Genomic DNA, 107,916 nt, shown 5'->3' with positions numbered 1-107,916 from the left:
TTGAGGTAAGCAGGATTAAGTGCCTTGCCCAGCATCACCCAGCTAGAAAGTGTCTGAAACTAGATTTGAACTCAGAAAGATGAGTCTTCTTAAGTAGTCTTAAGTAGAAAGAGTCTTTCTAAGTAGTATTCTAGTCTTACTTCCACACATAACTCTTTCTAAAACATGCTAAAAATCTCTTATGAACCAGTATTTGCTGCTGCTCCAAACTTACTTGCACATTGTCTTCACACATAGGCCTTAAGTTTTAATGTAGAAGCTTCCATCCTGAATAAATATTAGTTGTCTGACCTCCTCTTCTACCTAAATACCACTATTTTCACTCCTCCCTCAAATCTGTGTTCCTTATTCCACTCCTTTAGGCAAATATCTCCTTCTCTTAGCCTTTCTATCTAGGATTCTTCGACTTCTTACTCTGTCTCTCCTGTCACTTTCACACTCTCTTCATTTTTTATCTCCCTTTACCACTTACTCTTTGAGGGTCACAGTAGTAGCCAACAGCATATTGAGAATTACAGAAATAGTTTTCAGTTTTGTCCAGTGCTTTCAGGTTCAGGGATCCTACTCTAGTTTTCCTAGGAACCACCTTGGCCCCTGCCCTGTTGCTTCCATTCTTGATAGGCTAGGGGATACAGGAGGCAGTAACCCTGCAAGCCTCTGTTCTGCTAATAACTACCTCAAACAAGTCCTCTAGGAAGAGTTAACAATAGGTATAGCTTTGAGGAATGCTCCCCAAGGCCACCAGAATAAGAAAAATAACTTTGGAGGAGGAAATCAGTCATGAATGCAGGCAATAGAACCTAGAGTAAGAATACCTTCATGACTTTGTGATGGTTTCTGCCCAAAGATAAAGGAAGGCATAGTAATAATTTTATAATGAGGGTGAGCAAGAAGAGAGGCAAGACAACTGAAGGTGATGCTGGAATGACATTTCAGAAGAAGCCATGTATATACCTCAACAACATGGAAGAGAAGAATGTAGTTTAATGAAAGTGATGTCCCACATTCAATTCTAAGTCAGAACGAAGTTATGCCCGTATTTCTGTGAGTTGGTTCCTTAATTAGATGCCAGAGTCAGGTATACTAGGAGCTTCTGAGGGATCTGGGCAGGGGAATGCAGGTAAATGTTTAACAGAGATCCAAAATATCTAATATTACCATTCACTCTCCCATTAAACAAGTAATCAGAGGACATAAACAGTTTTCAAAGAAGTAGAAACTATAAATGTATAAATACAAAACATTTCATGATTACTATCTGAATGCCCTGAACAAGTTGTTTAACCATTTTGGTTCTCTATTTGTTTATCTGTACATGGCCCTATCTCTTTTTCTGCTCCTTATTTTTCTCTTTTTTTCTGACCTCATTAACATGAAATCCATAAAAGTGTCATTTTACATACTGATCATACATCATTTGGGTCTGCCACATTTTGTGAATTGTTATTGACATTTTAATGTAGAAGAATATGATGTACTATTTTAATCATTTAAAGAAGGTGAAGTGTAAAATTCTAAATAATATCTGATTAAATTACAGAATCGTATTATTTTAAGAATCCCTACTGTAACAGACTTAATGGGTACAAAATCATGCTTGAGTAATATCAATAAGAAGGTATCCACTCCTTCCCAAGGCAGCCCATTCCACTTTTAGAAAGCTTGAATTGTTTGTCCTTTTTTCCCCGATTATAAATCTAAATTTGTTTCTTTACAGCTTCTATTTATTACTCCCAATTCTTCCTTCAGATGCCAAAGAGAACAAGTTTAATCCTCTTGACAGTCTTTTAAATATTTGAAAGCATAGCTATTATATCCCTTCCTACCAAGCTTCTTTTTTCTAGACTAAATATCCCCAGTTTTTTTCAACTAATTCTTATATGACATCGACTCAATGCCCTTTCCAGCACAACTGCTATCTATCTTCTGGATATCTTCAGCTTTTCAACATCTTTCTTTTTTTTCCCCAACATCTTTCTTAAATGATGGTAACTAGAATTAAACCAAATATTCTAAATGTACTTTGATTGGGGTAAAGTACAGGGAGATTGTTATCTTTTTTCTGACTTCTGTTAAAATGCCCAACTGTGAAATTTATTAGGCTTTATCAGATTAAATAAAATAAGATGTTACCGAAGATTCTTGGGCAGGGACATGCTACAGTAAGATGTGTAGGAAAATTATTTTGGCAATTGTGTGAAAGAATAAATGGGGTGGAGGGAAGGGGGAAAATAAAAGCTGGGAGAACAGGTAGGAAGTTGTTACAAACCATTAGACCAGAAATGATAAAGTTTTGAGACTAAGTAGCAGTCTGAACCAAGGAGACAGATCTGAAGGTAGAATTAACAAGATTTGGCAACTGATCAGAACCTTGGACAAGTCATGGCTTTTCCTAAGGCTTCAGTTCCTAGTTTAGAATGAAAGGAGCTAGAATAGAATGACATTGAAGTTTCCTTTAAGCTCTAACATTCTATTAGTCTAACACTTTTCAAGAATATATTCTTCCAATAGACTATCCAAATTTGAGTATCTCTTCAGTTGTTTGGCTGTACATTTCCACTGAAATACAAATGAGGCACATGAAATGTTTTAAATTTTGTTTTCAAATTAAATTTTAACTATATGTTATACTGGCTTATATTCCATCCAGTGGATGGGAGTCACCCTTCCTTTTCTCCAGAATATGCATAGGATGTACATATGTATGTATGTATGTATATATATAGAGATACATATATGTATAGAAAACATATCCATATAAATATATATGGATATATAAACACAAACCCACATATGTGGATATATGTTACATGTTTGTGTGTAAAAGGATATTATGGTGAACATATGGCAGGACAGGTGGATAGTCAGTTATAGAAGGAAAGGGGGTGTGTCCTATTTGGTAATCTTAGCAAGTTTTGTGCAGGTAGAAAACAATAACCTAACAAATCAATGCTAATTTATTTGTTCTTGTTCATCTGTTTTCTTCTCTCCCTTAGATTTAAGTCTTTCAACATCCCTAAAAGACTCTCTTCTCTAAACAAATTAATATGCTAACTGCTTATCTTCCTTTGGATAGTATTTGCTTATTTTCTACCTCTGTGCTTATAAACATACTTCTATATATTATTGGCAAAACTCAAAGGAAAAACCCTTCTCATTTCTTCAGCTTTTGAGGTTCTTCACATTCTGGCTGCAACTTACCTCTCAAACATTATCTTCTCTTACAGGATGTATCAAAAGTCTTAGTGTAATTTAAAGCTTTAATAACTTAAAACTGTACTAAGTTATTCTATAGTTCCCTACTGGTCAATTCAATTCATTAACATTTGTTAATCACATACCATGCACTTAGAAATTCAAATTTAAAAAGTAATCTTTGCCTTATATTCTAACAAAGGATACAATTTTACATGTGTTATTTTCTTATATATAATATATAATGCATATTATATTAATATTATAAATGTTATATGTAACATAACAAATATAATTTAATTACACATTTTATATACTCATAAAGTTATATTACATAAAATTATGTTATACATTAGTATCTATAATATATTCTTATATATAATTTCTTATATTAAAAATGAGGAATTTATATTAACAACTAAACAACTAAACAGTTTCAACTGTTACTACTAAACAACTAAAACAACTAAAAGTTTCAGGAAAAGCTTCTGGTTGGTGGCACATGAGTTGGAATCCAAGGAAGCAAAGAATTGTAAGAGGCAGAGATAAGAAGGAAGTATATTTCAGGTATATACAGTTTGGTGTATAATTCAATTAAAGTCAAAGTGTACTATGTGAGTGAAAAAAATTTTAACACTTACTATGTACAAAGTATAATGTTGAGGATATAAATAGAAAATTAAGACAATCCCTACTTTCAAAGACGTCATATTATAATAAAGGGAGACAACACATATAAGAAATTTGAGTAGTGGGGCAGATGGAAAGGTCTAGGGTTACTTAGCAGCAAAATATGCAGTAATTCATTTTTTGTGTCTTTTCCATTAATTAAATCATTTCTACTTCTTCAGATCTTGGGGCTTTGGGACTTCTGTGCCCAATAGTGACAATTTAGTCAGCAAATGATTATAGTAATGGTGAGTGCCGTGGGCCCCCTCCCCATGCCAGTTGCTCCCCTTAATGTTGACTTGGTGGTTGGGCTGGCAACAGGGTCATGGTCTGAGGATATTGAGCTCAGGGTTGTGCGCTGTCTTCATCCCAGCGCAGCGAGCGGGAGGCGTGGTAGGGGATGTGGCGGAGTAGCGGTTTGACTCCCCTAGCACATCCCTCATCTTGTCTCTCCCGCGGGACATTTTGATGCTTCAGGCTGGCTCGCCAGCTCCAGTGATGGCAGTTGGTGGTGGCAGGGGGTGGTGTCGGGGATGATAGGACCCCTCCCCACCTGAATTCCTCCCCTGAGTGATCGCTGTGGAGTCCGTCAAGAGCAGAGCTGTGGCCTGGGGAGTGAGTGCTGCTGTTCCCAGCGTTGGGTGTTTTGTTGTTGTTGTTTTCCATATTTGCCCGTCAAAGGCTACTTACCACGTGCAAGCCAGTGCCTGTGTTTGGCATTGGAAAGGCACAAAGGCATGGGAAGATAGGCTGGATCCAGTATGTTAAGATGTAGTGCTTGTTGTAGGGCTGTTTTGGTAGATCCATTCTCGTTGTGTATCAATGAATCAAAGAATCAATCAATAAGCATTTATTAGCAACATAGCACACATACTACGTGTCCAGAGTTGGTAGGCATTAGAGATGTTGCCCTTAAAGATTCTACATTCTGTCTTGAAAAAAACACAAGGACAAATTTCCTGAACTCTCTCAATCCCATTTGCAAAAGGATGAAGTCCTACTACTTAAAACGACACTTAGACTTTGTTTGGGTGTCTAGGTAACCTATTAACCCGCCTCTCCTATAAACAGGCTTCTATTGGCTTACACTTCCACCAATGCTCGAGTGCTTGAATTTCCCGCCAGTTCTGGCGCCCGCTTTCAAACAGCCTCACATTCGCAACCGTGAGTGATTCTGCAACCTAGCTTGGAAAAAGTTGCATCTGGGCCTCCAAGTCCCGCCCTCAAGCCAATTTAGCCCCGCCCATCTTCGGGCTTTCTGTTTGTCGATTGCAGGAATTCGCTGCTCCTCAAGCTTCTACTTCACTTCAGAGTCGGTTGTAACAAGGAAGCGGCGGTGAGGTTTGTGTTGTAGGAAGGGGGAGAGTTTGTGTAGTGTGGAGGGGCACAGCAGGAAAGTGTTCCCCAATCAAGTGTTCCCGTCCCTCCCGCAGCTACGGCGGCGGCGGAGACCCCAGACCCGGGTGAGAGTCGCTTTTTGCTTCTTGGGGCAGCAGCAGCGGGTGAGGAAGAGGGTTGAGGACGCGCGCCAGGGGACCCTCGGGCCACGGAGCCCTGGCCCTTTATAATCCATTCAGTCCATACCCGACAGGTGCCCTTTCTCCTCAGCCCGGGCCAGTCCCGGGCCCGCGGCCCGGTCCGTAGCTCCTAGAACGCGGCGTCGCCGAGTGCCCTGATTCTGGAATTGTCAAGGACCGAGTTCTGATCTCTTCTGAAGACAACGCTAACGCGCCTGCCTTGCTCTGCCTTTAACCCCCTGAACCCTGGCCTGCTTCCCTGGCTGGTCCACTTTAGATCAGACGTAGCAATGCCCTCCTTTCTTGGAGCTAGGTGGGTAGGGCATAAGCCTAGAGACTAGAGAGTCCGCCAAGTGAAGACCTCCCAGGCCACGTCCTTGACCCTTGGACCCTGTGTCCCAGCCTGCCCCCCGGCCGCTCCCAACGTAGAAGTTCTTCTTAAAGGAGATGCCCAAGTGTCTAAACCACCTTGCACATAGTGAGGTCCCCGCCACTGGTCAGTTTCTCTCTGTCTTGTACAGTGTCTTTCTTATCTTTCTCAGTTTCCCTTTCTCTCCGTCTGTCTGTCTCTCAGTCCTCTCTGTCCGGCCCCCCTCCCCCAGTCTCTGTCAGGCTCTCTCTGTTCCTGTCTTTCTCTGTCTCTCTCTAAACTTGTCTGTGTTTCTCTGTCTCTGTCTCTTCGAACCCTTTCTCTTTCTCTCCCTGTCTCCTTTCTCTAGCCTTCCGCTCAAAGGAAACCTGGGTTCAGTTCCCACCTCTGAATGAGACTAGCATTGTGTTAAGGTCACTTAACTAAGTCTATGTCCCAGCTAACTCTCTTAAGAGTCATTAAGGGTCAACCTGCATTGTTAACATTAGCATGTTTCCTTCTCAGAAAGTTCCTAATATCAGTGAAATCATCTTATCCCTGAACTGTATAGAGTTAGAAAGATCTGGTTTTAGGTGGTGGTAGTTATTCTTGTTGAGTCATTTAAGTTGTGTCCAACACTTTGTGAACCCATTTGGGGTTTTCTTGGCAGGGATAATGCAGTAATTTGCTATTTCCATCTCCAACTCATTTTACAGATGAGGAAACTGAGGCAGACAGGGTAGGTGACTAAGGATCATTCAATTAGTTGATGGCTGAGATTGGATTGAACCTACCTCTATCTGACACTGTCACAGCTATCAATGTAATACTCCATCTTGCTTCTTTTTCTCTTTAAGAGAGGCTTTTATCTTCAAAGTTGACTAATAAGCTAACTTGATGGCGTTGAGTAATTTTTCTGGTGGATAATTTAACTTCACTTTTTCAAATGCTAAGTTTTTTATTTTATTCAGTTGCCTTAACATGTTTTCTGTGCATTATTTCTTGATGCTTAAAAACAACTTAAAGGCTTTCTAATTTTGAATATTTTAAAAACTAAATTCATTATCTTGAACTTAATACAAGTACTTGGTTAATCCACTGAATTTGGAGTCAGAAGATCTGAGTTCTAATCCTAATTCTTAGAGTGACTACTTGAGTTACCCTGGAAGAGTCACTTTCCTTCTCTGAGTTTTAGTTTTCTCCTTTGTAAATGTATGGTCTAGACTAGATGAGTTCAGTGCTTCCTTCCAGCTCCACATATACAATCATAATAAATAATTGCATTCATCTTCAGTTATGGTAACACCTATCGATAATTGCTGTTAGAAAATCATTTTAATTCTTTTTTCTATAAAACTTGGTCTTCATCTGAAAGGATGAATAGATTTTGTAGGTTTCTTAGCAGTTTTTGACATTAAGTTACATGGTTTTTTGTTTGATTGTTTTGGTACTAGGTATGTGTAGTAGTTCTTGAACTTGGCACTTAGAGAGAAGGGAATTAACATAATATGCCTGTGAGCCTTTCTGAATGTATTCTGCTTAGACCTGTACCAAATATTGAGCCAAAGGAGTGTGAAGATCAGAATTTGGTCATTCCTGTTAAGAACCAAGCAAGAAGTACCAGGGTTAGTACTGGGAACTGAGGTTGGACTGGACATACATAATTTTATAATGCTTTCCACCCCCAATATGCAGCCCAAGTGATGCTTGTCTTATTCCTTTACTACCCTACATGTGCATAGTGTGGTGGAAAATAAAAGCATTTTCTTATTTTTCTCACTTGATCCCTTTAACAATTCTGATTAGGCAGAGCATCCTGTTTTATTGATGAAAAAATGAAATAAAATTAGGGAGGAAAAATTAGAGCACTTATGACTTAACCAAGATTATACAACTAGCAAGGACTAGACACATCTTTCAAAGGTGACTATATCTAGTGATGTAGCAGAACTCTTTATACAGATGAGAGATGTTCACATTTGTAACCAGAAACAGCTTTGTGCTTGTCATTTAAGTTTTGGCCACATTTTCCTCTTCTGTAAAATAAAAGATTTAGATATGATATCCTCTAAGGTAATTTCCTTTAGACTCATGTTGCAAACTGTCCCATTGACTGTTTATCTGAAATATAAGTATATTCCAGAGTAGAATTTGCAATCTTTGTTGCTCATTTATCTTCTGTCTTTAAAGAATACTATTGCTTTCCCTTTTAAATTTATACTGGTCATTTACACTGATTTTGATTTTACTTGTTCATCCTTCTCACTATGGTCATCTCTGAGAAAACCTAGCTGTTAACTGGTATATAACATTAAATTTGACCAAAATATTTTGGTCATTTTCTTGGACATCTGTCTTCCTTGTTTTCTGTTTAAATTAGTCTGTTAGCAGTCTTGTTTCATTAATGAGGCTTGAAGGTTGACTCAAAAAGCTTATGTGAATGCAAAAATGTTCATTGACATGTAACCATTCTTGCCAGTCTGTCCTGCCTGCCTTTATCCTTCCTACGACTTCTCTTGTCACTAGAACGATATATGGAAAAGAGAACACCATTTCTTGTCTATAGCTGTCTACCCTGAGATCAGTCTTGAAAAGTTAAAACTGAAGAGGATATAAGGGAGAAACCGAGATTATTTAATTTCCTTTTAGCATAAGGGTTCTTAACTTGGTGTCTGAGAGCTTTAAATATTTTAACAACTTTAAATACATGATTTCCTTTGTAATTCCTTTATTTTATGCAGTTTTTACATATTTTGTGCATCCTGAAAAGGGGTCCATAAGGGTCTTTATCACCCTGCCACAGGGATTTCAAAGTGGTTAAGAACTCCTGGATTAGAGGCAGCTACCTATTAGAAAGTAAACAAACAATTCAGTTTTCAGTCCTGCCACTTAGTAACAATTAGTTCTTTCTGTCCTAAGTTGTCTCATCTTACCCACCTTACAGAATTGTTTTGAGAATGAAATGAAATAATGTGGGTAAAAACACTTTGTAAACCTTAGTGTTATGCAAATAAAATATCACTATTAAGGCTTTTGGCCTGATTTTCACTTATGGCATGTGCCCTTTTAATGACTAATTAGAAATATATACTTTTAATATGTTATTGAAAACAAAGAGTTTTAGAACTTTAGAGAACAAGTTCAACTGTTTTATTTTACAGATGACAAAATAGATCCAGTGGACTGAAGTTAATAAGACTAGTCCAAGATTATGCAGCTATTTGATTGTAGGAACAAGGTTAGAATCCTGATTGCCAACCAGTTTTTTTTTTTTTTCCATTTCATTCAACTGCTTGCAAATCTCTTTAAAGTTAGTGATTTTTAAGGAGTTGTGTTCTTAATGAGGGAAAATAAGTTTTTATATAACAGTATTTTACAATGGGGAATTTGCTAGGTTGGTTGTATGAGGACTTTTGAACATACCTTAGGTTTTACTATATTATATATATTTTGGAATTGGGATGTCTGCTTCTATTTTATTGATACTGATTTATGTGATACAAAAACCCATTAAGGGTATTATCTTTTATGATTTGATACTACCAAACAAAGAACTACTTAATCAGGCATTGCATATTGTCTCTGGCTAGCTCCAGGAAAGTTCTGAAGGTAAAACAAATTGGTTTCTAGTTATTTTTTAAAGAGGGATGTGTTTTGAATATTTAGTTTCCCTACTGAAAATTCCTTCTTAAAAGATAGTCACCAGAAATCATCTCCTTTACAGTACAACATCCTTTGGGTTTTATGTGTTCTTTGGATTTTAGGTACTGCAAAATAATAATAAGAAACAAATCAGAAACTCAAGATAAAAAAAATTATTAATTCATTTCAAAAAGAATCAAATGAACTGAATCCCAACTCAAGTTCTTTTAATTCTCAGTCTTTATTCATAAGAACTGGTCTTATTCTTTTCCTCCATTAATGATCCTTTTTACTCCTCCAATAATGTCTTTTCCCTGTTCAACACTTTTTACTACAGCCTCCCCTGCATGTTTTCTGTGACCAGGTAATGGGGGAATATTTCCTGTCTCCACAACATGTATGCTTTCCCATCCCCATGCCTTTATTCAGGCTCTTCTCTTTTCCTGGAAAAAAATTTTTCTTGACACTGTTTAATCCTTGTTTATCCTTTAAAACTGTACTCAGTTGTCACCATGTTTAAGAAATCTCTAATGATGTACTTGTGCACTTTTTTTGTATTATAATTATTTGAATTCTATATTTTATCAGATTATATGGACCCATGAGAGTGGGACTGTGACTTACTAAATGTTTGTTGAATTTGGGATTGAAAAAAACCTTCTTTTTCAGAAGAACCATGTCACTAGACTTTGGCAGTATGGCTCTTCAGACTCAAAATGATGAGGAACAATATGATCAAGAGGATTATGCCAGAGAGAAAGAGGTAACAAATCAACCCAAAAGAGACCCCTGAATCTAATACTTATTTTTTCCTAATGATAACCATATACTGTGACATTTTTGTCCCAGGAATTTGAAAACATTCCTAGACATACATAATCTCAGAGTTCAAAGTAACCTTATACCTAATCAGCATTGGTCCTGGTATCAGCTTTATAAAATGATAATTCTTTCTTCAGGGAATACTACTAAAACTACTATCATCTCTCTTTTGTGAGAGATACATGAAGATATACCTAAAAATAGCAGTTCCATTAGAACTTCTTTGTATACTTGCTCCAGTTATCAAATCACTTCACCATCTAGTTCATGATACACTGAATATATTTCTTCTAAAGATAAGGAGTTCAGAAGAACTAATTTCTTCAGATGGATCATCTGACCAGGTCAAAGTACAATAGAAAACTCATTTTCTTATTATGGATTCTATGTTTCTTTTAATATGGTTTAATGATTGAACAAACTCTTTTGACTACTGTATCTTCTTAACTTTGATGAACTTAGCAGTTTATTAAAATAAATGTCTTAGTTTTGTGTTATTTGTTCTTTTGTTTTTTTACTTGTGGTAAACTAAAAAGGTGATTTTATTATAGTGATTTTTGATTTTGCTCTAAGGATTGGAATTAATTATTTTTGTACTCAGATGATTGCTGTTTCATGCTGAGCATTTTTTGACTTAAATGAACCCAGAATAAGGAAGAGTTCAAAACTGAATACTGCATTATACACTTTGCTATAGAAGTCTTTCTCTACCATGTAGTCAGAAGAGTGATCTCTAGATGTTCTCAATGCTCTCCAGTGACAGAAGAGAAAGTAGATATTAGCTATATTGCCATTGTTTGCCTTTCTTCTAAAAATCGTGGTTAATTGGCTAGTGATGACTCCTGAGGAATAGTTATCTTGAATCAACAATCCAAAGTAAGAAAGGGGAGGAAGAGTGAGGGCGCAGTCTGACTAGAGTAGTGTCATTCAGTAGAGAAAGCCGTTATTGAGATGATTGCCAGAGAGAGGCTTCCTGTTAAGTATTATGATGGAAACTTTAGGGTATGGTATCATATAGGAGCTGGTTAAAGCCATAGGAATAGGGTTTTGATTCTTGAAAAGTAAGAATATTCTTAGCATTTCCCCTTCCCTTGATATATTTCCCTTTGCTAGAAATAATATAGCGAGGCACAAAAGAAATACCAGAAAGAAAAGAGCTCTCCTAGAAAGTGGAATATACAAGAAAAGAAGCTTTAGCAGGATGGGGAGAAGAATTTATCTGCAGAGAAGTTATTCAGGCGGCTGACTACAAAAGTCATTCAGCTGACTTTATGGACTACTTGTCTCTTCTAGTGACATGTGACTTTTATGTAGCAAGATTGTATTTATTTTGATCTTTGATTACAAGTACTAAGTTTTAGAATTCTGTCTGTAGAAATGTTTCACTACATTGTATTTTGTTACCCACAAATCAGAGAATCTTGGAATTTTTCCGGGTTCCTGCTGGCCTGCAGCAGATATGATAAAAAGGGTGTGGGTTTTAGTGTCAGGACCTGGTACTATGCCACTTCTGCTACTTAATACTTTTATGATACCAGGAAAGCCCCTTGGCCACATGATGGGACTAAATGCCCTATTGTGTTAGAATCCTTACAAAGTGATAAATCAGTTGCCTAATTTAGCATGGTACTTAGCACATTCTCTAGCTCACTAATGTATTTAAGTACTCATTGGAGTTCACACTTTTGGGAGATTCACAAGTCAGGATTCAGTATGAGATTCACAAGTCAGAAACCCACAATCCCACTCTCTCGGAGGAGGAGTCAACCTTTTACACCGAGCATAACAGGAGCTTCAGTGAATCAGTCAGAGTCAGTTCAGAAGAAGCCCATTCTCGGAGGCAGAACCAGATTCTTTCATCCCATCTCACGCCTCCGTGGTAGCTGGCCTCCTGCACTTCCCCCACTGAGACCAAGGCTGGTCTGAAAGGCTCTCTAGAACTCGGAAGGAGAAAACAAATGTTTGGATTTTATCAGCTGGCTGTATTTGAGGTGATTAGTACTCTGAACTGAAACTAAGGCTGTCTCCAGAAAACCTCCCCAAGAAATCTGCTCCCAAAGAGAACCATTATATTTTAAAGAAGAGAACACACTATTGTGCCTTCTAACTCACCAAGTCACTTTCCTATGATCAACAACAACTTGCTCATGAACTTGGTTTTTTTTTTTTTTTTTTTTTTTTAATTTTCCTTTTCTATGGTTAGGAATGAAGGACTGGAGAAGAAATTATATTTCCTTCAGAAAGCCTTTACAAATGAAACAAAATAGAACATTGTTATATATAAAGGAGTTTAAAAGAGCTTTCAGAGGTCATTTAATCAATACTGATACCTGGGAAGGGTGTTGGGTTTGGAGTTTAAGAACTTGGATTTGAATTCCAGTCCCCTACATGCTACCTATGAGACCTTGAACAAATCATTTTAACACTCTGAGCTTGGTTTTCTCATTGTTAGCTGGCCTCTAAGCTCTCTTTCAGCTATGATTTAGAAGGTGCCCTTTCTTAGTTTTAAATATCTTCTATGATTTCAAAACTTCCCTTAGTTAACTCAAAGGTGTTCAGGACTTGAAAGTATGCTTTTATACCTTATAGTTCCACCTACAAGTCACATTTTACATATATGATAATCATAGTTACTGTGGAAATAGAAATATCACAACAGATTTATTTTAATAAATTTTAAAGCAGTTGGTAAGCTTATCTCTTTAAAGAAACAAAGGACACCTGAGTTTACGAACAAAACAATTCCTAAAAGTAGACTTGTAACTGCTAATTTTTAAAAAATGTTGTCTTTTCCCCTTACTCACACCGTAATGTAGTTTGCCATTTAGATGATCTCACAATTAACCTGAGTTTTCACACATTGTCTATGATGTCACCAGAAATACCTCTGGGATTATGGTCTAGTTCAAGATAGTCAATGTGTTTTCCCTTTTGGAGATTTAGTATTTTTGGTTAGAAATGCTTGGTGATTTGTAGTCCTAAGAGAAGGGATATTCTTGGGGATGTTTTCTTTAGAGATGAAAAACTTTAAACTTAGACTATGATCTTTAGCAGGAAGAAAGACAACTGCAATGAACTACAGCAGGCTTACCATGCCCTCATACTTCTTATACTCATCAACATTGACTTGGGTCATGCATACTCCCATTATTTCTTCAGGGGTTCTATAGTAGAATTGAGAAGCTCCTATGAGCATGGAGTGCTTGTCCTGTAGAGGTATGATTTTCATTACATATTCCATCTACTACCTTTTACAGCATCTTTTGATGTAATTATGGGACAGCTTTAATATTTGGTGCCCACTAGAGGGAGTTAAAAAATCTAGCATTTGTTTACATTTTATATTACTTGAATGTCTTTGTAGGCTTTTATTGTTAACCCTCAAGAAAATCAAAGTGCAAATGGTTGTAGGTAATGGCCACACTAGATATTTTTCCAAGACTCCTGTTTTGTAGTTCCTTATAAATTGTTTGGGTTGTTCTGTGTGAGTTCCCACCACAATCCAGACTTGTTCCAGCACAATTGGAACCTAAATATTGTGGAGAAAAATCAAACTGAACTGTGGTTGTACACAAATTGGCAGAATAAGTATCCTTCAATGATTAGTTGTGGTGTAATAGTAAAAGATCAATGGACTGGAAGACCAAAATAGGACCAAAGTTCTGTTTCTAGCTTTGCCACTAACTATGTAGCATAGGCAAATTATTTCATTTTTCTGGGCCTCATTTTCCTCAATTATAAGAATAAAAATAATAAGAATTCATACTTGTTTAAAGATGTAAGGTTTCCAAAATGCTATCTGCAAAATGAGGGAATTGGACTAGATAGTTACCAAGGCCCCTGCTAGCTTTAACATTCCATTCTGTACCATCTGCAGATTATCAGATATATAGGCTACTTACTCTTTTGTGACTTTGAGTAAGTAATTTTGCTTTTTAAACCTCCATTTTCTCATGTAAAACTAGGAGTTTGGGTTAGATCTGTAAACCCCCTCTCTATTCTAAATCTCTATAATTTTAATCCTTCCTTCTTTCCTTCCTTCCTTCCTTCCTTCCTTCCTTCCTTCCTTCCTTCCTTCCTTCCTTCCTTCCTTCCTTCCTTCCTTTTTTACCTTCCTTCCTTTCCTTCCTTCCAGCTTGCCTGCCTGCCTTCCTGCAGTCCTGCCTTCCTGCCTTCCTTCTTTTAAGAATAGTGGTGATTTACATTATGTTCCAAAGGAAAAATTTTCTCTTAGAAAAATATAGTGAATTCTGGTTTACCCACTAGAGTGTGGAAATGGTTTTAGACATTCTGTACATGGTGTGATTCATAAAGCAAAGATTAGAGCTATACAAATTATTATTGTGAATCTGGCCCTCTGCCAATTCCTTGCTAACAGGCCTTTTGAAGTGTGGTTACTTTGTTTTCAAGATAGTAACTCCCTGTTTAGTATGTGCTCTGGAAATCATTATTTAATAATATACATTTTAAAAATACTAGAATTATGTGCATGCATTTATTATTTAATTTGTTCTAGAAGGAATATAAATGTTTTCTACTCTCTATTCACTGCTATCTCTTGGAATAAAAAGTGTTGTATGTGGTTGATAATATGAGTGAGGGTGCTTTCATGGAAACTGAAGCTCACAGTCACTAAAGCCATCTGTTTTGTTAACTGAAGTGGAAAATATAACAAAGAAGTTTGGATGTTTGCTGCTTTACATTCTGTGATAAAAACGGTAATATTCTATATAGGTTGTTGAAAAGGTCTAGATGTGTGTTTCATTAATGCAATTAATTAAGAAGGAAGAAGGCCTTTTTCTTGGTGAAAAACTATTTGTTTATGGAATGAATGCAAGATAAATTTAGTAACTATACAAGGGAAAAAATTTTTGTCATTTTCTCTAGAAGTCATTTAAATTCAAAGCAATACTTATTTGATTCACTTGATATACAATAATTTCCCACAGATAAAATTACTACTTCCTAGGTAAGAAATTGTATGTTGTGTTTGGAATTAAAGAGGGAGATTAGGTCTTATCATCTTTAACATGCTTTATGTAGATATTGGATAGTATTTAAATGTAAAATAACCTTGTTTTGTACATTTATTTGGGCTTTTATTCGGAATGTTTGGTTACATTTATAAATTAATACAGAAATTCTCCTTTTTATGGCATAAAATTAAATGATTTTAAGAAAAGTACATTTGATAGGAACTAAGAGGGTTTTATATTTGTTCTCCAAAAATAGAAATTTTTTTGGGGGGGTAAGGGAGTAAAGAATAGTATCTTCTGTTCCCAAGTGGCTTTGTATGTTAAGTTAGAAGGACTTAATAGTTCTAGTTTACTAAATAAGTCATTGAATGTGACCAACTTATAAGGATTTTTAAAGAAAAGGTTCCGGAGGTGAATGAATGGCTTTTAAAAATTTTGTGTAATGTTTTGTTAGAGGTCTAAGTACTTCAGAGAAAGTTTGCTAAATAAGTATTCATGTTTATCTCTGAATATTTTTATTGACAGATTATTTGTACTCTTAATTAATACATTTTGATGGAGTACCAGCTTTGTTAACATAGCACTCCAAGTAAGCAGTAGTAACTGGTTATCTATTGTGTAGCTTTCCAGTATCCTTGTGAGGGGGGAAAATGTACAGTTCAGCTGTCCCTGTCCAGGCTCCCCTGCATTATGTGTCTTTGTACTTGAACCTCACTGAAAGTTTAGAAGAAAATGTACTTTCCATACAGAAGTCTTTACTTGAAGTAAGTACAAAAGATTTACTTTGGCTCTCTTAAAAAAAAAAAAAAAAAAACCTTTTAAAATAAAGCATGTGTGAATAGTTTTTATACATAAAGTAGTATTAATAAATATGGACCAAATTGTTTGAACTACTTTTTGAAAGATTTCATGATCATGAACTCTTTTTTCTAAAATGAATTTTCTGTCTTTCTCTCTGGTAGGATCTTGATTTCACCTGGAAAAATGTTTTATAATACATTTTAATGTTCCAGATTTATAAACATTGAAAATATTTTGAGGCATTTGACAATAGTTTTTCTGTTCAAGATTTTTTTTTTTTCTGTTTATCTAGAAATCATGTTTTCCTACTTCATGCTTGTTCATAATACATTACATTGCCTGCTGGGTATCACTATTTTTAACAAATGTGCAAGTAATTGCACATTTTATTTAAAAAAATAAATTTGACCATTGTGCTATTTTTACTAGTACAAAGCCAATTAGGAGATAAGAGAGGCTTTATAATATGAAAGATATTACTTTTCTACTTTTTTCCTCATTTACCTTTAGGGAACAAAATGGATTACTTCTGCAAAGATAATTTATATAGCAATTTTACTTTGAAGTTCTTTGTGAGATAATCAGTTATTATAGCTATACTGTTTAGCTCTTACTGTATACTATATCCAAATGACTGGAAAGGGAAAATCATTTTGCCATAGATTAACTAGGAAAACCTCACTTTATGTAAAATTTTATGGAATATATAATGTTCTCAAAAGACATTGAATAAATTTGTCAGAAAATGGTTTTATACACTTTGCAGAAAATAAGTCAATTCTCCCATATTTTAAACTAGTGCTTAATTTCTTAAGGAGAGGACTTGTTTAAAATTTCTTCCCCTGACCTTGATCACTATTTTACTTTAATAATATAAAACTCTTATTGTAATTTTTAAGGCTTCTCTAACTGGAGTTGAAGAAATTTAATGTGTGTGTGTGTGTGTGTGTGTGTTTAATATATATTAGAACTATTCTAATTAGATTATTATCTACAGAGGTCTAATTCACCCAGTTGGGAAGATGGTTGAATAAACTTTTTAAAGCTTTTTCATTGCCTAGATTAGATTATAATTCACATTGACAGAATATTAAGCATTGAACTATGTTATTCTATCTTAAGGAATGAAAATAAAGAATAAATAAAGTTATATATATATATATATATATATATATAAAGCTGAATTAGTACTTATGCTTTAGACAAAGCATAGACATAGACAGTGGTTTTCTACTTTAAAATAAAAAACCAGAATTTCTAGTTACTCAGACTTTGTCAAAAGCAAATTACTTTGTATCTCCTCAACATTAGAGGCTAATGGTTATGTACCAATTAACACTCCTTAGGGACCTGTTGTCACATTTATGGGGACATAAGAGCACCTAAACCATCTGCCATTGCTATTCTTGTAACTTGGGGAGAAAGCTGCCAGGTGCCCCTGGAGGTTTATCAAGTTACTAGATCATGTTACTGGTAAAACCAAATTCTAAAATTCAAATTTTTCCTCTGATACAATAATAATAATTTGTTTCTCTTGTTAGAATAATATGGTTGACTACAATTATTCTAAAGGTTTTCCATTCTAAAGTGCATATATATAAATCTGAGATTTTTACAAGGGAAAAATGGAGCCAGTTTCTTATCATAAATATTTATACATATCTACATGGGTTTCTCAATTTTGCTTTACACAAATTATCTCACAACCCAAGTAGATATTATACAAATGCATTATGAGCTTGTTTTGGATTTTGTGGCTTACTTGTAAAGTATCTCTACTAAAGTTTCATCTATTCTAATTCCAAATTATATAGTGATGAGTCTGGAATCTCAAAGGTTATACTAGCTGAGTACAGGTTTAGGCAGGGTCTTTCAAGATGAAAAGACTTTGGTGAAAGATAATAATACCCAAAGAGTAACCAAGTTCAGAGAAATAGCACCAGAATGTTGGCTACTAGGGAATAATTTATTTTTTTGCTGCTGTTTTTTCAGGGGCAACTTCTGAAACTGCCTGTAAAGCCTAGGAGGATGTTGGTGGTGTATGTTACTGCAGTGTTCCCACACTGATACATGAAGTTAGAGATCTTTTTAAGTATGGAAAGTGTTTTTGAATTTTTTGAAAAAGAGAAACACATATAAACAAAAAAAAAATCAGTTGGGAAACATTTTTTAACTTCTTTGTGTAACTATCTCCCATATAAGAAACTTTACATGTTCTGTGTAAGATAGTCCAAAGCCCCCAGGAATTTAGGTTAACTTTTCATATTCAAACCTTTATTTTTCAGCTGCAGCAGTTATTGACAGACCTTCCTCATGATATGCTGGATGATGACCTCTCTTCTCCAGAGCTCAACCTTTCTGACTGTAGTGAGGATGCCACAATGGGACAGTAAGAAAAAAAAATGGAAAACCCCCCCTAGATTATTTCTTACTATATCCTATATATCCTAATAATAGTAAATAACTAGACATATTTTGCAAAGTTAGAGCATTAAAATGGTTATTTCAATCTTGTGTTCTTAACTTCACTTCATTGTTTTAAGCTTGCAAATGTATCTAGAGCATTTGATATTTATAAAGCTTTGTGCATCTATTCCAAAGATAGACTCTAAAATGAATGTGATTTTTTTTTTTTTGTCAAGAGAACATCAGGTTCAAGAACCAGAAAGAAGCAGCTGGGATAAACATCAAGTACTGCCTAAATCCCAAAGTGTAAGTATAAACATCTTTTCCATTTCATGCAGTCAAAATGATATGTTTTATCTTTTCAAAGTTACTTCCATCCCTTAAAGACATCTCTTAGTGGCAGGGGTAGTCGTTGTGGTAAGCAGAGCCATGAGTAGGGATTATGACACAGATTGGTGACAGAGAGGGAGGAATAAGAGATCTCAGAGATCATGAGATCACTGCTTGTGTGAAGGCCAGCTTTAAAATCTTCACTGGAGTATACTAGCCTTTCCTTTCATTGTGCAATGGGTGACTTTTTGGCAAGCCACTCACAGTTGAGTGAAGGAGTAGTAGCTGATCCTCCTAGAGTGCCTAATCTGTGTCCCTACAGTCCCAGTCCCCAAGAGGAAGTGAAGGTTGGGCACATGCTGAGGCAATTGTCTCCATTGTCTCTGGGATGATATAGGATTATATAGCAAACATGATGTATCAGGCCACCAGACTCTCAGAGAAGAGGACGGTTCTTTTGAGGATGGTTGTTTCTTCAACAGAAACAAGAGTCACTTGAATTGCAGATGTGCCATTAGACTAGCAGAGGATCATGAAACATGGGACAATAGGGCTGGAATGGGGAGAAAGTAAATACACTTCTCTAAATTTTAACTCCCTGGGGCAAAGCCCTAGTCACCCTCTTCTTGTTAGAGCTCTCTGGGTAAGTATCAGAACATCAAGTAATAAAGGAAGAATCTTTAAGGAGTAAGAAATGGGCCATTTATTTGTTTCTCTCATTACCAAGTAACGCATTCACAAAATACAAGTTGAACTTTGTCTTAGAGGAGAAGGTCAAAGGACTAGAAAAATGCTTCTTTGTTCTCTATATTATCAGAGAGGATGAAGTATTTATTCCTTGAAAAAAGTGCTTCAAGAAGAAAAAAACAGAAGAAATAAGATTTGAAGAGGCATTAGGGAATCCTAGACTGTCAGGATGTTGGAGGGTAGAAAAATGTTATAGAGAAGGGAAAAAAGAAGAGTCAATGAACATTTATAGCTAAGTTATAAATAGGGAGGGAATGACTTCTTGTGTTTCAAAAAGGTGATGATATGGAACCATAGGTGCCATCAGCTAAAAAAAACTATCTAGTTAGGGGGCCCGAGGAAGCAGAGATGTAAGTGTTGGTTAATTATTTCTGATGAGTGATACCGAGATAGATATTTATGGACTTCATATAAGCTATATAGAGTCTGCTGTCTTTCCAGGGCATGTAGCTAGATTATGATAGAAAACATCACAAGAATTGTTAAATCTAAAGACTACCACCCTTTCCTCAATGTTTTATGTAGGGACAAATGATACTATTATAAATAACCTAGAAAAATTGCTTAAGGTTATGAAAAACTAGACAAAAAAAATCCAGTGCATTAGGGGTGTATTACTGATTAAAGATGGAGAAAAAAAGAGTGAAAAGGTTTGTACAGTAATTTGAGAGGCTAGGTACGAAAATATCTGAGAATAAGATTTGGGTTTTAGGACCAGGGCTTAAAATATAGGAATGATTTTAAACTCTGCAGGGATCGATTATACTTAACAAAGGCTGATAAAAGCTATTTATTTGGGATAAATATTTGGAGACCTGTGAATTAGATTAAATAAAGATTAAATTAAAAAGAGAAAAAGAAAATATTAGCTTAATATCAGAGATAGTAGTTTAAGATGAAAAATGTCAGGAAAGGATCAACAATTTACTAGACTCATTTCCCAGAAAAAGCAAGCAGTAGAACTCCTAGCTCATACCTGTGTATGTCAAGTTTAGGTGATTAACAGAGTGAACAAGAGATTCTTTTAAAATGAGACCGATTTAACCTCATCCATCTCTGATACTTGATAGATTAGGACTTATCACTAGAATATAACTGTAGGAAAATATTTTTATAGAAAAGAGGATAACCAAGAAGAGTGTTCTCATACTATATTAAGAATCAATACACATATAAAGAAGTCTGAATCTAAGCAGGGAAATATAGAGAAATATTGGAGAAGGGAAAAACAGAAACTGTTATCATGGGGGAATATAATATGGATCTTATGGAAAGAAGTAGGAATTAAATGAAGAGTCTGGGGAAAAAAGATTACAGACCTGTCATAGAGGCATACTATTATAGTGAATGAGGATTTGATTATCCAGATACCTGCTGGAGTCTTTTTTTTGGCCAGAAATATAATAATTGAATAATTTGTGACTTACCTTAAGGATAATTTAATCCTTTAAAAGGTGGTACAAGTAACAAAGAAAACTGCTTTTCTGGACCTGATTTAATGAAGAAGTGACTGCTGAAGTGGAAATGCTAGAAACTCTGTAAGTGTGTCCTGTATCATAGTTTGTGGTAGAGTTTATGAATGATAGGCACTATTTGAGGCAGCCACTAGATTTGAGGGGGGAGATTTTAAGGGGTTCAGAAAAAAGAGTAGGTAGGATACCGAGATTTAATATTTTATAGGAGAAATCAGCCAAAAGACTATAAGACGTTAACCAATAAGGAGGAAAATCTATTTATAAAGATTTATGTAACTATATAGAAAACTTATTGACCAACTCAAAATTTTAAAAATGCATGAAGATAAAATAAAAAATACTGAAACATAGTAGATAGCTAGCTAGTCTCAAAGGAAGACATGGGTTCAAGTCCTACCTCTGATATGTTGTCTTTGTGAGCCTGGACAAGTCACTTAACTTAATGTTTTCTAAGATAATTTGTTACAGCAAAAATGCCAACCTTGCGTTGGTAGAGGGAATTACTTAGGAGTTCCTTATACCAATGAAATAAGAAGTTCACGTTCTATTCCTATAGAAGATAGACTTAGGACAAGTAAATGATAAATTAAAGAAGTAGCACAGCCCTGGATGAATGGTGTTGGGGATACATGAGCCATATTTGGGAGTATATGTTAAGGATAGAGGGGAAAAAAAAGTTTGTTTTGATAGGGGATGTAAGAGGACGACCAAAAAAAGGAAGGGGATCACTGTTTCTAATGGGTAGGATGATAGTAACAGATGATAGAAAGCTAAACTATTCAAGTCTTGTTTTATTTATATTTTCAAAGATAATAAACCTTGGATTATAATGGCTAGAACAAAAATAATTAAGACGACATTTGAATTAAGACATTTGACAAATAAAGAAGTAAAATGTCTATATATCTTTAATAAGTCCATACCACCAAGCCAGCTAAACTAAATTATCTCTAGAGTATGAAAAGAAAGGCAGCTGCTATTGTTTAAATGCTGTCATAATTTTTTAAAGATTTTGGAGAATGAAAGAAATATTGCAAATTAGAGAAAAACACCCCAATTTTCAAAAAATTGGAAACAATGCTAATGAGTTTGAGCAAAGTTCTAGAATATGTTACTAAATATATTGGTGGGTATTTATAAGAGTAATTATGGTATTTATTAAAATCAGTGTGGCTTCATCAAGAATTGATAATGCTGGGGCAGCTAGTTGGCACAGTGGATAAAGTACCAACCTTATAGTAAGGAAGAATTGATAATGCTCGACTAATCTCATTTCCTTTTTTGACAGGTATATTTTGTGTACTTGTTAGAGAAATACTAGTCACTTTGGGGTATAACTATAGTAAACTTTTATATGGTATGTGATATAGACATACTATGTCAAATTCTTCATTAACATCTAAGACTTTCCTACCATTCTTGTAGACAAGATGAAGTTACATGGGCTACATAATAGTAGTTTCATGTACTAATAAGTTTCTTCTAATTAACTTCTAACTAAGCAGTTTCATATACTAAAATAATCATTAACGGATAAGTATCTTTGAAGAAGGACTGTCAAAGGACTGCTCAGAATCTATTTGGCATTTTGGTGTAATTTATCAGAGATTAAGATAAAACCATGGAAGACGTCTTTATTGAATAAAATGAAACAAAATTGAGAAGTAACTAATATATTGACAGAATTAGGTACCCAAAAGATTTGGATAAGCTAGGACTATTGACTGAATTTAATAAGTTGAAATTTAATAGAAATAAAATGTTCTACACTTGTGCTCAAAAAAATTTTATCCTGAGGTATAATAAGGTTGGAAAATGGACATTAACAGATCCTCTGAAAAAATCTGGAGGTTTTACTAGACCCAGTATGTCATTATCATTATATGCCACCAAATGAGCTGAACTTAGTCTAGACTGATTTATGAATTAATAATTCCTCAGTAATCCTTGCAGACTATGTTTAAAATATTGCATTAATTTGGGTTTCATATTTTAGAAAGGATATAAGTAAAAGGTGTCCATAAGGAGATGAGAGGAATAGCCACTTTGCCTTTGAGGATCTTTTAAAGGAATTAGAGGTTATTAGTCTAAGAGAAAAGATATAAGAAAATAGTTATATGTTCAAATATTTGGAGGATTATCTTGTAGTTAGATTAGATTTGTTTTCTTTTGACCTAATAGACTAGAATTAGCACAATGAGTTTAGAAGTGGCAAAGAAAAATTTATAATGATTACAGCTATCCAAAACTATAGTGAGCTGCTGCCTTGGGATGAAGTGGATTCCCTCTGGAGGCCTTCATGTAGTGGGCAGATGGACATTTATGACTGATGTTGTAGAGGATTCTTGGTCAGATATAGGTTGGACTAAATAGCCTCTGAAATCCCTTCTGATTCTGAGATTCTCTCTTTCTGAGTGTTTTTGATTTATCCTCTAATAGGACTATCATGATGTTCAGAGTTTATATCCTGAAGAAAAACATGCCAATGGTTGGGAAGACCTTCACAGAAACAATGAAGATACATATACTGGATGCTATATTGAAGAAGTTCTTGATGGAGTTGGAAGCAGTTATGATTCTTCAAATGACTATGAACATGATTTATATCAACTTCCTGAAAATTTTAGGCCATTTACCAATGGTCAGAAGCAGGAATTTAATAACCAACCAACCAAAATAATAAATTTTCCAGATGGTCAAAGGGAACATTTTCAGGTATTTTAAGAATTGCTTTTAAAGGGGTGAACTTTTGAGTTGTTCTGTAAACAAAGATTTCTGTGAATATGATTCAGGCTTATACTTACTATATTAGCATGATGTTTTTTGTTCAAATCTATAATAACCACGTTTTTGTGTCAGTATGGCAAAATAGAGGATATATAAAGACAGTTATTGAAAAATTAAGGTTTATTTTAAATGACAATGAGATTTATCTTCTGAACTTCTGTAGCCTCTGGCTGAAACTGCTACTTCATTGTGCTTCAATGAAAAACCAAAGTATCCTGATACACCATCTCCAAATGACAAAACTAAATGATCCTGCAAAGCTATATAATTGATGATTTTATTTTGTGCACCTTTCTTGCTAAATTTTTTTTTTACTATTTTCATAATTATTTGATATGCATTAGTTTTTTTCATGTTTACCATGTTATATATGAACTTTGCAGATTTAAAGACATTGAATCTAAGTACAGATTTGTAATTATAATTGTAATTATAATTATTATTACAGAAATTACATAATCAGCAGATTTAAAGGCATTGAATCTGATTGTATTATTTCTGTAACAGTTATTTGTTAGCACAGAGATAATATTGTTAAAGATTTATTAATTAAAAACTGTTTGTAAACTAACATCAATTTCATATGTCTTATGATATAGCAATTTGGTACAACACACGTTTCTCCTAGTCAAGCTTTGGACTCTTATAAAGTGACATATAAACCATACCAAACCTCCAGCCAAAATAATGTCTCATCTACCCAAGAAAGAACAATAAGAAATGATGAGTTTGAAGAGATGGAGCAAAAATTTTTGGAGCCTGGTGAAAGTAAGCATCATGACTTAAACCGTTTTTTCTTACCTATATATTTTATAGCACATAGAAGTTTCTAGTTTGAGCTAAAAAAACAAAAAACAAACAAAAAAAAAACACCTTAGAGATTATTTAGTTCAGTTCCTTATTTTACAAATGAGTAACTGAAAGCCCAAAGAGCTTAAGTGATTTATTAGTATCATAAGATCTCAGATTTAGAGATGAAAGGGAGCTTTGCGATCTCTGGCCCAAAGTGATATGGTGATGTAGTTCAAAATAGGACTGGAAATCAGATTTCCTAATTCCTTGTTCTCTTTCCACTAAATGCTTAGTTATTTGGTTTATTGAAACTCAGATGGAGGAATTTTTCATTAGCATTTCTTTTCTTACCATAATATAATTTGGAACACAAAATGCCGTATTTTTTTCTTTCTGTTTCAGATTTTTCAGTATAAACAAATATTAATGGTTGATTTATATTTACATCATACTTTTGAAAGTACTATAGTTGGGCTCATGGGCTCAAAGCTGGAAAGGACTTTAGAGGACATCTCATTGTCCAAACTCTTCATTTTACAGACAAACAGGAAACCTGGAGCAGTTAAGGTCACAGAGTATTATAAGGATTAGAGCCTAGGAAATCAAACCTAGAACCTCTTCATATTTACACATAGCTTAAACTGGTATGGTAGTGTTATGTTGTTTTTGTTTTGTTTTTTTCCCCCAAAGAAAAGGTACTCTTGTTGCTAGGTTAGAAATATGCCATAACTGACCAAAAGGTTATATAGGAATGGATTTCTTATACCAGAATTTTTCCCCTTTTTGTTCTCTCCACAGAAATTTTTTTGTGTGTTTACATTTTTTATTATGATTTTTGAATCAGTATATAAAAGGGGTCTTTGTACAAGGTAGTCTTTTTTTTTTTTTAAAGGAGACATACTTCCAAAATTAAATATAATTATAAGTTGTATATCAGTTCTTTAAAAGATGTGTTATGGGGAGAATTCTGAGAAAATGACACAGTAGGCTAGTAAATTTCAAGCTCTCTAGATTTCTCCCACAAATAGAACAAATTTGTGTCTCAGCACAAATAGAACAAATTTGTGTCTCAGCGCAAATATAGATAGATTGGTGAAAAATCAAGAAAATTTGTGGCAGAATAGGGGTCCTCCTGATACAACTTGAGAAGATCTGAAGAAAGACCCCTGACTGGGGATAATCATGTGAAGTGCAAACACCTCCTGGCTAGCTCCACACAAACATCAAGCAGGGATCCTTGGGGCGAGCTGGGTGTGACTGGAGCTTCAGCAGGTACCACAGAGACTGTCACTCCCCAGTCAGAGGTCTGAGTCTAGGAAGACAGAGCGAGCTTTGGCTGATTAGGAGCACCATGTCCAGCTGTGCTGTAGAGCCACAGCTGTGGAAGAGAAGGAATCAGCATGCTGGGTGAGGGCAGAAGCTTTGGGTAGGGACGCTGCTAGCTGCAGGCACTTGCAGGAAGGGAGAGCTCTTGGTTTGGGGTTACAGGTCAGAGGGAAGAGCTAAAGTGAAGGCAGAGGCGCTATCTCTTTCCCCTTGATTAGAGGTGCTTACATTACTATTTCTCATTTTAAAAAATGAACCACACACACACAAAAGAAAAAAATAGAAAATTACTATGGGAATAGGGCTGGTGCCCTATCCACTGTGCCACCTAGCTGTCCCCAATACTATGGGAATAATTACTATGGGAATGGGTTCACCTTCATAGTAGGATACTGAAGTAATAAAAAGCTTCTTCTACCCCAAAGAGTAACATTAAATGACTGCCTGTCCAGAGAGAATTTATAAAAGAATGTAAAAAAGAATTTAAAAATCAAATGCGAGACATTTAAGAATAATTAAAAATAATAAAAAAAAATCCAAGAAAAAAAAAAGTTATCCAACTAGAAAAGGAAATACAGAATCTTTTTTTTTTTTTTAATTTTTATTTAATAATTACTTTATATTGACAGAATCCATGCCAGGGTAATTTTTTTTTTTTTACAACATTATCCTTTGCACTCGTTTCTGTTCCAATTTTTTTCCCCTCCCTCCCTCCACCCCCTCCCCTAGATGACAAGCAGTCCTTTATATGTTTGATATGTTGCAGTATATCCTAGATACAATATATGTTTGCAGAACCGAACAGTTCTCTTGTTGCACAGGGAGAATTGGATTCAGAAGGTATAAATACAAACAAACAAAAACAAAAATGCAGATAGTTCACATTCGTTTCCCAGTGTTCTTTCTTTGGGTGTAGCTGCTTTTGTCCGTCATTTATCAATTGAAACTCAGTTAGGTCTCTTTGTCAAAGAAATCCACTTCCATCAAAATATGTCCTCATACAATATCGTTGTCGAAGTGTATAATGATCTCCTGGTTCTGCTCATTTCACTTAGCATCAGTTCATGTAAGTTTCTCCAAGCCTCTCTGTATTCATCCTGCTGGTCATTTCTTACAGAACAATAATATTCCATAACATTCATATACCACAATTTACCCAGCCATTCTCCAATTGATGGGCATCCATTCATTTTCCAGTTTCTAGCCACTACAAATAGGGCTGCTACAAACATTTTGGCATATACAGGTCCCTTTCCCTTCTTTAGTATTTCTTTGGGATATAAGCCCAATAGAAACACTGCTGGATCAAAGGGTATGCACAATTTGATAATTTTTTGGGCATAATTCCAGATTGCTCTCCAGAATGGTTGGATTTGTTCACAACTCCACCAACAATGCATCAGTGTCCCAGTTTTCCCGCATCCCCTCCAACATTCATCATTATTTTTTCCTGTCATCTTAGCCAATCTGACAGGTGTGTAGTGGTATCTCAGAGTTGTCTTAATTTGCATTTCTCTGATCAATAATGATTTGGAACACTCTTTCATATGAGTGGTAATAGTTTCAATTTCATCCTCTGAAAATTGTCTGTTCATATCCTTTGACCATTTATCAATTGGAGAATGGCTTGATTTCTTATAAATTTGAGTCAGTTCTCTATCTATTTTGGAAATGAGGCCTTTATCAGAACCTTTAACTGTGAAGATGTTTTCCCAGTTTGTTGCTTCCCTTCTAATCTTGTTTGCATTAGTTTTGTTTGTACAAAGGCTTTTTAATTTGATGTAATCAAAATTTTCTATTTTGTGATCAGTAATGGTCTCTAGTTCATCTTTGGTCACAAATTTCTTTCTCCTCCACAAGTCTGAGAGATAAACTATTCTATGTTCCTCTAATTTATTTATAATCTCGTTCTTTATGCCTAGGTCATGGACCCATTTTGATCTTATCTTGGTATATGGTGTTAAGTGTGGGTCCATACCTAATTTCTGCCATACTAATTTCCAATTATCCCAGCAGTTTTTATCAAATAATGAATTCTTTTCCCAGAAGTTAGGGGCTTTGGGTTTGTCAAACACTAGATTGCTATAATTAACTATTCTGTCTTGTGAACCTAACCTTTTCCACTGATCCACTAATCTAGGAAATACAGAATCTTAAAGACAAAAATAAATCTTTGAAAATTATAATTGGTCAAGAAGAAGCCAGTAAAGCTATGAGACCAAGAAATAATAAAATAATATAAAGAATGAAAAAGTAGAACAGAATGTGAAACAGGAAAAACAACAAATCTGGAGAACAGATAAAGAAAAAAAAAAACTATAAGAATTGAACTACCTGGGAAAGCTGTGATGAAAAAAAGAACCTTGACACAATAATGTAAGAAATAATCCAAGAAAATTGTCCTGGAGTAATAGAACATGAGGGAAAAGTAGAAATTGAAAAAAAAAATCACACTCCTCCTTTTTGGAAAACATATAGGAATATTATTACCAAATTTTGAAACCCCCAGATCAAAGAGAAAATTTTGTAAGAAACAAGAAAAAAAAAACATTAAAAAATGCTGGAGCTACAATTAGAATTTTACTGGGCTTATCAGCAGCCACAATAAAAGATCTCATGTCCTGTAATCATATATACCAGCAGTCAAAAGAACTAGGCCTGCAGCCAAAAATATCATATCCAGTAAAATTGTCCATAATATTCCATGGGAAAAAGTGGACATTCAACAAACTTAAAAATTTTCAGGACTTTCCACCAAACTCAAACTCAATAGAAAATTTTACATAAAAGAGCCAAATATCCAAGACTACTTTCAAGGAACTTAACATGAACAAAATGTTTGTTTGTTTTTTTATGGAATATTTAAGACTGACATAAGCAATTTAGCTCAAAAGAAGGATTTATACAAATGAGATGCAGAAAAAGATTAGGAAACAGAGTATTGGGAGGGGAGAGGAGGACTCAATTATGAAAATCTACTCACATTAGGAAAGAGTTAAATAGGCAACATTACATACATACCATGAAAGATAGAGCACTCCCCTAAAGTAAAAAAGAAAAAAGAAGATGATGGGTGGATGGGGAAGCAAAGGATGGGAGAAAATGACAAGGGGAGTAATACATGGGTTGGAGATAGGTTAAATAATAACAAGGCAAGTTAAGGGGCAGAATTAAAGTAGGAAGCTGGCAAGAATAGGAAAGAAAAGCTATACACAAAGGCTATGACAAAAATTAAGAGTCAAATTATTAGAAAAAAAGTACAGATAGTAATCATTGATTTTTAGACAAAGTCAAACTTAAAGATTCAATCCAAAGAGAAACCGACATTATAATATGTCATCCATACTAACATTATTTTAGAGGCATGTTTACATATGGGTAAATATATATATGTGCATGGTGCTTTATATATGCATGTCAATAGATATATGAATATACATGTGCTTGGGTATGACTATATATGTAATAAAGTAAAAAAAAATACGCAGCAGAGAACAAAAACAATCTACAAAGAAACAAAGATGGACATTATGAATATAACTTCTTCTACTCTTATATATCTTTTCTTGAATTGGAAATTTATTGTTATATATTTTGAATCCTCCCTGATGACGTTCTGCTAGGCACGTGACAAGTCTTAGTTTTTTTTGGTTTTCCTTTTCTTTTTTCTATTGTTTTTTCAAAAGCATAAACAGAAACTTTTTAAAAAGAGGGCTTTACAATTTACTTCTAAAAAATGTATTTTGAATCACAAAACTACCTAAACTTTCTTTTTCTTTTTTTTTAGTTATTTTCTTTTTTTATTGTTTTCTTTGTTTTTTTGAGTATGCATGTACAATAATTTTTTAAATACACATTTCTTTATGAGTCATCTGAATTATTTTCTAAATGAATATTTTCCTACCTAGAATTAGCTTCCTAATGGCAGCTTCTTAATAGCCCTAAACAAATGGCTTGAGATAATTGCATTTATATTTTTCATTTAATAAGTGGTTTTTTTTGTGTCATTAGCTTTAGAAAATATGCAAATTGTGCAGCTTCAGGTTCTTAATAAAGCAAAAGAGAGGCGACTGACTGATTTGTGTGAGCAGCTAGAAGAGAGTGAACGACAAATTAGATATCTGAATCACCAGCTTGTGATGTTAAAAGGTAAAGTGAAAGGAAAATTGTATATTTCGATATTTGTATTGAATATATGATAAAAATTTCAGGAGATGCTCAAATTTCATTTACACAATCCTTTAAGTTAATTAACCTTAAAAATGCAATTTTTTACTGTGGAGGGAGGTGGTAGTGATGATAAATGTATAAGAGATCATGTAGTCATCTACTACCATTCTACAAAGAAGAAAATTGAGAGGTGAGATTATTTGTCCAATTTGTATTAGAACCCCATTGGGCTAGAACTAATATTCTTTCCATATCATATTATTACTTCATTTCCTCCTTTTTCTTACTTCTTCCTTTCCTCTTCCTTCTTTCCCTCCCCTTTTCTTCTCTTTTCCTTTCTGCTTTCTACTTTATTTTTCTCTCTTTTTTCTTTCTGTCTCTTCTCCTTCTCTTCATGCCCCCTGTTCCTTCTTTCACTTATCTGTACACATTTTTTAGCTCTATGGATAATGTATGCCAAAGTGGCCATCAAACCCTTATATAGTATGGAATGAAATGTTTCAATTTCCAATGGTTTCAGCTGTGCTTACTTTGACTAAATAAATGTAATTGTCCTCAAATTTCAAGTATGTGTTTTAGAGAGAAAATTGTCCTGATATACTCAAATGAGAATATTAATTTTTTTTTTTTTGCATCTTTTGTCATGGTGGTGCTTTCATTTGCATAACAATTCTCTGATTTAAAGCATTTTTGATCAAAGTAATTTAGCAACATAAAATCTCATTTACCATAGAACCTAAGTCAATGTCAACAAACAGACCCAGAGAGATAGACACAAGATGAATGTAGGCTTTTTGTTGTTGTTGAGGCAATTGGGGTTAAGTGACTTGCCCAGGGTCACACAGCTAGGAAGTAGTGTGTGGTCAGATTTGAACTCAGGTTCTCCTGAGTTCAGGGCTGGTGCCCTATCCACTGCGCCACCTAGCTGTCCCCAAACATAGGCATTTTTGAAAATAGATACATTGTAACATTTAAAGTATACTCCTCCTTCTACTGTTTATTGCAATTGCATTATTTATTTTTGTCAGATAAATTCAGATAATTCAGATTTTATTGAAAATAGTGAATAGCACAGGCCCTGATTTCTGATAGGTATCTTTGCAATTGAGGCTACCTGCCTCTAACAGTATTTGTGACATTTTTATTACCTTAGATGAAAAGGATGGCTTAGCATTAAGTCTTCAAGAATCACAGAACCTCCTTCAGAAAGGAAAAGAGAAAGAGATACAGTTTGAAGGGCAAATAAAAGCACTGGAAACCCAAATTCAAACATTAAAAACCAATGAAGAACAGGTAAGTATTTCTAACTGAGCAATTATTACAAATTCTATAGCTTAATATTATATATAATGTCATTTTTCAATCTGAATTTAAAATATGGACATTAGTGAATTAAGAGGCCAATGTGATACAGTGGAAAGCACCCTGACTTTGGTGTCAAAGAGAATAGTTTGTTAATTACAACAAAGAATTTTTTTCATGATTTTTCTTGAGTCTCAAATCTACTTTATCTTATAAATCAGATTGAACAGAGTTATTTTGATTTATTTTGGTATTCTGAAAAAAAAAAAGATGTGGAAGCTTTTGGGTGTAGTTTCATTTGACTGTATCCAAATTTTTATTTTAATACCATTTTGTATTAAATGCTTTAAAACTCTTTCCTATTGCTGCCATGTCTCTGATTCAAAGCAGTTTTCTTGTGGTTGTCCTAAAGATGCACCTGCACTTGCATGGATCAGCCTTTATATGTCTTTTATTTAGAAAGAAGTAGGAATGCTATCTCAGATCCTAGATGTCATAGAAATGTTTTCCAGATATTTTTCTTTTTATGCTGTTCTATGTGTATATATATGCTGTTTTGGTATATGTATTCCTAGCTTAAAGAAGTTTCTGCTTTGTAGTGGACACTCAGGATTGGAGATGATTTGGAAAAAGTAAATGGTTATGGGACTTTTTTAGTCATTTTTCTATTTTACTTTTTGTTTTCTGACTGGTTATCATGGGACCTTATAACATAGAGATTTTGTGTAATTTGACTATTTGTTAGTAACTTCCTCATGATCATAGTAGGGGCTCATTAAATGTTTATCAATTGATTTGAGTCATTTAAGGTGCGAGATCAATGGTATGGCATTTGGAAGGCAGAGAGAATGAACTGTAGCTATTTCATACTCTCTAGCTTTGCAGAACCCTCCTTCCTCTTCTCCTCCCCACCTTTTGTATTTTGGAAAAAGGTAGGAGAGGATCACTGCCTAGAAATGCTGTCCTGGGAATGAGGGGAACAGATTGAAAATGACTTTTTGACAGTCTGTCCCTCCTGATCTCAGTTCCAGTAGGTCATTGTCTCCATGTTGGAGCCAGAAGTAGTTTAAAGAAAGGAACAAGTTTTTCTAATGGGAGAGCTGAGCAGGTTTGTGAGTAGGTCTGGAGGAGAGGAGAAATAGAGGAGAAAGAAACTTTGAAAAGACAAAACTAAGAGAAATTTAAAAAGGAAACTATGCAATAAAATAATTTTGTTCTAATTTCCCCATTCTCTTCCCTACTTCTATTTTCATTTATATTATTAACTACTGAATATTTTTAAGTTGTTGATGGAGAACCAAGAAACTGTGAGAACTTTAGTAAAATCATCTTCATCAGAAGGGTCGGAGACTTTGATTTGGGGCCTGTATTTACTGAATTTAGGTACATACTTGGTCTACTGAACAAGAAGGCAAAGAAGCCTTACCAAACTGAACAGTTTACAGTGATATCTTCCACCTGAGAACTTCTGTAATTTAATTCAGTAGTTATTAAATACCTATTGCATAAAATACTGAGTTTATTTATTAAGGATGGGATCATGGAACTAGACTTGTGATTTGTAAATGTAGGGAAATGCATCTTTGTAATTTATGGTCTCATAGAGTTGCTTGGCAGTAAGAGATTAAATGGCTTGGCCAGAATTATACAGTGAACCTAGAACATCTATGACACGCTCTTATTTGAGGTGTGTGGGCCACGAATCCTCTACCATTAAAAATGCTCTAGGCCTAATCCTACTTCTAGTGCTTCTTATATTAGCCCTATTCTCACCTCCTTCTTCTCCTCCCCTCCTCCCCCCCTCCCGCCAGTTCAGGGACCTGGGTCCTTCAGTCCAGGAAATAACTAATTACTTCAGAAGACTGATGACTCACTATACCTTCATATTTTAGTAAATCGTCTTTATGAATTACAATGGTTAAAAGAATTTATCCTCTAATGGATGACCCTTACTGAATTTAGCTAGATGTTTCTCAGATAAAAAGAGACATGCTAAATAAATTACTGTACTCAAATATTTATTAAATGCTTAATATGTGTAATACTCTATGCTAAGGCCAAAGGTTTTCTTTGCTTTATGTTTGGACATATTAAATTTTGGGTTCTACTAAGGTGGCCTTCAAGACTCTATAATTCATTTCTCTATTACTATAGAATGTCTGAGTATTTTATTAAGTACTCAGTCTTTGAGATAGAAATATGTAAAGTCTTTCTTCATTATTTAATCATTAATTCATTTTCTCTTCTACTTTTGTATTTTCTACATAAGAAATACTGGACATTTATTTAACTAAATTACAATCTTAATTTGGACAGCAACTTATTTTTGTGCCATTATGTGTTTTGATCTTATAGGGTTTTAGAAAATATAACATTTAAAATGTCTGTCTTTGAAGGGTGCTCTGAGATTCCTTAATATCTAGCTTTTCTAATAAGCTATCTTAATACTGAAGTGTTTAATGTGTTGCTAGTTTCTGTAAATATTTTCAGATTCTTATGACGTTATAAAGCATTTCTCTCCTGAAAAATGATTGAAATACATCATTTAGCTAGCAACTTTTCTTTTTTTTTTTTTAACAAGGCAAGCAAAATGATAAAAATGCCCCCCAAAAGAAGAAAATTAATATATACAGTAAATATTAACAGCTCTTTTTGTAACTGAAAAAAATTAGAAACTAAGCAACTGCCTACTTATTAAGAAATGGCTAAGCAAATTACAGTAATTAATATGGCAAAATATTATGCTATGACATGATAAATGGACAATTTGAGAGGAAACTAGAAAGACTTCCGTGAACTGATTCAAAATGGAGCAAACAGAACTTAGGAGAACAATTTATACAATGACAACATTATAAAGACAAACAACTTTCAAAGATATTAGTACTAGAGCTAATTAATGGAACCACAAACCATGATTTCAGAAGATTGAAAATGAATCATGATAGCTATCTTCTCTCAAAAAAGTAATAGATTTAAAATATAGAAGGAGATGCATATTTTTGGTAATGTTTCAGTGGGGATATTTGTTTTATTTGACTGTGTATTATGGGGATTTTTTCCTTTTTTTAAATTGTGAAGTTGGAAGGGAGAAGTAAGTGGAAGGGAAAATTAGTTGTTAATCAGAAAAAAATAAAATTAATTTTTTTAAAAATGAGAGGCTTTTAATTGTCATTTAAAGTCATTTAAGTAATTTAAAAATGACTTGAGAATGAGTTTCTTTATCCTGTGTTCTTTATATCAGCAGAGCCATAGATCCTAATACTTAAAAGACTAATTTTTCTTTTCTCTATTCACTCTCCTGAAGATAATAGTTAGATTTTTTGGTAGTAAGTGTTGTATTATCTAAAACTTTTACCAAGTATTTGGTGTTCATGATAAATTTAGAACGTAAGCTAACTATGCAAAGTATCAAAGCAATATTATTCCAGCATATTCCTTGTTGTTTTGAAATCTCCTTTATTAAAAAAGAGCACAGCACAATCCTGTGTTGTGGCATAGTTAGAGAATGGTTTGTTTGGGTTAATTGGATTTCTGGTTGATACTTCCTCATGATAAAGAAATAAGGTAAAGGAAACATGATTTTTAGAAAATCCTAAAATTTCTTATTTTGTAGATAAGGAAAAGTTAGCCCAGAAAGGTTATAATTTATTATTCAGCAGAACTAGAACTAGAATCCAGATCTCCTATGATTACATCACATGAAGTTAAAAAAAATTGTACTCTTATAGTCACTTTGGGATTATACAAATTTATTTGAATGATACTTACATCATTCAAAATATTTTTAGAAGTATTCCTTTACAGTTGTCTTCAAAGCCTGTGTCACCTTTTTTTTTTTTTTTTTTTTAAATAATAGCCTTTTATTTTCAAAATTCATGCAAAGGTAAGTTTTCACCCTTGCAAAACCTTGTGTTCCAAATTTTTCTTCCTCTCTCCTCATCTCACCCCTTCCTTAGACAACAAGTAATCTAATATATGTTAAACATGTGCAATTCTTCTATATATATATATTTCCATGTTTATTATGCTGCACAAGAAAAAATCTGATCAAAAAGGAAAGAAAATGAGAAAGAAAACAAAAAGCAAGCAAATATCAAAAAAAAGTGAAATTACTGTGTTGTAATCCACATTTCAGTCCTAATAATCCTCTTTTCTGTTCCTGTTAGTAGTAAGGATCAGATGGAGAATTTTAGTTGAGACTGTGCTCTGGATATAATTATTAGGGACTCCACAAAGTTAAAATAGCTTTGAACAGATTTCAGTGTTGGAGCAATACCATTCAAATCCAATTCAATCCTTAGACAAGTTTTTTTAATATAGCTTATTTTCAAAATACATGCAAAGATAGCTTTCAACATTTATCTTTGCAAAACCTTGTGTTCTGAATGTTTCCCCCTCCCTTTTCCTACCCTTTCCCCTAGACAGCAACTAATCTAATATATATTAAATATGTGCAATTCTTTTATACATATTTCCATATTTTTTACGCTACACAAGAAAAATCAGATCAAAAAAGAAAAAAAAGAGAAGAAAAAACAAAAAGCAAGCAAACAAAAAAGGTGAAAACACTATGTTGTGATCCCCACAGTCCCCATAGTCCTTTCTAGATGCAGATGCTTCTCTGTATCCCAAGTCTATTGGAATTGATCTGAATCACCTTATTGTTGAAAAGAGCCACATCAGTTAAGGTTGATCATCACATAATCTTGTTGCCATGTACAGTGTTCTCTTGAGTCTACTCATTTCACTCAGCATCAGTTCATGTAAGTCTTTCCAGGCATTTCTGAAATTATCCTGCTAATAGTTTCTTATAGAAAAATAATATTCCATTATATTCATATACTATAACTTATTTACTTCTTCTCCAACTGATGGACATCCATTCAGTTATCAGTTTCTTGCCACTACAAAAAGGGCTGCCACAAACATTTTTAGATATGTGGGTCCTTTTCTCTCCTTTATGATCTCTTTGGGATACAAGCCCAGTAGAAACACTGCTGGATCAAAGGGTATGCACAGTTTGGTACCCCTTTAGGCATGGTTCCAAATTGTTTTCCAGAATGATTGGATTCATTCACAACTCCACCAACAATGTGTTAGTGTCCCAGTTTTCCCACATCCCCTTCAATATTTATTATTATTTTTTCCTGTCATCTTAGCCAATCTGAGATATATATAGTGGTACCTTAGAGTTGTCTTAATTTGCATTTCTCTAATCAGTAGTTATTTAGAGCATTTTTTCACATGACTAGAAATGGCTTTAATTTTTTCGTCTAAAAATTGTTCGTGTCCTTTGACCATTTATAAATTGGAGAATGGCTTGTATTCTTCTACATTTAAACCACTTCTCTATATATTTTAGAAATCAGGCCTTTATCAAAACTCTTGGATATACAATTTTTTCCCCAGTTTTCTGTTTCCCTTCTAATCCTGCCTGCATTAGTTTTGTTTGTACAAAACCTTTTTTAATATAATCAAAATTATCCATTTTGCATTTCATAATATTCTTTAGTTCTTTGGCCATAAATTCCTTCCTTCTCCATAGATCTGAGAGATAGACTACCTCTTGTTCTCCTAATTTGCTTATAGTATCATCCTTTATGTCTAAATCATGAACCCTTTTCAACCTTATCTTGATTGTAGGGCGTTTAGGTATTGCTAAGTGCCTAGTTTCTGCCATATTATTTTCCAGTTTTCCCAGCAATTTCCCAGAAGCTAGAATCGTGGATTTATCAAACACTAAATTACTGTAGTCATTGACTATTGTGTCTTATGAATCTAACCTATTCCACTAATCTACTACTTCATTTCTTAACCAGTACTAAATGGTTTTGATGCTGTCACATTTTTAATATCCTCAGTGATGCTCTTTTTTGTCAATGACTTCTTTGGATACTTCCCAAATATATTGTTTATTAATTCTTCAGAGAATTAGAGATACTAATAGTTACGGAATTTGTATTGTTAGTTAAATTATTACTATGATGGCCGCAAAAATTAAGGTTATCATTTTGCAAGATGAACTACATAAAGTATACAGGAAACAGGCACAAAATATAGTTAATAACTTTAAAAATAAGACTTGAGGATTTTCTGAACAAGTGGCCAATGGCAGTGTAGATTAGTTTTTCAAGAAAGCTCTGTCATTTTCTATGACCCAACAATTGGCTTGCCATGGGGAATCTACCTGCTACCTTAACAAAGTGGTCATCTTAAGACCAGTGCCATAGCAAGTTCTCTGCCTACCCTTAGTATCTATGTTATAGGAAATACCCTACCTCTACCTGAGGGTAATTAACTTGGAGTAGCCCTCAAGACCTCCTTGAGCCTAGGTGTCTCAACTAGAGGAGTTTTAGGGAGCTACACTCACATACACCCAAACACAGGAAATCTGTTGCCCACTTTTTTATTTTAGACCTTTAATGAAGGATGTTGAGAGCATCCTGCTTGGGCAAGCTGGCTGATTCTCACTGAAAGCTGTTAATATTTTACTAAAAACATATTTGTGATTTTTAGAACATAAGAAAGTTTAGTGTTTAAAATCATGGAAATACACTTATAAATATTACAAATTACAAATCTGAATTTAATGTATGGTTTTATGTGAATTTTTTTAGATGATTAAGAAATCTAGAGTGAGTGAGGTGGCCATGGAAAACCTAAGGCAGCAACTGTTAGAGCTTCATCATTCTGACTCTCTACAACGAGCTAAAGAGCAACATGAGAATATTGTTTTATGCCTCAGAAAGAAGTATGAAGACCAAGTGACAGCTTTACAAAAGAATTTGGATGCTACAAATGCTGCACTTCAAGAGCAGGTTTGAATGATTTCAGAAAAGCAAATAATAAAGATGTATTTGTGCTTGTAGTGTTTTTCAGCTAGTCACTGATCTTTGTAACTTTGAACCTTGAAAAAATGTCAGTCAAAAAAGCAAGATAATAGTCATTCACTCAGTTGAGAATCTGAGTCAAAATCTTGTATTTTTTAATATGAAGAAGGGCATATTTTCAGAATTTTCTGTTTGAGGCTTTGCCATACTCAACTGTAGTGAAAAAAAATGATGCTTTACAGGTTTCTTATTGATAAATCTTTAAGTATTTGAGAGTTGTTTGGTGGCATTTATTAGAAACATCTGAATGAAAGAAGAAATTAAGCTAATTTAGTTGTCCTAGTGTTTCTTTGGAGGTATTTGTTAGGCTAGCCTTAAAGGTTCCAGGTTTATATTCATACCATTTTTGGCAAAAAATGTTGTATAATGTATGAGGGCAGCTGACTGAGTGTTACTAGCAATTTTGAGGAAAATAATTACATACAAAATTAAGGGAGAATTGAGATCCCCAACTGTCCATGAGATAATAGGTTTTGAAACTAGTTTGCTTAAAAAATTAATATTATTCCTATTGTTACACAATTTTCTAGCTTCCAGTAATTCACCTGAAGTGTCTCCACCTTTTGGTTAAGTAACTTAGTGAAATAAATACTCATTTCGTTTCAGTGAATAGAATTACAAATGCCCATATAATTGTTTAGGACAGATTTTATTAGATAATATTACTGGAATTGCTAGGTGGTTCAGTAGATAGAGCCATGGGGCTTGAAGTCAGGAAAATCTGAGTTGAAATGCAGCCTTAGACACTTACTGTGTTCCCCTGGACAAGCCACTTAACCCCATTTGCCTCAGTTCTTTATCTGTAAAATGGGGAACATAGTCAAGAAGAAAAAGTAAACCACTCCAGTATTTTTGCCATGAAAACTCCATGACTAAAAATCTACAGGATCATGTAGAAATCAGATAAGTCTGAACAATAACAATGCTACTGTTTAATATTTTTATAGATATCCCATACATTTATCCTATCTATTAGAGTCAAGTAAGTGAAGCATAAATAAGTTAAAATTGCATATAAACTCATTTACTACATTAATCAGTTTTTATAGGTTTAGATTCCTAATAGTGAGGCTCTTCCCTTTATTCCCTTTTTTTCATGAAAATTTAATGCAGAAGATAACTCCCTGTTGTGGACTAATCAAATAATAATCCGATTGAATATCTAACATTTAGAGAAAAGTCTAAATTATGACATTTTAAAAGAAATATTAGTTCTGTTGCATATAGGCTCATGAAACACAACTAAAAGCACAAATTTTTGGAATAAAATTGCCTTGTTTTAATGAATAGAATGGATTGGTTTATAAACATTTTTTAATGCATCAGCCTTATCTGTGAACAACACTGTTGAGCCTTTAAAATTTCATTGGTGCTTTTACAGGCTTATTTTACATAAACTTTATAATAGCCAAAATAGTCACCTTGCTGTTTCTCCCACAAAACAAGGAAAATCAGTCTTTTTTGATATTTAATACTATAACTTTTATTATCAATTATTCTTTTTTTTTCTACTCACCTGAAGAAATTACCAAGGAACAATGAACCAAGGAATTAACAAGTCCCAGAAAACTAAAATGAGGAAACATGATATAACCTGTCCAGATATTATGTAGAATTTATTCATACACTGAGTTGCAATATTTATTTCATAATGACATAATTTTGTGAATAATGATATATATGTTCCTCCATCCTCAAATCTTTGCAGTACTAGCTTTTAACCTCATTACCCAATTGAAATAACTCTCCATCTCCTCATGTCTTGATGCTCAAATCTGGCTCCTTCTTCAGATTTAATTATCTGACCTCTCTTGAAGCATTTAACATATTATCTACTTCTCTCTTTCTCTACCTGGATTTACCTGACAGTAATTTTCTATTTTGCTTCCCTCTGCAGTTTGTTTTGCCAACCTATATTACTTTTCAAACTCTGGTTCAGTCCTCTTTTGTTCTGGATTCAGATCATCATTTCTATTCAGATGATTCCCAGATCTATTTAAATCTCTGTTCTAATCTCTTGTCAATTGAGTTCATTCCAGCATCTCTAACTACTACCTATTGACATTTCAAAGTGTATACTTTATAGTATTCAAAATTGTGTTCAAAATTGAACTCATTTTATCTCTTCTCCACCTCTAATCCACTATTCTTTCAACTTTTCTTATAGTAATTGTTGGGGACACTATCATAAACCTTAGTATTGTCAACATCTCCCTATTCTTCAGTCTACTTATCAATCAGTTGCCAGTTGTATTTTCCACAAACTCATCTGGCCTCCTTTTCTACCCAGGCACCCTTCTATTTCAGGCTTTCTTCATCTGTCACCTGAGACAATTTGGAGAGGTCTCTTAATTAATTTCCTCGTTTCAAAAGTATCTTTTTTGGGTCTTACTAATCATGTATTTTACTAAGAAAATTACTAAGTAACTTCCTTCTAGGATCCCAGCCCGATTCCATCCGATCTTTTCAGATGCAGGATATATATTGTTTATAGCCTAGACAAATTGTCTAACTTGCTTTTCACACAACAGTCTATTTTCTTTTTTTCTGGGGGGGAAGGAGAAATGTCTTTACGCTGTCTAATATCCAATTTAATCCCATTTTACCTTAAAGCTTGAGCTTCTATACTTCCTTCTTCTATAAGTGAAATCTTTAAGGTCCTGATCATCTCCCATCTACTGGTCTTTTTACTTCACCTTTTTTTTTGGTATACATTGTGAAAGGTAGCTTCTTGAGTGCAAAGACAGTTTCATTTTTATCTTTGTATTGCTAGCAAAGCCTTGTTTCTATCTGTAGGCTTAATAAAAGCTGATTGATTTAATAGAATGGGAACTTTTTTACAAACATAATTTTGAAGACGAAACTAACACTTTTATAGGCTTAATCATGATGTGGAATTTTTTCTATGTGCATATTATATTTTTGTTAGATATTGAAATCATAATAACATCACATGAAGGTTTATTGTATATGCATATAGCATAGGAATACTATCTTCTCCTTTTCTTTACTACACTAAGTTATTAAAAGCTCAGATACTTTTGCCAATTGAAGTACGGGAATATTAATTAAATAGGTACTCAGAATTATCTTGGGGTTGGTTTGTTTTACTTTTTGCTTACTGGTTACATTTCTAAGTTTGATCTTATGTTGAGCTGTATATAAAGTGATTATTCTAAACTAATTTAGGTTAGGTATCATGGTATCTAGCTGTAATGCCTGTTCCTGAGGGAAACTGAAGCTGGTGGATTGAACTCAGAGCTCAGAACTATTGAGCCACACTAGGCCATCCCTTTGATTAAAGTGTTCACCCTAAGTCTAGTCTCAATGTGGTGAGCCGCTGAGAATAAGGGCTCACTAGGCTGCCCAAGGAGAAGGGCAAACTAACCCAGGTCAGAAAACAGGAGTAGCCGAAAACTTCCATGCTGATCAGTAGAAGGATCAAACCTATGAGTATAACTAGTTAATAAAGTTAGCCTAATTAAACAAAATTAATGAAAATAAATTCCTAAGAAATAGACACCATTTAAAAATGTTTTAATAGTTCACATTTACGAAAAATTAAAAATTATAATTATAATGAGTCTTATAAGAAAAATCCATACACAAGTCCAATATGAAAAAAGAGGTACTCAAAAAAAAAAAAAATCCAAACATCTATGTTAAAAGTTTGTAAGAGAAAAATAAGATTATTCAATCTACTTTGCCAACCAAGTGAGATGGGAAGAAATGTGATTGCATTGCTACATCTTTTTTTTCTTCTTTGGCAATTGGAAATGAAGTTGAAATATAATGGCCTACTCTATAGGTTTTTCTAAAGATTTATTGTGTCCATTATAAAATTGCATTCTAAAACATTAAATTTAAATGGCAACTTTGATTTTCAGTGCTAAGGCCTATAAGTGTCTTTCTCTTCTTCAAAAGCTCTACATCAAACACAGTTCCCTACTGGTTTTTCTCTACCACCAGTGTACAAAAAAAAAAAAAAAAAAAATTCCTCCAAAACAAGTCAAAATAAGCTTGAAAAATAAGACAATAATATGCCTGTCCTACATGTAGCTCCACATTTAATTAATATTTGTTTAGATACAATTAACAAAATTATCCTAGTTTTAGCTTTAATAAGAAAAGTTTGCAGAGTCAAAGTGGTGAATCTTTGGTATTCTTCCAGTTATAGTTCTCATTTCTTTCTCTGCCTTTTCACAAAAAATTTCTGAAATTATCTTGAAACATGTTCTGTTTTCCTATACCTGAGAGCAACCTGTGACTTGCACCATTCCCTACTTCACCAAGTTGCATGGGATCATTAATGATCTGCTTTTATATATACTATTTATTCCTCCACAGATGTTGGTGTAGATGACAAGTTTTTTTCCTCTGACTTTGGACTAATGGCCTTTAAGTAGGTTTTTAAGTTTCTTATATGTTTTTCAAATCCTTTACAACAAATAGTACCTTTTGATTTTCTAAATCTGTAGGGCTCAGAATTGGCCAAACTAAACTGAATAAATAGGTATTGGTTCTTATGGATTTATTTATTTATTCTGAGAAACTGCTTCAGTTCATCAATAAATTTAGATGTTACATTATTTTGAGTTAAATTGGCTATCACTGACTTTCAAAGATATATTCCTGACAGTAATGTAGATGCATATTTTTTTCAGGTCTCATTGTCTTCTAAATACTACTTTCTAATTGCCTGTGCTCTCTTATTTTTTCCCTGACCTTGTTAACAAGAAGAAACCTCAAAGTGATTTTTAATACCAAATCCTTTCTCTTTTCTTACCATTGTCTCATTTTTTTTTCTGAAAGCTTGGCCTACTCATTCTTGCCCAATCCTTAACATGATTATATTTATTTTGTTTACCATTAATATTTCTGCATCTTAAGTTACAAGCTTACTACTGCTATCGCTTCTTTAGATCACTACTACTAGTCTTCACTTTGTTCTTAAAATCCCCAAATTGCTTTATTTCCTTCATTACCATCAACGACTATTTCTAAATCAACTATATTCTGTTCATTTGGGGCATCTTTACCCAGTCAATTTGCATTAGCTTCTTTTCCTTCTCCAAGTTTTCCCTGTATTTTTCTTTCATGAAGCCCTAAAGGGCTAAAATGATAAGGAAAAAAGTGATATATGTGGATGATGAGTTTATCAGCATCTCATCTTGCTGAATCTGGATCTTCCTTGCTTCCCTCAAAAACATTTTTTTTACATGTTAATGTTAAATGCTTAATTTTATGTCATTCTGTTTTATTTATTTATTGCATTTATTTTCTTGTCATCTTAAAGTGTAAACCCTAACCATTCATCATGCAGTATCAGGGTATAGCCTCTCCTAAATGTCTTTTTATCAATGATTTTAAGGATTGTTTTCACTTGTATTTATAAATTCTCTTATCTTAAAAGTACTGTAAGAAATTTGGGTTTCTTGCTTCCATTTGGCTGTTAAATTTTTTAAACACTTAAATACTTTAATATTTGTCCTTTAATAATTAATTATTAAAAGGAATGTGACTTCTGAAAAACCTTTTTCATTTTTAGAAAGATGTTTGTTGTCGTTTACAAGATCATGTGAAACAAGTGGAAAGATCACAGGAAGAAAACAAGATGGAAAAAACAGAAATAATCAATAGATTAACCAAGAATCTGGAAGAGAGTCAAAAACAGTGTGCTTCTTTGCTGGAAACAGGTACACCACTTTGTTCTGCTTCAGATAAAATAAAAGTGTAGATAGTAGATACACCCACATTTGAAACAGATTTATTATATGAAAATATGTATTTACCAAGTGATTATTTAAAAATATTTTGTAATTTTAAGATTTTTCTAGCATTTCATTGGTCTATAATTTTATAAAATTCCTTACTTAGAAAAGACTTTCAAAAAGACAAGCATTATATAAAAGTGAGACTCTAATTCTATAAATATTTAGATTAACAAATTCATAGATCTTAGAGATCTTAAGAGTTCATCTAATTCATCTTACTGATTTTACAGTTTTGAAAGCAGGCCCAGAGAGATTTAGTGATAAAGTAACTTGTCTAAGTCAGATAGTTGGCAGAGGTAGAACCCTTTTGCCTGACTTTTTCTAGTGCTTTAAGATTTTGTCATACCACAACATATCCTTTATATATTTGATTGTTTATTTTTATTTATTTAATATTTTCCCCTGGTGACATTTAAAACATTTAATTTGTTTTTAAAATTTTTGAATTCTAGGTTCTCTTCCTTATCCCCCACCCACAATTAAGAAACCACTTGTGATGTTATGCAAAACATTTCCGTAAAAGTCAGGTTGTAGGGGAAAAAAATAGATCTCCCAACCTAATGAAAATAAAAATGCTCAAGAAAAATTAAATTTAAAAAAAAGAGAGAGGGAAGTATTCAGATACAATCAGTTTCTTCTTGGAGTATGGATAGGATTTTTCATCATAAATCCTTCAGAGTGTAGTAATAAGTGATTATACTCTTGAGAAGAGCAAAGGTGTCATTCACAGCTGATCATCTCAGAACATTGCTGTTACTTTGTATATGGTATATTTCGCTTTGTCCATGGAGGACTTTCCCATTTTTTTTTTTTTTTTTGAGAGCATCCGGCTCATCATTTCCCATAGAATAATAATATATCATCATAAACACACACCACAGTTTATTGAGCCATTCCCCATTTGATGAGCATTCCCTCAATTTCCAGTTTTTTTTCTCTGAGAAGAGAGTTGGTACATATAGATGGTTTCCCTTTTTCTTTTCCTCTTAAATCTCTTTCGGTATAGTGGTATTGTTAGGTCAGAGGATATGTATGAATTTATAGCTCGGCACAGATCATATCTTTTAATCATTTATCAATTGGGGCATGGCTCTTATTTTTTATAAATTTCATTTGGTTCTCTCTATGATCATAACATATTTATATATTATTAATGGGATGGAGATAGAAAAGTGAATAGATGTGTATCTAATAAAAGGAGAAAGGAGAATAAGCAAGAGATACTTTTTGTGTTATGGGCTAAAGGTTTTGTTGTGTTTTTGTTTTTGTTTTTTAGATATTTTTCCCCTTAGTCTTTATGAAATATAAAAATATTGAATATGTTGTTATTATTTTGATCATGTTATTATTCTTGTATCTACCATCCTTCCACTCCTCTAGCTAGTAATAATAGGTCTATTCTACCATGGTTCATTTGGCCTCTTCCATGTAATAGATTTTTCCCAGTAATGTACAAAGACATAATAAAGCCTGGAACTGTTTAATTTTCATGATATGTTAAATTTCATGTCAAGTTCTCAAGACCTTGAAAAAGATTACATCCCTCATTTTACAGATGAGGAAATGAACTACAAACAGCAAGTTCAGAGATGACATGATTTATTCAATGTTACATAATAGTAGCAGAGAAGAGAATAGAATCTGCCTCTTGATTTCTAATGTCCTTTCAAACTCATTATGATATTGTCCTGTCAGACCTGACTCAAGCCAGTTCCCTGATAGTTTAGGTTTCATATTGGAAAAAAAAAGACTAATTTGTCATTTAACTTATTAAGAAGGCTATTCAACAAAGGGACACCACTTGGTTCAGGTAAACAGTGATCTCTCTCATTTCTATACAGAATTGCAGCAGCCCTCCCTGTAATGACCGTGTATTTAAAATCAGCCAGAGTCAGGAATTCAGGTTAAGGGAAAAATCTTCAATCTTTATTGAAGTGAAGAGGTGAATAAGGATTGCGATAGCAATATGGGCAGCTGCGACAGGAAGCCAGCTAACAGAGGGAGAATCTGAGCTGAAGGGGCCATTGCAATGGCATTGCGCGCAGTCTCTCCTTCCCCTTCCTCTTCCACTCCCCTGCCTCTACCCACCAAAATCGTCATTTCCTATACAACACATCAGGACTTGCACAAAGAGTGGGTGGGGGCCATTCTTTCTCCAAGCTTATATATTAATAAAGTATGGTCCAATTACTACTTAGCCTCATGTGCTTGCGACCTCAGTGCATCAACTTGAGCCTCAGCCCATTACACCTCTCTACTTTATAAAAATATAAATGATCAGCAGGGTAGTATGTGATGAATCAGGCAACTATGGGATATCTGCCAAGTTAGAAAAGCCCCAAGACTTCTTTTATACGCTTAGGTGATCTTGAAACCTTATTATTCCCCTGAGCCAATTAAATCTTCAGGATAATTTCATTACATTTTCAGGAGAAACTTAGCCTAGCCTGCATGGGACAGGGTCTTAGGAAAAGCTAATTCAGTTTCTTTGACACAGAAGACTATGATGGGAATACCACATGTTCCCTATTACACCTATCTTCCCAAGTCCCATTGTGTTCATTATAGTACATGGATGAAAATCTGTGGTGATATAGGTATGATCCTTTTGTTATGATATTGAATTGGAAGTTCATTTGTTAGGTGATTTGTTGGTGACTGGTATCTTTACGTTTAAGGAATTTTAAGTGTCATCTTGTTTTTATTCTTATAGGATCAGTACAAGAGGTGAATCAATTAAGGTTCCAGCTTCAGCAAGCCCAGAGTGCACACACTCTGAGTGACAACATGAACAGGACTTTACAAGTGAGTAATGCCATTTGAGAAAAATAGGTAACCCAATATTAAGGTTCTTCCCCTAGAAGATGGGCTTGTGGGAGCCCAAGAAAAATGGAATTATGGTGGTAGTTCTTATGTCAGAATTATTTAGGTCTATAATTTGGCTAGGGGACTTGTAGGTATATGTGTATTGGGGTTGGGTGAGAGAAATAAAAGTGGTATAATCTTTTCGTATCTGGGTTTTCATAACAATGGTATGAATGGAATTAATTTAACCATTTATTAAACTCCTAATATGTGTAAGGAAATACAGGTACCAAAAAAAACAAAAAGAAAGCCAGTCTCCACCACTCCCCCAAAACACATACACAAGGAATTTACATTCATCTTATATTCAACATTGGCCTTGGGATCTGAGAACAGCTCCTGGAATCAGTAGACTTGACTTCTCTCTTTGGCCTTGCTGAGAAATTGGCTCCAATTCTCCCTATGCCATAAATACCATCACTTACCCTCTCAGTAACCTTCATACACCAAACTACTTAATAATTGGGATCCTTCCACTGGACTATAAAGTAATTAACATCATTCTCCATAGTTTGTACTATAAAATCTCTGTCAGGTAGGGGACTGTATAGAAGTCTTTTCAGAGATTCCTTTGTCTTCAGAACTTTTCCCTGTGAAAGCATTCCTTCACCCTAAGTATATTAATGAGCTATCAACTCGGTTATCTTTTCTGATAAGATTAAATTTAAGTCTAGATGGTATGGGAGAATTATTCCTATTTGATTTTTTTAGCACTAGTTGCTAATCACACAAAAAGATATTGTGATGAATGATTCATGTAATTCAAGTGTATCTGGTTGGCTGGCTTAATGTTATCATGCCCAGGAAAGCTGCCCTTTGTGATCACATTGGTTGTAGCTGCCAGTAGATGTTGTCATTGTTGCTAACAGTAGCAGTCTTTACTGGTTTTGAAATCAGACTGGTTGGAGCTGAATACCTCTCTTCAGGCTTGTTTTTATATGGATAGTTTTGCCAGCAGTATAGGACCACTAGTAGTAGCAAAGACCATACATAGTCCATGAGGGAAGTCTATATATTGATTACATGCAAAGTATGTAATATACTTCCTCTTTACTCGGTCATATTATTGACTCATTTAGGGTATTAGCAAGAAAAAGACATACAGACTAGATGTCCATACATTAGTTATTTGTGTCTCATATGCACAAAAAAAATTTTCTTATTTTTGTACTCTAGGAAGAATTAGCAGAATTGAAAGAGGAAATTTCTCTCTATGAATCTGCTGCAAAACTGGGAATATTTCCAGATGATCCAAATGAAGAAATGAATGTAGATCTTGCTGAATCTTATGTGAATTTGGGTATTAAAAAAGTCAACTGGAAAAAATCAAAATTTCACAGGTATTGAGAAAAATACTTCATTTTAGTCTTATGCTTCATTCTAGTCTTAAAGAAAACAAAAAAAAAATTAAAGTTTTTTTTAACACTTCATAATTAATTGATGAATTAGGTATTTAAGTATCTAGTTTCTACACCAGAACAATGTTTTGTTATTTTTTTCAGTGAAAAATATATGAAGGTCTAAAATCAGAGTTAACAAACTATTTGTATTATCCTGTTTATATTTTTAACATCAGATGTAGCTTGTCCTTTTGGCAAATTGATGTCATGCAATGAAATTGAAAGGTTAGATGGTTATGTTTTCAATATTTTATAAGAAAATCTTAAAACTTGCTTTTTCATATTATTTTAAATAAATATAAGTTAGTATTATTATTATTACAACTTCTTTTCAGATTAGGAGTTGAAAGAAGGTCCCTTAAATCTACTCAGTTTATATTAGGGAGGAGGGGAAGACCTGATAACTTTTTCTAAGGAAAAAGGGACTTTTTGATCTAGAGACTTCTCTAACCATATCTTTTATTACCAGATCTGGTAATAAGTTCATATCACTTATTTGAGCATTTATTTACTGGGAAAGGCATGAAATTAGAAGCCTTTTAAGGTATTTATGCTTTATTTTTTTTTCCCCACAATATAGAGAGCTGAGTATATATGAGATGCTCAACAGATATTGAACAATGTAGGATCAAAATTTTAGGTCATTATCATATGTTCTGTGGTTTAAAAAATATATTCTCCATCATTATTGAGATTTTTTTTTTTTACAGTCTAATCCCTGTGTGTTATATTGCTTTCCCTAGACATGCAGATAAATAAATGGGTTACAATTTATAAAAGCCAAGTATATGTTCCTAACCCTTGGCATGTCATTTAATTTTTCATTCTTCTGGGCACCTCAGATTTAGGGAAGGTATAGACTTGCAGGGGCAGAGATTTTTTTTTCCAACCAATATTCCTTATATCAGTGAAATCACATGTTGCTCTGGTCCTTAGTACATATTCAGTTTATCATGATACAGAGTACTGAATTTGTATTCAATAGGATCTAGATTCAAATTATTTTTCTGCCACTAATTTGCATGATTGGGGGCAAGTTACTTTTAATTTCTCTGAGATTGGAATAATTTGAGTTCCTTTTCTGTTCTATTTCTATAATTCTACGATCTTAAGAACATAATATGTGTAAGGCATTTTGATGTACAAAATATGTGGAAGCACATTGACAGGTGCTTCAGGGAGGGAAGACTTTTCATGATGGAAATGGAATTTCATCTAAGCCTAAAAAAAAAAGGGAAGTGCATTATGGGCATGAGAAATTACTTACTAGTGAGGATACATTGGGCTGGAGGAGAGAATGTCAAGTCTGAGTCGTGTTTGAATAGAGTACATGAAGAGGGAGTGACCTGAAATTAGGCTAGAAACATAAGTTGGAAATGGATTATCGAAGGTTAGCCTCTGATAAGTCAGACTGAGAAATTTCAACTTTATTCTAGAGGAGAAAAAGACCTCTGAAGATTTTTGAACTAAAAATTATCTTTATTAGACCTATTTCTTAGATCATTTTGGCAAGTGGGAGTTGGGAGGATTGTGGATTTGGAGAAGGGAAAGACTATAGAAGTATAGAAGTCTGTTAAGTTAGGCTATAGGTAGTTCACAGAAGAGATCATTAAAGATTTGATCTAGGATTTTGTTGTTGAAAGTGGAGAAAGCTTAAGTACAAAAGATGCTTAATGAATCAGAATCTCCAAGATTAAGTAGTAGTGAAGAGAGAAGAATTAAGAATGTCTCCAAGATTGCAAACTTTGGTGACTGGGAACATAGTAGTACTAACTCAACAGAAATAGGGAAGTTTGGAGGAGGAAAGGATTGACTATTCCTAAAGGAGAAGATATAGAGAGAATAAGTCTTCAGGGTCAGTACTTTGAGTGACATTTCATTCTTAGTTGAGCAGAGGATGAATGATACTCTGAGCAGAGGAAACTGGGTAATTGAACAGGAAGAAAACTAAACGAGAGCTGTGTCATAGAGGCCCAAGAAGAATCATGGGAGCACAGGCAGAGACAGAAGGAATCTTTGAGGTCATCTAACTCAACTCCTTCATGTTACAGAGGAGAAATCTGAGACCCAGAGGTATAAAATTATTTCCCCAAGGTGACACAATTGGCGGAGCCAAGATCTAATACCTATTTCTTTTTTTTTTTTTTAAATATTTTATTTTTCCAAATACATGCAAAGATAATTTTCATCATTTACCTTTGCAAAATCTTGTGTTCCAAATTTTTCTCTCTCTCTTCTCTCCTTCCTCCTCCCCAAGATAGAAAGCAATCCATATAGGATAAACATGCACAATTCTTTTTAACATATTTCCATAGTCATCATGCTGCACAAGAAAAATCAGATCAAAAGGGAAAAAAAAATACAAGCAAAACCAATTTCTTTGAATCCAGTTCAGCACATTTTCCACTGTAACAAGGTGGTTAACAGCTTCAGAAGTTGTAAAAAGATCAAAGTGAATTTAAAGTCATTAATTAAATTCAGCAGTTGGGATCATTAGTGACCTTTGAAAAAGGATTTTCATTAGAGTCCAGGGATTTGAAAGCCAAATAAGTGGTGGTCAGTGAAGTCAGAGAGGAGATAGCATATAGAAATTTTCAGAGTGTTCAACAGTGAAAGAAGGAGTTAAGGCCAGCTTTTCCTCTACAAAAGAAGCACAGAAGAATATTGGTGAAAGGAGGGATAGGGTTCAAAGGTACAGAATTAGGAGATAAGAGTGTTTTGTGTGAGCAACAAGTAGGCCTATGTTGCTGATCAGGTATGTGAAGTGGAAATGAAAGTGTAAGTAAGTCTGGAAAGGTAGGTAGGAAGGAACCAAATTGTGAAAAACACTATTAGAATTTTATAAACCATTTATTTGTACATTTTCTTTGCAAATTAATGTAATTGTGGAATCTATTAAAGTGTATTTCTCTCCCATCTCTTTTTATTTCTCCTTTAACAAATTTTTACTTGTGAACAGTGAATAGATCTAAAGTAAAGTAAAGTAAAGTGCTCTAGTTATTCTTTAGTTCATTATAGTTAATTTTGTGAACAAGTCAAATTTTAGGCATCAATGTTCATGTTAGTGAACTAAAGTGGAAAAATTTGAGACTATATCAGATATTTATCTTGTACTGGATATGAGTAGTCACTGAATCCAAATATTAGTTTAAAAATAATAAAGGAATAGGGATGCAGCTAGATGGCAGGAGAACAGATAGAGCATTGGCCCTGGAGTCGGGAAGGACCTAAGTTCAAATCCAGCTTTAGAGCTTTAGACATTTAACAACTATCTGTGTAAACCCAGGCAAGTCACTTACTACCAATTGCTTTGTCAAAAAAAAAAAAAAAAGTATTGATAAGAATTTAAATGAATTATATGAATAAGAAAGAAAATTTTATTTGGTCTTATTCAAAAATATGTTTTTGTTCTGTCTTGCAAGGTTGTTATCTCTTTATCATGAAATGGATAGCATTCTTCATTATCAGTCCATGCATTCATGGTTGGTCAGTTCATTGATCTCTGAATTCTGTAATCTTTTAGAATTGTTTATCTTCATAATGTTATAAGTAAAGGCTTGTTAATTGAAAAAGAATTTAAAAAAAATTTATAAATGAAAAAGAGTATTTTCCAGTTAGAAAAGGGGAGGATCAATTTCATGTTCCTAAAACTGGTGCTAATTATGATGTGTGATATCAGTAGTCTTTCTACAGTTATGAGAATTTTTATTCTTTCTTGACCTCTGAACTGTTGTATATCAGTAACCTTAACATAAGTGACTTAAAAGTCTTCACTGTCAACCATCACTTCCCTTAAGCCAATTGCTTGGTAAATTTTAAGAATTTAGCTATAATTTTTTTTTTTAAACCTTAATGGAATTTGAGTAACTAAATCTGCATGCGGTTTGCAGACAGCTTCCTCCCTCTTTTATTATAGTTGGCTGCTAAGCTCAAATAATAAACATTTAACAAGTGGAATGCCTTTTCCCTTTGGTCCTCTCAGCATGCTTCATAAATGACTAGAGTTTATTTGGATTCAGGGGGACCTCTTTCACATGGTGGCTCAGTTTAAACTTTATGTAAGGCTTGGTCACCATGTCTGGCTTTCCTCATTTTAGGAAAGAAAAGAAAATTACTTTCGCGTGCATTTTCTCTAATCTTAATTTGGTTTACTTTAGAAAGTTGCAGGTTGTGCTATTTCAGTGGTCAACATTAATTTTTTTTTTAAATTAGGTATATATACAGAATTTGTTAACTGAACAAAATGGTGTTTCTAATTAAAAACAATGATTTTTTCCAAAATTTCTGAGTAAAAAGGAACTAGCTAGCCAGTTTCACTTCTTAAACATTCTCCACAAATGGTCACTAAAGCCTTAAACCTGAAGGACATATTTTAGTAATTTTTCATTCCTTTGGCAATTTACTCTATAACTTATTAGCTTTCATTATTAAGAATTAATACTTACTGCAGTGCTATTTACCCAGTAGGTGCTTAATAAATGTATGTTAGATTAAATCAAGAAAGTTTGCTTTATAATCCAGATTAAATTTATCTCTTAGAAATTTTCATCCTTTTCAGAACAGGTTCAACTCTTGTGTGCCACCTCTGAGTCTTCTCTAGATTAAATATACTCAGTTGCTTCAGACCAATCTTCAAATAGCATGATTTTTAATTTCTTCTTCCTGATGTCCCTCTTCTGTATAGGCTCCACCTAATTAATGTTTTCTAAAATACAATACCTAGAACAGCACAGAATATTTTGATAAGTGATCTAATCAGGGCAGAGTACAGAATATTGCTCAAATTTAGAACACTGAATAGTAATTCTTTTATAAATGTCATTTAAAAAGGTGATTTGAGTGTATAAAATGATAAGTATTCTAACTTATTATAAAAATTACTTTTTATAACAAAAATATTTTTTAATATCACATTTTTATACATATAGCCATTTGGAATTATCTGGAATTTGAGTATAGTAAAAAGTCTTTTATTTCTAGCTCTATTAATTTTAGAATTGTAATTATTCAGGTAGGGATGTGACTGAAGTTTACTTATGCTTTATATATAAAGAAAAAAATTGCTAAACAAGCAACTCAAAAATGTCTACTTTAAAGTTTACAAATTAATCATGAAAATAACATATTTATAAATATAATTTTTGCAATAGAAACTCATTCAGTAGGAATAGTTAAAAACTAGTCTATTTTTAGCTATTTTTTTAGCTGTATACATAAAGCATGTGACGGTAACTTAGAGAACAACTAATTAAATCTATTCATTTTACACCTAAGAAAATAGAGTGCAGTTTGGCAAAAAATTATTTCTGACATAAGCTCAATTAGTTGAAATCAGTGAGATTTTACTTCTATATTTCTCTAAAAGCTTACCTTTATAATATCATGGTTAAGCCAACTGTCCTGATATATTAATATTTATTTTGGCAAAATTTTGGAAATAATTGCACTATAATTTCAGAATTAGTTGGGTAAATAATAGCCAATTAGATTTATATTCTGCTTCCAAATTAACCTTCCTTCCCTTTTCTCCTTCCTTTATTTTCTTGCTTTCCCTTTACTCCTTCCTCTCTTCCCTGACATGGAAGACCGTTGGGTAGCTATTCTATTTTGTAGACATCTTTCATGAGACTTAAGGTTCCTGTAATCTTAATAGTCCTTAAAGAAGATTATAACTGAGAGCAAGAGGGGCCAACAAGGAAATGTATCCAAATGAACTTCTAAGATACTAAAATACAAAATATTATCCCAAACTGAGGAAACCAATGTTCCAAGTTATCGTAGTAAAAGATAAGGGAAAAACCCAGACTTGGAGCAAAACCAGTAAACCTATATTAACAATGAAAATGATTAAAGAAATGGCTTCCATTCCTGTATACACATAGACTACTTACAAGTATGTTGATCCTGAGGTTTTTATAGTTTTTCATCTGTGTTGCTCTTTCTCACTTTGTCAGACTACTATACTTCCCTCACCCTGAGACTTGGACTCCATTGAATTATATGAATCATTACAGTAATTGAATAAGATGAATGGTGTTTGCTTTTCTTCCCTTTATGTAAACATCTTTGAAAATTAGATGATTTGTAAAATCACTTAAAATTCACCCCAAAAAAGCAAGATATTAAAATTTAATATGAATTATTTACAATGAAGACAATAGGGTTAGTTCATTTTTAAGTATTTAGGGAAGCTGGAGGAAAAGCTATTTTCCAGCTTGGAAGAATACTATCTTAAAGTGGGTTAATTGCTGAGAACATTCATATAAATATATATTCACATAAATATATAATTACATATAAAGTTAAAGCTGTTGTTAAATGTTAACATAGGGATGTAATAAATCATTACATGGAGCTAAGGTAGGTGTTGTAGCTCCTCCTTTTAGATGGACTTAAAGAATAGTCTCATTTACTGTATCTAAAGGGTTAAAAATTATTTTTCCAACAGTACTATGCAGAAACTAGACCCAAATGAAGAGCCTTCCAAAGATGAAATCATCTTGAGACTGAAATCTGAATTGCAACGTTTACTGACCAGCAACACAGTCAAGCGCCGCCTGGTTTCTCAGTTACAAAATGATCTCAAAGATTGTCGTAGAAAACTAGAAGATCTCAGTCAGCTGAAAAAATCTCAAGAAAAATGCGAACTTGAGGTTTGTTTAGTAAAAACCATCTCTCTTATACATAATTTTAAAAATAAGTTTTTGTTCATTTTGCATATGAAATCCACATTCTAAATAACTTAGCTCTTTTGTGTAACTTTTAGAAAAATAAAACACAGATTGATATATTGTAAAGCATTTTCCCCCTAAGTTGATGGTCATGAATTCTGTTGATAATGAAAAGGAATGACAATATTATCATACAAAGGAATATCTTCTGTTTCTCTTTAGCCACCAATATCACGTTACAAATAAGTAGTTTTACCTGTTCAAGAAGATGTTTCATAGAACCTTGATAGTCTTCTGATATAAACTTCCACAAGGAAAATTCTAAAGTGAATTGTCTCTAAAAACAAGAAATACAGACTTTAAATAACTCAACCTCTTAGGGATAGATAATGGGGGAAAAAACTGTAAATTAATTACCAAAGGGAAGATAGGAAGGGGGCCTTTTTTTTGTATCCTAGCACTTTGAATATAGTACCAAGCACATAGTAGGCAATAAATGTTTGTGGACTGACTCAGGAATAAATCAGATGAATCTTCTCCCAGCATAATTTTTATTTTTCTATTTTGTGCTTATGAGCCTTTTTTTAAGAGGTGGGGAGGGTTTAAAACATTCTACTTTTGTCATAAGAGTAGCTGAGTGGTCCAATGGATAGAAACCTGAGCCTGGAGTCAAAATTTGGCCTCAGACACCTACTGACTGTTATCCAGGGCAAAGTCACTTAAACCTTGTTTGCGTTGGTTTCCTCATTTGTAAAAAAGGAGCTAGAAAGGCAAATAATAAACCATTCCAGAATCTTTGTCAAGAAAACCCCAAATGTGGTCACAAAGCCTTGACATGACGGAAATAACTAAAGAACACCACTACCACTTATTTTACAACCAGGATATATTTATGGGCTAAGAACTTTTCAACTCTTTTATTAAATCTTTTTAAGACTTCTCTTTTTAGACTTATCCTGAATTAATAAAGGGATCACATTCAACAGATGCCTCTTTTTCAAACTTAATCTACAATGAATCCTTAAATATTAAGATACCTCAGTAACTTAAAAAAATTATCTCAATTTTGAGCATGATTTTAAGATTACAAGAATTACGAATGTTTCTCTTTGCTATGGTGAAAAAAATACCAGTTAAAATTTTTCTGAAAAGTCCAAAATTTTTTTTAAAAAACAGAAGAACAACTAAACTATCCAAATCAATTCTCAAAATCTTGCAATTCTAGTGTTACTTTAAATCAACAAATACTCTTTATTTTTTTTTATTTTTTTTTATTTAAATTTTATTTTATTTAATAATAACTTTGTATTAACAAATACTCTTTAAACAATGACATTTAAAAGGCTCCATATTAAGTACTAAAGATACAAAGATGAAAAATGGGGAATCCTCCCCTCAAGGAGATTATGATTCAATTTTGGAGGGAGATAAATATACAAGTAAAACAAGTAGAATGTGCTAAGGTAAAAAAGAGATTATTTTCAAAGAAAGGAATCAGGAAAGCTTTTTGAAATCAATAATAGCTAATATCAAAGCATAATTTTGCCATTTTAAATTATAGAATGTTTTTCACACATTATTGATCACAAAGAATTTTGCAAAGAATGTACATATCATTGCTTAAAAGGAGATGAAACAGAGCACCATTATTCTGATATAACAGGTCATGTTCTTTGTTTTAAAGAATTCTCAAAATTTTAGTCAGAAGAGATATTTGTTCAGCAGGAATCAAAAAGGCTAGTTTTAAATGTAATATTGAATAACATTTTTGTGAAATGAATGATTATATTATAAGAAGAGAATGATTATATATATTAGTGATTTCCCACCTTGACATTTAAGATTGTCAGTTATCTGGTTCTTATCTTTCCAATCTTACTTTACTTCATTTCACACACTTTTCAATAAGCTGATATATTAATTTTTTTTATACCTGCTATTATATTTCCCACTTTTGTGCCTTATGTGTCTATAGTGCATTCCTCCATTACTGTCACTTTTTAGAGTCTCTTAACTTACAGTGGAACCCTAGATACATGGGGTTTTACCTGATTTACTTTTTCCTCCTTGAAATTTTTATTTTATACATATTTTAATATTTTTCCTATTGAATATATGCTATATCCTCCACACCTATAAGTGTGGTACTCCTTTAGAGTAGGGGCTTTTATTTTTTGGCTTTCTCTCTCTGTCTCTCTCTCTATATATGTTCTGAGCACTTAACATATATAGTTGAAGATAGCAGGTGATTAATAAATATTTGAATTGAAATTTTTCTTGACTATGATGTTAATGGTATCCTTGAAATCTTGTGTTTCTCTAGTTTCACCTGTTGAGAAAGTTCTCAGCAGTGTCATAATAGCATTTCAAACTATAAAAAGACCTTCATGATCATTTTGTTTAGTTCACTTTTCAGATGAAGAAACAGAGGCTCCAGATAGTTAAAAGGCTTGCTGGTAGTCCTTATGTGGTTGAATTTCTTCCTCTGTGGGTTAAGGCATATTTTAAGAGTTAAAGCTTGTTGTTGCCAAATCTGTACTGTTACATTCCATTGTTGAACAAAGAGCTTAGAAATTCAGTAAGATTTTTGGGACAACACTGTAGTATTATCCCACTTAGTATCCCATTTAGGTAAAGCAAACTTATCCCAAAGAGGATGTTACTTGCTCAGAGTCTTATAATGCATGATGGGGCTTAAATTAAGACACAAGTCTTGCAGGTCCCAAACCTGCTATTCCTTCAATTAGATCATACTTTCTTTCAATTCGTATACATATTAGCACTCATTAACTTATGCCTACTCGGTAGTGACATAGATGTCCGGTCAGGTTATAATAAACAGAACAACATTTATCAAAGTGTGTCTATTCACCATTATGACATTTCTGCCATTTGCTATTATAGGTTTAATATTTGAGCTGTGAAATATTCTTGGGCCTTTAGCTAGAATTTTAAGGAGTTACCACAAGGGGGTGCTCTTCATTACTGACACACTGAATGCTTCAGGAAAAAAATGGAATATAGAATAAAGGATAATACAATGACTAAAAGAAAAATACTCTATTCAGTCATGTGGTTATTTTTATTTCTAAAAATGAGTAAGAGCAGGGGCTTAATCCAGAAATTCTGAACATTTTTTGTGTGTATCATGGATCCTTTTGGGTAATCTGGTGAAACCTTTACACCACTTCCAATGTTTTAAAATGTATAAAATAAAATATATAGGATCACAAAGGAAATTAATTATATTGGAATCTAGTAATCAAGATATTTTTAAAAACAAAGTTTATAGACCCTAACTTTTTATCCAATGGAAGCTACCATTTATATAGTGCCTACTATGTGCTACTAAACTTTAAAAAATATTATTTCAATTTATCCTCACAGGCAGGTTTAGTTTTCCCAGGGTTACCCTAGTAAATAGCTGAGACTGATTTGAACTCAGGTCTTCTTGAATCTAGACCCAGTGTTCTGTCTGTTGGTATAGAAATTATAGCTGTTGGCAGCTAGAAATCAGAAAACCTGAATTCTCTAGGCTCTTATAATCTTGGGGGGAAGTTCTTTAATATCTGTAAACCTCAATTTCCTTTTCTGTAAAATGTTCATAATAATAATTGTATTAATGCCCTACTTCATAGAGGTGTAATGAACCTTAAGAGTTTGTGTAAAGATTTATAGTTTAAAATTATATATACATCCATATGCATATGTTTATAGAGATTTTCTGTAGGGGGTGGTGTGTGTTTCAAACATTTTTATTTTAGTGGATGTAACTATGAATGTAACTCTCTTTAGACATGCCTCTTTGAACAGTTTTAATCACATGTTGAGAAAAAAACCAAAAATAAAAGGTTACTTTGTGACCAACTTTCTTAGTAGTAAACCCTCTCCTCATTTGAATTGATTTTTCAGATAAAGGGAGGGCTGTGAGAAGCAAGTGGAGCTCACAAGCTTAATACTGGGAAGGGGGGTAAGGGAGTAAGAAGGGAGAAAAGCATAAACCGGGGTTAACAAGATGGCAAGTAATACAGAATTGGTCATTTTAACCATAAATGTGAACGGGGTAAACTCCTCTATAAAGAGAAAGCGGTTAGCAGAATGGATTAAAAGCCAGAATCCTACAATATGTTGTATACAGGAAATACACCTGAAGCAGGGTGATACATGCAGGTTAAAGGTAAAAGGTTGGAGCAAAACCTACTATGCTTCAGGTGAAGCCAAAAAATCAGGGGTAGCCATCCTGATCTCAGATCAAGCTAAAGCAAAAATTGATCTAATCAAAAGAGATAAGGAAGGGCACTATATCTTGCTAAAGGGTAGAATGAATAATGAAGAAGTATCTATGTTAAACATATATGCACCAAGTAGTGTAGCATCTAAATTCTTAAAAGAGAAATTAAGAGAGCTGCAAGAAGAAATAGACAGTAAAACTATAATAGTGGGAGATCTCAACCTTGCACTCTCAGAATTAGATAAATCAAACCACAAAATAAATAAGAAAGAAGTCAAAGAGATAAATAGAATACTAGAAAAATTAGATATAATAGATCTCTGGAGAAAATGTAATGGGGACAGAAAGGAGTACACCTTCTTTTCAGCAGTTCATGGAACTTATACAAAAATTGACCATATATTAGGACATAAAAACCTCAAACTCAAATGCAGTAAGGCAGAAATAGTGAATGCATCCTTTTCAGACCATGATGCATTGAAAATTACATTCAATAAAAAGCCACAGGAAAGTAGACCAAAACATAATTGGAAACTAAATAATCTCATACTAAAGAATGATTGGGTGAAACAGCAAATTATAGACATAATTAATAACTTCATCCAAGAAAATGATAATAATGAGACATCATACCAAAATGTATGGGATGCAGCCAAAGTGGTAATAAGGGGAAATCTCATATCTCTAGAGGCCTATTTGTATAAAATAGAGAAAGAGAAGGTCAATGAATTGGGCTTGCAACTAAAAATGCTAGAAAAGGAACAAATTAAAAACCCCCAATCAAACACTAAACTTGAAATTCAAAAAATAAAAGGAGAGATCAATAAAATTGAAAGTAAAAAAACTATTGAATTAATTAATAAAACTAAGAGTTGGTTCTATGAAAAAACCAACAAAATAGACAAACCCTTAGTAAATCTGATTAAAAAAAGGAAAGAGGAATTGATTTTTCAGATGAACAACAACTAACTGACTCATACTCAGTTATTCCAGCTTGATAGTGCATGTATTGCATATGTTACATTAGAGTAGGATATTAGTAGAGGACATAAAGAAAAATATTAATAAAGAAAAAATATTAATAAGATGTATAAACTTTCAGTCTGTTTTCTATCTAAATGTTTATTCTTCAATTTGCTTATTCTGACATCAATTTGATATTTGAATTTTAGCTTATTATTATTCCTTCTTAATTGAAATTAATGCTTGGAACTTTTATATTCTTATGTCCCAGTGCTACTGAAACTTTAGCTTATTTTCCTCACTTGAGAAGCAAAATTAGTTTTGTCTGTGTGATTACATTATCAGTTATTACTTACTAGAAATAAGCATCATAGCATAAGTGTCAATCCTTTTGTCTTATTTCATACAGCCTCTTAAATTCATAACCAAGATGATGTTGATTATAAGAGACTAAGTTTCAGTCTTCCGTTTTCTTCAGTTGGACGATGTATAAGGTTTCTCATATTTGTCCTTTGTTTCCATTCCCTCCAGCAACCCCCTTCACCTATAGATATCAGCACTGCATTAAAGATTGTTTAATGAGACATAGGGACTATTTACAAACTCTTTTTAGTTTCTTTTAGGAAACACTGTCAGTTTCCTGGATCTTAGAGCATCTTTTGTTACCCTTTCTTAGTGTAGGTGCTGCCAAAGTAAGCATACAGAAACAGAGCAATCAAAGAGGAAGTACCTTCAGTTTCACCAACTGGTGAAAGTGATTGAACTCCAAGGTTTACCTTCTCCATTAGGAATAAGATTAAGACTCTTACCTTACCTTTGTTTTTTTACTTATGAATTCAGAGAGAGAAAGGGATGAAATAGAGAAGGAAAACAGGGAGAGGGGTGGACTGGAACAGGATGACAAGGTGGGAAAGGGGGTTGATCATGCTTCACAGATCTAACATCATGTTATGATGGTCTGTTTTTAGACTAAAACAAACAATGTGGAAAAATCACCTAATCGACTACGATCTGAGTCTTCTGTTTGTGATAAAGTAGTCAAAGAAGATGTTCTACGACTTAAAAATGAAATTCTTACTTTACAACAGCAAAATAAGGTGATTTTGATCTTTTGATATGTCTTTAAAAGTTTCAGATAAGAAAGAACTGAATTTAATGATAACATTTAGGATTATAAGAGAGGGATTATGAACTGTAGTTATCTTCCCTTACTATCTGACTGAGGAACTAATTTATAAATTTATATGGACATAATTAAATTTAATTCCAACTTCCCATCTCTTTAGTGGATTAGCCAAAATGTTCTGATTAAATACTTCAACATAAATCTAAATTAAATGCAAGTTTTTGAAGTGCTACTATTAACAGGATTATCTGTGTGCCTCAGAAATAGTTTGTCTTGCAAACCTCAATTCAAATCAGCAAACGTATTAAATAGCTACTGAATATAGAATAATTATTTTGCTAGGTCTTAAATGATAACAGAGTTTGGAGAAAACATTTCCCTGCCCTCATAGAGCTTATATTGAGAAATAATAGCATGTATATAGATAACCATAGTACATCTTAACAAGGTGTACAGAGAGATAATTCATTATTTGGATGGCGTTTTATTAAGGATAAGTGAAGGGTAAAGAATACAGAAATGGGAACAAAATGGAATATGGAGTTAAATGCCTTTTACCAAAGTGCTTTTTCTTTTGCATCCAGGAACTTAAAGCAACTGAAGAAAAATTGAAAAATACAAACCGGGATTTATGTAGTCAAATGAGACAAATGGTACAAGATTTTGACCATGATAAACAAGAAACAGTGGATAGGTAAATGTACTTTAGGGACCTGAGAGCTGTTTTCCATTTCAGACTATTTTGGTTAAAAGATTGAATGGATAGGCCTTATATTCATCTTCGCAATCTTTATGTGCAAATGACCATGGCAGTAAAAGAATGCATTCCATTTTTTAAATTAATGTTACCCCTTCCTTCTTAGATCCCAGCGAGTAAAACTCTTCACTAAAGCCCCATGCTCCTCTCTCTTCTGTATTTGTGGGAAATATAAGACTGTGGTGGTTGTTAATATCACACAAAAGATGTGTTACTGACATTTCCAGTTGGAATTTCCCATACATTTTCCTTTAGAAACAATTTGATTATTTCAATAATCCCCCTACATTTGTATAATGTTACAATTAGGTGGCAGAAATAGGACTGAAATATAGGTCTTCTGATTTCTAATCTATTCCTTTTTTATTGCTTGTAATTTTAATGAAAGAAAAATAGATCATCCCTTAGTTGTAATTAGCTTATGTTAGAGGGTAAAGGTGGCAAAAAGAAAATAACAATATTTAAAAAAAAAAAATCTAGGAATTTACATTTCATTGCTAGGTGTGAAAGAACTTTTCAACAACACCATGAGGCTATGAAGAACCAAATTCGGGAGAGCCTTTTAGCAAAGCATGCTCTAGAAAAACAACAACTTTTTGAAGTTTACGAATCAAATCGTTTGCAACTTAGGTAAGGAAAACAAAAAATTGCTTATTAATCTATACACCAAAGCTGTCTAGGTAATTAACAAATGAAGATAAAAAGAAATATCACAATTGATTTTTTATGAATGAAACATTTTCTATTTTGTCTATTTGTATATTAAGAACTGACTTAGATAAGGTGAATAAAGAGATGGCAGCCGTACAAGAATGTTACCTGGCAGTTTGCAAAGAAAAAGATAACCTGGAGGCCACCATAAGGAAATCTATTGAGAAAGAGCAGCAGACTAAGGAAGAGATGGTATGGTACAAATTAATGCTGTGTTTTGATCATAGTTCTCATTACAAAAATTCAAGAGTACTTTTATTCAAAACTTTAATATTCCTACTTTCCCATGAGAAAGGGAAAGTATATGTAGAGCTCATTTGTTGCCTGCTGAACTTTAATTATCTGTATTTCAACAGGATATTGAAAGTAAAACATTAAATTCATTAAACCATCAATAGAAAATTGGGTCTGCCTATTAAATAGAATTATCCTTTTATACAAGTTTTTTTTTTTTTTTGGGGGGGGGTGGGGTGGGGGGGGGTTTGGTAGGGAGAAAAAGTCTCAAAAATACTTCAGTAGTGGTTCTCAGATTTTTCTGACCATGGGTATTTCAGATCAAAAGACTTTATGGACTATTACTTTGATCCATTCAGTAGACCATCTAGAACTCCTACCTACTTTTTCTTGCCATTGCATAAAAACCATTTTTAGAGGCTTTTGAAATATTCTACCCTCTGACCCTGATTTTTTTTTTCTACTTAAGTGAGAGGGGAGAAAGTAGGTATAAACCCAGGCTCTTATCAGTAGATATGATAAGAATTATGAACAGAAATTTTTGGGGAAAAAGGAAGCAATAGTAAAGTATTCATCTCTTTCAGAAAGCCTTTTTACAATCTGTTCTCCTATTCTCTTCCTTTCCACTCCTGACTTGAATTATCCTGGCCTAGAGCTTTTATTATATCAGCTTTTTTATCCAAACTGTTAGTAGAAGTGCAATAACTCTCCTATTAACATTGTTCTTGAGTTGTTCTTGGTTAGTTTCAAGTAGTAAATTCATCCAGTGAAATGACATCCCCTTTTCTCCTCTTTACAATAGCTGAAAAAAAAGTCAGTCTTTTGCTTCCTTGCATTTTTGAACCAGCCTGCAAAGTTCACTTTGGGGACGCATGAAAGAATTAGGAATTTTGTTGAAGGTTTGAATAAATGCCATCTGGAGGGATTTCTAGCATATGAAGCTATATTAAGGTAGATCATTGGTATGGCAACTTTAAAAAGAATGTCTAATGAGCAAATTAGAAATTTTGGTTTGTATTTTGATTTCTTTTAAAGATGAATAGTGAAGAACATAATTTGTGTATAATGTAGGGTAAACAAGTAACTTCCAAATTTAACTTATTTTAATTTTATGTTGGTCTTTGAAAGTTAGAATTGATATCTTAAGCCACTTGAAAACTAGGGACTCAAACTTTTGGATCTGTTTTAGATATTAAAATGGGAAGGTGATTTCTAGTTTGTTAATTTTGGGGAGTAATAACAATTGTCAAATGTACAGTGATTTTTTTTTTAATCAGTTCTTTTCCAGCAACTTTTTTTTTGTTTGTTTGTTGGAAGAAGAGGGAGAGCATCTAATTGATTATAAAATTTGGTCTTTCAGTGGGTCCTAATAAGGAACATTTGATAGACTGTGTATTTGCACATACATCTTCTACTCAAATAATAGTATGAATGTTTTTTTAAAAATCATAGGCAAATCTCCAATTTAATTAATTTCAGTGGCTAGTAAAGAACTTAGTAGGCAGCTTCTTGTAGTTATGTTTTGCTATAAATAACATTTCCAGTTTTTAAGAGTTAGTAGCTTGATTCATTTTGAGTGCCTTTAACTGAAAAGCCTTGTAGGTAAAATGAAGTTGAGTAAAACACAACTTCCATTTCAAGGGTTTAAAACTCACTAATGATAATCCCAGAGGATTGATAATGAAGATTGTTAATCCCTGGACTGAAAGAAAGATTGGACTAAATATGCATACTAAAAAATAAATTTTTGGACATGGCCAGCATAAGAATTTGTTTTACATGATTATGTATATTTGTGACAAAGATATTTTTCTTTCTTTTAAGAAGTAGGGAGAAGTACTTCTTAAAAGAAAGAAAAATATCTCCCAGGGAGAAGTGGGAGGAAAAATAATACATTGGTGGTAATTGAAAAAAAATTAATTTTAAAGTTTTTAAAATTATCTTGGAGGATACAATATATGAAACTCTTAAGGCACAATTATAGTGAGTGATATAAAAGATACCAAAAGTGCTTTGGAAGTTTAAGGAAAAGAATTAACATTGGAAGAGAATGATGGAGATTAGGAAAGTTTTCATAGAAAACGAAATTTGAACTTGGGGTTGAATAATAGGTAGGCTTCTGATGAAGAAAAAGAGTAGGGAATGAGGAGACTTGCAGAGGAAAAGAGCAACAAAAAATGTAAAGCATGTTTGGAAAATTATGGGGGCAGCTAGGTAGTGCAGTGGATAGAGCACCAGCTCTGAAGTCAGGAGGACCTGAGTTCAAATGTGACCTCAGACACTTAACACTTCCTAGCTGTGTGACCCTTGGCAAGTCACTTAACCCCAACTGCCTCAGCAAAAAAAAAAAAGAAAGAAAGAAAGAAAGAAAGAAGGAAAATTATGGCTAGTCTATTGAGGCTCTAGGATAGCATATATAAAAGGAAAAAGGACCAAAGGCAATACACAAAGCTTGGGGCAGAATATTGAGAGCTTTCAGTGTTATAACATGGTTCAAACTTTGACTTATTCAACCATGAAAGAAAGGAGTTTTTTTAAAAAGAACATTATGATCAGAAAAGTGATTGAAAATATTATTTTGTCATAAGTATATATAAGATATACTTAGTTTTGGCAAGGAGATAGTCCCACCCTTTACCAACTTCCAAAATCCTGGGTCATGGTATTGTATTTTGTTGAACTTTTTCTGAATGAATTTTCCTGGTAAAAATAATAAAGGATATTTAGTAAAGTTTGTACAGGTGCATCTACAGCTCAGCTCTCCTTTCTTCTTTTTTACTAGCAGTATAAGTAAAGTCCATGGTGTCATATATTTTATGGAGCATACTTCTTTACTTATTTTTGCCTCCTTTTTATATTTTCTCTCACTTAATGATCTTTTTTTTTTTTTTAAAAGAAGAAACGTAAGTGTCTTTGTAGTTTCATCCCTGGGCTATTCTTTTCTAGAATTCTGCTTTTGAGAAATAACTAAAATAACCAAATTTCCTTGGGTCTTTTCGAATCTTGTTTTAGTTGAGTGTGAAAATACAAAACAGAAATTATTCTGGGAAGAGGGAAGACATAAAGAAGGAAAGAGTTGATTCTTTGAGTAAATACAGTGACTATAAGGTTGTTAGAACCTAATCAACAATAACAAACATGCTGGGCCATCAAAAATTATTTATCTTATAAACTTTTTTTTAAATTTTGTAAGTCTTCTCTGCACACATACAATTTACATAGAGAGTTGAATATTTCTCTTTTAACATAGTAATCTAAAATTTTGCCCTACAGATGTTTGCAGTGACAACAGACTTTTCAAGATTTAGGATAAGTAAATTAGAATATGTGCAAATTATAACCCTCTAGTGCCATTATGTTCTGAATACAGTTAGCTTAATAAGTTTAACCTACATAATAAGAATATTGGATTGAGTTATTTACTTGAATTTTGCTTAGCTCAAGAAACAGCTTTTAGAAGAAAAGGAGGAGAATCTAAACAAAATCAAGGTAGAACTTGAAGAAAAACTCAAATGTACCATTACAACGGCAAAGAGCCAGTGGCTGAAAGAAAAAGAAACTGATATTAAACAGCAAATTGAAAATGAAGTTATCTTAGCCAAAACACAGTGGGAGAACGAACAGAAAGAGGTGTGGGCTTTAATATATCTCTTCAGTTGCTATATTCATATGTGTGCTATTGAATGATCTATTTAGACTAACCTTCCTAAAACAGACATGGGACATTGTTTGCCAAGTGTATAAATATTCAGCTTCTTACTAAATTTAATTCTTAGAGCTAGGATAACTCATATAGTTTAGAGAGTCAAATAGAGGACTATGATAATTATTATATTATTTAATCCCATTAGTCTTATTTTGACCTTTTCTTCTACTCACTTTGATAACTGCGAGGCTATACTTAACCCTCTTTAGACCATTGAACCTGAATCAGCAGCCTAGTTTTGTCACACGAAATACTTCTGATTATTCTAGACTGATATTCATAATTCATACTCAATATTGAATATTTTGATAAAAATATTGATAGAATTTGTGATAGAAAATACAATGACTAGGAAAACTCAAAAGTAAAAAGCCTCAGTAGTTAGGTTGAGGAATAAGTATAGGATCATGTAATTCTAAGTTGTTTCCTAGAAGACAGGAATGAAGTTATGCTATCTTAAACTCTTTCTTCCTTCAGCACATATTTTTGAGCATCCATTGCTAGGGGAAAATGTAAATACTAGGAAGAAAATTTCACAGTCCATTCTTTACTAAAGCTTTAAAAAATCTGATATAAGATAGATACATAATAATTGTGATATCGTATAGTAATATTAAATGTCAAAAGAGAAGTGGAAAAAAGGCTATGAACAGAAGATAAAAATATTTCTGTCTAGGAATGAGACTAAGGAGAGAAGAACTACAAAAAAAAAAATCTTTATAAAGATAGTATTTTAATTGTGCCTTGAAAGGAAGAAAAAGAATTGGATGAGTAAGCTGGGGGTCAGGGGAGGTATGTAGAAGAAAGAGCTTTTTAAGTGTAGGAAACAACTTAAGTAGAACAAACACACAAAGATGGAGATTCACAGAGTGTAATAAGAGAACAGCAAGTACTTCCATTTGACTGCAATATAAAGTGCCATAAGGCATTTTATTGGTTGGGGTCAAATGGTAGGAAGGAATTTGAATGCTAGGTAAAGAAGTTTAGGCTTTATTCTGTAGATCAGAAGTATTTCTTATGTAGCCCCAAATTCCCAAGTGCAGCTGGAACCAAATTAAAATATAATTGGGAAATTCTAACAAAAATACAATAGAACATAATGTTAAAATGTGATTTTCTAAGTCAATTTGCTGACCCAAGGATCTCATATATGGTTTAGTAGTCCCAGTTTGTTTGACACCACTATTGTAGATAATGGAAAGGCACTGGAGAAAGGATTCTAAATCCAACAATTCTTTTTAAAAGGAGTTAAGACCATCTCTAAATGGTAATATAGACCTACATGATATGCCTTGAGAGGCAGAAAAGCCTCATCTCTTCCCATCTCTGTACCATCATCCATCCTGATGCTGGCATCTGAAATTACTACCATTAATCACTCTTTTGAGATATTAAAGGACCCTATTAAAATAACAATATTATCTTTCTTCCCATTATCACTTTAGTTTGTGAGATTAATTAATTTCACCTTAAAAAAGGCAGTAGGATTTTAGTCAGTTAGGTCAGCAAAGGTCCTAAATTTGAGCAAAAACTAAGTGAGAGGTATAAAGGGGAAAGGCGGGGGGGAGGGGAGGGGGGGGAGTAGATTCAGGGACTGGAATAGACTAGGATCAGTTTTGCTTAGAATTGGCCTTAATGAAGTCATTATCACTCGACCATATTATTCTAAGTGCAGCAGTTTTATAACAAGGCACTTTTCTTTACCCTAATGAGCCCCTTTGGATGTTTGGTGAAGCATATCTACTACTCACTGGTGGAATTCCACATTAACCAACAAATGTGAAAAGAATCCTTTTGTAGCTCATAATAAGCACAAGAAAATATTCACAAGAAAATATTTCCACATATTTTTATGCACCTTTGCAATATTAGTGTAACAGCTTTCCAGAAGCTTGAATTATCCTTGAGTATAAAAAGGGCACAGTAGTAAGAGTCTTATACAAATTCTATTCTGATAGAAACAGCACTGGCCTCAGCCACGAGATGGTTTTTATTTCCTTCTTTGCTACCAGTGATCCGTGTAATCCTGGTGGGGGGTGAGGAGGGGGAGGGGTAGTACTGCCTCCCTCTAACCTCAGGTATATACATCTGTGAGATTGGGGGGGATTGGATTAGATATGGGATCTGAGGTCTCTTTATCATAAATTAGTCATTGTCCATTAAAGTCCTATGTTGAAGTTTCAATGTGATTTGGAGATAACTTAGGTTCTTGAAGGCTATGCTAGCAGGGCACAAACTAGCAGTTTTACAGTCACTAAACTGAAAGGGCTAAGAGTAGAAACCAGAAACCTCTGTAATACACTCAGTTTGTTATCAAGGGCCAACCTGCCAAGTTCAAGTAGTTTCATCACTTGAATTGTTGGAACATACATAAGTGAACTCCTAGGTAAAACTCATCCAAGAGAGCTCATTAGATTAGTAATTTGCATGGTAGGTATGTCATCTATCATATTGGTAGATGACATTTATGAAGTGTCACCTACCAAAGATGGAATGATTATAATTGTCTGGTGTCCCATTAAAGCTGTGGATTTTAGGAGCAAGATAAAGTCAAAGAATAATTTTTAGAATGTTTCTAAAATTATATCTTCATTGGTTAAATTCCTAACCCATGTGTAATCATTGTCTAGAATGGTTTTCAAATGTATTAGCTGTGGTTGTTCCTTTGGCTGACAAAAATCAACTCTGGCTTTTACTTATTTGAAGATTTTTCTTTTCTAAAATTTTTCTTTCAAAAACATAGATCAAAGACAAAGTTATTCAGCAGTTAGAAAGGGAGTGGCGGTTTAAACTGGATCAAACTATAAAAGAAATGAAAAAGAAGACTTTTGATTGTGGCATCCAGACTGACCAAATAATCACCCCAGATGTAATTTCCAAGAAAGAGATGGAAGCAATGATTGAAGAGCAGCAGTTGAAGATTCAGCAAGATGTATTGCAAGAGAAGGAAACAGCTATTAAAGAGGCTCTGAAAAAACATGAAAAAGAGATGGAGATCCAATACCATGAAAATATTACCAAACAGGTAATAAGCAGATGATAAAAGTTCTTCGTTGAACTTCGTTCACCTCTTGTGAACTTTTAATTTAATGTTGGGACTACTTTGTGGTCTGCTTCTAGGATAAAATAGTATTATATGGTTTCTGACTGCTTTTAACTATTTGTTACGAAATTGTTTTTATGATTCATTAAAAACCAATGAGTGATGTATCAGATCCTTAATAGATGCTTATTGTGGAGGCAGCATGGTGTGAATGGACAGAATCCTGAAGACTTGGTCTCAAGTCCTTATCTTCTACACATACTCAACATGTCCTGTGCAGATCACTTAATCCCTCACTTAACTCTTGAGACTGTAAATTGTAGAGAAGTTACCAGTTTTCCTTGGTAGAAGAATGTCTTCATCCCGTTAATTGTTAAATTTGATGTCCTTTCCTTAAAATGGACGTCATCCTTCTTAACCTCATTACAGTTTTTTATATCAATTAACTCTCTCTTTCCTTTCTTGGCATCCCATAGCAAAGGGATACCTTTGCTGTTACTTGGTTCCTACTTGTATGACTATTCTGTTCTTTGTAGTATTATGCATAGCCTGAAGGTGTGTATTCACTCCAGGAGTCTATGCAGTATCCTTTCCTCTTCTCACCCTCTGCTTCCCTTGCTGGTCTTATTTGCTCTCATGAATTTAGTTTTCATCACACAGATTCCAAATCTCTATATCTAGCTCCTAAATTCTATATCTTACTGCTTTCCAGAAATCTCTAGCAGTATAATTCCATTGGTAGTTTGGATTTAATGTGTTCAGAATAGAATTGTCACCCTTATCTTTGTTAAAGGAAACACTTATCTTTCCAATCATTCCGTTTCATAATCCTTGAATTGTCCTTTACTCTTTTCTCTTTGCATTCCCTGACCACCTTCTCTCTTCTCCTCTTCCCATAAAAATCACTGGTCAAGTCCTGTTGAATCTGTTAGATAGTATTTCTTTGTATTTTTGTCTTTTGCTCCATAAAAATTCTTATATTTAGGTTTCCAACACTTCTTAACTCTTGTTTAATAGCATTAGGATTATTCTCATTATCTCTGATTTATCTTCTACATAGTTGCAAAAATAATCTTCCCTAAGACACTCTGCCTGCTCAGAAACATTCAGTGGCTTCCTGTTCATTCTGGTATAGGGTATACATTTCTTAGTCTAGCATTCAAAGCCTTTCACAATATGGTTCTAGTATGTTTTTATGTTACTCCCATTCTTGTATTGAATTTCATCCATATTGGAGCAGTTAGGTGGTGCAGTGAATAGAGCACGGCCCTGAAGTCAGAAGGACCTGAGTTCAAATATGGTCTCAGACACTTAACACTTTCTAGCTGTGTGACCCTGGGCAAGTCACTTAACCCCAATTGCCTTGGCAGAATGAATGAATGAAATTTCATCCATATTGGACTACTAACTTTTCTCTGAATTCTACAATTCATCTTCTGCCTTAGTGTATTCTTCATCCATGTGCCTGAAATCAGCTCTCAGAATTTTTATCTTTATTCTTCTCATTTCATGTACCACTTCCTCTGAACCTCTCCTGATTCTACTTCCTTTGTTTATCCCCAATAAAGTTGTTAGTGTTATTCTCCTAAAATTATGTCAGATCATTCTTATCTTTCTTTATATATTGAACTTCAGCAGAATGTAAACTTTTTTGTGGCAATGCTTTGTTGTATCTCTAGCACAGTATAAGAGTAAGTGCTTTATAAATATTTGAGCTCAACAAAATTGAAAATTTTCCTAGTCCTCTGCTCATATTCTCATCCAGTTGTGAGGATCATTATATAATAAGTAATGATACCTGTAGATATTAACAGGTTCTCTATTTTTAATGTTTCTTTGATTTTAAAAATTGTTTATTGACATATTTAGTTTTTATATTTATTTACCAATACATCCTTTTCTCCCCTTCACAGAAAGCCATCTCTTATTAACTTTGGCTCTCATACTTTTTTAAAAGATTCCCTTGGATCATTGTGATAACGAGTTAGTCTACTCTATTGGTTGAAGGGATTTCACTTTATATGTTTGTTTTATATTGCCTTGCAGGTAGAAGTAGCTGTGTTAAATGCTCGTTCCCGATGGCTGCAAGAACTTCCTGAGCTTGCAGAATACAGAGCCAACTTAAAGGCTGAACAGATGAAATGGGAGGCAGAACATGAGGTTTCCATGGCCAAAAAGGTACTAACTACCCTATATTACTAAGAGAGCTTGAGGGGAGTCTTCTGCTTTTTTCTATCAAGAGAATGGCTAAACAAGAAAGACCTGTCATATTCTTGTCTAATGATTCATTCCAGTATTTCCCAGACTTCATGAGGAGGAATATCTTCCTAACTACTGAATTAAATCTAATTTGTTGCAGTTGAATCTGATTTTCTCTTTTCAGAAAGAGCTAAAAAACAGCTACTTCTTGTCATTCATAAAATATACCTTTATATATTAGAATATTTTCAGCTTAGTTGTTTATAGCTACCTTCTTTCCAGTGATTAAAAAGCCAATTTCTTTGGGGTCTTTTAATATCCTTATCTTCCAAAGTTTTTCATTACATTGCCTATTTCACAGGGTTATTAAGAATCAAAAAAATTCATAAACATAAAAGTACTATGGAACTATGAAGTACTATGTAAATTAATCTGTTATCATTAATGATTGTGATAAATGTTGAGGGGAGGGACAGCTAGGTGGCAATCGGTAGAAAGAGTGCCAGGCCTGAAGTCAGAAAGATTTGAATTTAAATCCAGCCTTAGATACTTAGCAGACTATATACCCTGGACAAACTACTTAACTCTCTTTGCCCATTTCCTCATCTATAAAAAGAACTGGAGAAGGAAATGGCAAAGCATTCTGGTATCTTTGCCAAGAAAACTCCATTTTCTTGAGTTTTCTCAATGATGAGAATATGAATATTTGTCCATGCACATGTTTTGAAAAATAAAAAGCTTTAATTTAAAAAAAAAAAAAAAAAGAAAGAAAATTCCACATGGGATCACAAATAGCTGGACACAACTGAAGCAACTGAATACCAAATTTTTTTAAATGTTAGTAGAATTCTTGTAGGATCATTATATTTTTCTGACAGTCAGGGGCTTAATTCTAGGCTTCACTAATAAGGTTTTGCTTGCTATTGACTAGAAAGATTTTTGGGTTTTTTGTTCCTATTTATGTATCCCAGTTTTGGGTTTTAATCTGTCATGTTTATGTAAAAAGGGCAATACCTATTCTAAGTATAGAGAATTTTACTTTTTTTTTTTCTCCCACTGTTAATTTGATTTTACCCTTTTCAATTCTGTTTTTGGTTACTTCCTCTTCCTTTCCAAAATTGTTTAGAAATCTACTGCCATTCCCCTAAGTAGTGCTAGCCATTTTAGCTAATAAAAATGAAATTTGACAGGAATAAATATAAATTCTGTATTTGAATTTAAAGCATCAATTGAACCAGTACCGAATGGGAGAAACACAAACAGTAGTTCATATGAAAAAGATTTTGAGATATTAGTGGAATCCAAATTCAGTAGAAATCAACATGATGATCTAGCTGCCAAAAATAGCTAATGTGAGCTTTGACTATTAATTAGGATTATTAATATTATTAATAGGATTATTAATAGAATGGAGAAAGAAATAGTTTTACTGTATGCCACCATGGGCACAATTACATGTTCAGTTCAGGTTTTCTCACATTTTAGTATAGATGTTAATAAACTTTAAAAGGAGTTAGAATGGTGATGATAATGATGATTAAGTGATGATAAAAAATGAGTGGCTATAGGAATTGGAGATGTTTAGTCTGAAGAAGATGAGTTAATGGTATTAGGATGCCTTGTCTCAGGTATTTGAAGAACTATCACACTGAAAAGTATTTAGATATGTTTTTGTTTAGCGCCCCAAGAAACAAAAATAAGAGCAAAAGGGGCCAAAGCTTGTTATTTCCTAACAATAGTTGCTGATTCAAGAGAATAGTGAGTTTCTAAATTGCCTGAGATCTTCAAATGGAGATTAGATGCTCATTTGTCAGAGAATTATCCTAAATCTTCTCTGTTAAAGGAAATTAGAAAAGTGAAAAGTGGGTAAGTTGCTTTTTGGATTGGTACAATTCTAACTTATTCTGCTTTAAAGAGAAAATTTCCTTAAAATCCAGTTATTATTGCCAATAAGTAGTTATAAAATATGCATATTATTTTTCTATCCAGTTTTGTAGTTCCTAACTAGAATACTTCATTTCATTTATGAAGTAAAAGGATTTTTGAACTTGCATTTTTAAAAGACGTTAACCAGTTGATTTTCCTAAAATTTATGTTGTACATTTTTTTTTTTTTTAGTTTTACATACTTTAATTTTTAACATGTTATTAAAGGGCGAGCATAATTTATTCTCTTAAATGACAGATTTTTGGTGAGTTGGGGGAAAGAGTTTAAACCTATAGTAAACATTCTGCAATAATATAAATATTTTTTCCTCCAAAAAATTTTGATTTTTTTTCCCAATTACATGTAAAAATAATTGACATTTTTTTAAAATTATGAGTTCCAAATGCTTTCCTTTCCCTACTTGAGAAGGCAAGCAATTTGATAGAGATTATATACAAATAGTCATGTAGAGCAGATTTCCATGTCAGCCATGTTATAAAAGAAAAGATAGTTCTCCAAAAACCCACAGGAAAAAATGTGCTTTAATCTGCATTTAGATTCTATCAGTTTTTTGTCTAGAGATGAATAGTATTTTTCATTATAAGTCTTTTAGACTAAATAGGATTTTTGCATTGCTAAAGAATACTAAGTCATTCACAGTTTTTTATCATACTATTATTATGTATGTATGATGTATATATGATGTTTTTCTGGTTCTGCTTACTTCACTTTTTCATCAGTAAGCTTTTCCAAGTTTTTTTTTTAACCATTCTGAATGATGCCAATCTCTTAAGTATATATTTTCCATCATATTCAAACAATATTATTTAAATTCACAGACTTAAAATAAATTGGTTGAGCAGTTTAAAGTGGGGAAAGGCTTACAGATGATTTAAATGTCAAATTTTAAATCCTTTAGATATCACTTGCAATTTTGGAAGCTAAAGAGAAATGGAAGACAGAGCTTGGAAACACTGAAGAAAATGTCAAAGAACTTGAAGCAAAAGTTTTTTCTCTCCAGAGGGAACTAGAATTAAAAGAGGAAGAAATCCCTGTGATTGTCCGAGCTAAGTTGGCTCAGTCCCGAAGTGAATGGAACAAAGAAAAACAAGAAGAAATCCGTAAAATTCAAGAACAAAATGAGAAAGACTACAGGAAATTTTTAGATGACCATCGAAATAAAATTAATGAGGTGCTTGCAGCAGCGAAGGAAGATTTTATGAAACAAAAAACTGAACTAATTCTTCAGAAAGATGTTGAATTACAGACATGTCTAGAACAGAAGCAAAGAGAGTGGACAATTCAGGAAGGCAAGCATATCCAGATGGAGATTCATCAGTATGAGGAGGATATTCTGACTGATATTGAGCTTCTTGTAGAGGAAATTTATGAAGAGCTTAGTGGAATTGAAAACAAACATCTTTTGAAAACCAAGTCTTGTTCTCCAAGACGACTAAAGACCCAATATTTTGAAAAACTAAGGGCCTGCATACAGATGGCTTTCAGAGGTACACTGTACCGACTTCTAGAAAAGAGTAATCCTGAATGGATAACGGTATGTTCTAGGAAACTAAAAATAGCTAGCTATTAAGGATTCAGAATGGTGACTTTAGAAATTATATATATATATATATATATATATTTTTTTTTTCCTGTCTCTCCTTTATTGTGATTTAGAATTTGGAGTTTAATAAAAATGATAGGACAAACATTGTTAATAATGGTCTAAAAGCTTTTTGAAGCTTATCTAAAGGATTGAAGAGTCTTGTCTACTAAGGATTTCTACTTGTATATAATTCTTGTTGGTAGATAAGACTCTCCAATCCTTTAGATAAGCTTCAAAAAGCTTTTAGACCATTTCTACTTGTATATAATTCTTCAAATACTATATGCAGATGTTAATCATCTGTCATTTTTTCCCTAGAAAATGTGTAACGTGTAGCCTAACTTTTCAGGGGTGACATTTATCTTGAATCTCTTTTCAATTTTTTAAAACTTTTAAACACATATGCTTATATTAGATTTTACGAGATCTTCATTAAATGAAAACTTAAATTATCTTTCAGAATTTTATAATTTAAAGGAGAAAACAGAGTGCTAACTACATGAAAAAGTTATACATTAATAAAAGTTCAACAAACTAAAAAAAACTATATGACATCCCAACTATAAAATTTATAAGTGCATGCATATACATATGGGGTGATTGAACTCTGCTCTTGTCAGCAATACCTGTAAGATTTTAAGTCTATATAGATCCAGTTTTTATGCCATAGGGAAGAGTCTAATGGAGAAAGTTAATTTTAGTGACTTTAAAAGCATCAGGCAGAATATTGGATTTACATTTTTTTTTTTACCATGTTTAACATATATTGGATTACTTGCCATTTAGGGGAAAGTATGGAGTTAAGATGTGTGTGGGGGAATTGGAATACAAGGTTTTGCCAAGATCGATGGTGAAAAAATTATCCTTGCATATGTTTTGAAAATAAAAAGCTTCAATTAAAAAAAGCATAATAGGCAGAAAGGAACAGGAAATATGGAATAGCATTATAAGAGCTCAAAAGCAGCAGAAGAATATGCATGTGTTTACATGTTGGATGTTAAGAAGTTTTCCTGACCAAAAGAAAAAGAATGACAGAGATAATTCATAAGATGGAGTCATTTGATAAAGGCTTTAAGGCTTAGGATCTTGGTTTTGACTTTGATATCTAATTGGAAAGGACATTGTCTTAGTACTTAATTTAAAAATGTTTTTTACTTATATCAGTTTATACCTATGTGGTTGCAAGATAGTATTGTTATTTTACTGTTTGAGCAACTCAAAACTATGCTCTTTAGGGCCAATAGGCCCTTTAGAAATCATCTCATCCAATCTATATAGATAAGAACACTGAGGCTCAGAGCAATGAACTCTTGACCAAAATCATCTCAAATTTACTGGAAGAGCCAAATTTAGAACTCAGTTTTCCTATTTCCTTCCTAGTATAATGTCTCTCAGATGACCATATTTTTCTTATTTCCATAGTCCTCTACTATAGAGGGCTGAAACTCTTGATTCGTTGCACTGAGGTAGGTTCAAACACTTAGGGCTAATTACCTATTGGACAATACTCTATGGGCATGTGCTTGGGGAATGGCCCTTTCCACTATCCTGTGCTGGGTCGATAATTGGTACAGAGAATTGTAGGAGGGACTAGGGGGTGGAGTAAGACTAGCCAGGGTCACTCTCTGGGCAGGAGATGAAAAAGGAAGGTTGCAGAGATTCTGCTTCCATCCAATTCAATCTTACCCCTAAAGACCATGAATAAAGACTAAGGACTTTTGCTTATCCTGACTCCGGCTGATTCTAAGGTATCCAGGGTGCTAACGTGGTTGTCACATTCTATCATTTTAATGAACTGCTTTTGCATATTTATTGGCCTGATGCTCACATTTGCCATTACCATTTAGCAATTTCTGATTTTCTATAGAAATGACTGGGCAAAAATGATTTTTCAAATTATACTTTATACTATAAGTTAGAATTTTAGTCAGTCAGTCAAGTATTTATTAAATAATTACTAAGGTCTGTGTACTAAAATACCTTAATCAGTCATTTCCTCAACCTATTTATTTCCCATAAACTCTTCTTCCACCCCACCTCAGCCACACACTAAGATGGTTATTCTTCCCCTGCACTGACCACCCTCTTCTCCTTTTTGGTGAACCATTCAACTCTACCCTGTCCTCCTTTTTTGAATCCCTCACCTCCTTCTGATGTCACTCATGACTCCTCACCGGGCCTCAGCCTTGGGTGTCGTGGAATCGTCTAGGATTCCACTTGGGGTTTTCTTGGCAAAAATACTAGGACTGCTTTGCCATTTTTTTCCTCCATCTCTGTTTTTAGTGATGAGGAAACTGAAGCAAATAGGGTTAAGTAATAACTTGCCCCAGGATCGCTCAGCTAGGCAGTGTTTGAAGCCAGATTTGAATTCAGATCTTCCTGACTCCAGGTTCAGTGCTCAATCCACAATGCCATCTTGCTGCCCTAACAGCTTTCATAATTCATCATTAATATAATTCATCACCGTCATTGCTATACTTGCTGCTGAACAAAGATGGAACTTCTGTGTGCCCTACAGATTTATGTTACACAATCTTAACTGGGCCCTCATTATTGTTGGACAATCCGACTTTATCTCCTTTATTGACCTCCTACCTCACTCTCCACATTGGCACTTTCAAATTTTTTTACCTCTCTTTGAAAATCTTATGGTTCTTTCATACTTCATCCTCACCCCCTCCACTTTCCCCTATGAGAAAACTAATTTTGTATTTTATAGAAAAAAATTAGGGTCAATGCTGAAAAATTACCCATGCATATATAAAAAGAAAGAAAGAAAAAAATTGAAGCCATTAGTTATCAGCTTCCTCTTCTCTCCATTTCCTTATCTCATTGTTCAGATGACTTCTGTCACTTTCTCTTTTTTCCACTCTGTCCCAAATGATGAAATGGTCTGTCTTCTTATTTAAATGAATCCATTCCATCCCATCACTTCCGACAGATTGCCCCCTTGTCAGCGCTATTCTTTCACTTATTTTCAATCTCTCTCTGCTGGCTATAAACGTCCTTATATTTCTCATTTGATCTTTCTACTCTCCACTATTATACTATATTTCTTCTTCAATTTGTAGCTAAACTTCTTAAAAACTTCTCTCTAGTACTTCAATTGATGATATCATCTGCTCATCAGTTTAATTATCATCTTTATACTGATGATTCTCAAATCTGTCCATCCTGCCCCAACAACCTTCAATAGTACATCTCCATTGCTTTTTATATATCAGTGTGGGTATACAGTAGACATCTTAAAGTCAGTATATCCAAAAGAGAATTTATTATCTTTCCCTTCTCTTACTTTTGCTATTACTGCACAGTGTTCTCCCAGTACCTCTGACATGCAACTTAAGTGTCACACTCAACTTCTCACTATCTTTTAATTGTCATCTCCAATCTTTTGCCAAGGCCTATTTATTTCACCTTTGCAAGATCGTTTGTATATGACCCCTTCTCTCTCTTGACATTGCCACCATTCTCTCTATAGGTTCTTGTCTTTAATTCACACCTCAATTATTGCAATAGCCGGCTAATGGATCTTCCCATCTCAAATCTCTCCACTTCAAAGTCTCTCCACTTCAATCCATCCTTCAGCCACTAAAGTAATTTTCTTTAATTTTGAAAGTCTCACCATATCAACCTTCCCTTACCCAATAAATTCTAGTGGTTTCCTATTGCCTTCAAGATCAAATACAAAAGGCTCTGTTTGGCATCAAAACCATTCATAACTTTATTCCTTTCTATCTTTTCAACTTTCTTACCCTTACTGCCTGATAATGTATTATTCTTAACTTCCAAAAACAAAACTCGTCACTGGGCATTTTCTCTAGCTATCTCTCACGCCTGTAACACTCCCTCCTCTGCTCTGACTACTAAAGTCCCTGGTTTTAAGCCCAACTAAAATCTCTATTTTGCTGGAAGCCTTCCTCAATACTTTTTAATTCTAATCTCTTTCCTCAATTATTTTATATATATTTTGTTTTCATGTCTCCTTCATTAAATTGTAAGCTTCTTGAGGGCAGATATTACTTTTTTTTTTTTTTTTTTGTATCCCTAGTCTTTAGCACAGTGCCTGATGCACAGTGGGCATTTTATGATTGATTGCTAAATCTTGGGGATATAAATTTATAGGGAAAAAGAAAAACATATGCTCTCAAGGAGCTTACTTTTTAATGGAAGAAGACTAGTCATTGAAGAGGAGCTGAAAAGCTGGGAAAGAAAAGGTATGGAGAATAGTGGCTAAATCCAAACAACCTAGGTGATTTGTTTGGGATTCTTCCCCACAATAGAGATTCTTGGGGAAATGAAAAAATGAAGATTAAGCAGTTACTATTGAAAATTTGGAGACTAAAAATTGATCAAGCTTCCCCTTTTCTATCTCCCACCAATTTTTTTTAAAAACTAGCTCTTCACTAAAATCAGTCTAGTGCTTCTTCTTCTCCCCTTGCTCTGCATATAGTCAATTCTCAAATCTTTCAAATACATTAATTAGGCATGTCCATTCATTTGACTTGAGCTCACTAGTCTATAGAGACAAATTACATTATTTGACTAAGCACACAGCTTTTTACAGCTTTTTGGTTGGGTTTGGGACCTTGGGTTTGATGTTGATATTATAATTGAAAAAATGCTAAGCTATAAATTGATGGATTAAAACAAGAAGTTTTGTAAATTTTCTTCTCATTTGAAAGAACTAATCCCACCTCTACTTACGTGGGCAAGTCATTTGTTTTAATTTTTCATCTGAAAATGAATACAATACCTGGCTACCTAAATCCTAGGCTCATTATCATGATAAATTAAGACAATATAAGGAAAAATATTTAGAAATCAAATGTTAAATAATAATTGCAAGATGGTAATATTATTTTACTATATTTGAGCTACCCAGAAATAGGTAGTTGGTTTACCCTTGGGAAATGAAATTCTATCCCTGAGAAAAGGGAGTGATTTTCAAATTCCTGGTTTGCTACTTGTCTAGGAATGCATGACTATGCTTATAGGAAAAGTAGTTTCAGCAATTTTAGCAGAAAAGCATCTAAGAACCTTGAGATAAAACACTAGTTTTAAATCATTTAAAGATATGGTACAATTAAAATGTCAAGCACATATAGTAGCAACAATTTTGTTGTTAAAGAGAAAAAAGAAACTTTTTACAGCAGCAAATTTTTAGAACTTATTACTTATTTTCTATTTAGGGAATCAGGGTTCAAGAATCATGGGGAATTGAAAAAGAACCAACACCTTTGTTATCAACATGAATTGATTACTAAAACATATACCCACACATAATTTCCTAAAAAATAAAAAATTCATGGATCACTTGGAGCACATTTTTCAAACAAAGGAGTTGTATGCTTAAAACAGCAGTGCTTATCTTTCTAAACAAATTTTTTTATGTTTTTTTTCTCCTTAGAATTATAGTTAAAACCTTTTAGTTGGGACTAATATGAATCTCATGTGCCCAGGGCGCTGCCCTAAAATGCCATTGTTGGCACTTGAAGCAAGTTAGTTAAGAATCACAGTCTTACACCAGCCTTGAAGTGAGGAGGACCTCAATTCAAATCTGACCTCAAACACGAAATACTTCCTAGCTATGTGATCTTAGGCAAGTCACTTAACCCCAATTGACTCAGCAAAAAAAAAGAAAAATAAGAATCACAGTCTTCTCTTTCAGTGTATCCTAACCTGTTTACAAGTGCTGATAAAGATTACGTTGAAATTAAAATACAAATGTGAAAAAAGATGACTTCCCTACCTACCTTGTTAGCTTGAATAGTTGAAGGGATTTTAGGTTAAGAACTGGATTAGACTGCCTAGATTTCAATCTTTATAATTCTTTCCCTTCCTTCTTCTTATTCTAAGCTTCTTTCCAAATGCGGGGACATTAATTTTTTACATCTTCATGCTTCTACTTAGGACAGAAATTTTTTCAAACATATGTGATAACCAAACATAGGAAATATATTTGATATGGTTTTCTCCACATTTTATGGAGTTTCAGTAAAACCTCCCTTACCATAAGGAAGATAGTGGAAGAGAAAGGATATGGTTTTTATACAGTAAAGCTGTTGATGGGTTTAAGCACGCAGAGTTATTAGGAAGCAAAATCCACTGGTTTGATGTATATTGATAATTATCATACAGGCCAAAATTTTCTAAGACAGGTTTTGAGTTAAATAAAGGATGGTATACTTTTTATAAGACTATTCTATCCTTTCTCAGTCCATATGAAAAGATTTATTTTTGGTTGATTTGTTTTGAAAATATGTATACTATAAGAGTAGTAGGGATTGGAACCATTTACTAGTTGTGTGATCTTGTGGGAGGGAATTCCTTAATTTCTCTGAACCCTAGCTTTCCTACTTGAGCATGGGAGTGATCTGTTTTTGCCTATCACCCAAAGTAGGAATAGGATCAGATAAGAGCACGTTTAAGAAAATACTTTTTAAAGCATAATGTGCAATGCAATATATAAGGTATCATTATAATTGTTAATTTAAGTATTAGGTTGTATTTTAACACTATTATTAAGCATGCTTGGAAATTTAGCCTTCTGAGATTTTTTTAAGGACTACATTTATTTTAAGGATTTATATAAATTACTAAAGAAAGAACATGTAAAATGCCAAATTATGGAATGGGTTTTATATTTGTGTTTCCAATATCTGTGTCTTTAAGAAAAGAGGAAAAAGGTTCTTCTGGTTCTTCTGCTCCACATTGATTATTTGAGAAATATGTTTCAGAAAAATGAAGTCGTCATGATCTCTGACACAAAGGAAACTGGAGACCAAGCAATCCTTCCTGCTTACAGTGTTGGACACCAAATGCAACTACAAAAAATACTGAAACAACAGAGCTTCTCATGTGAAAAAGCAACAGAGACTGGTAGAGTAATCTTGTTTTTCTCCCAGTCTTATACATTCTTCTATGTGTACTGGTAGCTAGTGCCCATCTGGCTATGTATAGAGATGACTAGAAACCAGATGTTTGAACTGGTAGTTTCACAATAAAACTGTTTAAAGACAGTATGTTCCAGTGAAATTCATGAGAGGGTCTCATTCCAGCTGTTATTGCTACCTCTTGCAAGTCACATTGCCTTACGTATGATAGATGTTCAGTAACTAATAAAATGGATAGTTGAATAGATTATAACCATTTTGTGCTTCAGTTTTTTCTTCTCTCAAATGGGGATAATGATTTCTGCCTGGCAGAAATATTGAGAAAATAAAAATGGGATAAGTGATGTTAAAATGATTAGAAAATGGTTATAATTAATTAATTAAAGACACTTTACAAAGATATGTTATTGCTATGTAATGTATAATCCTTTTATTAAAGTTCTTTTTGCATAAAGAAGCTGTTGCAAATGAAATAGCAAATACTAACATTGTAAAATACTTTAAGATTTGCAACACCTTTTACATGGCTTATCTAATTTGAGCTTCACAACAACATTGTGAAATATAGGTAATATAGATAATATTATCCCCATTTTACAATTGAGAAAACTGAGGCTCAGATTAAGCAATTTGCTCATTGTTATCACCTATAAGTATCACAGGTAGAATTCAAACCCAGATCTTCCTGATGCCAAGTTCCATATTCTACTTTATATGTCACACTGCTTTCAATGTTCCTGTTTCTCCCCAGTACTAAATTTTACCATAAGAGCTCCTGGCTAGCTCTCATGGCTTCTTATTTACTGTCTACTATAATCTAGGAAGCTGGAAGCTTGCCAGAGAAGCTACACAATCAAACCTGTTAAACCATAAATATGGCTTTATACACAATTAAGTAGCTAGGCCTTGAACAAAGGGCTTTGAGAGAGAGGGTAAAATTGATTTGTTTTCTCTGCTAAGAAGGTAAAGCATTTCATTTTTTTAACAGCAATTTTCCTTTTTAAAGGCTCTTCAATCATCACCATCACCACCCCCACCTTTTTTTCTTTTGCTAACTTTGGAATTATTCACATCTCTCTTTGGGATAGTTAAGATTATCAGAAGTTTTACTACCTGATAAGTGCCTATGTCTGTGTAGAGTTTTTTACTTTTCAAATACTTTCATTTTGTTGATGACAGATTAATAGCCAGATATATCCTGAAGTTTTGCTTTTTGTCTACTTGGGAATACTCTTTTTAATAAGAATCTGTGATTTCATTAGAGTGAATAAACTTATAAAAATCTAAACTAGCTTTCCTTCCCTGTAATGCCTCAGTAATTGATCTTATGACTTGTTTTGGACAGAAAGTATTTATCATTTGATAGTAACCCATCTTATGATGGCAAGCTTCTTTAAATTTCATTGTACTAGTACTTCTAAGACAGACCTACAAAATCTACTCTCTGCCTTGCCTTGAGAAGGAGTTAAAAAAATTAATTTTAAGCACAATTTGGCTTAGGGCAGTTGTGCATGTACGAAATAACCTTAGATCAAAAATAAAACAGTACTAAGAAAAAAATCAGTATAATCAGATTTTTTAAGTGACATTTTATGTAATGCATAGCACTAATGTGTTCTATTTTTCTATTATCACGACTGTGATACCAATAAAGGAACAGCTATTGATAGTTTTGTAGATTTGGATGGGTTATATATAATGTTTCAATTTAATATCAGGATCATGTAATTTTTATAGAGGATGAGAATGTCAGTATTTTCTCTGCTTAAGTCCTACTGAGACACCTTACTTATAAGCATGTTGCTGAAACTGGGCTCTTGCAGATCATGCCAGTGGAATGCATGCTTGGGCAGGTACTGCTAATAAATTGGAAAAACTTCTAATATGAGCCCAGTGATAACTGCTGGACTCTCCTGAAGATTTGCCTGCCCAAGTTCAAAGCAACTCCTCACTACGTTCAACCATAGCGGCCTTTGAAGACTAAGGTACAGAGGCCTATGATTTGTATTGGTGAAGGGTAGAATGCTTCCCTACTAACAAAATCACAGATACTTTTTAAAGTGTTGGAGCAAATTGAGAAAGAGGAGGGTTATAGTGAGTGCTCCAACCAAAAGTTTATTATAGCTTTATTTGTGCAGTTTTTCAGTGTAGGAAAATAGTCTTTGAACCTCAAGAAGATTCTTGCTGTGAACAATGCCTCCACAAGCTTGAAAAAGCAAAGCAGGAATGTCAAGATTTGAAAAAAATGCTAGAGAAATCATGCAGACATCTACAGCATGCAGTAAGAGAACATAAAGCTACAGTGGAGAAAATTGGAGGTTAGTGTTTGAAAATAGTGAACCTCTACTACTAGTGTAAAATATACTTTCTTTAAACCTTGTTTAAAAGTTTAGTTTTTTAGTTTATTTTATATTTTAGTTTTTTAGTTTATAACAGACATTGATTCTCTGAGACTTATATAAGCTAATTTTAGTTTAGTAGGAAACATTGTAACTCGATCAGAGACAAATTCATTTTCTCCTTCATAGAAATTCTCTGATCCCCCTCTAAATTTAGACTTTTGTCTCTTTCAGAGGAGTTTCTTCCTCAACTTTTCCTGAATGATCCAGACTTAACATTTTTTGTTTAGATCTCATTTTAATCTCCAGTAAAATGGAATCATTGTCTAGTTTTCTGATTTGCTTAAGTTTGTTGATTGCACCCCAAATATCATACTCGACTTAACTATTTGTGCTGTTTATATATTAACTCTCCCTCTAATATTTTTGGGAGAAAAGAAATTATCACCCATGGTCATTCCCATAAACCATTAGTAATCTGACTCTGATGATGACATCAAGGAGTATCCTGGAAGGGCACAGTTGTCATCTAACAAACATCAGAAATGTACTCCATTAAGAATGGTTATCGTAGTAATCCCTGACAGATTTTTTTCATCTTCCATGAACCTTGACATATTTTCAATGAGTTATGCTTCTTAAGATAACCTTGGCCTTTCTTCTCTCTTATTAGTCCTATAAATTTTCACTATTATTAGTTCTATAAGTTTATTAGCTTTACTGTAGATTAATTAATTGCTCTAAATTTGCTACTTAAAAACCAAAAAGTTTCCCACTTTGTGTCTAGTATTTCTTCATTTTGATAAGCAAATCAAAGAATCATAGAAATTTAAACATGAAAGGGACCCAGGGCCGCACTGTGGTATAATGATCCTTGGGTCTGGTGATGGAAGATTTGGGGTAAAGTCCTGCCTCTGCCACTTTTTAGCTTTATGTCCTTGCTTCAGTCTTGCAACTTCTGAGTTTCAGAATTCTTTGCCTATTCCACAGATTTGTTGTGAGGATCATGGGTGTGTAACTTCTTTGCTAACTTCATTACCTTAAGAATCTGTGTCTTCCCTGTCATGGACACTCCTTCTGATTCTTGGCACTTCCTCCACTGATACTAGTCTCATTTCCTTGACAGCTTAGTAAATAGTCTTTCAGAATTGCTGTGGCCAAAAAAGTGACCCACCCACAGACAAGATTATTATAATTTAGCTAGGCATGTGTTTAGATGACATATTCATTCATCATCAGACTTATACTTCAGAAATCTTCCTATTTCTGTCATCTACCAGAGTTTATGCTTTTTAGATAGTTTTAAAGAACCAAGGGTCACCTTCATAAAACAATAAAGAATTAAGAGTAGAATGTTAGTTGAGGTTCCAAAAGGCCTGTGGTTCTAAGGTTTCCTAATGGGCTTCCTTTCCAAGTATTAATTGGGCCCAATTCTGCTTGATCCTTATGAGATCAGATAAGATCTAGTACATTCTGCATAATTTGGCCATAGTTATCATTTAGACATATTTTAGAGACCCAAGATTTCACCAGTGAGAACTCTCATAGACGTAGTGTAAATCCCTACATCTACAGCTTGGTCTTCAATCATCTTAGACCAGTATAATAGCATTGGTCTTTTAAAAATTGCTATGGTCAAAAAAATTTATGAATTTTTTCTATCTCTGGTCTCTCACTGCATCCATACTCAAAACTTTCTCGTTTGATATATTTGCTAGAAATAATTTTATAGAATGATTGTACTCTAAAAACCTTAACTATAATGCTTTGGGGGACTATAAGGGCTTTTTATTGGTGTAATTTTTTTAGCTAATGGAAGACTTAGCCAGAAGCCCTTTTATGCTCCAAATTTTGAAAATCTTTTTTTAAATTTGTTCATTTCCCTACCTAAACATGGAAAGATATTTTGAATGACATTTTAATGAATCAACATTAAAGTATCTTGGGAGAACAGGGAAGAGTTGTCATTATGAAGATCAGTGGAAAATTTGGACTAATTTTATCAGTAATTTCATAAAAAACCACAACCAAAATCACTGACATTATTTCTTTTTTTTCCTTGTATTTTGTCCTATCCTTGTAAAAGCTATAACAACAGAAAAACATTCCAACAAATTTATAGTTTTAGTTTCAACTGTCTTTTTTTTTTTTAATGGCAAAAAAAAAAAAAAAAAAAAAAACCCTAGAAGGGTTATTTAGAAATAATCTAATCCATTCCTTCATTTTATATATAAACAGACTGATGAGGTCCAGAGAAATTAAGTGAAAAGATATGGCCTCAGCCTTTGTCTTTTTGAACCGAGAGTTCTTAATTTTTTAGTCTTTCTCTTATGGTGACTATTCCATTCTCTTGATTATTTTAGTTGTTCCTCTGGATTTTCTCCAGCTTTTACTTTCTATGTGGCTTACATCTTAATAAGGAAATCTTATAAGTACTAGTACCCATCTGAAACACTAACTGTGTAATATTAAATTAGTGGACTGGGTTGCCAAATGAAACTGAACAATGATTCAAGAATGGGAAAACTGAATAATTTCCCATTTTAATCCTGAGTTAGCCCTTCACAATGTAACTGGTTTTGTTTGAAGTGATTTCCCCAGTGCATCATTTATTCAGTGTAAGTAAAAAGAAAATCTTGTGGTCAAGTAGAAATGATTTATAGATTAGCCACACTTCTGTTTTCAGGAATGTGAATTAACCAAGAGATGACTGTATATAAAGTTACAGAACGATAGTATAAGCAGGGAGAATAGAATATTCATTGTGCTAGAAGGAGTTTGTCAAATAATAATTGATGACATTGACATATATATAGTGCTTTAAGGTTTGCAAAGTGTACATCTAAATACTCATTATCTCACTTGAGTTTCAAAACCACCTAGGGAGTCCTGGTGTAACAAGTTCTGAGAGGATGAGACATTTGTTCAGGATCACATAGCCAATAAGAACCCCCTTCAAAAAAAAAAAATCTAAAATTTTTAAACTCCAAATTCAAATCTTTAATCCTTGTATCATTTAACTACTTTGGATGCCAGAAAAAATTCACAATCTATAGAATCATTGAAATTTTTTCTCATTTTTCCCCAAAAAAGAAACCACCAGGATTTTTTTTTTTTTTTTTAGCATTATAGGGAGAAGGGTGTGTGTGTGTGTGTGTGTCTGTATGCCTCTATACAGTGAAATATTCAAAATATAAACAAATAGGGAAATTCTCTCCCCTGGCATCTTCTTTTAAATTTCCCTATGTCCTCAAAAGAGGACAATTTCAAGAAAGACTAGAAAAAAGCAGAGAAGTTTTATGCTACCAGCCATTGCTTGTGTGGGAAACTGTTAAAGATAAACAATTAAAAGATTAGGTAGAATTTCAAAGGCAGATTTTTCTTTCTTCAGGATTTGAAACTGCCCCTGTATCTGCACTAATTAGTCACCATTAGTGAAATGGTAGGTAGAAGAACAAAAGAAATGATTATATAAAATTTATATATATCTACATAAAAATATAATTGTAAAATTATGTAAACCAAGTAAATGACAAAAGGAAAAAACTATATACAACATATGGCAATAGTTGTTGGTTACTGTTGCTATTCAATAATAACATTGTATATTTCACATTGTAATCATAAAATAAGTTATTTGACACAATTCCCTTTTGAGATTGTTACCTAGTTTAATACATGAACAAAGAATAAGTCAGAAAAATCAACTCTCTCTTTTAGGTCACCCAAGTTCATAATAGATCCAAGACTCTGGTGCTTTGATTACTAGTCTTAAGATTTTGACTATTCAGTAATATTGCATTGGTGTAGTTTGGGTTTTTTTGGTTTGTTTCTGTAATTCCTCTTTCCAAATATTTTCATGGAATTCATAGTATATATATTTGAATTAGATTGGATCTTTGAGATCTTCTCATTTAAGTCCCTCATTTTGTAGATAAAGTTACTGAAGCTGAGAATGTTTGTGACTTACCTACATTCCCACAGCTAAGTCAGGAGCTGAACTAGAATTCAAATCTGTTGATTCCTAGTCTAGATTTCATTTTATCTCACCTTGTGATTTGTAAAAACAACTTAACGTCACTGACAGGAATCTATGATTCTCCAGCTCTAAGCCAACTCATCCTCTTATGCAAAAATTTTGGAAGTCTCCAGAATTGAAGTAGAGATTCTTCTTTAAATGTGGTGGAGTGGGTGAAAAAATAATTATTATTCCACTGGGTGTATATTTGAGCCACTCATTCTACCAACATGGAAATGCTCCTTTTTTTCTGGAACTTGTAAGGACAATATAGATTGAAGGATATACAAAGTATAAGAGGGGATGTTTGTATATGCCACATTCAGCCTTTTATTCATAAATCTTTGTAAATACCCTATATGCATAGTCTATAGGGGTTTTCAGATCAGTGAGTGAGCTCCCTTCTGACTGAAGGACCAGAAAAGGCAACCACACTGGTAGAAGAAATGTAGCAGAGGAATGTCATGATAACCTAGCGAAAAGAAGCATCCAGGATAAGAGAGAGGTCAACAGTGTGGAGTACTCTAAAGAATTAGAGTAACTAGCCTTGAGTCTCCCAGTTTTACCACTAAGTAGCAATGTGTGTGATTCTTGGGATAAGTTCCATCATGTTTAGAGGTCTGTTTTTCTTTCATTAGAGAACTGGGTTGCATGTACTCTAAAGACCTATCTAGTTGTGATGTTCTGTGTCATTCTGTGAAACAGAGGACAATTCTTAGATAAAATACAAGCAAATATATAGTGGTGTGGTGTATTTTTTAATCTGCTAAAAAAAAAAAAAAACAAGGGGAGTAATCATTCTGTGGAGTGAAAATGACAAAAAATTATATAGCTTTTTTTCCTAAAGATTTGTAGCCAGTAGAATTGAGATAGGGAAAGAAAGTGAAAGTACATGGTCAAGTAAAGACCTAAACATAAAACTACAAACTTTTATTTTGCAGAAGAAAACAATAGAGTTGTTGAAGAATTAATGGAAGAAAACAATGAGATGAAAATGAAACTGGAAGAACTGAGGGCACTTAGCATACCACCAAGGTAAAATTGTTTCCATTTTAAAGAAACAGTTCACTTGTTTTCCAAGTGAAATTTTTTGTTAGAGATTTGTTTTTATGTAATCTTTAATTGTTACATCCAGTGGTTATTTCTGTTTTCATCTGTCTTGAAATCTTTGTAGTGCTTGACATTGTTGATCAATCTCTCTTGGATATACTCTGTTCTGAGTTTTCTTGACACTGCTTTAGTATGATTTTACCATTCCACTGATAGCTCCTTACTTTGCTGGATCACCATGCATAGTCTTCCCCTTGTACACATGTAAATCGGGGTTCTGTCCCAGACCCTCTTCTATCTTTCTATTTATTCCCGTTAGTTTCCGTGGGTGTTCAATGACTGTCTTCTATGCACATATCTCTCAGATGCATAGATTATAGCTTTATTTCTATTCTTACTTCTATTCCTATATTGCCAACTTGATAGCTAGACATTTCCACCTGGATAATCCCACAGACATCTCAAACTTAGCATATCCAAAATAGACTAGATGTCTTAAACTCAAATCATATAAGGGAAAAGTAGGACCAATTGTAAAAAGTCCAAAGGATTAGGACTTTTAGCTCAATAGAAGGAAGAAATTCCTAACAATTACAATTCCCTGAAAAATAGAATAAGTTGCCTTACTTAAATTTGAGTTCCACACAAATAGAGAACTGAATAAACAGAAACTGAATAATCACTTATTAGCTGACACTTAGTTCATTCCTCTAACATGCAAAGCAGAATTCATCTTTTCCCAGAAAACCTACTTCTTCCTTATTTCCTTGTTTCCTTTTGAGGGTATTTCCAGCCTTCCAGTTACTCAGATGTATAGACCTAGAGAGGAGTTATCTGCTATTCTTTTCTTTCTCTTCCTTCCTCACTCCCATAAACAAGTACCTATCAAGTTTTGTTTGTTTTATCCTCCTCAATATTGCTAACATCAGTCTCTTTCATTGACATATCCACTACCCTAATTCAGCCTATTACTACTTGCCTGGAGTAGTGCAATAACTTCCTTATCAATACCCTTGTCTCCATTCTCCACATTGCTCAAGTTTATATTGGTAAAGCATTGCTCTATGTCACTCCCCTACTCAAGTTTCAGTGACTATCTATTGCCTATAGAATAAAATATGAACTCCTGTCATTTAAAGCCTGTTACAGTATGGATCTGACTCATTTTTCTAGATTATTTCCCATTATTCTCCTTTTCATTATACTGATATTCGAGATAAACTGGCCTACTTGAGTTCTTCATACCTGACATTCTACATCCTCTCTGCCTTCATATAGACTCTTCCCTATGCTTAGAATAGTCTTGGCCCTTGGCCTGCCTCTTGGAGGACCTAACTCTCAATGAGACGTAGCTCAAATGTCACCTTCTACTCTTAATCCATTTCTGAATCCCCCCGTTATGAGTGTAATAGTAATAATAAATAGTAATTCCAACCAAATGTTATCTTTAGTTTACAGTTTGTGTTTGTTATTTCCCTGCCATAAGAGTATATAAGTTCCTTGAATACAGGGATTATTCTGTTTTTGTTTTTGTTTTCTCTTTAAATCTACAACATCTAGCACAGTGTCTAGCACATGGTGTAGGTATTTCATGAATCTATGTTGAACTGAACTTTGAACCTTTGGTTTGTTTTTAGATCATTTTCAGAAGGTGCTGTTGACCATAGCTGCATGATATGCAGTGGAAAGGGTTTGGAAGAACTTCGTGGACATTACATTAAAGCCGTAAAAAAAATTAAGAGTGAGTTCTTATAAAATTTATGCATTCAATCTATAGAGAGTTAAAACAATCATCTCAAGGTATTGTAAGACATCATTGGGGGATTCTTGTAGCTCTTGTAAATTCAATACTTAGACATTAGGTATTTGTGAAAAATTCATGTCTTAGATAATTGCTGATACCTTTTCCTAGATCTACATACACATTGTTCCCTACACAAGGTATAGAAAGCTGGTATTATTCTTAATACTATAGTGGACAAACATTTTCTTTAAGGTAGGGTAATACTTCAATTGTACTTTGACTCTTATAACTGGGGAGGTGGTCTAGGTAATCAGAGTTAAGTAACTTGCCCAGGCTCACACAGCTAGTAAGTTGTGTCAAGTGTCTGAGGTCCTATTTGAACTCAGATTCCTTTGACTACCGGGTCCGTGCTCTCTATCCACTGCCACCTAGTGCCCCTTGATTATATTATAGATAAATCATAAGTAGAACCAATTGTAAAAAGTGCAAAAAATTTAATTTTAACTATATGTGATAATTCTTCAGTTTTTTTCTAAATCTAAATCAAAAGCTTTTTAGATTATATGTGCTCTATAAATATGATGGTCCCTTTAGAACAGGTATGAGGAATTTCTTTAGACAGAACTAGTTTGATTTGTCTGATTTCACAGTAACTCCTTCCCTTTTCTTCTAGTTTTCCTTTACTGTTCAATTCAAATACACCTTAGAATGCATTGAGTCCAACTCATTTGTTTTACAGATAAGAAAGCACACAGGTCATTAAGATTATACAGAGAGGTATCAGGGGACACAAAGCCAGAGGAGTTGAAGCTAAAGGATATGGGTCCAAACTGTCTTCTTTTACCTTCCCAGGCATCAACTGCTTCATCCTTATATGACAGGGTCAAACCTGTAAAGCCCCTCTCTACTAAGTCTATGAGCCTATGAATTGTTAATTAGTATTTTAATGACATATTCAGCTCAAATACCTTCACATCTCAACAAAGGGACAAGTCTTTATAAATTGTCCTTTTCACTTCTGAAAGTCTATCACAATATCTTTCTCCTTTTTCCAATTTCTGTATTTTCTTGCCTAAGATATTTTTTAGAACATGACAGATTTTTTTCATCATTCAGTTGAATATATAATAGTTCTTTTCAGACCCTACCAAAACAAAATCCTTATATTCCATGACATTATTTAAAAATCATGTTTTAAACTTTCCTATTAGTCCATTTTTCTAGAAAATAGTCCTGAAATATCTCCTTTTTCCCTTTAGGACATTCTTTTTTTTTTTTAAATGCTCTGTACATTTTTTACCTCATGCATTGTAGGTGATATGATTCGGTATATACAGGGAAGTAAAGAGAGAGCAGCTGAATTGCTAAAAGCAGAACTATTTAAAGAGCGGCAAGAGACTGCTCAGAGGATGCGCAAATACTACCTGGTTTGCCTGCATCAACTTCTGCAGGACGATGGAAAGCAGGAAGGGTAAGTCTAAGTCCACAGTAAATAAGCAAAATTTTGTTGCATTGAGAGAGCTGGAACGTCATGTGATTGTTCGACTATTTTTCCTAGTTACAAAAACTAAAGTGTTTTTACATGACATTTGAGGTAAAAGAAATTTATGGCTGTGTTGCTCTAAAAACTGGCAAAGGGGAATGGATAACAGAAAGCTTAAGGGGGTAGAGAAACTAATTTTTCCTCTGAACTGTATTGATTTAATATTCTGAAATTCCAAATAGGGCCGAGAAAAAAATCATGAATGCTGCTAGCAAGCTTGCTACAATGGCTAAAATGCTGGAAACACCTGTTGTTAATAAAGCCCAGATCAAAAATTCATCATCAGGTATGTAAAAAACGAATCACTTCAGTAATTTGTTTTTTCCTACTCTTCCCACTCTTTTAGAGATTGGGTTTTTGCCTTATAAAACAAGGGCAGAGAAAGAGCAAGCTCATTCTCAATGTTGAATTGGTCATTTAGAAACACAGCCCAAGAATTTCTAGCTTTGGTGGATAAAGTTTTCTAAAATACTTTGAAAAGATTATTTTCATTTTTAATGTTTCCTCTAATTTTGTGTTTTCTTTCCTTGTACTATTAGCAGTGTCTCGATCATCTGAGCTACTGCCTGGAATTGAACAGTCAAAAAGAAATTATGTGAATCTGAGTAGAGGAAGCCATATGGAAAACAAATCAAGCAGCAGGAATAATATCCCTAAGGCAGGCAGTGAGCAAGCCCTTCAGAATTATTTACCTTGTAACTTAAGACAACGGTTAGAAGATACAGAACACATGGAAACAAGGCATGTTGCTTTCAGAGAAGCATCTTCAGGCATTCTGAGCAGTGTGACTGCATGCAAGCAGCAAGATGATTTGCCAAGAAATATGCATCCTGAGTTTGTTTCTGGTGAAGGTGGAAAAAGCAAAACTGGCCTTCATGTGCAATGTGAAAATGTACACATACCTTCCCAGGCTCCTGGCCTTTCTGATTCAGGAGCCAATCATGTAACATTTCAAGGTCTAAAAGAAAAACGCTTTTTAAAAGAACGTAAATGTAATTCACAGACTGAGTGTAGTCAGCAGATCATAGCTGACAAAAATCCGAATTTTGATATTCGGGAAACTCCAGTAAAGGATGAAGAAGGTGAAGGTACCAGTGATTCCCTTGACTGGAGTTCAAAAAGTGTAACTCCTGAGGACTTATGTAGCAATGATGCATCGTTTTTACTTCCTTTGCAACAAGGGATCCTGGATAAACAAATAGAATCAGTTTCCTTCATGCAATTTCCAACAAAAGCTTGCCTTTCTAATGCAGAAGAAAAAGCCAATAAATTTTGTAAACAATTCTTATGTCAAAGTGATCACATTCCTGTTGTCAAAAGAGAAGACAAACGAACTCAGACAGAGCAGGTAAATAAGCCTTCTGGGCAGGTATCTCACCACACCTCTGATATACTGAAATCAGACTTCAAAAAACTGAACAGTGCAGTTCGTTCTTCAGCATTTCTTCAGCATTCAAGAAAATTGTTACTGGCTCCCCAAACTAGTCAGCAGGATAGTGGCTTTGACAGCCCAATGACCAATCTAGATTAATTGTTCTTGTACAGTGTTTAAGAAGATACGCTAATATATTTAGAAGAGAACTGAAAGGGAAAATTTGTACTGAAAAAAAAAATTGAGCTCTGTCTATTTTGGGATGTTTTAATAACATCTGGCTGTTATATGAGTAAAGTAATCTCATAAAATTACTTGAAATATTTATGTTGCCTTAATCTTCCAAATTTTATGATAATTGTATGTTTTGGTCTTTTTATGTATTGTTTATTTTTGATTGCTAAACAGAATCTATTTTTATACCTATAAATTAGTTTGCTGTGCAGTGTTAAATTATTTTATATTTAAATAAAACTATATATGGCCCCTATTAGAATTGTTATAGATTATTTTGTAATTCACACTGTAATAGAAATGTTTAGCATCATGGTTGGAAAATTTTCTTGAAGAGTTTAATATAAATTTAATCATTTGTAAATATGGGAAACAAAATTTAATTTTAATACTGATTGAATTTTTACATGGTTTTTAGACTTGCTGTGAGAATGCAGTTTTCTTTGCAAAATCTCAAAACTTATTTTGTTTCAAGTAAAAAAAAAAGGTTTTTTTTATGTACTACATATATTGCAAAGTACAATATTTTATGGTTTTACTATTTAAAGTATCACTTAGATTTTCAAGTTGATATTTGCATAATTTCACAACTCCTACAATCCCACAGAAAAACAAAGAGTTCTCTATCAGAGTGCTTCACTTTCTCCTCTCAAGATGCTTTGTATGCAAGTCAGCATTATTTCATTAGGCATTTCTTCCATTTTTAATATGTAATGGACTGTGTTCTACTATATTTTTGTAAACTAGTTGACTTATTCTATTTTTTTAATAAAAGGTACATAGTTTATTCATGTCACAAATTGAGAATGAGATCTTTAAAAGTGAGGAAAAGTCACAGGAATAACTAACCACCTAAATGATATGCCAAGTGGATCTCTAAAAGTTAAAAGTTACAGCTGCTTGCATTTAAAGCAGATCATCCTACTTTGGCAACATCGCCTTGATGCCATAGGAGGACAGAGTGAGAATAATTCCAACCTAGTCTAGTGTTTATAACCTTGGCATTCCTCAACCACCACCAGATGGTGACCTCTCTGAGGAGGCTAGCCAGGAGTAGACTCTCCAACTTGAGCCATCTTTTGTGGGGAGGCTAGACAGATGAAACCTAAGCCTAATGTTGGGTTTTGCCCACATGTACATGAATGTGAATCCTTAAAAAAACTACTATGTCCATAGTTGGGTTTGACCCATAATTAATGTCTAGATGGTTGCCTGTGTCATGAAACTAAATTTAATAACCTCACATTTGCTGATAGAAGCAAATTACATCCAGAATGTGTGCAAATGCTTATTCATTCACACATAGCCAGATTTCTGAAAAGAATATCAGTGTCGACTCTTATCAATATCTGACTAATGAATATAAATATTAAACCCTGAAAAGAACTAATGAGCCCTTAATTCTTAATATATAGTCAACTTTGTTAGTCACTAGCAAAGTTGACTTTTTAAAATGTTGGGAGGACTTAATCATGAAAGATGTTTAAGCATTTATCAAAAGTGTTAGAAGGTGTACCCTTCAACTCCTTTCTTGAGATGCTCACTTCTTTTCTTTTTCCTAATCATCTAATTATCATTCCCCTCTTAGAAAATTGCAAGGAAGTTTGAGGTTCCTCTGCAGTTTTAAACAATATCCATTTTATTACTTTTCCCTACTTCAAGAAAGGTTTCTCTTAAACTTAGCACTCTTAAAATGGAAACTGCTTGATTTGAGGGTTCTTGGTACCTTAGCAAATTATCTATTCTTAGCATGGAGTTTGGGGACCTGGGTTTAGGATGGGGAAGGTCAATAACTTTTTCACTCCTTCACAGGTCTTCGAGATACAGAATCATTATTTTTTTTGAAGTATTTTGAATCTCCCCACAGCATCAAACAAGTTCATACCAGCGCACTGTACAAAAGATGGTAATTATTTTTGTATTGACCATATCTCTGCTCTCTGTTAGCATGGATGGTATCATCTCCACAAAACTCTACAAAAATGCCAGCTTGTGTTGAAGCCACCCTCAGATGAATTAAACTCCTATTTAGAAAAGAAAAAAAAAAACTTCATATTCTCTCTGAAATAAATTTAAAGGTACAGTTTAGTAATTGGCAAGTAAAAGTAAATGTAATTAGCAATGTCTTTTTCTAGATATTTTTGGATTATCAGATACTCTTTATTATAAGGTTACAAATTATAATTAATTACATATAATTACAAATTATAATTACAAATCACAGAGAAGCCTTTACTCCCAGTTTCATGAATTTGCTACAGCTTATAAAGATGATGGTTTTTTTGGGGGGAAAGAGAATTGGTTCCTGTTTGTTCAACTGTCTTGTCTCTTGTCCTATATTAGTCAATCTAATAACATTTTTCAATCTGTTGGCTCCAGATATTTATTTAGTATTAGGCGTTCCCTTAAGGTATGTTGAAAACTTACCATTTGGTTGATTTTATTAGTGACGAATTTTTGGCCCTTAAAAAAACCCTAAATTTTTTTTTCAGCTCTTCCTTTAAATGAAATGAAAAGGCAAGCCAATCTTTGTAATTGCAGGAGCAGCATAAGCTGTATATTGTATTCTCTCTCATTTCTAGTTTTGGGATGTCTCTAAAAGCTGGGCTTCATAGAGTAACTGTACATGAAAAAAGGCCCATTAAGCCTCACTAATCATTGTTTTGCTTTGTATTTGTGTAGGAGTTGCTCACATAAAAGAGGAACCATGTTGTGCTCTCCCTGAAGCAGGTTGGTATAGGGATAAAAAGTACTGGCTATGGAGAGGACTTGGATTCAAATCCTATATCCTATATTAATGCTAGTTAAGTGACCCCCTAGGAGAAGTCACTTAGCATATTTTAAGTTTTACTTCTCATCTGCAGAGTGGATCTCTAATAATAGTAATAGTACCCTATGGAGTCATTGTAAGCATTAAATATTATGATATTTGTTCAAGTGTTTCACTAACTTTAAATTGTGTAGTAGTAGTATAGTGATGGTGATTGTTAGTGGGTGTAGTATTTGCATTTTATGGCACTGATATATAGACTTGTCCAACCTTTGACTTGCTTATATTCATTTATTAAAAAACAAATTTTTAAAAAAAATTTTTTTCCTATTTAGACTGGTGGCCATTTTGAGATTGGGACACCCCTTATTCTACTTTTGTGCTTCTCACTGTCCCCTAAACAGTACCATAGTGGCCACCATAGTGGCTTAATAAATGCAGAATGAATGAATAGCCTTTTTAGAAATGCAGAGTGCCATGAAAGTATATTGTGTATGTAAAAATAGTAAGATACTTACATAGCACGTTAGACCTGCAAAGTGCTTTCCTTACAGCCTCATAAAGTAGATAATGCAAGTATTATTCCCATCTACAGATGAAAAAACTGAGGTTCTAGAGACTATAATTTGTCCATATTGTCTCTGAGAAGGGATTTGAACACACCAGGCTACTGACTCAAAAGTCTAGCGCTAGTCATGCTCCTTGTACATGAACACAATATATGAGTTCCTCAAAAATTACCTTTTATTGAGCTTGCAAATAGCACACTCAATAAAAAAGCATTTATTAAGTGCTTCTATGCAAGGCAACAGAAGTAAAATAGTCCTTATCTTAACTCATATTTCAATAGAGGAAGACACATATATGTATAGACTAATACATATAAAGTTAGGGACAAGGAAACCTAGAAAGGGAAGGCACCAGCAGCTGGAGGACCAGAGAATATTGGCAGAAGATGGCCTTTGAACTGTGTATTAGACAACCAGGGATCCAGAGAGGCAGAGACAAAGAAGAAGAGACTAATCGAGGCATGGGGGTACATACCGCCAGTTCAAAGGTATAAAAGGATGTTGGCTATTACAGGGCAGCAATGGGAAGTTAGTCCATTTAAGCAGATTTGTTTGTCTCTAAGTCCTAAGCAAGGAAAGTTGAATGGGGGTCAGAGTTAGCAAGATCTCAAGCCTTGAGCAAAATCTCTAAGTTTAACTTTCTTTTTGGAATTGAGCAAAATCTCAAAATTTAAGTTTCTCTTTGGAATTCCTATCTTTCTTCCTATGCAGCTGTTCTTCTTATCTCCTTTTAGTTAAAGCTCAAGCAAAATTCTCTGATGGGGTATACAATCCATGTCTATCTTCATAGGAGAATAGGATTTAAAGTTTGAAGAAATTTTGTCATCTACTCATACCGGTTAGAACCAGCATAGGAAGAAATTTGATTTACAATCAGGATTTGGATTCAAATAACTAGCTCTGCTACTTAAGTCTTTTAATCATTTGACTTTGAGAAAATCATCTAGCCATTGTTTTCTCATGAAAAATGAGAGGATTACCCAAGATTACATCAATATTATGTCCCATTCCATCAATATCTCTCTAACTTTCATTCCTGCCCTCCATCATCAAATTGATTATAATCTACTAAGAGTTAATATTGTCTTAGAAACAACCAAGAAAATTGGGATGGGAGATAAGAGATACCTTACCTATGTGTGGCCATACATGTCATCAGACTTCTCAAACCTAGGTTTTTCATTTGCAAAATGAGCATCTATAGAATATCTGTCACAGAATCAAATGAGATAAGTGGATATCATTTTGCAAACCTAAGCATCTCCTATTGTAATTATAGAAAACTCTTAACAATTCTCACATGTTTAGTATTCTTCCATGCATTCACCAAGAAGTTTTTAACACCAATCTTGTTGCAATTGGTCAAGGGTTGGGGAAAAGAGAGAGAAAAAAAAAAAAAGGGAGGAAGCTTGAGGAATAATAAGCATTTTGCTAATCATTCCACTTGGAATTTGTTTCCTGGTTTAAACTCCATGGCCCACCCCACGGGAATCCCCTAACATCCTATTTTCTCTACCTTCCTCCTTCTGCCTCCTTTTGTATGTTGCTTCTTCCTTTAGATTGTAAACTTGTTAAGGGTAGAGTCTGTCTTTTTATTAATTGTGTCCCCTACACTTAACTTAGCACAGTGCCTGGCATATGTAGTAGGCATTTGATAAATGTTTACTGAATTGGGTTGTGCACCCCTCCTCGATTAAGTATATCAGATTAATATTTATTGAAAGCTGTATTTATACCAGTTTTGTGATAGAATGTTGGTTTTAAGAGTCAAACCATAACTGATCAGGGATTCTCTGGTAACTGCACTAGTAGTGCGCTCTCTCTCTCTCTCTCTCTCTCTCTCTCTCTCTCTCTCTCTCACACACACACACACTCATATCTCAATTCATCTTGTTATACCTCTTGTAAATAGTGGCTAATTCTTGTTTAATTATCTAATAATTCCACTCCTGATTTAAAAAAAAAATCTCTTCTAGAATATTTTGACAAATGGCTACGCATCTTCTTTGCAAACATCTATATAATGGACAGGAAATTTATTCCCTATCAAGATATCCCAAATATTCCTCTAATACTAGCTCAAAATCAGTTTTCCTATAACTTCCACCCTAAATCTTTTTTTAAAAAAACATATGTTCTTGTATCCTACATAATGAAAACATACTTTTAACCCACTGATATTAAGCATACCTCTCATGAATAATCCATTTTAAAAGTCTTAGTTTATAACTCATAGGTTTTGTTTTCTTTTTAAATTCATTTTTATCTTTTCAATTCTGAATTTTCTCTCACCCATTAAGACAACAAAGGGAAAAAAACTATTACATATATGTATCATCGAGCTAAAGAAATTCATATATTAGCTATCTCCAGAAAGAAAAAAAAGAAATAAGAGAAAATAATGCTTCAGTTTTTATTTAATCTGTCAGCTCTCTCTGGAGGCAGAATAGTGTCTTTCATCTTAAGACTTTTGGGTCATTGTGTTGATCAGAGTTCATAATCTTTCAAAGTTGTTTATCCTTATAAATTTTTATCCTGGTTCTGTTCCCTTTGCATCCATTCACACATAATTCTTCCTAGGTTTTTTTGAAACACCATATCTTTTTATCATTTCTTATAGTATAATAGTATTCTATCACCTTCATACACACACATCCCTACCTTGTCCAGCCATTCCCCAATTGATAAGCCTATCCTCATTCACAAAAAGTGCTGCTATAAATGTTTCTGTACATAGGAATCCTTTTCCTTTTTATTTGTTCTCTTTTGAGTGTGGACCTAGTAGGAATATTGATGGGTTACAGTTTAATAGCTTTTTTGGTATAGTATCAATTGCTTTTCAGAATGGTTGGTCTAGTTTACAGCTCTACCAAGAGAGGATTAAAGTACCTTTTTTCCCCACAGTCTTTGCAGCATTTGTCTTTTCCTTTTTTGTCAGTTTTGCCTATCTGATGGTACTTTAGAGTTTTAAATTTGCATTCTCTGTCAGTGATGTAGAATATTTTTTCATATGCTATGATATCTTGGATTTCTTCCTGTGAAAATTGCCTTTTTATATCCTTTGACTATTTATCAATTCATCCATTACATCTTGTTCCATCTTCTGAAGCCAAGAAAAGGAAGTTTAGAACTTCTTTCATAAGACCACCCTTCAGATACTGGAACAGATATCATATATCTCCCTCCACTCTCAATCTTCTTCAGGCTATGAATTGAGTTGGGCATGCTTTGGAATAAGGTCTCTTCCAGTTCCAAATCTATGATCTATGAATATGTGAATTTAGTTCAACTTGCTCTCTTGGTGGTAGGTAGATTGAGTTACATGAGACTTCCTGCTTAGCTGGAGTGCATTGGCAGTCAGGGCATGAATCACTTGGTTTTGTTTTTTTCTTTGAGTAGGTCAGATTGCAATTTGGTATTTCCCAACATAATTGTGGAAAATTGTTGTATTAGAATCATACCATCTTCAATACTTTTGAGTCATTTGAGCACACCAACTTTGATTCATCTTAAAATATTATTAAGAAATTAAAACGTATTTCAATATCTTTGGGCAGTAACTAACAATACCATTTAAAAACCTTCTTTGTTATATTACAAGAAATTTATTTCCTTAAGGAACAGGACAGGAAATTAATTAGAAGCTGAAATAGTAAAATGGCTTCAAACAATGGCTTTTTTATTTCATTAAAATAAGTAACTTAAATGGACTAGCTTATTCAGTGTCTCTTAAAGCAAAGAAACAATATGGAAACTTGGGAAGTAAATTAAATCTTGTGTTCTTATAAATGTATTAATGCCTGATGAGCCAACTTGAATGGAACTCCCAATTTTTTTTAGGTCCTGAGGTTGTTTTGTGTCTGAATGGTTTGTTTGTCACATAGCAAATTAGATTTCATAATTTCATTCATTGTGTCTTGAACATAGTGTTCTGGGCCAAATTCTCTACAGTCATTGATTATTTCTGCTTTGTGTTTCTAGAGTTCATAGATGAACAACCACAGTAAGCACAATATTATGAGTGCATCATTGTAGTGATCCTATACATGACACATCTCTTTGATTAGGAATCTTTGATTGGAAAGATAAAATAATTTTTCCCATTTTTTCTGCTTGATTGACATTACCCACAGAACTTTCAAGTTGCTTCTTAATCACTAGTCAAAAATGCTCACATTTAGCAGTTTTTAAACGTTCCTTTGAACAATGTTCTCTTGAACAAATTTTGTTTTTACAGAGATTTAAATCACCTATTACAAGTTTTGTTTGCTGAGTTAACAAATCCATCCAATCAAACCAGAACTACAAAGTTTGGTTCAAACCAACTACCCCAAGAAGTTAGCAAAATCTAGAAATTTTCTGTCATATATGGTGGATAATATTTCTGGGACTCCCAGCCTTTTGAGCAATCTTCCCTACTGAGCTTTAGTTAATAAATCAATAAACATTAAACTCATACAAGGTGCCCAGAGACTATGCTAAATAATGGGGATACAAAAAAAGGCAAAAAACAGTTCCTGCCTTCATGGAGTTCACAATCTAATGTGAGAGACAAGCAAACACATATATACAAAGCAAGCTATATACAAAATAAATAGGAAATCCTTAAAGCGGAAGGCAGTAGAATTAAAAGGGGTTTATATTCCTCAATGTACATTTTAAAATTGTATGTGGAGCTATTTGGTTTTGAACAAGTGGTAGAGCATGCTGGGACGTCAAACATGCTCTAAACAAGACTAGTGTAGGATCATTCCTTTCATCAGGTCAAGACATAGAAGGCCTGTGTGGCACACAAGTCCTAATGTGGCAAAAAGTGAGTCAGTAGCAGTCTATGTTGGACACTACTGATGTCTTTTAAGATGGACCCCCTTGGGAATGGAATGTGGGAGAGAAGGAGGACTCAATGATTTTTCCTTGTTATAGGTGTGTGTGTGTGTGTGTGTGTGTGTGTGTTTTCATGGTCTGTAGTTTTTAAAGGAAGAACACCAGACTCAAAACTGGATGTGAATGCTCACTCTCTTGTTTGCTTCCCAGCTTCCTTTAAAACTCAGCTCAAACCCCACTTCTGTAGGGAGGCTTTTCTCAGTCTTTCAGATGTTAGTGTTCTCCCTCTTAGATTACCTTGTTACTTACTCTTGTTCTCTCCCTCCTCCCCACCTCTGCCTTCTTCCCCTCTCCCTGTCTGGGTCTCTCTCCAAATATACACACACACACACACAGAATGTGTATGTATAGTATATTTATACACACATATTCTCTGTACAGTTTTTGGCATGTTTTCTCCTCCATTAAAATCTTCCTGGAAGGCAGGAACTGTTTTTGTCTTTGTATCCCTGGCACATAGAAAGTACTTAATAAATACTCATGAAAAGGAGCCAAATAACAGTATGATTCAATATGATTCAATTCTTTTCTAAGTCAAAACACTCAGAAAAATAAATCTTCAAATAAAATACAAATGCCTTAGTTTGGCATTCAAGGCTTCTGCTTCTATGTATTCCAGCCAAATAACTAGATGCAATCCTTTAAACAGGTCTTACCTTGTTCAAGTGATACCATATGTCTCTAATGTTCTCCCTGCTTTCTCCCTGCCTTTTAGTAACATCCTAGTTTCCTTGATGGAAGCGGCCTTAGAAATCAATCTGACCCAGCTGCTTCATTTTATTAGATGAAAAAACTGAGAGCTAGAGATTTGAGGTGATTTTGTCTTGCATCACCAAGATGCAGAACCCCAATCTTTAAACCTAAAACCTTTCTACTATCTCATTTGCTGTTTTACTCAGATGCCATCTCTTTTCATAACTTCCTTCCCTTTTTCACTCTCACCGCAAATAAGGATTCTCTCTCCCTCTTTTGAACAAACGGATTTTTGGTCCTATCTCTTGTGCACTTAGCTTATTCCAAATGGTAGCTATTTGTGTACATGTCTTAGATGCCTCTCCGTGATCAGTCACCCCTCTCATCTTTATCTCAGCATCTCTCACAGTGCCTTGTACTGTGTGCTGAAAGGGTAACTAAACTTAAGTACTGGGTTGGGAGCCAGTCCCAGTCCCTACCTCTAAATGGGCAAATAAAGGCAATTCAGACCTCTGGGCCTCAATTATTTTCTTATGCAATGTGAGGGGGTTGCACTGGAAGACATATGGCCTTCTTAAAGTTCTGAATCTATAATCCTATGGATGAATGAATATAAAGGAAAAGTTAACCTCCTAGGAAAGTTTTTCTGAAACATTTATAGCAAAAACATGGGCGAACAAGAGAAATTTAACTACAAAGCTTTAAAAATAGTAAACATTTATTAAATAATTCATTAATTTTATTATTTAGTATATGTCAGACACTATGCTAGGTTCTGGGAATACAAGGATAAAAATAGTCCTTCATGGAGCTTACATTTTACTGGGGAAGACAGTGTGGGCATACATATGTATATGAACACAGTAGATAAAAGGCAATTTTTATGGGGAAAATAATTCAATGCTCAATGTTGACTCTCTTCCACAAGACGTTGTCCCCTAGACCATAGAAATCTTCACCCTGGAAGCTGACTCCCTTCAAGATAACTTCTCCTTACAGAAGCATCTTTTGCCCAAGACCTCTCCTTATGATTAACTAGTCCCTCTGAGAATCTCTAATGTATGGAGGGAAATATACATAATACTATGCAATAAACATTTAGTAAGCATCTACCGTTGCCAGGCACAGTACTGGGACTGTGGGGATAAAATTAAGTTCTTGCCTTCAAGGAATTTACAATGTAATTGGGGAAGGAAATCTACAAAAGGAGGCAGAAAAGGGGGAAAAAGACAAGAAAGGAAGTCTCTTGTTTCTTGGAGCTGAAACCAGACTGGGAAGCAGGGTGCAGAGAAGATCCATGGTTTCTGCCATTCATCTCCAAGCTACACTGCTGACTCATCTGCATCAGGCTTTCTTCATTTTCTGCTGCATCCCTTCCACATCCCTTACCACGCTACTTATTATGTGTCATTCCCCCTCCCTAATACAATCTTGCTCAGGGTAGGGACTGGCTTTCTGTTGCTTATATTTGTACCCCCAGCACTTAGCATAGTGCCTGGTTCATTGTAAGCACTTAATGTTTGTTGGTTGAATGATTGATTAGATTAGAAGCTGGGAGGAGTTGGAGAACCTTATGTGAGAGGTAGCATTTGAGCTGAGCTCTGAAAAAAAATTAAGGGATTCTAGGAGGAAGAGATAATGAGAGAATACCGAGGATAGTAGCCAGCCAGTGCATTGACATGCATTTAGAAGGGTCTTTAGAGATCAGCTAATTCGACTCCCTCATTACACAGCTGGGGAATCTGAGGCCCAGAGATATTTCAGCTCTCCCAAGATAATAAGTGATAAGTGGCAAAGTCAGAATTTGAACCCAGGTCCTCTGATTCTAAAACTTGTATTCTTTCTACTATACCATATTCTTTAAGGTCAAGTATCGTGTTTGAAGGGGATATTCCATTATGAAAGGGAATAACATATGCTAAGCTTATAGGAAAAGGAGGTTAGAGAAGTAGATCATAAAGAGCTTTAAATGCCAAATGGAGAAATTTGTATTTGATCCTAGGAGTCAATGAGCCCCTGAAATGTTCTGGACAGGGTATAGCTTAGTTAGGCCTATGATTTGGGAAAATCTATTTGGCAACTGTATAAAAAATGGATTTGAGAGGAAAGAGCTGAAGCAAGGAGATCAACTAAAGACTCAGTGAGGTAACAAGAGGCTGAATGAATCTGGTCAAAGATGGAAGTAACAGATCATTCTTACCTCATACTGAAGAACCTGTTTATGGGCCAAGAAGAAGCAATTAGAACCAAAAACAGAACAACCAATTGGTTTAGGATTAGGAAAAAGGAATATTCTTGGTTGTATATTATCACCTTATTCATTTAACATATCCAGATGACATCATGCACAATGCCAGGCTGGATGAATCAAAAGTTGAAATTAAGGTTGCTGCAAGAAATATTGACAATCCCAGATATATAGCTGATTGTACTATAATGGCAGAAAGAGAAGGAAGGAAGAAGTTGCTTGATGGTGAAAAAGAGAGTGGAAAAGCTAGTTTACAGCTTAACAGTAAAAAAAGATTTTGACAATAGGTTCTAATTGGCAAATAGAGGGAGTAGAAATAGAAGCAGTGTTAAATATATTCTTGGGCTCAAAGATCACTGCAAACGCTAACAATAGCCATGAAATTAAAAGACAGTTGCTGGTTGGAAGGAAAGCTATGGCAAATCTAAACAACGTACTAAAGATCAGAGACATCACCTTGCCAACAAAGGTCCATATAGTCAAGCTGATTTTTCCAGTAGCAATGTATGGCTGTGAGAGTTGGATTGTAAAGGAAACTGAGCACCACAGAATTGATGCTTTTTCAAATTTTGAGAATTTGGAAAAGATTCTTGAGAGTCCCTTGGACAGAAATGAAGTCAAATTTGTCAATATTTAAAGAAATTAATTTAGGCTACTCACTGCAAGCTTAAACACTGAAGCTTAAATACTTTAGCCACATAATGAGAGGAATAGACCCATTGGAAAAGACCCTTGATGTTGGGAAAGATTGAAGGCAAAAGAAAAGGAGGATGGCCGATGAAATGAATAGATAGTATCTTGGAAAAAATGAATATGAACTTAAACAGACTTTGAGAGATATGGAGGATAAAAGGGTCTGGCCATACTATGGTCTAAGAGGTCACAGTGACTTGCCCAAAATCTTCACAACTGGATGTGAACTCAGGAAGATAAATCCTCCTGACTTCAAGTCCAGCATGTTATCTGTTATATGACCTAATAGCAAGATAAAAGTTTAACTAGTCTCTCCAATTGCAGCCTTAATTCCACCACTGGCTTCCATTCATCTTTGGAACCTTGAGAAAATGGTTATTCATTCTTTTCTTCCCTTGGCCACCAGGGTGTGTTGAGTGGTCCTGGGGTTTAAAAAGTAGATTCAAAGGTAGCCAAATGACCCCTGTTTCTATTGGCCTGGCTAACATATCTTTTTTATGGACTCAACTGCTCCATTCAAATTCCTGACCAGCAAAGGATGTGCTTTTAAATGAAAAGGCAATAAGATTGAATTTTTTTTTTTTATCCCAAGGTTCATTTTCCAGAACTGACAAGCATTTGATGGTATAATGAAGAAATTATGTCTTCTGGCACCCCAAATACTGACTGTTGGTGACAAATGTGCAATGTATTAAGCAAATTCCATTGAGCCTACAACATATACTTGTCATTTTTTTTTTCAAGAGACTTTGTTACTTTACCACCCGCAAAATGTCTTCCATCAATGATTCCAGCTGGCGGATTTTATCCTTAATTTGGGTTGTTGCCCTATGGAGATTGGAACATATCTCCTCTTAGAGAATTTGGTTATGTGTGCTTTAAAAAAAAAAAAAGGCAAAATGTAAGCAATCTGTTCTCATTTCTCTTTCCTACAGTGATCCAGTTGCATTGGGATAGATACCATACATGAATTTTCAAATATTTTTTTCTTTCAAACTTTAATAAAGTCAGGCTGGGCTCCATAATACTCATAATACTCACTTTGTTTACTACAAAGCCTGATAGTTACATCATTAAAACATATCTCTCAGATGGTGAATATGCAAGGAGCATGCATCTTCAGTGAAAATGCCTATCCTGAGCAGAAAAGCCTGGTTTTGATTTAAATTCATACAAATGTGCTTTCTTTGTTCTGTCTCTCATAAAGCCTTAATTCTGTGCTATACTATAAATCTTGTTTTGTGTCTGTTTTTGGAGTCTTTTACTTTGCTTCACTCTCTTTTCTTCTCTCTTCTCACTCTTCTTTCCTTCCATAGCACCTCTTTCTCCCTATTCCCTCTTTCTCCTTCCCTTCCTTTCTCTTCTTGTCCCCCTCTTCTTTCCTCATCTTCCCTCAACCTCAGTAAGTTTATATCAGATAACCTTAACAACCTAAAATTACCTTATTTACTT

At 33.8% G+C, this 107,916-nt stretch overlaps 1 protein-coding gene across 2 annotated transcripts; it reads left to right on the top strand.

Moving 5' to 3' along the window:
* Nucleotides 1–3,697: 3,697 nt before the first annotated feature.
* CEP152 (centrosomal protein 152) lies at nucleotides 3,698–95,407 on the top strand. Of its 2 annotated transcripts, XM_051980605.1 has the most exons (28): nucleotides 3,698–5,327; nucleotides 10,042–10,135; nucleotides 18,257–18,360; nucleotides 18,614–18,683; nucleotides 23,369–23,644; nucleotides 24,316–24,484; nucleotides 29,846–29,983; nucleotides 31,158–31,297; nucleotides 37,927–38,127; nucleotides 43,748–43,895; nucleotides 46,687–46,778; nucleotides 48,015–48,178; nucleotides 54,687–54,891; nucleotides 61,072–61,200; nucleotides 61,814–61,923; nucleotides 62,488–62,616; nucleotides 62,754–62,889; nucleotides 66,370–66,561; nucleotides 69,381–69,662; nucleotides 71,727–71,858; nucleotides 74,725–75,360; nucleotides 82,152–82,293; nucleotides 84,446–84,625; nucleotides 89,606–89,699; nucleotides 91,352–91,455; nucleotides 92,773–92,929; nucleotides 93,184–93,287; nucleotides 93,541–95,407. In XM_051980605.1, the coding sequence occupies exons 2-28, from the start codon at nucleotides 10,049–10,051 to the stop codon at nucleotides 94,530–94,532; spliced, it is 5,313 nt and encodes a 1,770-aa protein (XP_051836565.1). In that variant the 5' UTR covers nucleotides 3,698–5,327; nucleotides 10,042–10,048; the 3' UTR covers nucleotides 94,533–95,407. The 2 variants fall into 2 exon arrangements, with proteins under 2 accessions (XP_051836565.1, XP_051836566.1); XM_051980606.1 differs by lacking the exon at nucleotides 66,370–66,561 and having other exon boundaries at nucleotides 3,699–5,327.
* The last annotated feature ends 12,509 nt before the right edge of the window (nucleotides 95,408–107,916 follow it).

The sequence above is a fragment of the Antechinus flavipes genome, chromosome 2 (genome assembly GCF_016432865.1).
Source record: "Antechinus flavipes isolate AdamAnt ecotype Samford, QLD, Australia chromosome 2, AdamAnt_v2, whole genome shotgun sequence".
Lineage (NCBI taxonomy): Eukaryota > Metazoa > Chordata > Mammalia > Dasyuromorphia > Dasyuridae > Antechinus > Antechinus flavipes.
This window is presented reverse-complemented; position numbering and strand designations above follow the sequence as displayed.

Coding starts and splice junctions, on each gene's coding strand:
- CEP152 (XM_051980605.1), top strand. CDS start 10,049: ATGTCACTAGACTTTGGCAGTATGGCTCTTCAGACTCAAAATGATGAG. Junction 48,179..54,686: donor AAAAAATCAAAATTTCACAG/GTATTGAGAAAA, acceptor TTTTTCCAACAG/TACTATGCAGAAACTAGACC. Junction 84,626..89,605: donor TACAGTGGAGAAAATTGGAG/GTTAGTGTTTGA, acceptor TTTATTTTGCAG/AAGAAAACAATAGAGTTGTT.